This window comes from Anticarsia gemmatalis, chromosome 7 (genome assembly GCF_050436995.1).
Source record: "Anticarsia gemmatalis isolate Benzon Research Colony breed Stoneville strain chromosome 7, ilAntGemm2 primary, whole genome shotgun sequence".
Taxonomy (NCBI): domain Eukaryota; kingdom Metazoa; phylum Arthropoda; class Insecta; order Lepidoptera; family Erebidae; genus Anticarsia; species Anticarsia gemmatalis.
Genome location: NC_134751.1, coordinates 3,944,831 through 4,066,726, shown reverse-complemented (window position 1 = coordinate 4,066,726; position 121,896 = coordinate 3,944,831). Strand labels below are relative to the sequence as shown.

At 36.3% G+C, this 121,896-nt stretch overlaps 11 protein-coding genes and 1 long non-coding RNA gene across 19 annotated transcripts; 5 read left to right on the top strand and 7 right to left on the bottom strand.

The window, feature by feature from the left end:
* Positions 1-372: 372 nt before the first annotated feature.
* On the bottom strand, positions 373-7,769 carry LOC142974194 (uncharacterized). The gene is made up of 5 exons (XM_076116356.1): positions 7,599-7,769; positions 6,891-7,044; positions 3,041-3,110; positions 2,308-2,374; positions 373-702 (listed from the first exon to the last, which is right to left on the bottom strand). Exons 1-5 carry the CDS (start codon positions 7,699-7,701, stop codon positions 551-553), a joined length of 546 nt encoding a protein of 181 aa, XP_075972471.1. The 5' UTR covers positions 7,702-7,769; the 3' UTR covers positions 373-550.
* A 4,936-nt stretch (positions 7,770-12,705) lies between these two features.
* On the top strand, positions 12,706-16,247 carry LOC142974301 (uncharacterized). Of its 4 annotated transcripts, none has more exons than XM_076116543.1 (7): positions 12,706-12,863; positions 12,946-13,083; positions 13,672-13,818; positions 14,106-14,249; positions 15,228-15,362; positions 15,776-15,850; positions 16,069-16,247. In XM_076116543.1, exons 1-7 carry the CDS (start codon positions 12,785-12,787, stop codon positions 16,176-16,178), a joined length of 828 nt encoding a protein of 275 aa, XP_075972658.1. In that variant the 5' UTR covers positions 12,706-12,784; the 3' UTR covers positions 16,179-16,247. The 4 variants fall into 4 exon arrangements, with proteins under 4 accessions (XP_075972658.1, XP_075972656.1, XP_075972660.1 ...); XM_076116541.1 differs by having other exon boundaries at positions 15,222-15,362; XM_076116545.1 differs by lacking the exon at positions 13,672-13,818 and having other exon boundaries at positions 15,222-15,362.
* A 21,290-nt stretch (positions 16,248-37,537) lies between these two features.
* On the bottom strand, positions 37,538-45,070 carry LOC142974297 (uncharacterized). 4 transcript variants are annotated; one of them, XM_076116535.1, is made up of 9 exons: positions 44,967-45,070; positions 43,425-43,577; positions 42,158-42,301; positions 41,042-41,179; positions 40,343-40,480; positions 39,640-39,774; positions 38,762-38,794; positions 38,073-38,210; positions 37,538-37,824 (listed from the first exon to the last, which is right to left on the bottom strand). In XM_076116535.1, the coding sequence occupies exons 1-9, from the start codon at positions 45,043-45,045 to the stop codon at positions 37,751-37,753; spliced, it is 1,032 nt and encodes a 343-aa protein (XP_075972650.1). In that variant the 5' UTR covers positions 45,046-45,070; the 3' UTR covers positions 37,538-37,750. The 4 variants fall into 4 exon arrangements, with proteins under 4 accessions (XP_075972650.1, XP_075972651.1, XP_075972652.1 ...); XM_076116536.1 differs by lacking the exon at positions 38,073-38,210; XM_076116537.1 differs by lacking the exon at positions 40,343-40,480.
* Positions 45,071-46,202: 1,132 nt separating this feature from the next.
* Positions 46,203-50,429, bottom strand: LOC142974300 (uncharacterized). Its single transcript, XM_076116540.1, has 7 exons — positions 50,282-50,429; positions 49,892-49,945; positions 49,529-49,648; positions 48,614-48,670; positions 47,412-47,531; positions 47,016-47,068; positions 46,203-46,688 (listed from the first exon to the last, which is right to left on the bottom strand). The coding sequence occupies exons 1-7, from the start codon at positions 50,358-50,360 to the stop codon at positions 46,683-46,685; spliced, it is 489 nt and encodes a 162-aa protein (XP_075972655.1). The 5' UTR covers positions 50,361-50,429; the 3' UTR covers positions 46,203-46,682.
* Positions 50,430-52,109: 1,680 nt separating this feature from the next.
* LOC142974299 (uncharacterized) lies at positions 52,110-57,402 on the bottom strand. The gene is made up of 10 exons (XM_076116539.1): positions 57,284-57,402; positions 56,910-57,050; positions 56,585-56,641; positions 55,610-55,744; positions 55,128-55,187; positions 54,818-54,952; positions 54,388-54,450; positions 53,845-53,979; positions 53,326-53,397; positions 52,110-52,267 (listed from the first exon to the last, which is right to left on the bottom strand). Exons 1-9 carry the CDS (start codon positions 57,360-57,362, stop codon positions 53,333-53,335), a joined length of 870 nt encoding a protein of 289 aa, XP_075972654.1. The 5' UTR covers positions 57,363-57,402; the 3' UTR covers positions 52,110-52,267; positions 53,326-53,332.
* Positions 57,403-59,371: 1,969 nt separating this feature from the next.
* On the top strand, positions 59,372-62,618 carry LOC142974193 (uncharacterized). Its single transcript, XM_076116355.1, has 15 exons — positions 59,372-59,488; positions 59,654-59,713; positions 59,851-59,907; positions 60,044-60,175; positions 60,256-60,291; positions 60,449-60,580; positions 60,672-60,755; positions 60,910-61,041; positions 61,124-61,207; positions 61,320-61,451; positions 61,536-61,571; positions 61,712-61,843; positions 61,925-61,960; positions 62,079-62,219; positions 62,457-62,618. Exons 1-15 carry the CDS (start codon positions 59,410-59,412, stop codon positions 62,507-62,509), a joined length of 1,326 nt encoding a protein of 441 aa, XP_075972470.1. The 5' UTR covers positions 59,372-59,409; the 3' UTR covers positions 62,510-62,618.
* A 4,485-nt stretch (positions 62,619-67,103) lies between these two features.
* On the bottom strand, positions 67,104-69,483 carry LOC142974192 (uncharacterized). Its single transcript, XM_076116354.1, has 9 exons — positions 69,405-69,483; positions 68,986-69,045; positions 68,777-68,833; positions 68,511-68,642; positions 68,328-68,411; positions 68,081-68,209; positions 67,964-67,999; positions 67,525-67,665; positions 67,104-67,309 (listed from the first exon to the last, which is right to left on the bottom strand). Exons 1-9 carry the CDS (start codon positions 69,481-69,483, stop codon positions 67,257-67,259), a joined length of 771 nt encoding a protein of 256 aa, XP_075972469.1. The 3' UTR covers positions 67,104-67,256.
* A 1,635-nt stretch (positions 69,484-71,118) lies between these two features.
* Positions 71,119-74,875, top strand: LOC142974190 (uncharacterized). Its single transcript, XM_076116353.1, has 10 exons — positions 71,119-71,197; positions 71,319-71,387; positions 71,528-71,584; positions 72,287-72,487; positions 72,658-72,789; positions 72,868-72,906; positions 73,101-73,292; positions 73,498-73,629; positions 73,797-73,940; positions 74,714-74,875. The coding sequence occupies exons 1-10, from the start codon at positions 71,119-71,121 to the stop codon at positions 74,725-74,727; spliced, it is 1,059 nt and encodes a 352-aa protein (XP_075972468.1). The 3' UTR covers positions 74,728-74,875.
* Positions 74,876-76,078: 1,203 nt separating this feature from the next.
* LOC142974295 (uncharacterized) lies at positions 76,079-81,787 on the bottom strand. Of its 2 annotated transcripts, XM_076116533.1 has the most exons (8): positions 81,670-81,787; positions 80,869-81,009; positions 80,308-80,364; positions 79,533-79,670; positions 78,962-79,135; positions 78,508-78,648; positions 77,454-77,594; positions 76,079-76,186 (listed from the first exon to the last, which is right to left on the bottom strand). In XM_076116533.1, the coding sequence occupies exons 1-7, from the start codon at positions 81,746-81,748 to the stop codon at positions 77,455-77,457; spliced, it is 870 nt and encodes a 289-aa protein (XP_075972648.1). In that variant the 5' UTR covers positions 81,749-81,787; the 3' UTR covers positions 76,079-76,186; position 77,454. The 2 variants fall into 2 exon arrangements, with proteins under 2 accessions (XP_075972648.1, XP_075972649.1); XM_076116534.1 differs by lacking the exon at positions 77,454-77,594 and having other exon boundaries at positions 76,086-76,186.
* Positions 81,788-84,120: 2,333 nt separating this feature from the next.
* Positions 84,121-91,052, top strand: LOC142974154 (uncharacterized). Its single transcript, XR_012959550.1, has 2 exons — positions 84,121-84,339; positions 90,861-91,052. It is a non-coding gene; the product is annotated as an uncharacterized LOC142974154 (long non-coding RNA).
* Positions 91,053-99,128: 8,076 nt separating this feature from the next.
* LOC142974294 (putative 30.3 kDa protein) lies at positions 99,129-105,172 on the top strand. Its single transcript, XM_076116532.1, has 2 exons — positions 99,129-99,262; positions 104,287-105,172. Exons 1-2 carry the CDS (start codon positions 99,160-99,162, stop codon positions 105,069-105,071), a joined length of 888 nt encoding a protein of 295 aa, XP_075972647.1. The 5' UTR covers positions 99,129-99,159; the 3' UTR covers positions 105,072-105,172.
* A 799-nt stretch (positions 105,173-105,971) lies between these two features.
* On the bottom strand, positions 105,972-106,950 carry LOC142974123 (gallerimycin-like). The gene is made up of 2 exons (XM_076116278.1): positions 106,823-106,950; positions 105,972-106,509 (listed from the first exon to the last, which is right to left on the bottom strand). The coding sequence occupies exons 1-2, from the start codon at positions 106,929-106,931 to the stop codon at positions 106,364-106,366; spliced, it is 255 nt and encodes an 84-aa protein (XP_075972393.1). The 5' UTR covers positions 106,932-106,950; the 3' UTR covers positions 105,972-106,363.
* Between the last annotated feature and the right edge of the window lie 14,946 nt (positions 106,951-121,896).

The window sequence follows — 121,896 nt, the reverse complement described above, 5'->3', positions numbered from 1 at the left end:
AATAATTTAAAGAAGAGCTTTCACGATGTTTATTAGTATGAGTTTTTAACTTGTAGACTAGTTTCATAGTCTTTTCGAACAGCCAGGCACTTGGTTTGTTCGATTTAGAAGCTAAAGAGAAACATAATTATTCTTGGGCAAAATAATAATTTTACTATGGTACTAACAAACTGGGCCATTCTAAATTAGTTGCTCAAAATGCAACAAGGGGGCAACATGGACGTGAGCGGCTGAAGGACGAAGAGGCCCCGCTGGACGTTAAACTAAGATCACTTGCTCCCTGAGGGTACGGCATCACTGACCCACTAGCCACTTACTTATAAGTTATTTGGCTTATAAAAGCTCTGCTTAGTTTGAAATCAAATGACCGTGTGTGAGTTGTCCAATTATATTTATATTATTAACATTTATTTATTATTTTTATGTATAGTGTTCTGTCACTTCCAATCAATTTTGAACCTGTATACCTATCTTATGAGTCAAAAAGATAAAACACTGTTTCATTAATCAGAGTTTACTCGACGTTATAAAGATTTGACAAAATAATATTTTAATTATAACAATGACATGTAGTAGAAGAAACGCAAGTGCCGTGCTTAAAGCCAAGTGTTGTGCAAACGAGTTGGCAAGCTGAGTTGTTGCAGTCCTTCAAAGTCGTAGGAATGTACAGAGCTTCAGTCGCTACGTGGACATGGTTCTTCTCTGAAACAATAATAATTGCTATTAGTACTTTCATAGTTTGCTTTTCGCACTTTTACCATTGAGAGTTGGTACATAAACCTTACGGGCTTTTACAGTAACATATATATCTTGAAAGTCCCCTATTGGCACTTGCAAAGGGTGCTGCACTCAAGGCCTGATACATCCCTTGTTCGGGAGGAGACCATTGCCCAGCAGTAGGATTGTTCCTTCACTGAATTATTATGACTTGTTGCTACTTATTTTATTAGGGCCGCAAAAAAAGGATTTTTTTGCGGCCTTAATAAAATAAGATTTTTTTGCGGAAAGTACTCAATGTTCTTTATTCCATTCGTGAAGAAGTCATATTTTAATAGCAAGGTGGCCGGCCAAAGTTATTAATTTATACACAAGTAATTTCACTGCAGAAACTATAACTATGAGCGAATACAGTGATCGTTTGGTATAATACATTATTCTCTGTATTCACACAAACCAAGCATTGTATTTGGTATAGGCTACTGGTCGACACTGTATCTACTCGCTAGATGTTGCGAAGCAACGATTAGATAGGTAGGGTTTCTCAATTCCTGACTGTTTTTTGTTCCCAGATACTGAGACTTCTCGAGCCCTATTTCCCGGGAACTCCCGGGAAGTCGAGAACTCGATAAAACTGTGAGATCATAATATTTTTTTACTATAAGAAAATAAAAGAAAATTACATTAACGATAGTTCATTTAAACTAGTTATAAGAATTGATAATTGTTAAGTAGGTAACCACTATTAATCTGTATATTATTATATTATATAGGAGAAAGTAGTGTTAGTTACATTATTTAAAATAAGAAAGGCTTAACTAATTTTGATGTAAATTGGTGGAGCTTAAACCAAGAGACGGACGCAGGACACTTTTTAACTTTATTTTATCTTTTAATAAAAACTAAAAATTAAAAATGAATATCAAAATCTTTCGCTAAGTGCAAAACTCAAGAACGGCTCCACCAATTTAACTGATTGCTTTAGCAAAATTGTAATTAAGACACGGGAGGGTATTTAAGGAGAAAATAAATAAAAAATGCGTAATGCGTGAGCGGAGCTGGGTCAGCTAGTATGTAATAAACCTTAACTGAGAAAAGTAAGAAAACATAAAAAGTTTAAATTTTTTTTCACAACTCCCGCATTAAGAATTGCTCTTGTGTCGCGGGGACTTTTACAAACATACAAATAACGGACACAAAGCACGACCAGAACCGAAACAATTATTTGTGGATCGCACAAATAATTGCTCCGTGTGGGAATCGAACAAACGACCTCCCGACGCAATTGTATTGGCGTGGCAACCTAAACCAATGGGCCACGCGGGCAGTCAAGTTAGTATTATGAATTAACTTTATTGACCAAATTATATAGACCTACTATTTTTTAATGTTTTTATGTATTTTTATTATTGATTTATCTGTGGATATCAAGGAAAAGTATTTACACCCATATTTTTGCTCACGTATTTTTTATTTTGGTTTCGATTAACATTTGCACCAAGTAAATGGACCGCGGTACATTTAATTGAGATAATATTCTTACAAGAAATATTTATAGATAAGTTGGTCAAAAACTTGTATTGTACTTACCTACGGCTTGAGCCTCTTCGTACACTTCCATTAAGTCCTTAAGTGAGAACGTCCTAGCAGAAGTTGCCTGGGCAACAAAGGCAATGGCGAAACAAACTAACAACAAAACCTTCATATTGGTGAATCAACCGTTCCTCTCGGAGCTTAGCTGGGAATGACTGATGTGATTAATCGAACTCAGTGCTAGCACAGTTTTATATACTAGTCACAGAATAGATAACGTAGCTTTTCAATGTGTGCTATTACGAACACGCACTCATACACCATTTCGATACCTTACTATATACATATACTAATATTATAAAGCTGAAGAGTTTGTTTATTTGTTTGTTTGAACGCGCTAATTTCAGCTACTTACTACTGGTCCGATTTGAAAAATTCTTTCAGTGTTAGATAGCCCATTTATCGAGGCTATAGGCTATATACCATTACGCTACGACCAATAGGAGCAGAGTACCAGTAAAAAATGTTACAAAAACGGGGAAATTTTTGACTCATTCTCTTCTGCGCGAGTCGGTTAGTTATACACATTTGTGAACTTATTTCTAAGGCGTATGGCGTGTGTGCTGAGCGCTAAAAATAAACATATTTTCTTTTCTTTTTTCTTTCTTTTAGAGCCAACTCTTGGAAAAATTACTTTTTTTTTAAATCTTTATTTAATACGGGGTTTTAAGAAAAAAAACATAACTTTATTGTTTTTAGTTGACGGCCTGTTGGCGCATAATGCAATTACATCGGTTCCGGGTTGATGAGGGATGGCAATAGGAGTTGTTTTACTTGGACGCCATAAAGATTCTCCTACACTATAATATCTCGGTGTAGGGCCTTTTTAATAGTACATTATGCCTATTATGTATATGTTACTGTAAAAGCCCGAACTGTGGTATATCCTAAGATTTTCCGGTAAAACCTAAGATTTACCAACTCTCAATGGTAAAAGTCCGAACGTTCTTTTATTTCGAACTTTTACCACCATTTAATTGGCAAATCTTAGGATTTACATAATGACACGGTAAAAGTTGATTATAATGTGTTTGAGCCGTAATATAACGATATTGCTAGGGATATAATTATATGCCGTAAAATAGTTATAATGAGAGTTTGAAGATGTCGCCGGAGCCCCGCTTCGCGGGGCTCCTCCTTCTGGGTGGTTTAAAAAAAAATGACCACGAAGGCTGAGGTGGGAGCTTCGCTTCGCTCGCTCCCACCTCAGCCTTCTAACCTAACCTACCCATGTCGGTTTGCCCAAAACTCCCTCTTTATAACTATTAAATTATTTTATATTAGCTACATTTACCTGCCCTTGAGGTACATCCTAAGATTTACCAAGTGAATAGGGGTAAAAGTTCGAAATAAAAGAATTGTTCGGACTTTTACCATTGAGAGTTGGTAAATCTTAGGATATACCGGAAAATCTTAGGATTTACCACAGCCCGGGCTTTTACAGTAACATATATATAATACTGCGCTTCTAGGTACCAGATTATCACGTTTGCTTAGTACATGGATGTATTTAATGTAAATATGCATTATACAGTCAACTGTCATGACTTTTCACGGATACCGATATTTTTTGATTTATACTTAATATAAAATTAAAAATTAACTAATGCTATGTGTACCATAGCGCCGCGTGTGGTGTGTTCGAAATTTCGAATCCCACTCGGAACAAATAATTGTGTGATTAACTCGAGTCAGATACTCGAGTTTATTCTGAGCCTGGTTGTCGATTTATCCATATGAGTCCATATTGTGTATTTACAAGTATATACTTATATAAATAAGTATGATTATCATTTATTTGGTTACCATAGTACAAACTTTGCTTAGTTTGAAATCCAATGACCGTGTGTGAGTTGTCCAATGATATTTAATAATTAATAGCATAACGCCTGTTATATTCGAAGGTGTTATATTGAAGTGTAAGGTGTAGCAATATACACACAAACCATTTACAAGGTTAGACTTATGTAATGAGGGTATGTTTTCATTTCCTATGCATACCATGAAGCTTTAGTATCAGCATCATTTGAGGCCAAGACAATAAATAACACGAGAAACTTAAGAAGGGATTGTAGAATCAACCAAAACTAAAAGAATATTTGTGAGATCGACTATTGTGTCTGATATAGGTTGATTTTGTAGATTGATTTCTTACCCGGTGTCTATACAGGGTGTCCCATAACTCAACGATAATCCGAGACAGGATGAAAGGCCAAGTCATACCGGTTCTAGGAAAAATAAAAAAAAAATTCCATATCACTTAGTTCAGCAATAATAGACACTTTTCAAAAAAGTTAAAATTCCACACCCTTCGTCGCATTTTCAAGTCCTGTGATCACCAATGTCACAATTTCGCTGTGCTTTTTTGAATTTCTTGATCTTCATTAAATATGCTATTAATCGTAAAACAAATTAATGCACAAAACATTGTTAATTTAATAAAAAAAGTTAAGTTTTAGTGAGTCATCGTTCACAAAAATATGGTTAGTTAACTTTGACGCTTCATATTGAAAAAAAAATGTACTACACTACCCTTGGCAAGTTATTTCAAAAGTTGGCGCATTTAATCAAGATTTCAAAACTGTGCAACACTTGTCACTTTTCTTGTCATTAAAAATGTTATTTTTATTTGAACGACGAGTATCCTCGAAAATGGATCGAACGCAGTCGTACAATTGTATGGCCTCCTCGTTCCCCCGATCTTAATCCAGTAGATATTTTTCACTGGGAATGTATAAAATAAAAAGTCTATTCAAAATCAATACAAAATCTATCAGAACTTCGCCAGAAAATTGACACAGCGTCAGAAGAAATAAATGCAAGGAATTTTGCTTGACTAGTGCAAAGATCTTTTGTACGCCGTTGCAGAGCCTGTATTCGTGCCAGAGGAAAGCAATTATTTTTAGTAAAGATGTAATTGAGTCAGTCCATAACCAATATTTAATGTAATAAACATAATAGGTAATGATAATAAAAAAAAAAGAATGAACGAACCATCGTTCTTATTAAATTATTCTCCTTAAACTAAAGTAATTCCGAATTGTTTTCCTCTGGCACGAATACAGGCTCTGCAACGCCTTACAAAAGACCTTTGCACCAGTCAAGCAAAATTCCTTGCATTTATTACCTCTGACGCTGTGTAAATTTTCTGGCGAAGTTCTGATAGATTTTGTATTGATTTCGAATAAACTTTTTCTTTTACGCATTCCCAGTAAAAAATATCTACTGGATTTAGATCGCGGGAACGAGGACGCCATACAATTGTACCACTGCGTTCGTCCATTTTCGAGTATACTCGTCGTTCAAATAAAAATAACATTTTTAATGACAAGAAAAGTGACAAGTGTTGCACAGTTTTGAAATCTTGATTAAATGCGCCAACTTTTGAAATAACTTGCCAAGGGTAGTGTAGTACATTTTTTTTTCAATATGAAGCGTCAAAGTTAACTAACGATATTTTTGTGAACCATGACTCACTAAAACTTAACTTTTTTTATTAAATTAACAATGTTTTTTGCATTAATTTGTTTTACGATTAATAGCATATTTAATGAAGATCACGAAATTCAAAAAAGCACAGCGAAATTGTGACATTGGTGATCACAGGACTTGAAAATGCGACGAAGGGTGTGGAATTTTAACTTTTTTGAAAAGTGTCTATTATTGCTGAACTAAGTGATATGGAATTTTTTTTTTATTTTTCCTAGAACCAGTATGACTTGGCCTTTCATCCTGTCACGGATTATCGTTGAGTTTTGGGACACCCTGTATAAATTACCCGTCATACGATTAATTCCAAGATTTTTTAAGGCTTTAATAAATAAAACAAGCGTTGTTGCGTCCTTAAACTAATTTATTTCAATGCTTATTCAATCCAATTGTAAATTACATTTTAGAATTTGCAGTTTAAATAAAATTTATTGAATTTAAAAAGTTAAATCTGATTGAATTCCTGTACAGAGGTGCAGAGGGGCATTCCTTGCTTATATCGACAATCGACTACTAAGTAATTATCGACAAATCTTGCATGCAAAAACAGAATCTGCTGCGCGATTTTTTACAGTCGGTACTATCGAGTACCAAGAGTAAATTTCAATTGCAATAAAATAACTGTTCCTACTGCAGCCTGGACCACTGATCGGGTTTCATACAAATGTTTGATAGGTTGTCGATAGTCTATAGTAGGAAACCGCTCAGCAGCATCTATACCGAAGAAAAGAGCTATCTTGAATATTGTTCGCATAATAATCCACAGTATCGCTACTGTCGACTGAGGAGCGTTTGTAGAAAATCGGATTTTTTTTTTCAATAGATACGTAACCTCAAATTTGAACTTGTTTTGTTTTGTTTGTGTGTGTTTTTTAAAAGACATCTTCCACGCTAAGAATTTCTCTCGTGTCGCGGGGACTTTTACAAACATACAAACAACGGACACAAAGTACAACCAGACCGAAACAATTATTTGTGGATCGCACAAATAATTGTTCCGTGTGGGAATTGAACCCACCACCTCCCGACGCAGTGGTATCGGCGTGGCTAAACCACTGCGCCACGGAGGCAGTCAGTGAACTAGTTTGAACTAGTAACAAATACACCTAGAAGACTCACACACCCCGGTGTGGAATCCCCTAGCTTGACATTCTGTTTCACAGTACTGCATGTCGCATTTGTCTGTCTCCATTATTACTGTAGGGCTTTTGTAGGAATGATGGTTCATCGGCTCCAACCTGCCGTCTGAAACAAATATTAGTCAGTGTCAAGAACTGTAGGGGAGAGGACTTTTTAAAACTATGAACTTGAACTATATATTTAGTTTCTTTTGAAATGATGAATCGTTTTAGCTATCTATCTCTGAGAGCAACATCTGATAATACAAGTCAATAATACTCATACAGTAACCGTCTTATTCTTAAACACAGTATAAAACTATTTTAGTTAAAATACTACTACAATATGTTTTCTCTTTTTCATTTCGCTAAGGAGTAAAAGATACAAAACACTTTATAAGCCTTTTATAACTTCATATATTTTTATGAATAAACGGGTAAGACTACACTACTTTTCCACATAAAAACTTCATAATAGTCTTGCTTATGATATTCCGGTAAAAAATTGGCTTTGGTCTAAAATTACAAGTCATTGTTTGAGTGCACGAAGTCATCTATTTTGCATAAAGAATGAAAACAGTAAAAAACGTACTTCCATATTGGATTGCTTGGGTCGCTGCGGGCCTTCCCCTTTTAAACGAATATACCTTATAATAAAAGTGAATCATAATTCATACTCACCGATACCGTTGTCGGATAGGGACACTTGCAACGTGTTTGTAATTGTTATTACTCTTGCACAGGTTAATACCAGAGTACTTAAAAATATCAATAAAATTTTCATTTTAATTGGTCTGTTTTCTTCTCTTCAAAAGTGTAAACGTATGACAACCTCCTTTTAAAGGAATATATAGTATAATGAACTATTATTTTCCTATCCAATATTGTTATTAAGTAATGGGTTTTTTATAAATTTGAATAAGAAACCCATGCAATAGACTTCGGCGTATTGGACTATTGACTGTATGTAGAATGCAATAGAGTCCCTATCTTAATACGTAAATAGTTTCATGGTGTTTATATGCTCTTGCGGTTGAACAATAATATATGAATCAACGAGTGGTTTTATATAAGAAAATCCTTATTTACTGCAACATGTTAAAGCTAAATAAATATAATGAGGACCAAAATAGATGACGTTAAGTAGAATATATGATATGAAAAGATTCTGTGATAAAATTATCGGGTCTTTTAACAAATTTATTCGAAAGTTGCGATAAGCGGATTTTCAGTTCTGTGCAATTTGATCTGAGTCTATTATTGTGCCCGGGGCTTTTAATTTTAACCTAAATCGTGCATAGGTTTTGAGGTGCTCATCTTGAAGTTTTTCAAATAAAAAATATATGCTTATTTCTCGTAATTCTCTAATAGTGCTGATTTATTTTTCTGCAGGTGTCCTCCGTCAAAGATTGGGAAATCAATCAATCAATCTTAATATTACCTAGATACAATTTTGTAAAAAGTATACGTATATTATAATAAAATGAGTAACTCATATATATACCCACTAAAGCCGTTATACTCATTTAAATTGATACTGACTAGGTACTTGCAGTAAAAATATACGGAAAATCAAGTTTTCCTTGTTTTGTTGTCCGGTTGCGATTATTACAATATAATTATAAAATGCATAGGTTTATAGGTACTATATTAATTAAAATTAATAACGATTGTTACAATTAAATGATGCGTTTTAGAGTTAAATAAAATACCTTCTCAATATTATGTCCGTTATCTTAATAGACAACAGCCGGGCCAAATACCACTAAGCACCTATCCATAGAATGATCGTGCCAACGGGTGCTTAACCCATACATCGTTTAGCAAGAGCGCAACTCACTAGGGGCCCCTCGATTAAGAGTTGAAAGGTCGATATTTAAACATAATTTTTCACTTGCTGCAAAATGTTATTCTAAGAAAAACTCTGTGCATATTCACACTTGTATATTTTCATTGTAAGTTCGAAAGTCAGAAAAAATCTACGACCTTTTTTTCGATACTAGTCCAGTCCAGTAGTGAAATGTTACAATTTGAGTTAGTGTTAGAGCCGGAAGAAAATTTTTCAAAAAAAAATTGCACTTTTTTGCTTATAACTTCTTTAATTGTGGATTTAGGGCAAAAAACTATTCAACATATTTGTAGGCAAAGTAATTTGCTACAAATTATGCTTTTACAATTTTATTGTAAGACGCATAGTTTCCGAGATATAGCGAAAAAGTGTTTCCACCCCCTTTTTCAAGACAAGAGTGGCGACCCCACAAACTTCAAGTTAAGCTTCTATAGACCCCCCCTATATATTCCAAAAATAAAATTGCGTCCTCTAAGAAATGTAAAACTCATGTAACATTTCAATGGACTATACCTTATTTATGTAGAAATGAGCCATTAGTTCAGCCACTTGCGGCTAAGGAGCGCTAGTGGTTTGCAGAAATCCACAGCAGTTTATTACGCTATTTCCATTTGCTGGTTGCTTATAGCCCGTTTTTGACTGAGAAATATAATACATCTTAAGATAACTATAATAATTAATCGCTTGTAGTACAAATACAATATGCTCTAACAACATTATATTAAATCTCGCTTGTTTTTCACACTCAAGATAATATACTCCATCTAATGGCCAAAAGCCGGCTTAAGATTTGTTGCAAGCTATGTAAATCAAAAGACTACGCTCTCGGTCTTAATCCTTTCAATTGCACATTAACTAAGGTAAAAATGTTCAGAGCATTATCTTTAAATTTGGCCATCTTGGTCTAAGTTGCCTATGATTTCTATGAAAGTCAATCTAATATATTACTTACAGCTATTATATTCGGGACTTAAACTGGGGTTAAGAATGGAATTGGCTTAATAATTCAAATGGTAAAAAATACAGTTGTTTTGTATTTGCAAATCTATTGTAGGCCAATATGTGCCGATATCGACTAAATTGTACTTGCGAATACCTACAGAAAAGCAGTAGCGTTTTTCCTTCCCTACTGATAATACCAGTGCCCGTAATTAATGTATTTTATCAACAAAGAATAATAAGTTTTAAGGATCACGATTATTAGCCTTATAGCAATAATGAACGTATTTAAATGAGAAGTAATCGATTGCCACGTAATTAGTAAACAAATCTTTCATACACACAGCAATAGATGGCTCATCTCTGGGTAAAACAACACTACTTAACCTTTTCTCTCTCCACGTTAGAGCTGAGCGACTCCGTGCATGGGACGTCACGCAAAAAGTCAGCCCAGATAGTTGTCAACTACGATCAAGGACGTTAAGACATGGCTTTTTGAGCGGTCTGAACAACTTTGGCACTACATTGACTACTAATATAAGACTCAATCAGCCTAGCCTTTCTTCTAACTATGTTGAAGTCGGCTTCCATTCTCACCGATTGCAGCTGGATAATAGTATTCCAGGTCGGGTGAAAAAGTCTTTTCGCATTATAGTATGTGTGAACTTGTAAAAAAATCTTTTCTTTACGCAAAAAAGCTCGATATTTGGGTACCTCACGAGCTCACTGAAATAAACCTAATGAATCGTGTACTCATTTGTGATTCTTGAAGCCAAAGAGATTTTATTACAAGTTCATAGATACTATAATGTGAAAAAACTTTTTCCCTGACCTAATATTTTATATGAGTACTAGCGGACCCGACAGACTTTGTCCTGTCTACACGTCAAAAAAACATTGTCCAGCGGATAAAATTGAGAATCTAAACCATTCTCAAATCCGCTTGAACACACACAAAAAATTTCATCAAAATCGGTCCAGTCGTTTAAGAGAAGTTCAGTGACATACACACTTACAGAAGAATTATATACTTATATAAAGATTTTACATGGAGCGACTGCCTATCGGACCTCCATCACCCAGTAAACTGAGTAATAACACGATACCCTTCGGTACGACTGGCTGTCAGATTATCAAGCTTCTGACAATTCTTAACGACTGTCAAAGATCTTCGAAAATGACAGCCGGGACCCGCAATTTAACGTGCCTTCCGAAACATAAAGGAACTCGATATGTATAAGATGGTCCATAGAATAACCTCGGCTAGTGTAGCTTAATCTCAGAGCTCGATCCCCGCGGCTGTTGTTAACTAAGCCATTAACTCCTCTGACGACTTTTTAGTCGTATAATAAGTTATTTTATTGGATCAACTGCTATACGATACAATAAAATAACTAACCAAATCTCAATTTTTTTCGTCGATGCAGTAATTCACTGTTATGAATAACATACCTAATTTTAACTGTCGTTCCAGCTCGCATGAGCAAATAATATTGTTACAAAAAAGTTCCTTGTACTTTTCTAGGAAACAGCAAGTGGTATTAACTCAGAGTGTTCGTCAGAAGTTGTATATATAAAAATGAATTCTGAGCTTTATTATAAGCTGTCAGAACTTAAAATCGATTAATTATATAACTGTGGTTAGGTTAGGCGGTTTACAGAAATCAGTAAAAGTATAAATAAACGGTGGACAGGGCTGGTCTTTGTATTAACTATCAATATTTGCAGTGCCTAACGTAAATATAGTACCTAACTTACTTATCGTCAAATGTATTATTTATGTTATAAACAGTGGACAGCATAAACCATTAATTGGCTGTATGTAGTATTTTTTACAGTCAATTATGTAACTCGATTCTCTACGATCGTCACTGTCGAAAATCGAAAATTTGACAATTTAAATGTACTGCCAAAATAGGACCTACGACGCCCTAGGACTAGATTTTGTATTGATTTCGAATAGACTTTTTCTTTTATGCATTCCCAGTAAAAAATATCTACTGGATTTAGATCGGGGGAACTCCTCGTTCCCCCGATCTAAATCCAGTAGATACAATTGTACCACTCCGTCCGATCCATTTTCGGGGATACTCGTCGTTCAAATAAAAATAACATTTTTAATGGCAAAAAAAGTGGCAAGTGTTGCACCATTTTGAAATCTTGATTAAATGCGCCAACTTTTGAAATAACTTGCCAAGGGTAGTGTAGTACATTTTTTTTTCAATATGAAGCGTCAAAGTTAACTAACGATATTTTTGTGAACCATGACTCACTAAAACTTAACTTTTTTTATTAAATTAATAATGTTTTGTGCATTAATTTGTTTTACGATTAATAGCATATTTAATGAAGTTCAGGAAATTGAAAAAAACACAGCGAAATTGTGACATTGGTGATCATAGGGCTTGAAAATGCGACCAAGGGTGTGGAATTTCAACTTTTTTGAAAAGTGTCTATTATTGCTGAACTAAGTGATATGGAATTTTTTTTTTATTTTTCCTAGAACCGGTATGACTTGGCCTTTCATCCTGTCTCGGATTATCGTTGAGTTTCGGGACAGCCTGTATATTGTTTCATAATTCCATAATTTTACTACGGGTAACTTCTGCCTCACTGACGTATTGCATATTGTTTTTTCAAAAACGTATGTACGGACTGCATATGTATAAAAAAAAATGTTCTTGCAGTAAGTATTTTTTTTATTCACGTCGAACTCACCAGTGCTTTCGCCATCGGTGATTATTTTAAGAAGTAAAGAAGGATTACGTTATTTTGTCATTGTACTAGCTCATTAAAAACTTGTCCATATTTACTGCGGAAATGATACTTTTGGTAGACTAAAAAATAAATATGTCGACTGTACTTCACCGCAAACTGTGTAGGTCATGTGACTTGTATGTAAACAATAGTTTACTGTATAACATTTTATCATAACCGACCGCAAAACAGAGTTATCAGTGTTGTTTGTATATTGCTGCGGTAAAGTCCCTACGAGCGAAGCTTTGTACCTATATAAGTTATACAAACGCCGGTTAAATAGCCAGTCAGTTAGTTACATGATTACAGATTACTCGTAAAAATGTATTCCAAAATAATTTTGTTCGGCGCGATTCTTTGCGTTGCCAATGCCTCGGTGATGACGATAAATGTTTACGACGGTTATTTAACTTTTATGTTATGGATTAAAAAAAAATAAAGCAATTGGAGACCTTTAGATAAAATTCGTGTTTTATTTTTCAGATACAAATGGTAATCACGGTGAAGGTGTATCAGATTGCGACCTGAGAGGGTGTGAGCAGCTGTGTCGTAGACTTGGCTTCCCCGGCGGCGCCTGTATCAATGGACGCTGCAAGTGCGACAATTTCAAAACAGACCAAGGTTCACATTTAATTATACCTAGATATAATTACGATCTAGATACAAAAATTTTTTTGGGTTGCAAGAAACTTTACAGTATTTACTTTCTATACCTCATGACTGTTGTAGCTTTGCTTTGTACTTGTGAGTGAGTACTTAGTTAACAACAGCCGCGCGGACCGATCTCTGAGGATAAGTTACGCTTGCCAAGGTTGTTCTGTGGATGGAAGACCATTTATACATTCCTCAGTGTTTTAGAAGGCACGATAAATTGTGGGTCCCGGCTGTCATTTTCAAAGATCTATGACAGTAGTCAGAAGCTTGAAAGTCTGACAACCAGTCTTATCGAAAGGAATCGTGTTAAAAACCAGGTAACTGGGTTGTAGAGGTCCGATAGGCAGTCGCCAACTCCAACATAATTGGAATAAAGGCTAGGCTGATTTGTCATCACGACTGTTGTACCTGAAAATGTAGGCAGTGGTATATGTGATACATTCACGTTTTGCCATTTCAATGTTAGTGCCATGCAATAGGGGGCTAGAGTTAAAATGGCTGAAATACTCACAAAGCTTTATATATAAAAGATAAAGATAATACTTTTGTTTTAAGGTTCTGAATTGGGAGTAGCGGTATCCAAACTATCGAGAGAGTGTGATTTGTCCCAGTGTAAAACCTATTGTTGGTCAATTGGATTTATTACTGGCATCTGCTACCTAGATGAGTTCTGCATATGCAAATACCCTAAGCCGAATCCAAGTGAGTTGTGGGACATCGTAGAGTAGATTAGTCTAAGCGAGATCAACCCTACATTACAATATAACGAGAACAAACTTATGGTTGCTACACACATGCAAGCAGCAAGGCCGCCGGTACATGCCGCGCAGAGCTGTCAAATGCTTGAAGCCCTCGCTCGAATGTTAGAAACAATGCCGCCGGCACTGTGTGTAGGAGCCCTTTCATTAAAATATCACGGTAATTCTCGAAATTAACAATGTCAGGTCTGTCTTCAATGCTACCTTATCTGTGTTTTCTTCTGCTTTTAGAGCCCCAATCTGAACTTCTGGAGTCTAGGTCATTGGGATCTTGTGAGTGGAACTCGTGTTATTCTTACTGCAGAACAATTGGCTTCTTAGGCGGCTACTGCTTTTTAGATACCTGCATGTGCAAATATCCTAAACCGAAAGCTGGTAAGGAATAATCAATATTGTCATTTATTTTAAACTTTATTTTATTTAGACAGGTCTTGGTAGGCAAGAGAAGCAATCGTGTTGTCCTCGTAATGCATTTATGTAATAAACAAGTAATCATTATCTTACTGCTGGGCTACGGTCTCCATTTAGAATGAAAATTTGGTCATATGCTATGCGGTCAGTAGCGTATGCGACTGCCGCGCAAGAGATCTCGGGTTCGAAGCCTGGGTCGGGCCAAAAAGTGTTTTCTGAGTTTTCTGTTAAAAAAATCTCAGAGATTGCTCGGAGTTAGGAAGTTGAGGTCAAATGAGGTCGTAAACCTTCGTGCCTCGGAGAGCACGTAAAGCCGTCGGCCCTGCGCTTGATCTCTCTCTGGTTGTGTCGGTTTAGCCGTCCCACCAGACTATGAGAGTAAAGAAATAGAGAGTGTACCTGTGTACTGTGCTCACACTTGGCCACAATAAACAAACTGAAACTGGCCGCCGTGGCCGAAATCGGCCAGGACGACCACAATGAACAATACAATAACAATACTTTCAATAACTGTTCTAAGAAATGAGGATTTTTGATGAGGAGGCATGCAAGCTTGCATCACGATTTTTTCCTTTGCTGCTAGAACTAAGTGATCTCAATGCGTAATCCTTTCCTCATTCCGGGAAGAGACCCTTGTCTAGCCGTAACACATTAAAAATAAATAAATATAACCAACCACTGTACCACTGCTGGGCAGGGGTCTTCCCCGTAATGAGTTAGTAAGGTTAGGCCTCGATTCCACCACGCTGGCCAATTGCGGATTGGGGACTTTGCATACCTTCAAGAACTGTTCCAAAAGAACTCTTAAGCACGGAAGGTTGTTTCACGATGTTTTATTTCACCGTTACGTTGGAGCAACAGATAATTATAATTATTCCTAATACACACATAATATCAAGAAATCATCAAGTTTAATTAATATTATTATTGTAAATGTTGCAGAAATGCCTATTAAGTCGGCAGATCTCACCTTTCAACATGGCTGCCACGCAAAATCTTGCGCGAATGTTTGCAGTATACTGGGCATACAAAATGGATCTTGTGTCAACAACAAATGCAAATGCTTGAAAGAAGAAGGTATGTAAAAATAAAATTATAATTTCTATTTCTTCTGTCTAATGCGTACATACCTACCTACTGTGTAACATAGCATGTTATATGTCAAAGTCAGCGCCCATAGCGAATTCTGTAAGAACTAACTGTCTAGGTAATTTTATAATTAGAATTTCTTATTTTTTCTTATTTTATTATAATTTCCTAAATAAAAATGCTTAATGTAGCATAAGTAGCGTATTACATTTGTTTTTAAGATACTTTTTTATTTCTTTCATTTTACATTTGTAATTGAGTGGCGAGTTCTATTCCATTCGACGGAATGGCAGAAGTTAAAAAAACCGCAAAATGCTTCCAGGAATCTCGTTTAAACGTACACTATTCTGACGAATATAGAGTTAAGAATTTCGGTTATGACTAATGTTTTGTTGTTTTAGATCCTAACATAAATAACGAAAGTACTACCAAAGCTTTAGAAAATTCTTCGGTAAAGCAAGAACAACTCGTTAAAGGTAAATTTAATTTTTAATTTTATGCGTTCAACAGACAACTATTGCACAATAAAATGTCTTATGTTGTAAAGACATTAACGTAACGAAACAATTGAGGGGTACAAAGTACGGCTGGAGCCGCAACAACTATTTTTGGATGGAACTACTACTGTAACTGTTTTCACGTGGAAATCGAACCTAGTGGCAGCTGTAATATGTTAATGGTATATGTTTTACAGGTAATCTAAACAAGCCGGTCACCTGCGATCCCACAGACTGCAGTAAAAAGTGTCTACTATCCAATCACCTGGTTGGAGAGTGTTCGAATAACGACTGTGTTTGCTATTAAGCAAACATTGTTTATGACGGCAAAATTCAGAATATAAATACGAATAAATAAAATGTACTTTTCATCATATTTTGTTATTTTCTTGAAGTTTATTATAAGCCGGGTGCCGAGTGTATCAGATTCGCATAATTTTGGAGCATCTTCAATCCAGTAGCTATCGGGATACACTACAGCTACTGAGAGCCGGCTTGCTATCACAAAATATGTAGGGAAATCTGATAAGCACTTCTATGCATGGTTTCTAACTATAAAGAAAATGTCGAGTTTCAAATTGCACTATAGTACTTCGATTTTGATTCTGTTCGAATGGAGAATGTTAACAAATTTTGATGATTAGCACTCCATTTTCTCTGTTAAAAATAAAAAATACTAGTGAAAGAATTACTTTGATACGTCAATTAGTTTCCGATTTATAAGTAAATCAAGTTGTAACCGCACGGTGACGGTGTGACGTCATTGTACATTACGCTAAGTCTGGCTCATACAGTCCTTTTTAATAATATTTACTATTATACAGTATAAATGTAATAAACGGACGAAAACACAACAAAATACTGCACAAGCTAATACATCTACGGCTGGAGACTTGATACTAAGCGGGACGCGGCCCGCGCGGCGCGGTGTAATATGACGTCACGCTGTTGCGGGACTTGATATTTTTCGAAACTGCTTGTAAAATCAAATCTACTTGGTATTTTTGACTAAAACGAAAACTAGTATTCATGTACATGTACAGGCTTTACTGAGTTAAAGCGATTTGGCATACCTAAGTAGTAACATTCTCCATTGCACATTGCCCCAAAGCGCGCCCTAGCAAATAAAAATACTGATTAAGATTTCTACTACTTTATCGTTTGGTAGAAAAGAATACGGCGCTAATAAATTTTTCATACAAAATTTCTTGATAGCTAGGCGGTTGTCGATACTCGTCGATAGTTGTACGGAATTGCGCTACTGAAACTCATCAGAGAATGGACCTTGAGCTAGCGTTGAGTGCCTTCTCACTCAAGTTCTGCCCTTAGTACAACTCCTTACAATTATGCCGAAGCTTGCCCTTGAAGCCCTTCAGAGTTTGTTTGATTGTTATCTGTGAACTGCCGACGAGTGGCTCATTCAAGATCAAAGATCGAATGACAAATAACGTATATCTTTAGTATTATTTTAAACTAACTTCTGCCTGCGATTTCATCCGCTTAATAAGATTTTCCAAAGTATACTGTGTTAATCCAGCTCATAAGCCACCAGTGTACCAAATTTCATTAAAATCTGTCCAGTAGTTTCTCGTGAAAGAGTAACAAACAAACTTACATATATAAATCTATCCTCACAAACTTTCGCATTTATTAGTAGAACATATTATTATATTAGCACGAATATCGAGCGAATATGTGCTTTATTTACAAACATGAATAGACAACATGAGACAATTTTATTTCATGAGCGCAGTATTCGTTGATTAGATTCTGAAAAAATCTTATTAATGCTTCGATATTATGATGTCAATTATCGGCGTACACATCTAACATCATCGACACTACAATATGAACAGTGTATTCACTTAATATCGCCTCCACACACTGATACTATCATTATTCTATATTCTATATTCTATTTGACACATAAGGGCGTTCATTTCTAGACACTTGTTGTTGGAAGGCATTGTTGCCTGAGTTCCTTGTGTATATTTAAAAAGAAAATAAAACCGTAATTGATAAAAATTAATAATGATAAGTTTCGATGAAAATTTTTGGTAAGCACTAACACCACATGATAGCTATTTGCCCGATGTCAACCTATTATTAAGATTGCATTTTAAGAAAAATGGGCACATACAGCTGTGCTATGTGCATGTAACTGTAATGATAATGTGCAGTCCGTTCTACCGAGTGTCGTGACATTTAAAATGCACTGCAAAAATCGTTTCTACGCCGTCCGCTAGAGGCGCTGATCACAATTCATACAACATTTTTCGATACCTAGCCCGTTGTCGGCAGTCGATAGTGGTAGAGATTCGATGTACTCACCAGAGTCGATTTCGTCGAATTAAATAAACTAATGTCAATACAATAAAAGCGCTCTCGTAGTCTCATAATAATACATAACAATAAGAAAGTTTAGATTGACTATGGATTGGTCGGTATTTATTAACTTGTAAATATTTTTGAACTAACTATAGCAACCATAACCTTCTAATTTTGGTTATCAGCGACCCTGAGAAATCATTCACTCTTCGCATGTAGCGCAAATATTCATGAATCTATAAACATGATTTTCCAACCCGTTAATTACAAATACAGAATTTTCCAATACCGATATGGAAGGTTTATTTTCCGTACGCAAAACATATTAGTATCTGTTCAATAAATATGTTTGACTTATGAGGCACCCGATACAGACGATCGACCGCGCTTCGGCGCGGCGTGGACTTCAAAACAAATTAATGTTTCAAACGATGTGTTTACGAAGCATCGGCGAAATTTTAATTACATCGAAATAACGTCGACGTGTGTTTACAGATGAAAATACGAAAATCAGAGTACGACGTTTTTAAATATGTTACACTTCAATGACAGATTGTGCTCGCACATTTATACAGGCTAGTATCATAATAATATGATATATTACTATTTTGCACCATGTTTCTAGGATGTAATGAAATTACGGTAAAACGATGATTGCTCAAACCAAAATTATAGGTTTGCATTAAACAATATTTAACATATTATAATCATCCTTTATAATGTTGTTATTTTAATGAAATATTATATAATATCGAAATTGGGGGTTAAAAAAACTCACTAATAATTAGGAGAATGCAACGGTCTATATATAAAGCGAAGAATATGATAGTTAGAGACACCAAAAGGTGTTGTAGTAATTTGAGTTAAGTCACTCAATTGGAAAATCTTTGCATATTCTCTCAACAGACCTCAGTTTGAAGGGTAGGTTATCAATTATACGTAAACGATACAAATACGTCCTGAACACCCTCCTAACGGATATTTGTTCACCATTAGGCACATTAATTAGTACGAACGAGCAACAATCGATGAAGTGGAATTCATTTAAAACGATTTCATTTGAGCTCGCCTTGTTGATGATAGAGATGAGACGTGTCTGTTAGTCGATTCTTTCGGAAAACTGTATTTTTTATATATTTAAATACTAGGTCCACCATTAACGGTGACATTAGAGCCTGAGATATTAGTAATACTTAAATAAAATCTTCACATAATACTAATCTACAGGGCGACTTTTCGTTCCCCGTTTTACTTTCATTCTGAGTTTTCATTCCTTTTTTTACATCCTTAGTTTGTTTTGATTCCGATTACAATTTTCTTCTACGAAATAATATTAAATGGTCATAATGACGTTGTTTGCGACATCATATTGTCATTTTAACGGAAAAACTAACGGGTGTTGGACTTTAAACCTCCGATTTTATACTTAATTCTTTTTTTCATACTTTTTATAAATTGGCTAGTTGGGTTAAGCCGTTCTAATATTCCTACCATCAACTTTCTCATCATACGAAGCTATTTGACACCCCATCCGAGTAAATTTCCTCTCCTCCCCTCACTTTCACCCCCTACAACTTTTTAACGGCTCAACCGTTTTTCATCAACTTCTGCAACAAAACAAAGCAGTAATAGCCGAGTGGTATAAGTTGACACCTCCCACGCAAGTGGCCGCAGGTTCGAACACGAGGTAACACACTAATGACTTTTCGAAGTTATGTGTGTATTAGAAATAATTATCACATGCTCCAACGGTGAAGGAAAACATCGTGAGGAAACCTTGCATGCCAAAAATTTGTTTAATACTTTAAAATTTATGGAAGGCATGCAAAGTCCCCAACCCGCACTTGGCCAGCGTGGTGGATTCAAGACCTAACCTCACCCTCATTACGGGAGGAAAACCTTGCCCAGCAGTGGGACATTAATGAGTTAAATTTATTATTATTATTTATGTCTGAGAACACTCGCACATAAGTAACCTATAATTTAAAAAAAAAAAACTAAATTTAAATCACTGCATCCGTTTGGGAGTTATGATCCCACAGACAGACTGACACACACACACACAGACAGACAGACAGACAGACAGACACAAAATTATTAATGGGGGCTAAAAAAAATTGTTAATAGCTAGCCGATTGGTAGGTAGATTGTGTGTGTTGTTTACAACTTAAGTGATCCGACTCTGTACTATTCAGTCCTACCAGCCCTAGTATTCGTCCCCACACAAGATTACCAAAGTGAAGCAAACTCAAACTTAGTAAATATTTTATCTATCAAGCTTAAGCACATTTTTCATTTCAATTTGATAGACAATTAATTATTGTTTTTCGATTTACATCAAATCTTTACTTTTTCAGTTCTTTCTTGATAGATTTAAATACTAACTGATTCGAATGACTTTAATATTTTTAAATGTCGACCTTCTACATTAAAATTACGTAAAGTAAATGAACATAATAGAATAACTATTATGAGAATTATATTTTTATAGACTAGCTGACTTGCACAACTCCACTTGCGTCATATAAGAGAGAATGGGTCATAATTTCCCCGTTTTGTAACATTTAATACTGTTACTCTGCTCCTATTGGTCGTAGCGTGATGATATACAGCCTATAGCCTTCCTCGTTAAATGGGCTATCTAACACTGAAATAATTTTTCAAATCGGACAGTATTCTGATCTGATCTGATAATCAGTAGTTCCTAAGATTAGCGCGTTCAAACAAACAAACAAACAAACTCTTCAGCTTTATAATATTAGTATAGATATTGAAATTAAGCTTGTTTGTTTTATTTAGTTCGATGGCGATCCTGGCTTCAAGCCGAAATCCGCATATATAGTATAGCACATAGTACCAAGTATATTTTTGTAGCATTAGTTCGACTGCTAAACAACCATGTTGGAACTAACGTCATTTTATATTATGTACCTACCTAATAAAACTATGACGTCACTAGAGAGCTCTTGCGGTTTTAAGTGTTTGCGTTTATCATAACATCATTACAATTAGAAATAAGTCTAGTGTTTTCCTCTGTAACTCTGTTTAGAATGTCGTAGGAACGTTCGAGTTCAACACAAAACTGGGATGCGAATTTGCATCGGAGAAAGTTGCGACACGAATTGCTGCGATGCGAATTTGTGACCATTCCTTCGACCACCGTCAACCGTACTGGACGTATTTTAAACACTGGGTCGCGAACAGTAGCTTGATTCTCTACCACTCGTCACCGACACACATCGACTTTTGACAACCGGCTAGTTATCGAGAAATTTTGTATGAAAATCTGATTAGCGCCTTTAGCGTATACCGAAGGAACTAATTGTTCTGTAAATCTAAAATGTCACTCTCGAAACTCGGTAATGCTGAATATGTCTATCGAGCCAACTATGGGCTCGCTTTTAAACTTCTGTGTTAGGAATAAGATTATAATATAACGGATAATATGGATAGCTAGCCGGTTGTTGATAGTCGATAGTTATGTGAAATCGTCCTTTTGGTGTACCACGAACGTTATTTGTATAAACAATAGTTTTTAGCACACGTAACTCTTTTTTAATAATTATTTGGATACGCGGAATTTGAAATGCGATTTAATAATTATCAATTTGATGTCCTTAAATGTTCTTACATTAGGCTGTACCTAATAATATAAGCATCTTGTAAAAAAACTAAACAGTATCAACATGTAAAGAAAACAGACGTACGTTTTAAAAATTCTGCAAGATTATAGTTTCTATATCTTAACTTTAACTTGAGTTTAAAGACCGTGAAGCACGTGTAAGTGTCAACCACGTCTAGTAATTAAGGATGATATTAATACAGAACTATTGAGCGCATGCCACGGCGAAGGTATTTCGATATTGCGAAGCGTATTGGTGATCATTCAACTGATACGGAATATTCCACATAGCTCTAAGAGACGGGAGATCATTAAGTTGGCTTTTCTTTGTTCATTATTATGTGTCTGGAATAAAGGCGAATGTTTTTCTATACACGCTGATAGAATACCGCACTCTTAATAAACTACTTGGATATGAGTGGTAGGAATTTTAGCTGTACGTATTAATGACGATGTTTGTGTCGACAGCTAGCGTTACCTATGGATTATAAGGTAAAATGCTCCTTGGCGATAATCTTACACTATTAGATAATATAATGATAATAATGAATGTTTAAAACGTGTTATTACTATTTTAAAACTAAAAAGTTCACTTAAATACATGGTCAATATAAACTTTAAAATGTTTAATTCGATTCAAGTTTTCTCGAATGAGTGAAATTTTACAAAAAGACAAAGTATAGAATCCTTGTTGAACTAAAGAAATAAGTTGCGAGGTCCAAGTGTAAAAAGTGAAACCTACAGGGGGTCAACATAATAGATTTTATTCGTCATGTAGTTAGTGGTCAACATAGTGTCAAAGTTGTTCAAGCAGCCCGAAGGCTTTTGACGTGACTTTTGACTTTTCTCCGGGCTGAAACAACCACAGGGACCGACTTTTTACATGACCTCTGAAGCACGGAGGTCAAATGCCCAGTTCAAATACCACTATGTGTTCACCCACCTATGGAATGACCGCGCCAAGGTTTACTTAACCCACAGATCGTTTACCGATCGGTAAGCGCAACTAGCTATGGGCGCCGCAAACAAGTAATTGATATCTTATTACTGCCAGACTGCCGGCAAGGGTACTCTCCCCGAATCAGCTCAGGGCTTAAGTTAATTGAAAACATGTTTGGTCATATAATGACCATTATTTTTGATTCTACAATTATTTTACTGGTAAATCATTCTGCTATAGTTACATTTTACACCCATAAAGTTCACGTAAAACGTGCCAACAATGTTCTACCGATCAAACATTCGAACACCATTTCGATTACTCTTCGCCCATAAATAAAGTGAATGGGCTGGCAAATTTACTGTGCGTCGGTAAAATAGGGATTACGCTGGAACTTGAACGATATACACACGAAAGCCTTGATAGAGCCTCATTGAATGATGCCAATGGCAGGTGTTTACTGTAGACTTAGTTCAAAGTAGCCTTTGAGTGATTCGTGTTCTTTATTATTCTTCAATTATCTCGATGCTTTCCACGAATGTCGATGTTACTGTGAAACCGTAACAGACTTTTGCATTGTAATATTGATATACTTTTATTAACGACATAAATGGCAACACATCAATGATTCTTCGAAGTTATGTGTGTTAGAAATAATATTATCACTTGTTTCAACGGTGAAGGAAAACATGCACTATGCACTTGCATGCCTGAGAGTCCTTCAGAGCAGTTCTTGAAGGTATGCAAAGTCCCCAACCCGCAATTGACCGGCGCCCTACCCCTCCCTCAATACAGGAGGAGACCCTTGCCTAGCAGTGGGACATTAACGGGTTTGTTTTTTTTATAGGGGCTCGCTTCTTATTATAATATGGGTCTAACATTGTTGGATTGGCGAACGTGGGTATCTACAACTCTTCATACACGATTGGGAATAACCGGCGTGAAATTATCTATACTAATATTATAAAGCTGAAGAGTTTGTTTGTTTGTTTGAACGCGCTAATCTCTGGAACTACTGGTCCGATTTGAAAGATTATTTCAGTGTTAAATAGCCCATTTATCGAGGAAGGCTATAGGCTATATATCATCACGCTACGACCAATAGGAGCAGGGCACCAGTAAAAAAGCTACAAAAACGGGGAAAAATTTCACCCATTCTCTCTTATGTGACGCAAGCGAAGTTGCGCAGGTCAGCTAGTGTATGTATAAAAGTGTATTAATACACAATTGATAATAACACAGACCATTAGTACTCAGACATAGTATCATGCCTTTTTCACATAGCATAGACCAAAGAACGCCACTTGGTACTATCCTTACAAACTTCCTTTGCCTTACTTACATCCAAACATCTTGTCATACAGAACACGCCGGTTACGGGTACTACGTTTTTACTACCGTTCTGTGTCATTTTTTAAGACATCGCCGATGTGATCTGTACTTATATGTCTTTCGAGGGCGCGATCTTAATTTTCATTTATATCCGCAAAGTAAATGTTAACCGTTAAACTACATTCCTTCATTTTCTCTACATGACCAAACCATCAGCAACGCTTTCCCAATCCTTGCCAATACATTTTCTTTCAATCCACAACGATCTCTTATTATGCTATTCCTCTGTCATTCAAAGTCACACCGTCACATACTAGTATTGTTATCTTAATAGCATTATTTGCACTAAAGCTGCAGTCTCATGACCTCTGGCATTTACAGTTTGTTGCATGTTCCCGGGAGTTGTTCAACAAAGTGAGAGGTATCGTTATGTATGTAAACACTCGGACTACACCCCCTGGGAGCGTCCTCGGCAGCGGCGATTCTTACACACTTTTATTTATTACGGTACCTTAAATCCGTTTGTTTTGGTTATAAGTGTGATCAATGTTTAAAACATTGAAATATTATTTTATAACTACCTGACTCTCACGTGTCTGTCTCCGCTCGCAGACAATATTCTTTCCTCTTATTCAGTTTCGAAAGAAATTATTTTTGTAACATGAATGCGTACCTAGCCTATGTTTGTTTTCCGATCTTTACCTACCTATATTTCTGCGCATCTTATTTATATCGCACTTATGCATAGACTGTCGAATTAATCATGTGGGTATGGAAGTATAGATTCGTATAGCCAACTAATTAACTATGACACAGGTTCGTATTTAAGTATCATGATTTACTTTAAAAAAATATTGTAAGTAGGTAAAAACTTTCATAAAAACAATACCGTGACAACATTTTACAACATACGCCAATGCGACAAGTTCTCAGAATCTACAAAAATATTAGGTCGGGGAAAAAGTCTTTTCGCATTATAGTATGTATGAACTTGTAATGAAATCTTTTCTCTACATAAAAAAACTCGATATTTGGGTACCTCACGAGCTCACTGAAAGAAAACTAGTGAACCGTGTACTCATTTGTGATTTTTGAAGCCAAAAAGATTTTATTGCAAGTTCATACATACTATAATGCGAAAAGACTTTTTACCCGACCTTATATTAGGTACGACTTTAATTTGTTAATCTTGTGATAATTATTTATATAGTACTTCTATAGGCATATCCACTTCTTATGTAAACTCAGACAATGACGTGTATTGATTTGTTTATTGACACTCCAGTGATTCACCGAACACTTATGAAATGAAACAAACCAATTGCCTTGTATATCCGGAAAATGTCGGCATATGGAATCTATACTAATATTATAAAGCTGAAGAGTTTGTTTGTTTGAACGCGCTAATCTCGCAGGAACTACTGGTCCGATTTGAAAAATTCTTTCAGTGTTAGATAGTCCATTTATCGAGGAAGGCCATAGGCTATATTTCATCACGCTACGACCAATAGGAGCGGAGAAGCAACGAAAAATGTTACAAAAACGGGGAAAATTTTGACCCATTCTCTCTTATGTGACGCAAGCGAAGTTGTGCGGGTCAACTAGTGTTTTTATACAACGTAATATAGTTTATTTTACTATGATTAAATTAATTTCCCAACCACTTGAAATGCTCTTCACTAATGATAACTGGTGGTGTGATACACCGATATAGGTTGTATAAAAGAGCAAATTGTCATAGAACTGTATTCGATTCGGTGTTGTGAAAGTAACTCGTCGATATGAAGGTCTTGGTTATATCGTTCAGTGTGTTGGCGCTCATAGTCCTCGTCCATGTAAGCGCTGGAGAGGATCCACAAGCCAATAACCCAGAGCGGACTCAGGAAGTTGTGGAAAATGTCGAGGGTAAGTAACAAAGATATACTATAATTACATAATACTAGCTAACCAGCGCAACTTTGCTTGCGTCACATGCGAGAATGGGTAAATAAATTTCCCCGTTTCACATTTTTTGTTGCTCCTCCGCTCCTAATGTTTGTAGCGTAGTGTTATATAGCCTTCTTCTTATAATATAGCTCTCCTCAATAAACAAGCTATCTAACAGTAGAATATTTTTTCAATTCGCACCAGCAGTTCCTTATATTAGTATAGATATAACCTGTAGGTAATCTGAAGCTGGATTCTCTACCATTACTGTCGTTAACCGGCTAGCTACAGAGAAATTTTGTATGAAAATAGGATCATCGCCTCCGACGGGAGCACCAGAAACTATTTTTGCAGTACATTTTAAATGTCAAACTCTCGATACTCGATAGTAACGACTGAAGATAATCGTCCTACTGTTACACGACAGCCTAAGTAGTTATAGTTATTTATATTGGATACGGAAGGCTTTGTTGACGTTCCGATTCTATCAGTTTAAATCATATGAATCATTCATAGTTCTAGCACAATCATTTCAGTTTCAATTCAATCAGAGTATTACATTATTACACACATTTCTTGAAGGGCAGGCATAGTCTCCAATCTACATTTGGCTAGCTGGACTCAAAGCCATCCCTTCCTCATTAGGGAAGAGACTAGCCTAGCCTTAACTAGCCTAGCAGGTCATGGGTTAAAAAGGAAGAAAACAAAATTAAAGAATGAATGAGTATTTAAATGATATTTCTTTACAGTTCGGATGGAACCAGCAGTTGACAGAAGAGTTTCTGGTGATCCGAGCATTTCAGTGTACGGCAGATCGTGTGTCAATGAAACCTGTGTCTTCATCTGCAGGGTACTTGGTTACACGAACGGCACGTGTAGCTCATCAGCTAAATGTTTATGTTCCAGAGATTAATCACATTATTGCTTAACCAAATCTGCCTAGAAAAGGAATGCTTCAGTCTAACAAAAAAAATACGGTCCAGTAACTTAGTAGCGTTTCGCGGTTTTCAAAGATACACAAAATTCTGAATTTAGAACATTATCTGTGTGCCTCTAGCGAAAAAAGGATACACTAAAAATATTGCAAAAGTGGAAATAAATGCACTCTATTTCTTAATTCATTTTCAACAATATCGGACTTATACCCTTTTCTCTAGAGACACAGCATTGACCAGTGGCTTATTCAACTGATACAGCTACTTTAATTAAGAAATATACAGAACTATTACAATCTGGAAGATTGTGCATGACAAGGATTTTTGCTGAGCTGTCGGAGTAGTATGTGTATATTTAAATATTTCATTTGATTAGTAAACTTAAAGTCCGCATGAAGGTTCTAAAACTGCTAGATTTATTGCTTTTCAAAATTGTAAATAATTTGAAGATTGTAAACCTCATTTCAAATGTAATTTCATGCTAAAATAAAATGTTGTTAATCCATCCATTTATTTTATTTACACGTAAATTATAATTATATATATGTTGTTTGTATGTTTGTAAAAGTCCCCGCGGCACGAGAGAGAGAGAGAGAGAAAGAGAGAGAGAGAGAGAGAGTTGTCTTAAAAAATGTATGTATGTATTTTGGTGGAGCCTTACTTGTAGCAGGGAGCGAGCCTGTTGGCATTTACTAAACTTCGGCTGCCATTGAGGAATATTCCCGACTGGGAAAACCAACCCTAGACCTCATGATCAGCAGTGAGGTACACTACCGACTGCACCATGGAGGCAGATAAGGTAAATTGAAATGAATGCTGAAAGGTTCGGTTACTTCGCCTCACCTGTAAGCTGAATAAAGTAGAGACATCTGTGGTAGATTAACTAACCCGCCACTTTGGTCGTAATAGCTAATAATTTCTTTTAACGTCACTCTATAACGTTATCGTAACGGTAACGGTTATCTGAGATAGGGGCGTTTAATTTTCGCCTAGGTTTTGTTCGAACATTTTTAAGACGGCATTTCGACGACGATTTGGCGAGAAGTTATCTCGTTAAATAATATATATTTTGTAAGGTTTCCCTTTTTATTTGATCTTTTATCTATACTATTATTATAAATTCTATATGTTTGTAAAAAGCCGTGGATTTATTAATTGCCAAGTGTCTGAAATATAGTCTGGAAAAATCGTTTTGATTCTACATAAACAATACTAAACTTACATCGCGACTACATCTGCGTAAAAAGTATACCTTGTTAATCCAGGTTACAAAACGGCTCATGTGTCAGTCCAAATCCGTTCAGGTGTTCGTTTATCAGTCCTTAGAAACTTTTGCGTCTGTGATGTTAGAAGGATAAGTAACTCCACAAAAACCTATTAATAAAGCTTTACTTGTTATTCCAAAGTATAATCTAAGTCTAGTGATGTCGGAACTCATTTCACGGCGCGACGAGAATTAATTATTCGCGCCGTTAATTGCGGCGAGACAAATTTTATACAGAATATTACGTACCCTTCCTCAGCTTGAAATTATGTATAACTTATACAGATCGAGGGTCGATTCCAACCACTATGGACTTTCGAGAACCGGTAGCTGTCGATATATTTTCGAATTTTGAAGTAAATTTTATGTTAAATTTCACTCTTTGTCCGATAGTACCAACTGTAGAAAATCGCGCTACAGGGCTTAGCAAAGAAAAATTATGTTTAAATGTTGATGCATGACAAAACTTGACTACAGTAGCACTATCGACTATCAACAACCTACTAGAATCGAGAAATTTTGTATAAAAACTGATCAGCGCCTCTAACGGGTGTCGTAGGAGCTACAACCTACTAGAATCGAGAAATTTTGTATGAAAAACTGATCAGCGCTTCTGACGGGTGTCGTAGGAGCTATTTTGGTAGTACATTTTAAAAGACAAGTTTTCGATACTCGACAGTACCGAATGTAGAGAATCGCGCTACTGATGATGTAGTCATATAGTACATGTACGTAGTTAAGTTTTTGATAGTATCACAGACCAGCAGCGCGATTTTCTACAGTCAGTACTATCGATGATTGAAAGTTTGACATTTAAAATGAATTGAAATATAATTCCAGCGACCACCACTAGTGGTTGGTGGCGCTGATTCGTTTTTCATTCAAAGTTTGTCGTCAGCTTACAGGTTGTAGATAGTCGATAGTAGTAGACATTTGCGCTACAGCAGATTATGCATAACAATACGCTGTTTATAATCCTCGAAGCTATTAATGTAGCATGCATTATAAAGCGACTCAACAGACTATTAGTTTACAAGCCGATCAACATCAATATGTATGACAATACATGTAATTTGTTCTAAGTAGCTTGCTATTGTGTTTGTAATTAGTAGAGGTAGATGATGGAGATTATTGACAATCGGTAGATAGGCTATTTTGACATTGATCCACGATTACGAACTTGTGGTATTGTCGTGTTAATTGCCTCTGTATCGTGTCGTCTCGGGCTCGAATTTGGGTCAAAAGATAACCGCACGTTTTGCGCAGTAGTTAAGGTGGTCACCTCGCCGCAATAACTGTCGCACCGCTTAGCGCGTGTGGCGGATTCGAATCCCACCCGGAACAAATATTTGTGTGTGAGCACGAGTATTTATTCTGAGCTTGGTTGTTTATTTAGCTATAGAAGTATGTGTTTAGAAGTATACAAGTATGTTTATCAGTTATATTACGAAATATTTATATTTCTATTTATTTATTTACATTCTGAGTACAAAAAATAGTTATGAATTTGAGGTTGTGTCGTGCCTCGTAAAATGTAATAGCAGTGGGTCTTGGACCTGACTTCTCACCGGTCAGTTATCTCAAGAGAGAGATTGAATATGCAGTGCACTTTAAATTCGATCCTATCTCATAAAAGACAAACAAATCGTATAATGCACTTTGCTCAACACATGTAAAAATAAGTTATTTAATTCTCTTTAACGACAATATACATATTTCAATGTTGCCAGAATAAACTTTAATACGAACAAGTGAATTCCAAACCGTATTTTTACATAACAATGGTATTTCTGCGGCGTTTATCGACAGTTGTACGTAGACAAAAGGCTTTCAACTGGAAGTAGGTTTTTACAGTGCATCAATATTCATGAGAGGGACCCCGACATTTCTATTTCGAGCAACATCGACTTCTTGCCACATGTTTGTTTACCTGCTACCTTTATTTTATGTTTATATAGGCAAAACTATCCATATTTCGTACTATGATATCTGCGATAGTTCGTCGTGTGCTATACGTTTAATATCGGTTCTAATTATTAGTAAGGTAGGTCAACATAACCATGGCTAGCCTATATTTGGTTACGGCGGCTACTTTCTTTGAAATGAGTCATCATGCAGGATTTTGCAAGTCCAAGTGACCAAGTGCGTGAAATGCAAGTACATTTTGTTTCATCGGTCTCATGGCTTGATGGAAAAGACGGATCAGAAAGAGTACAGCGCGGGAGCCTCTGTCGTGCTCTACGTTACAGAGATTTTCGACGGATTTTTTTAACAAGAAAACTTAGGAATCACTGTGAAGCCCGACCTGGGTTTCGAGACCTCCACGATAATGGCATACATAACCGATGGGCAACAACGGCAGTTAAAAAAGCAGTAGCTCAAGCACAAACAAGTTTACATTACGAAAGGTTCGTACTGCCGACTTACGGCTTTTGGTTCGAAGTTATCAAATTTTCAGTCATACTGAAAAAAGATTTCTATTCGAAGGCAAACAGGAATGTTACCAAATTAGAACGCGTCTTCTTCAATTCCTATAATTCACCTGAATCATCTGCAATGTACCGACACAGGATGATTCAATTCACATAACAATCAGTATTGAATTTGATACGAACATTTTTCATAAGGCTACTTAAGCTTCAGTGCAACATACATATTAAGCTAAACAGTGCATTTCATTAGTATTCAGTGTTTATAACGCGGCTATATCGTCCTCACATTGTCTGCGAACAGAACAACTTCTTCAAAACAAACTTAATTAACTCAGTTGCAATGTCTCTAGAATTTAGGCCCTCTCATTAAAACTTAAATTAATATGCGCCACGTGCCGACTGTTCTGAGGTTGTGAACTAACTCACTGTTATTTGAATTCTATTTTATAATATATGATAGTAGCGTTTTTTTAACGAAATACACTAGCAATTAGCTTAGCCTCTGTCCCAACTATGTTGGAGTCGGCTTCCATTCGCACTGGGTGCAGCTGAATACCTGTATTTTGTATGGAGCGACTGTCTGTCGCCACTGTCGGTGTTCAACAACCCAGGTTACTGGGTTATAACACGATACCCCTTCATAAGACTGATTTTCAGGCTTTTATGCTTCTGACTACTGTTAGCGACTGTCAAAGTTCTTTGAAAGTAACAGCTGGGACCCAGAATTTATCGGGCTTTCCGAAACACGGAGGAACTCGATATTTATAATATATCCACGGATCAACCTTTATATATTAAGTAGGTATTTCATAATATTTAAGATTTATTATAAAACAGATTTTGTTATTTTGATTCAATATTATGCTACACAATACTCTTTAGAAAATAGGTTAACATTTAATAAGCACGAAAAAGTGTTTAACTTCTCCATGTAAGTTTTTTTTTCTATATTCACAGTACCGCTTTCGACGGTACCTTCGTTGCGAATAGAGATAATGCATTTAATATTTCATTCAAGTTAACTTTGAAAACTGAAGACGTAATAATGTTTACAAATGTTGGGGAATATTGATTCGATTTGGGTTTGGCAAATGTTATAATCAATTTCCACCACCCTTTATACCTACCTGGACCCCTCATAAGTGTCACAATACGGAAACACCGTCCTAACAATTCATACATTCGATAACGGACCGAATATAATCACAGTTGGATATGCCTCTAAAGATGTATACTTATTAATGAGAGGGACCTGGGTAAAGCTTTGAAACTTCGGGATTATTCATAACTCGCTGACCGCGCAACTTCACTTGCGTCACATAAGAGAGAATGGGTGAAATTTTTCCCCGTTTTTGTAACATTTTTTACTGGTGCCCTGCTCCTATTGGTCGTAGCGCGATGATATATGTATAGCCTATAGCCTTCCTCGATAAATGCGCTATCTAACACTGAAATAATTTATCAAATCGGACCAGTAGTTCCTGAGATTAGCGCGTTCAAACAAACAAACAAACAAACAAACTCTTCAGCCTTAAAATATTAGTATAGTATAGATGATGTCCTCTTTGCCGACATTCGACTACAGCGGCCACCCTCGCTGAAACCGACCAACTGTGTAGAGCTTTGTTTATAGTGTCGAAGTGTGTGCAATACACAGGTACGCGCTCGATTCTATCGTTCTCGTAGCCCGGAGGGGCGGATAACCGACACGACCAGTGAGAGGCTAGGACCAGTACCGGCGTCTGTACGTGTTCCATGTATTTATTAGTACTGTTTGAATTGAAAAATGTTTAATATTTTTCGTGGAATTATTTTACTGATTAGAGACTGCCAAACCGGGAACAAAACAAAAAAATAATAATGATGTCTCGTGCATATTGTTAAGCATGATCCAGTCTATCACACTGTACCAGTTCACGTTTCAGGTCTTCGGACCTTCTTCAAGATCTGTTTTATATAATGTTTTAGGTATGCCAGGTTTTAACAGGATAAAAAAATTATCAGAGTGGATAATAATAGTACGTAAAACTATCATAGCCGGTGCCTCGAATAACTTTACCTTAGTAAATTTAATTATAGGCGGTGGGCACACCGGCGTGGAAGTGGTTCATTTATTAACGTCGACACGATCGTGGGTGGCATTCTTAATTCATTGGAGCAAAAAAATACAGCCGGATAAAATGTTTTCGGATAGATCGTAAGTGGATATCTTTGTGTCTCGATAAAATGATAGAGATATTAGGAAAACGTTAACGTATCAAATTATAAATATAATTATTGTGCACTTAGAAATATCACAAACCTGGTACTTATATGAAAGAATTTTGTGAGAGTGACAAAAATAATCAGAATTTACTCTCACATAAAAATAAGACCTAACCTAAATGAGATTGATGTGCCCACAGATCCAATCCAATTTTGTTTATTTATTACCTAGTATAAGTTCGATGATTCGAACTTTCTTAATTTTCGAACGATTATATAAACATAGATTGGTCTTTTGGTAAAAATTGGATTGTATAATTATAACAAAACGTCAACATAGAACCTTGTCATGTACAAACAAGAAATGCGAACATAACACCGTACAAATCGAACACAACTCTAGGAAAGTTCACGATTTGATATCGTACAAATGTGTGTACAAAGTTAGTCCCACCTTGCCTGGATGTCCGCGAACTGTCTGAATAATTTACTGACACATATTTGCGCAATGCAAACTATCCGGGCTTCTGTTCACCCGGTTGCATCTAAGGAATCCACGTACGTTTGTGTGTGGGCAAACTGAACGAGAATGACAAAAGTTACGTTTCCCTTTGTGATTTTGGTTTTAGTGTATTTGTGTATTAAATAACAAAAATTACACATATTTTCTCACTTTAATTGTGACACAGCTAATAGCTATGCTTAAATTCGAAAATAAGTAGTTCAGTCCATTTAAAATACAATCTTGTCGACAAAACATTAAAAATATCTTCGTCAGTTCTAGTATAGCAATGAAAACGTCGCGTCGTCTGTGTCAACACATAACTAAAGTTTCAGATTTGCCCGGGACCTATCCTCAAAGGCAAATAGCAATCTGAGCGCAAATATTTCAATTTCATTCAAGCACCGACCGATAGCGCACAGGTTATTTCCTTTCTTCGACTTTTTGCCAACATGATATGCTGATCATCATAGAAGATGAAAAGATTAAAGATTCATCGATGAGATCCTACAGGTAGCATTCGGTTCTTAGCGACCGCGACGCGCGACCGCGACCCGCGACCGCGACCGGGTCGCGCGACCCACTCTGCTCTCTAGCCGCGCCCACCGGTCGCGCGTCGCGGTCGCTAGATTTGTTTAGTACTCCATATAAATCCATACTAAGCAGTGGGTCGCGCGACCCGGTCGCGGTCGCGGGTCGCGGTCGCGCGTCGCGGTCGCTAAGAACCGAATGTTACCTTACCTTTTGTTTGAAAATTTGGGTTTTATGATAGCGTTGCGATCGTGGCTCGCCTGGCCCGTTACCACTTAAGGTAACATTCGGTTCTTAGCGACCGCGACGCGCGACCGCGACCCGCGACCGCGACCGGGTCGCGCGACCGGGTCGCGCGACCCACTGCTTAGTATGGATTTATATGGAGTACTAAACAAATCTAGCGACCGCGACGCGCGACCGGTGGGCGCGGCTAGAGAGCAGAGTGGGTCGCGCGACCCGGTCGCGGTCGCGGGTCGCGGTCGCGCGTCGCGGTCGCTAGGAACCGAATGCTACCTTTAGATACACTGAACTGATTAATACAAAAATATAGTTTTTATTTTTATTATATCGGATGGTAAGTGATTAAGCTAGTGTTTAAGTTGTTCAAGCTAAAACATAACTTAAAGATTATTATCTTAATTACTAACGACTCCTTTTACCGTGCCATTCGAAGCACCCCTCAATTCAAACATTAAGCGGCCACCTATCCATATAATAACTACACCAAGGGTTACTTAACCCACTGATCGTTTACCGACCAGTGAGAGCAATGGGCTACAAGCGCCTCAGAAATAAAGATCCAGAGCGGAGCTGCGCGGGTCGGCTAGTTCATAATATAAAGATGACTGGAGCTTCAAATCGCAACTTCTGAAGACAAACAATTCAAGTGTCTCGTAGAACAAGAGAACAATATGAAGCAACAATTTATTACTAAGAGTTACAAAGAAAGTTCTGTTATCAGTACGAGTTCCATCGCAATTGTTCACACAAAGATGTGCCGAGTATGTTATCTCTCGTTATCTGCAACTTGATAATAAACGTTTGTAATTATTATTGTGTATTTATTAACATTTCTTTGAAGATTATATTAGGTCCATATTTATATACCAACTTATCCAATTTTCATACTATATAGCCGTGATATGTATCCAATATTTAGAGCCTTATTCTAGGTCAAAACCGTACAAAAAAACAAATAAAAATGTACTTATTATCTGGGGGCACGGAAGTGCCCCCGCAAGTCGAGCAAAAAAAAAGCGGCGCGGCCGTAACATCCTTTTCTCGAAGCAATTCGGGCTATTTTTGACACCCCTATAATTTCGTTGTGGATAAAACAAGAAGCCTGGATTTTCAGCAACTAATTAGTCATTGTATAAACACGGTATATTTAAAATTTCAGTCAATTTGAACCAGTAGTTTAGGAATGACAACTTGTTAAAATTTTGAATTTTGTCACTCACTGATTCACTGACTCACTGACTCACCGATCATCAAAAGTCTAAGGTACTTCTAGCAGACTTAGAAGCTTAAAATTTAGAATACAAATAGGGTTTAGTGTCTTAATCATGGGAAAAATTTTATATTTTCTAATTTCGGTCCAGTTTTCTAAATACACCAACTGCAACAATAACTTTGTAATCCCATATAAATGTATAAGATTACAAGGTTACATTTGCAGTTAATGAATTATTATTACAGTAGAAAATAAAATAAATAGGTGTAAATAGGTACCTACTATATGAGGCATAACGGGAGGGGGTGGGTAAGGGTGTTTAGCCCATGAAACTGAACAACATTCCCATAGGAAAATATGTTGAATTATGAAAAAAAAACGTCTTTCCATACAAATTGGACTTATGTTCGCTCTACAAAAAGAAGTGAGATGCCATCAAAAACATTCTGTAAAAACCTCAAGTCTCGCCGTAAAAAGTTGTGAGATCGATATAATACCAAGTCGATTAATCTATTTAGTCTCTACTTAAAGGACCTTCTGTCTTAAGTTATTACGTATGTTATTATCATGCCAATTTAAAAAAAATACCTTTAAAACAATTAGATCGACTTGGTCATCGCAAGAAAACACAAATTCGCCATTAACATTTCAGGAGCATTAACTTCTCGTCGTGCTGTGTAGTGTGATACATACTAATAATTAAATCATGCGATGGCCAGGTCGGTCTATTTGTTTTAAAGGTATTTTTTTTAAATTGGCATGATAATAACATACGTAATAACTTAAGACAGAAGGTCCTTTAAGTAGAGACTAAATAGATTAATCGACTTGGTATTATATCGATCTCACAACTTTTTACGGCGAGACTTGAGGTTTTTACAGAATGTTTTTGATGGCATGTTTCTTTTTGTCTACCGTCACACTATTATTATTAATGTCTGTTTACCATAGTACAAGCTCTGCTTAGTTTGGAATCAGATGACAGTGTGTGAGTTGACCAAAAATTTTAATTTATTATTCAATACATTTTTACCGAGTATTTTTTTTTACTTTTAACCATTCATAATGCTATTAAAATACAAATTTATTTATTACTTTTCGATAAACGAAATTACAATATTTTACAAAAAGGTCTGCCATAATCCATACTAATATTATAAACGCAAAAGTAACTCAGTCTGTCTGTCTGTCTGTTACTCAATCACGCCTAAACTACTGAACCAACTTGCATGAAATTTGGTATGGAGATATTATGATACCGGAGAAAGGACATATGCTACTTTTTTTCCCGGGAAAATGACGCATTCCCATGGGAAAATTGAGGTAGCGGGCGAAGTCGCGGGTAAAAGCTAGTATTTTTATAAATCATTGTTGCATTTAATCAAATGTTGTGAGATTACACAAGGGGTGCAGGCAGGAACACTTTGCAATAACAAGTGCCTAGAACTGAAAGTCTTTATAGGTTGTAAATAGAAAATGATAGTGTCAGTGTGTGGAGGCGACATTTAGTCAATATTACTGTTCATATTGTAGTGCCAATAGTGTTAGGTGTGTCCGCCGATAATTGACATTATATACAGCCGAAGCATAAATAAGACTTCAGAATCTAATCATCGATTATTGCTCTCATGAAATTAGAGGTCTCATGTTCTCTATTGAATGGTTTTGATAGAGTTTAATATTTAACCCATTAATATCCCACTGCTCGGTAAGGGTCTGCCCCCGGAATGAGAGAGGGATTAGGCCTTGAGTCCACCACGTTGACTAATTGCAGGTTTTGGACTTTGCACACCTTCAAGAACAATCTTAAGTATTCTCAGGTATGGTTGTATTACGATGTTTTCCTTCACCGTTGGAACAAGTGATATTATTATTTCTAATACACACATAACTTCGGAAAGTCATTGGTGTGTGCCTCGGGTTGGAAACTACGAGTTGCATGGGTGGTGGTACTTATACTACTCGGCTATCGCTGCCAGAGTTCAGTATTATGGAGTTCTTGTAAAATATTTTGTTATTGTGTTAAGTATAAGAATTATAACTTTGAATTGTGCTCACAACCCCGATCCTTACATGTAATGAAACAAGGTTTTGTATAAAGAAATGTTTATTAATTTTAAATGCATTGGTTACAAAATAATAGAGTTTATAATAGATTTATATTGAATAAGAGATTAAATATTTCTAACATGCAGTAAGTTTCACGATTTAGGGATAAGTGTCGGATAACCTATCTCGTAGAGAAAGTGATAAAGATATATATAGTATTTGCATATGACGACATCGTAAATGTTCGGGCTGCAATTGATTAAAGAAGCGTAGGACCGATTCAAGTGACGTACTAAGAGGGAGGCTTATTCTATCACATAAAGTAGGCATAAAGACTAAATGTCACGAGGCGTAACTTTAGTTAGCTTCTTCGTCTACTTCTAAATTAGATTCTTCTGGCATCTCGTCATTTTTTTCGTTGTTGATCAATTCTGTAATGACAAATTTGATTCATTTGTAGTATTCTAAATAATTATTATCACTTGTTGTTACAGTGAAGGAAAACATCGTGAGGCAATCTTGTATGCCTGAGAATTCTTTAGAACAGTTCTTGCAGTGCCCAACCCGCACTTGGCCAACGTGGTGGATTCAAGGCCTAACCCCTCCCTCATTACGGAAGGAGATCTTTGCCCAGCAGTGGGACATCAACGGGTTAAATTTTTTATCTTTTAATTTATACCATTGATGGTTCTCGGAATCCTGCACTGGCATCTGCTGCCTAAGCATACGCCACCACCGCGGTACCCTTTTCTTATACAGTTTCGATGACATACATTGATGTTGCATTTCCGTAACTCTTCTGATACCCAAAAAGGTTCTAAAATAATAAAGCAAGGTGAATTTTAGCTGTTTTACAATCAACACAATAGTAAAAGTAGCAAGGTGAGTCTTATATTTTTTTATAATCAAATATATTGTCTATTTATAAGACGGCGATGTAGGTCTTGTCATAGGAGGTAAATCTATTGCTGGCCACTGCAGCGTGGTCTGTAGTGTCTCCGGCTGCTGACCACAAGGTCCCAGGTTCGGTTTCCAGGTCAGAAAAAGTACTATTGAGTTATTCTCAATAGTAGCCCACTTTGCGTGCCTGGTGTATGGCAATAGGGTTGCCACCTATTGCGTGGGAAACTGTTAATAGCGAAACGTGGGTGTATTTTACAAACTTCAGCATACACCTTCGAGTATAACAGGCGTGATATGTAGGTATATAAATTTATTGCTATATTTGCCATACACATCAGCAAACTCCGGGCTATTCTTATAAACATTCTCATAGAAATTACATACTCTCATACAGCCTCGTATAAAAATCTAGTTGTGTATTGTGTCTAGAGCCGCAACGTCAAAACAAAAAAGGAAAGAGTTTACCTGCAGCGATGAGATCCTCAGTGTCAGCTGCACCTACAAACAGAACTGTAGCTTGATTCTCTACTACTATCGACTACCGACAACCGACCTGTCATCGAGAAATTTTGTATGAAAATCTGATCAGCGCCTCTGACGGGCGTCGCAGGAAATATTTTGGCAGTACATTCTAAATGTCAAAATTTCGATAGCTAGCCGGTGGTCGGTAGTCGATAGTGGTAGAGAATCAAGGTACTGTATTAATATCGTACTATGTTGCGATTGCGAGGCAATAGCGACGTTACCATGAGTGAAGTTCATCACCGCGACCAGCAGATAGCAAAAGAAAGAAAGCTTAGATTGTAACCCACTTATAAATAACGTAATTATTTAGATATAAGAATTTTATTAATTACTACGTCTACTTTCATGTATGTAATCATAATGTAAACGAGCGTATCTCGTCAACAAACTATATAGCTTGGCGGGGAGAATACATGTAAGACATTATTGTATATTATATGAATTAACGATTTAAAAAAATATATTTTAACGAACTGCGTCTGTAGTGATTCAGATAACAGACTTATCTAAGCGAGCACCTTCCGCGCAAGTAGTCAAAGGCTCGCAGTACTCGGAACCCGAGGCAACACACCAATGACTTTTCGAATTTATGTGTGTATTAGAAATATTATTTGTTCTGGCCAAAAAAAAAAAAATACCGTGATGCAACCCAGAACACCTAAAAGTTCCCTAACACGGGTGTTAAGCAAAGTTTTCCAAGTGCTAGAAGCCTAACCTCCCCATAATTTTGAGAACAAAACCCTTGCCAAGCAGTGAAACAATATTGGGTTCAATTTATTCAATTATGTTGCGTGAAAAGAGTATCTTTATAGACGTACCTTCTTTTTTAACGCACTTGCATTTTCCGTCGACGCAAGTACCGTTATTGAAGCCTAATATACGACAGACTCTATCGCAAGCCTTTGGCCAGCAGATTCCAGTGGAAGTTATATCTGTTTCTTCGAACTCGATGTCTGTGAAATAAGAAAGTATAAACAAAATGAAGACATTAAGTTTATGGTTAAAAAGATATGACGTAGTAGTTACTGGCAGCATATTGTGAGCATCGGTTTCCATTAAGTAACTTTATATATATAATTCTTCTGTAAGTGTGTATGTCACTGAACTTCTCTTAAACGACTGGACAGATTTTGATGAAATTTTTTGTGTGTGTTCAAGGGGATCTGAGAATGGTTTAAATTCACAATTTTGTCCGCTGGACAATGTTTTTTTATTTAATTTTTATGGCAAAACAACGTTTGCCCGGTCAGCTAGTATTAGTATAAAAATCCATGCACACACTTTTTTATGCATGTACATCTTTGTACAAAATATTACCTTCTTCTCTACTAGTGTCAGATTTACAGCCTGTGCCTTTGACACATACCTAGACCCGCCAGGGCGACTCATGGTAAAACAGCGTTCCTTACACTTCGTAACACGTATTACTGCAGCGCCTTAGCAAAATCAACTCTTCAAGCTCGAAAACATCTACAAACTGTAATGGTTAAGTGCAAGTAATTAAGTACTCTGTTCTCTTACCTGCGTTTCTCCTGCTGTCACATTTACAGCGACCATTGACGCATGCACCACCAGGATATCCTATTCTACGACAGCGCTGCTCACACTCTCTATAATAGCAGCGCCTTAGCGAAGACACCTCCTCAAGCTCGAAGACACCTAAAAACGGTAGTATATTTAAAATCATGAGATAAAAATAAATGTACCATTAAAAAAAATTGCATACGAGTTTAAACTTCGTGGTCCTATATTAATGACTATACCTTAATAATTATGTACGTAATTTCCGAAGGAGAGAAATTGATTTAAATTATCGTAGACATTTTACAGTCTTCCAGAGCGAGGAGCAATCTTAATGGCGTTTGTCGGGAGTATATACAAACCTTGGATAATTACTAATAGCCTTGCAACAAAACATCCATTAAGGCCCGAAACTGCCTTAAGTGGACGCCCGCGACGGGCATCCGTTGCGTTACCACGTATGTATGTACATACGTGCTCACGTGTATGTGCACGCGGACGCGTTAAACGCGAGCCTCGACGGAGCAATCCTCTATGGGACCGCGCGGACGTCTATTTAACGCAGTTTCAGGCCTAAGAATCCGTTACTCAGGGAAAGACTAATGGACCACGTGATCAACAGTTACTAGAGCATAACCAACCAAGATAGGTATAGCATTTAATTAATTGGTAGGTATATAAACATATTATATTGCTTACCTGCGTTCATCCTGCTGTCACATTTACAGCGACCATTGACGCATGCACCACCAGGATATCCTATTCTACGGCAGCGTTGCTCACACTCTCTATAATAGCAGCGCCTTGGCGAAGACAACTCCTCAAGCTCGACGTCTTCTAATAATAAAAAAATAACATTATATTTTATAAAATAAATAAATTGCGGAAATTCAAAACAACATTCCTCAAACCACCCAGTTTTTACTGCATTAGTCATAAACAAAATAGAAGCATTAACCAGAATGTTTTTCACCTCTAACAATAAAATTACAGAACATTTCGAAGAAAAAAAAGACACAAATAAAGGCCTACAGTAAACAAAGGCGTACGTATAAAATATATTATTACATAAATAAAATTACCTAAATAAAAAAACACATGATATTATTAACAAATATATATTATGCATATCGTTACATTTTCAATCTTACTTTATTGTATGAAAAACCGTAAATTTAAAAAAAATGCCTATTTCCTTTGACTGGGCAGGTAACAAAACTTCAGGCGACCATAGAGAAGTAATCTATACTAATCTATACTAATATTATAAAGCTGAAGAGTTTGTTTGTTTGTTTGAACGCGCTAATCTCAGGAACTACTGGTTCGATTTGAAAAATTCTTTCAGTGTTAGGTAGTCCATTTATCGAGGAAGGCTTTAGGCTATATATCATCACGCTACAACTAATAGGAGCAGAGTAGCAATAAAAAATGTGACGAAAACGGGGAAAATGTGACCCATTCTATCTTATGTCAGCTAGTCTAATATAATAAAAAAAAACTTAAACCATTTTGCCCCATCCGTGAGTCGAAACCCTAGTCGAACCTCTAGATGGCAGCTGTTGCATACAATATCAATTGCGCCATAGACGCAGCTTATTATATACTAGCTGACTCGCGCAACTTCGCTTGCGTCACATGAGAGGGAAAGGGTTAAAATTTTCCCCGTTTTTTTAACATTTTTTACTGGTACTCTGCTCCTTGATATATAGCCTATAGCCTTTCTCGGTAAATGGACTACCTAACACTGAAAGAATTTTTCAAATCGAAACAAACAAACTCTTCATTATAATATTAGTATAGATTCATGTCTCATACCTTCATTCAGTTCTATGTCTTTGCATTTGCAACGATCTTTAACACACACTCCTCCGGCGTAACCAAGTCTCTCACAACGCTCATTACAATCGCGCCTGTTACAGCTACGTGTAAAAGTTAATACTTTTTGAACGGATCTTGTATCTGTAAAAAAAATATTTGGACTCTACCTAATTGGGTAATTGAATACCAGTCAAATCAGCTACTCTTTATGAAATGTCAAAAACACGTTTGAGTATAGAAATACTGACGTCCAGTGTCGTATTTTCGTTGGTAACAAATGAGTGCCTAATAAAATAGTTCGATCTGTAATATTTACAAGTTCAAACATTATTTAGGTACAAAAAATACATAGCCTGAGCATTATTAATAACCCTTTTTCGAGTACACGTTTTATAATTTTTCGTTAACACAATCACTTAACCAATCGTATAATAATATGACAAAAGATAAAGTAAATAGAAGTGAAGGTGAGAAGACGATTTGCCGAAATTCTGGAGAAAAATAGCACAAGAGTGGCATATAAAGAGAATACCTAGGGAGGCAAGACCGTTTGCTGTAGTTTAGTTTAAAAAATTGTATAGTACTAAAAATTGTTCAGTTCGAATATGTAACGTGAAGCTACGATTGATCATTTCATTTGACTCATTTTCATATTTCTATGAGTATGATATGGCAGTGATAGTCGAGTGGTATAAGTTGGTCTTACCTCTCACGTAAGTGGTCGCAGGTTCAAACCCAAGGCAACACAACAATGACTTTTCGAAGTTATGTATGTATAAGAAATAATAAAATCCCAGCGGTGAAAGAAAACATTGTGATGCAACCTTGCATGCCTGAGAGTTCTTTCAGTTCTTGAAGGTATGCAAAGACCCCAACCCGCAATTGGCCAGCGTGGTGGATTCAAGGCCTCATCCCTACGGGATGAGATGAGACGGTGGATTACGGGAGGAGACCCTTACCCAGCAGTGGGACATTAATGGTGAAATTATTTTGTAATAGTATAGTCAGTGTCAAAGATAAAATAAATAAATAAATAAAATAAATATTAATAGATATTTATGCACTGTCATATTTTCGAAATCATTTTTCAATGAAAACCCTGAGGAAACGTGAATATCAACATCGAAGTAATTTTACAAATCCCTGCATATTATTTGCTAGCCAGTCATTGTTATAAAAAAAATTGGTAAAGTATACCAAATTTAACGCTAACTGTTCAATTAAACAAAGGTAAATTAATGTTTAAGGAAATAATTTGACTTACTTTCGAAAGTTAGGAAGTTATCACATTTGCAACGGCCCCTGACGCAGATTCCGCCAGGAAATTTCAGTCGACGACATCTTTGATCACATTCTTGATTGTCACAGCTTGCAAATGACGAACTTTCTTCAAAATCGACCACACTTTGTGGATCGTCTGTAGATTTTATACCATCACACATGTTACATACATCTAAAATATAAAATTCTCGCGTCACAGTTTTCGTTGACTCCTCCGAAACGGCTTGACCGATTTTTGTGATTTTTTTTGTGCTTATCCGGTATCTATGAGAATTGGCCAACATCTACTTTTCATACCCCGAAGTGACACTTTTTTTATATGGCAGAACAACGTCTGCTGGGTCAGCTAGTCTATATATATAAAATTGAAACCCGCTTGCCTTGGTCACGGCATGACGCGTGAATAGCTGGACCGATTTTACTAATTCTTTTTGTGTTGTATTTGTTATTATTAGGAGAAGGTTCTTACGGAAAAAAAATATTAAGAAAATCTCTCAGAAATATTGAAAAATATACATTTTATTTTGCATATTTTAGGCGGTACATTATAATAACGCCTGTTGTACCCAGAAGATGTACCTAGTATTAACAATGTTAGTCTAATGTTGTAGGGCGAGCCTTATGCTATTTAACGATACCAAGACTTTAGACAACTATTGAGAATCTTCAGCCTAGCCTTTCTTCCAACTATATTGGAGTCGGCTTCCAGTCTCACCGGATGCAACTGGATACCAGTATTTTACAAGGAGCGACTGCCTATCGGACCTCCAAAACCCAGTTACCTGGGTCATAACACGATACCATTCGATAAGACTGGTTGTCAGACATTCAAACTTCCAAATACTGCAGTTAACGACTCCCAAAGATCTTTAAAAATGACAGCAATCCACAATTTAACGTGCCTTCCGGAACACGGAGAAACTCGACATATATAAGATGGTCACCCATCCACAGAACAACCTCTACAAAGGTAGCTTAACCTCAGAGATTGATCCACGCGGATGTTGCTTAGTTCGGACTCCTCTTACTACTATTAAGGATAATCCAATAAAATTTAGAAAAACGCCAATAGTGCTTCGTCCGACTGTATTATACACAACCGGCCGCGCGTTTCTTTATAAGAATTACAAGCGGCTGTAACTTGCGGCTAAAATAACACAGTTATTTGGCTTTAAATAAGATCCACCACAGCTCAAAACGAAAAAACCGGTGAAGTGTGGATTCGCGCACGAAGGGTTCCGTTCCGTACTATCATCTGCTGAATTTGAAGCGTCTAGCTACCTATTACCGTTTTTAATATTGAGCAAAAAAATGGGAAAGAAGCACGTTTATTTATATTTTGATTTTTAGTATTTGTTGTTATACGGCAACGAAAATACATCGTTTGTGAAAATTTCAGATCTCTAGCTATCACGGTTTATGGGATACAACCTGGAGGCAGACAGACAGACAGCGGAGGCTTAGCAATATGGTCCCGTTTTACCCTTTGGGTATGGAACACTAAAAATAAAAAAATAACAATTACCTTCGTGAACATCGATTGTTATCACTGAAGCGTTGACGACGCAAAGGGCCGCAACAACAAATATAATTTTGTGACACATTTTCACCCACAACTTGCCAGGAACACCGGGACTAATACAATTATGTATAATACTTTTTCTCAGCCTTTTTATACAAATATGTTGTCATGGGGACTTTACCGACGAAGAAACACTCACTCATTAACTTCACTGGGCTATCGTTATGATAAAATGTTGTTGACATGCAAATTACGGAACCGGTTTCCTGGAATGTACAAAGAGAACCTTAAGAAACTAAGTAAGGTAGACTGTTATCGTTCTTGAACGTTTGATAGCAGCCTGGAATGAAAGTATAAAGAAGATTCTGTTGTCTTTTGATTCTATTTTGGTGATTCGGAGAAATAATATAACAGAAAACTGTCTAATATAATACTTACATCTATACTAGTCTATACTAATATTATAAGTCTGAAGAGTTTGTTTGTTTGTTTGTTTGAACGCTCTAATCTCAGGAACTACTGGTCTGAATTGAAAAATTAATTCAGTGTTAGATAGCCCATTAATTGAGGAAGGCTATAGGCTACATATCATCATGCTACGACCAATACAAGCAGAGTACAAATAAAAAATGTTACAAAAATGGGGAAACTTTTGACCCATTCTCTTTTATGTTACGCAAGCGAAGTTACGCGGGTCAGCTAGTTTATAATAATACTAGCGGACCCGACAGCCGTTGTTCTGTCTACACGTCAAAAAAACATTGTCCAGCGGACAAAATTGTGAATCTAAACCATTCTCAGATCCCCTTGAACACACACAAAAAATTTCATCAAAATCGGCCCAGTCGTTTAAGAGAAGTTCAGTGACACACTATATATAAAGGTTATATATATATAAAAAAGAATTATATATATATAAAGGTATCATCATCATTATACTCGTAGGAGTGTACGAAATACAACCAGTTTTCGCTATCAATATTGTTAGTCCCATATTATTATTAACGTTGACGGTGTATTTTACATGAATTTATCTGCACGTTCGGTGATGTAGAATGCTTTCCGCAAGATTAAGTGTGTACTATGTGTAGCAAGTTCGATTCCCATCCGGGACTTATATTTGTGTGTTATGCTAATGACCATTTATGGTGGTATTTATATATTTTGTTATAAATAGGGTTAATTTATTTAATTTAAGTTTAAAATATACATCTTGGTACTAGGTAAAAGAGACACTGCTGACGTTTCCAAATTATATTTTTTATTATTTTTCAAGGTCATGCGATTTAATCTAATAAAAAGAATATTTTATATATTACACAATTCTCATAAACATCGCAAGTAAAGAACATAATATATAGTGTATAGTGATCCAGCATCCTGAAGTTTGTCTCAAGCTCAATGTATCAGTATAGCATTGCATCGTGGAAATGCCTGTCTTCTAGGTACGTCTACAGTTGACAGCGATGTGGAGAAATACTATAGCAGAGAGGTTGAGCGCAGCCATTCAAGGCTGACTTAAGACAGACTTCTCACACGTATTTAAGTCAGTGTTGTTGTATGTATAGGCAATTTTGATTACAAAACGATTAGTTTGAGGTGGGCAAATCTCCATTTTTCGTTCTAAAGCAAATCTGTCTTAAGCGAGTCTTGACTTAAATCTGTACTCGGCCATAGTTGGTTATTAAAAGCAAATATCTTCTGGTACATCATTTGTGATTAATTCTGGAACAAAAAAAAGATTATTAGTTCAAATAATTTACGACTTTTTACTGAGTTAGAACTAGAAGAGAAAGAATAATGTCTCTCAGGATTTTTCAACTGATGCTTCTACTTCTGATTGTGGTCAACCTAGGATCAAAGCTGTTTAAGCCGCCCGGAGGATTTTGACGTGGCTTTACGACTGTTATCTTCATTGAAAACAATCGTGACGGACTTCGACGACACGCCTCCCGAAACACGGAGACTCTAGACTATAGATGATAAAAAAGTGTTGCCCATCAATTTTAACAATATAACCAACATTTGTACGACTATGAATATATTAGGTACCTTCAATTCCTGGTAATTGGTTGCAGCGTCGAGGTCTTCCAAAGGGACATTTTCTGCAATTTTAACAAATCATCTTAGGAAATATCGTTCTGCAGTTGTTATTGACTTCATGTTTTCAATTTTAAGGAGGTAAATTACATATAAATTAATCGAGATTAAGCTTAGCTGAGTATTCAACATTTGTTTGTATGGTTTTAGTTTTTGCTTGGAGATTTTTTCTACTAGTGATTTCTAACATATTCTCGTCCGTTTTCTAACTATACAAATCAATATGAACTCTTTTAAGATTAAAAAAAAAAGGAAAAAGAGTGGGAATTACTTTGTTGGTAAAGAATATCCTTAACAATTTTTTGAATTGCTATATTGGATAAACTAAAGAATAGTGCATTTTCTTACCTTGGGCTCTTACATGAGATCTGCAAACACAACGACCTTGAATGCAGAGGCCAAACAAACCATATCTGGCACAGAGGTTTCTGCAACTTTGCACGTGACATTTACTTTTCACATTCCAATCTGAAATGAGATAGCGTTCTCTTGATGAATTGAAATTAACCGGAAATATTATTGGGCTGACATAGCTACGAAGTGAGTGCCACAAGATGGTCGGCGACGACGGAGATGGCGGGACGACATGGACGCGTTCCTGGACGGTTTGCCGGACGCAGCAAGCGACTGAGGGGACTGGAAGTCTAGGGGAGAGGTCCTTGCTCAGCAGTGGAATACAAAAACAGGCTGGATAAAAAAAATATATTCAAAAAAATATCACGCAAGGTGATAGAAAAAAGTTAAAACCTAGGGCTTGCTAAACACTTATTTGGGTTGATATTAATCAGTGCAGCCGAGCGGTAAATCAAATATATTATGTAGATGAATGCTCGGGAAAAATGCCGTTAGATATCGCTGCGTCTGTATGCTGATAGGACTCGAAGAAACTAACTACCCGATCCTCACAAGCCGAACAAGTGCAGTTATTGCTTCGAGTCGGTTTTGTTGTTTGAATATACTGTCGTACATACATATTATATTCGAGAATTCACACTCAAATATGAGTGTAGCAGGCCTAATGAATATAGACACGCCTCTCAATAGTTAAGTGAGCAACTTTAAAGTATTACGCTGTCTTTATCACGTTAACGCTATCGTATCGAAATTAATACGTTTGAGCATCACTTTAGATTTAATTCCTGTTGCGAACATCGTTACAACAGATTTAGATAACGATCTCATTCATCTATACTTATAATATTATAAAGCTGAAGAGTTTGTTTGTTTGTTTGTTTGAACGCGCTAATCTCGGGAACTACTGGTCCGATTTGAAAAATTCTTTCAGTGTTAGATAGCCCCTTTTATCGAGGAAGGTTATAGGCTGTATATTATCACGCTACGATCAATAGGAGCAGAGCAGCAGTAAAAAATGTTACAAAAACGGGGAAAATTTTGACCCATACTCTTATGTGACGCAAGCGAAGTTGCGGGGGTCAGCTAGTAATTTATAATTAATCCGTTTAAATTACCATTCACACAATCTAGAATAACTTTTACAAAAACATTCCAGGATTTTTGTGTCTAATGTATAAATAAAGTTAAATTTTAACCTTCTTTCGACTCCATGATGTAGTTAGTTTGTGCTGGTACTGCGGCACTTACATCATCTGGAATTGAATAAATAATAGTGATAAGTACATAAGTAATGTAACAATAAAAAAAATGTTTTTATTATTGCAATATTCGATATAGATATTTTAAGCCTATTATTGTCCCACTGCTGGGCAAAGGTCTCCTCCCGAACGAAGGAGGGATTAGGCCTTGAGACCGCCGCGCTGGCCAAGTGCGGGTTAGGGAGTTTGCATACTCTCAATAAACGTATAAAAATAATTTTGGCATGCAAGGTTTCATTACGATGTCTTCCTTTACCGTTAGAGCGAGTGATAATTATTTTGCTTGAAATGTTTTGATCATGATCCAGGTCTTACATAGTTTCTTTTTCAGGCGAGGTTTGTAAAGTTTCATTTTACTAAAACTACTTTTCACTAGCGGAAATTGGCTCAATATGGTATGGTCATTATTATCGTTTGTGAAGGCCGATCTTGCAAAAGCTTTCCTTTTGCGTAAATTTTTTCCTGCAATATTTAATGAGGTAGTGATAGCCGAGAGGCTTAATTTGGCACCTCCCACGCAAGTGGTCGAGGATTCTTATCCGAGCATCACACTAATGACTTTATAAAGTTAAGTGTCTATTTAAAATAATAATTACTTTTTCCAACGGTAAAGAAAACATCGGGATGCTACCTTGCATGGCTGAGAGTCCTTCAGAGCAGTTCTTATAGGTATGTAAAGTCTCTAACCCTCATATGACCAGTGTGTTGGACTCAAGGCCTAAGCCCTCTCTTATTCCTCCAGGAGACCCTTGCCCAGCACTGGGACATTACTGGGTGAAATTTATATTTTTTTATTTTATTTAAAGAACTGAAGGCGACGATTATAAATGTACACGGGGTGCATTTTCTTACCTTGGGCTCTTACGTGAGATCTGCAAACACAACGACCTTGAATGCAGAGGCCAAACAAACCATATCTGGCACAGAGGTTTCTGCAACTTTGCACGTGACATTTACTTTTCACATTCCAATCTGAAAAGTGAGAACATTCTTTATAGATATATTAAAATTAATAAACATAACTGTGGGAAACCATAGACTTGCTACTATTTTTATTATAGGTCGATCGGCGTTTGAGTCGCTTTTTGGAAGCGAGATGCAGCGCCTAGCGGCACATTTCGGAACTCTGAACGCGGTGATTTAGTCACTTTTCCAAAGGCTTGATGCCACATCCAGCCTTCTAGAATAATAACTTATAAGGAAGCATGAATTTACCTTCATTCTCTGCTATCTCGAAATCAGTTAGTGAACTTGCAACACTGTTATCATCTGGAAAAGAAAGTAGAACAGTTTATACCCTACTGACTACTAACTCATAACAAAGTATCATGAGTTTATTTCCGTGAGAGGAATCCATTAAAGTTAGATCATAGGAATTATAATCGGATTGTGACACATTACAATTGTGATATTACATCAGTTTATGCTTTTTTGCATCAGACTACGAACGTTTCGACATGCCTTGATATAATTAATAGTAAAGCTACTGTGGAACCGCCCAAGCCGAACACACGAAATGAATTTTGAGATTTTTTGCGTGAGGCAATCCGCAGAAGATTTATCGCAGTATGGGCTAACACTTATAAAATAATAATAATAACTTACCTTTATTGTTTAATATCGCTGAAGAGTTGACGACGCAAAAAGTCGCAACGAAGAAAATAATTTTGGAATACATTTTCATTTACAGTCTGTCAGTAACAAGGCATGTAATTGAAATGACTGCTTTACGAATTTGTTCCAGATCTTTTATAGTAAGATACCCAATTACAGGGATTCCACCGAACGGAAAAAATATGAAGATATTATCTGATAACGAGTGATTAACATTAATATAAATTATCATTGAGATAAACTTTGCATCGAATTTATCTATCTTGGGCATCAATATAAAAAAGGGATCGTCGTGGTTCAAAAGAAGGTGTAGTGATAAAGATTGTAAAAAGTAGTTTGCGTTACCAGAAATTTTCAAAGGGGCAGTCAAGGGTCTCCGACCGTAATGAGGGAAGAGTTAAGCCTTGAGTCCACCTAGCTAGCCAATTGCTGATTGGGGGACTTTACATACGTTTAAGAACCGTTCTAAAGAACTCTCAGTCATGCAAGGTTGCATCACGATGTTTTTCCTTAAACCGAACAGGTTTAGTGTTCATTATTTCTAATACTTACATAACTTTGAAAAGTCATTGGTATGTTGCCTCGGCTTCGAACCTGCAACAACCATTTTAACGTTTAATATTCAAAATATCATCAAAGAAGTAGTTAGTAGCTTTTGCTAGGAGTGCCGTTCTACTTTTCAAATATACTCTAATAAGGATGATGACTAATTTTGTCTTTTTAGTCCATCTATATGATTGTGAAAAGTAATTACACGTATTTGTAATTTTTGCGCATAAACAAATTATTACCGCGATACATTAAGTTGAAAAGTCGCAAGACTACACGCTAGAGTACAAAATGTACCTACTATACCGTGACGTCATTAGCCTCCACTCCATAACTTTAATGCTTTTTAAGTAAGTCACTTTATTGGTTTTTATTGAAAAAAAAATGTGTCTAATATTTTTAAATTACCTGACGTTGACCTTGGAAACATCCCTATTAATCGACTTTACTACTGCTATCGTTATTGGGAATTAATATGCACTAAAGTCTGATCGATACTCGACAGGACTAGCCTGTTTGGTAAATACTATTTTAAAGCAAATTTAAATGACGGGCGCTGGCTACTCAAAGTAGTGCCTTCTATAGGAAATTGCATTAAAGGTTTTATACCAACTTAAATGCCTTAATTATTACACCTTCTAGTATAACTACTGCGACTGCGTCTGTGGCGCGGTCGGTAGTGTATGTGCCTGCCACGAAAGAGGTCTCGGGTTCAAATCCTGGGTCGGGCCAAAAAGTATTTTCTAAGATATTCTGTGAAAAATATCTAAGAAGTTGAGGACGTAGACCTCTGCCCTTTGGAGAGTTCGTAAAACTGTCGCTATTGCGCGTGACCTCTTGCTGCTCGTGGTGGTTATTCGTCCCCCCGGGCTATGAGAGTGAAGGAACAAATAGTGTACCTGTGTCTTGTGCACCCACTAGGACACTATAACAAAGCCCTGTACCATTGGCTCGTTTCAATGAACCGGATACCGGCTAGGATCGGCGACACTATTATAACCACTGGATACATCAAATATTCCATGATCATCTTCATACATTAAAATTTGTAAAAGATCATTGTTATGATGATAGCGTTTGTTGTTGAAATACCACTATCGGATATTTATCATAAAGTAATGTGAAGTCCCTAATCGTGTTTATTAATCTTGTACTTTGCGCTAATCTTTCGCAGTTTTATTCAGATTACAATCCAACAATCGATTAATTGACTATCTTCAAAAGGTATCTCCATAGATACCTTGTTATCAATAAAAAACATAAACAAATGTTTTGTACAAAATATCATTTATTAATATACAATTTGGTATTAAAATATAAAGAAATATATTTATAGGTTAGATAATTTTATCTGCAGTCTTTGAATCACGCGCTGAATAGTCCGAGCGAACTTATTACTAATATCTCAGCTTAATTACGCGTTGCTATCTGAAAAAAAAAACAATTGCATTAATAATCCATACTAATATTATAAATGCGAAAGTAACTCTGTCTGTCTGTCTGTCTGTCTGCTACTCAATCACGTCTAAACTACTGAACCAATTTGCATGAAATTTGGTATGGAGATATTTTGATACCCGAGAAAGGACATAGGCTACTTTTTACCCCGGGAAAATGACGCATTTCCCGGGAAAATTCAGAAAATTCAACGAAGTCGCGAAAATTCAATATTATAATGGCATTGAATTAACAAAATTCCGTTGCCATGGCAACTGTTTTAATGGCGGATATGATTTAGCGCGACTTCGTTATACTAAGAGATATAAATAATTTTGAGAATATTTTTCGTGAAAACAAAAGCATATTTTATATCATCACGCTACGACCAATAGGAGCAGAGTAGGTAACAGTAAAAAGTGTTACAAAAACATGGAAAATTCTGACCCATTCTCTCTTATGTGACGCAAGCGAAGTTGCGCGGGTCAGCTAGTCCATACAATATTATAAATGCGAAAGTAACTCTGTCTGTCTGTCTGTCTGTCTGTCTGTCTGTCTGTTACTCAATCACGCCTAAACTACTGAACCAATTTGCATGAAATTTGGTATGGAGATATTTTGATACCTGAGAAAGGACATAGGCTACATTTTACCCGGGGATAAAAAAAAAGATAAAAAATAGCGTGAGCGGAGCTGCGCGGGTCAGCTAGTAAAATATAAAGGGACAAACGGGTGATATTCAAATGTTGAAAAAGGAATTGGAAATATTGGTTTGAGGTTATGTACCCCAATCCAATATCTGTCTTGTGTTTTTTTGCTAAGAATTCAAAGTAATGGTCAGTGGTGTGATTCCTCGCTATACGAATATCCCATCTGATTAGTTTATTTAACTATTTCGTACATTTTAGACGTCAACCTCTCAAAACTCTATAGCCCCGACTGTAGACAAATACGCTACAGATACACTGCTTTTACTGAATTATTTTTTTGCTATAATTATTGATGCTTGAAAAAAGAATACTGAAGAACATAATACTGAGTATAATAACCTGTTGATCATTCTTCTGGGCGGGGCGCTTCTGTTGGTACGGTTGTAGCAACTGTAGTTGTAGGTGCTGCATCTAAAGACACAACAAAAGCTAAATTATTTGATGAAGTGTGGATCCACGCTGTGATAATAATATTAAAAAAGTAAAAAGCTATACCTTTTACGATTTCATGGATTTAGTTAATTTTCAGTATAAAATCAAACAAGGTTAATGTTTCATCAAAAATATAAATATCTTCTAAACAATAAAGACATTTTTTTATAACCTTAAACGACTGAAATTACGGAACGAAAACGAGAGGAGCGTCTATCAGCTAGTGGTAACATTTTACTATCGAATCTTACTGGGTTATTACAAATGCAAAAGTTAAGGTATTTAAATGATTGTTTGTCAAAACTACTGGACCAATTTTCATTAAATTTGTCACACAGGTAGCTTATAACCTGGATTAACACTAGTATATTTTGTAAAATCTCGGGAAATCTAAGGGAAGCTATTATAACATATGTGTAAAGATACCTTCTCCGCCTGTACACTGGCATCTACGACCGACGCATGTACCACTTTTAAATCCTAGTTTACGACAAGTGCGAACGCAAGTTTTTGGGCGGCAACCACGAGAGAAGGCTAGGTCTGTTTCTTTGACATCAAATCCTGTAAAAATACGTTTAACTTAATTATTTGTGTACAACAACGTTCCTATTTCTTTGACAAAAGTGCTTTTGTATACTTTAACTTATTAAAATTGGTATGTAGCTAACTACTTTCCAAATGCATGCTTCTTGACCTATTCTAAGACCAGTAGCAATAACTAACTAACCATAATTTATGGGTTCCTGACTATTGCCTGCTATGTCAAGATCTTTGGCATTAATAATAGTTTTTGAAATTTGAAAATAAATTACTTACTACTTCATACTTATTAAATTGATTTAAAGTGTTTTGTTTTGAACCTTACTCAATGTCATGCTTTCTGAATGTAGTAATGTCTGTATTCTGATTAAAAAAACCTGTACATTGATGCGGACGCGCCCAATATATTATTTATTTTAATTTTCCTACCTTCAAGGACAAGTTCATCATTGTTATTCAAAAAGTCAAGATCTTCTGATGCAGGGACAGCTTCTGCAAGTTATAACGTATAAACTTAAACAAGAATCGTTCACATAAAACATGTTTTTCAGATAGCCTCATTTATAAACAGGTATTAAAAATAATTAGTGGTATAAGTTGGCATATCCCACCCAAGTGGTCGATGGTTAATACCCGAGGCAACACACAAATAACTATCACTTGCTCTAAGGGTGAAGGAAAACATCTTGATGTAACCTTGCAGGCCTAAAAATTGTTTAAAACATTTGCAAAGTCTCCAGCACTTGGCCAGCGTGGTGGACTCAAGACCTTACCCCTCCCTCGTTCGGGAGAGACCCTTGCCCAGCTATGGGACAGTGACGGGTTAAAAAAAAACAAAACATAGATATTGCAATTTTACCTTCGCTTTTTATGTGAGATCGGCAAATACAACGATTTTTGAGACAGATGCCGATCAAGCCATATTTTTGACAAAGTCTTGAACAACTTTTGGCTTGACATTTACGCGTTTCAAGTTCAGGAACCGACAGGGAATCTGAAACGAATATTCTTTGGAATTTAAAATATTTGTCAGTTCACAAAAAAACTGCGGAACGTTTTTCGTCTAAATATTAACATGAAGATTGTAATAAAATAAATTATGAGAGACATGACAATAGAGTTTATACTCTTGTAGACATATTAAATTGTATTATTTTTATGTGACTGACCTTCTAGGGTGTCCTGGCTGTTAGCTGCAAAATTGAGTTCTTCGCCAGTGAACTCAGGGACTGTAAGTTCATATTTTGTTGTTATTAGATAAAATATACTTGGTATTCCTTTATAAGAAAATACTTTACTAACGAGGTCATGTTCAATCTTTTTTTTGTATCCCAGAAATGCATGTTTAATGCCGGCCAGCTATGACAAATTTTGTGAGAAATCCTCATCGTCGTTTTGTATCCAGTATCGACTAATTACAATTGGCTAGTTATAGAGAAACATTGTATGAAAACCTGATCAGCGCCTCTAGCGAGCGCCGCACGAACTATTTTTAGTAAATTAGAAATGTCAAATTTTCGATACTCTATAGTAAATGTAATGTATAAAATCGGGCTACAGATAAAAATGGCTATGTCAGCAACATATAACAAAGCTTTTTTTACAAAATTATATCTGAACATAACATATTATAAATATTAAAAAATCATACCTGCAGTTTTAATTTGAGTTTTGCACACACAACGGTTTTTGACGCAGATTCCATACAAGCCAACTACTTGACAACGTTTCATACATTGTTTAATTGTGCAGGACCTTAAATAATCTTCAGGTACTGGGATAGGATCTGAAAATTAAAAAAAATATATCAAATTATATGAATTAAATAACGATTTTACGTATCTACCGTCTAAAACATAATTTAAAGGTATTTTTAACTTTTTATTTTGTTCATAGATAAAACCTAATTTATGTTCCAGTATTTTGGCTAAAATTTGCAGTGCACTGCACTACTCCAAGTAGTGCTCGAATTCAGAATCAAAATATCATCAATCATTTATTCATTTAGGTCAAATGTTATCACTTATTAAAGTCACTACAATGACTGAATCGACCTCTTACTCCAAAAGGTGTCCCTTATGAGAACAGTTAGCAAGAAGCTCATGGCCACTCTTTTCAATCGCTAAGAGGTTTACAATGTGGTTGGTACAATAATTAATTATGCGAGACCACCAATTAGCGAATTCTCCTAGGTCGTAATCAATAAAGCGCCTAATATCCATATATAGGCAAAAACTTTGGACCGCTTTTTACGAAAAATACGCGGACGCAGAATTTGGCAAACTTACAGTTAATGTGTAGGAGGAGTATAGAACGCTAATATTGCTTAATAATAATGCTTATAAAGTATATTAAATCAATAAATAAAACATTCTATCTATCCGACCGATTTCGGCCATGGCGACCAAACCAAACACATTAACACACACTACTACGCATTTGATATTCAATATAGGTACATAAAGCACTGACATAGACATAGAGTAGCGTTTTATAATATCTTTACTGAGGTCTTACCAAATTCCATACATTTTTATACAAAAAAACTTATAATTTTAACTAATTATAGTCAAATTTTGACTACTGGGCGACCACTAGTAATAATTAAAACACAAAGTGCACTTACCTTCTGAATCATCTATTGATGTTCCTTCTTCTAAGTCCTCGACTTGAGGCAACTCATCTATAGAATAGAAGTTTTATTCGTTAACTCCGGAAAAAAATACATTTTATTGCAACTAAAATCATAGGGAGCGCTTAAAAATAGCAGTGGCTAAGTAACTTTGAAATAAAAAAAAAAAAAATGTGCATGCTCATATTAAATGAGTACAAGGAAGTTTGTAAGAATAGTACCAAGTGGCGTTATTTGGTCTGCCTACCCATATAGCAAAAAAGCTTTTTCATGTATGTATGTATGTATGTATGTATGTATGTATTTATTAAATGTGTACCTCCATCTCTCTTGTAATTGTCGCACTTGCATCGTCCATCAACGCAGGAACCACCAGTGTAACCAATTCTACGACACAACAGGTCACAAGGCTTGATTTTGCAATACACTGGCCCTTCATTTACACCACTGTACGGTACCTCTGAAAAGAAGAGCCGATGAACGTTGTTTAAAATAAATTTAAGGATTAAAATGTTTCTTAGCACTGGTAAAATTTTCTGTATCTACTAATTTAGTAGAGGGAGCTGGAAATTTGTTTCAAAATTTTATATGTCATACTGTCGATTCTCGAACGTGCCGAGTGTAGGAAATCACACTAAAGGACAAAAGTTAAAATAAAAGATATGAAATATTGTTATCAAAGAATTTGTTTACCATTATAAACGTCGTTCGTTATCACTGAAGCGTTCACGACGCAAAGAGTTGCAACGAAAAATATTATCTTGGAACACATTTTCACTTACAACCTGCAGTGAATCTACTATTAACTGAAATGATATATTACGGCTGGTTTTCGTTCTTTTTATATGAAGTACTGAATATAGGGATTTCACCTGAGAAAACAATTAGCGGACTCTGACTGATTAACATAGTTCAGAAGTAGGTTATCATAGTGATAATGTATTTACTGCTATATTGTTATGCAAAGTAATTGACACACCTTTTCCGGTGAAGTACAGGTAGTCTTTAGGTCAATGAAGATTATGAAATAGTCATACAGTGCTGATAGCAGCTATTACTTTGATGGATGAAGAAATTTTGGAAAGCTTTGAGTCTTCGAATAAAAAAAGTCTCAATACGGTAGTTGACTACCAATCAAATTAGCTACTCTTTATGAAAATGTCAAAAACACATTTTAGTATAGAAATATGACATATTGACGTCACGCTTCACAGTATCTTATATTCGTTGGTATCAAATACACACACGATTTTTATTAGGCACTCAATAGGTGTATTTTAGTCTGCAATAATTACAATTTCAACATTATTTTGGAAAAAAATTACATAGCATTTTAGATGAACTTTAGAAGAGTACAAGTTTAATCATTGTTTGTTAACCCAGTCAACTACCCAAATATTAAATTTGCGTTTGGATAAATTATGGTCCGACTATTAACAAGCTCATAAGCTACAGAAAAGTCAAATTCCTCCTTTGGTTTACAAACTTTCTCTTATGTGCCAGCCGTTGGGATCAGCCGTCTCGAAGAAGGATAACATGACATTGTTTAAAAAATATTCATCACACTATGCAATCATTTTACTGTCATAAGACTTAATATTGAGAGGAGCTCGTGGCTTAGTTAACAACAGCCGCGAGGATCGACCTCTGAGCTTAAGCTACGCTTACCGAGGTTGTTCTGTGGATGGGTGACCATCTTCTACATATCGAGTTCCTTTGTGTTTCGGAAGGTACGTTAAATTGCGGGTCCTGGCTGTCATTTTCGAAGATCTGGGTTATGGAAGTCAGACAGGCAGTCGCTCCATGTAAAATACTGATATTCAGCTGCATCCGGTGAGACTGGAAGCCGACTCCAACATAGTTTGGAAGAAAAGCTAAGCCGATATACATAACTGTTGATATTGGGCACAGATTCCTGGAGGTTTTGATTCTAAACCATCTTGTTTAATTATAAGTTTCACGCGGAATGTTCTAGAATCTGGTATCACTGCCTTGTCAATGGTTATAGGAAGCCTTACCTTCGATTTCTGAAGTATTTTCGAACGTGTCAGATCATGAAGCGTGCTTGAATATTTGGCACATTTATAACTAATACGTATTGAAAAACTTTCATGCAGCTAGCCAGTAGCTCGATTCTCTACTACTATCTACTACCGACAACCGACCTGTCATCGAGAAATTTTGTATGAAAATCTGATCAGCGCTTCTGACGGGTGTCGTAGGAAATAATTTGGCAGTACATTCTAAATGTCAAAATTTGGATACTCGACAGTACCGACTGTACGGAATCGCGCTACAGCTTTGTTAGTAGCCGACCTAGTGGTTAGAGGTCAACTAAGTGTCAAAATTGTTCAAGCCGCTCAAATTCAGCATGGTTTAAAAACTGTTATCTTATTTGAAAACAACCGGGACCGACCTTTTACGTGCCTACCGAAGCACGGAGACGGCCACCCATCTATAGAACGACCGCGTTGATGTTGCTTACTCCGATTTTGTACCGACTAGTAAGAGCCTTATTTGAACGGACAGTGCATTCCAAGACACTATCATAATATCCAATTATAATAACAACAATGTAGGTATCTAGGTTTTCTTTGTACTTTACCGGAAATGTACTCTGTTACTATAAATATCCTTTATTGTGTGTCAAAAACCTTTTATCAAAGCGATAACCTAGTTCTAAGCGACGCTAATCAGGTTGCTGTATATTAATTACTTCCTTTCCGGTGAACCCCCTGTATACAAACTTTCATATAAAAAGATGGGAACGCAATCGTAAGGTATCATTCTCATCTTTGGAGCAAAGAAAGTAAGAGAAAATGTATTTTAAAATCGTATTTTTCGTTGCGACTCTTTGCGTCGTCAACGCTTCGGTGATTACGAACAATGTTTACGATGGTAAGTTCTTTGTTTTTATTTCTTTGATTAAATACTTTTGATGATAATGACTATATTTTCCTTTACTAATCAGAAAATGGGCAATACCAGCTCCTATTATTTTCAAAATGGTTTGTTTTCTAATCATTGAGGACAAACACAACACTTAAATATTTTACATTTCAGATGATGACGGTTTCATCGAACAAGGACTAGCAGATTACTACGGCATCGAGACGGGTGAAGGTTTGTTTCTTTTCTAAAACCCGTTATTTTTCTATTATTTATATTTTCCATTCAAATCTCAAAATTTTTAATACACCGTTATTTTATTTTCACTACATTTTCTGTTGACTCATATTAATGAATATATATTATTACAGATGATATGCAGATGCTCGATGACTCTGAAGTGAAATACTTATTGGATGATTTAGAAGGTAAGTGTAAATTTCTCTTCTCGATTTTTTCTGAAGTTTAAATTAATGCACCGATTATTAAATTCTGACTCATGACGCTAACAATCATCTTAAACATTGAAGTACATAAAAAGAAACCTTATAAATATTCTTACAGATGCCGACCTCGAGTCTACGGATCTCACATTTGCTTCTAAATGCCGGCCCAAGAGATGCAAGCGACTCTGTCGTGTGCTAGGCAAAGATGGCTCTTGCGTTGATGGCAAATGTAAATGTGTGGCTAAAGAAAGTAAGTAACAACAAATATTTTCACATAATTATTGTAATTTTATTACAACAAGAGGTTTTATAAAACTTTATATTTTTTAGGTGCCAGTGACAGATATCAGGAACCAATTGCTGAAGGTAAGAAAGTTTGTGCTACACATTGAATCGTTACTAAGCTACAAATTGTTTTTATTATATACCAATACTCATGTTGTGAAAAGTGAACAAATAAATTAAATCTAAATGATTTTTAATATATGAATGTCAATTGAGATAATAGGATTTATTTTTTCAGATACTGACACCGTAGCTGCAGATCTTGCTTTTGCTCCTAAGTGCCGGCCCAAGCGATGCGAGCGCATCTGTCGTGCACTAGGCAAAGATGGCTCTTGTGTTGATGGCAAATGCAAGTGTGTTAAAAAAGAAAGTGCGTAACAACATTTCCATCAATGTTATTTATTCATTGACATTCAACGAATCTGCAAAAGGCTGATGCTATATCATTATGTTCGTTACAGAGTTACCTGAAGTTTACGACGCTATTATCGAGGGACCAGAAGAAGTCGATTCAATTCTTCTTAAAAATGAAGAAGAAACTGGAGGTAGTGTTACGTTCTATAACATTATGTCATTTTTAAAAGCTTCATTTGTTATGCGCCGCCGTATATCTTTATGATGTATGAAATGGGAAAAACATCACCTGAATTAAAATCAGATCATTTTAATAACGAATTAATTCCATTAAATATTTTACAGAAACCAACTTGGAGTACGCCGATCTTGCTTTCGCTCTTCAATGCCGGCCGAAGCGTTGCGAGCGTTTTTGTCGCTTATTACGCAAAACTGGCTCTTGCGTCGATGGCAAATGCAAGTGTGTTAAGAAACAAGGTACATACAAGTATATTTACTATCTAACTTATTCTGACGCACCACAATGTTGAATCTAATAATAAATGTTCCTTTTTTGTAGACCTGACCCCAACAAGCGACGATATCGTTGAGGTACCGGAAGATTTTAATTTGGCCTTATTACAACATGAAGAAGCAGCCGAAGGTAGTTATTGATTAATATAATATGTGTCTATGTCTGCTTGGGGTTTCCTAAAACGTAACTAAACTCTTGGCTCTGAATTATTTCATTAAATGTAATAATCTTGTTCATACAGATAGCGACGTTGAAGCTACAGACCTTGCATTCGCTCCTAAATGCCAACCAAAGCGATGCGAGCGTTTTTGCCGCTTATTACGCAAAACTGGCTCTTGTGTCGACGGCAAATGCAAGTGTGTTAAGAAAGAAAGTATGTAAAAATTATGACTATCTCATATTGAGTATAATATGATGGTATTGCAACAAGATTATTAATATAATTTTGTATTTTTAGGTGCAAGTGACAATTACCAGGAACCAACTGCTGAAGGTAAATGAGTCATAATTGTTGTAATTTTGTTTGCTATTGTGGGCGTGAATAGTTTAATTATTGCCCTATTTAATAAATGATGTAAGAATCTTAGCTAAAACTAAACATCTATTGTAATTGTTCATGTCATTAACTTACAGAGACTGATTCAGAGGCGGCAGAACCAACTTTAGCTCTGAAATGCCGGCCGAAGCCATGCGAGCGCTTCTGCCGCTTATTACGCAAAAGCGGTTCCTGTATCGACGGCAAATGCAAGTGTGTTAAAAAAGAAGGTACCTACTTCAATTTTAACTATTAAGTATGTTGACAACGCACACGATCTTGAATCTAATTATAAATGTTTTTGTTTTCAGATGCAACCGAAAATGTTCCAGAAACTAATACTGCAGGTAGGAAAAATTTTATTTACTTTCACTGTCATCATTTTTAGTTCACATTTTATTTAAATGGTAATGGCAATAGGTAGCAATAATTGAGCGTTAAAAAAATACTTTTTAATTATTTCAGAACTTCTATCAGAAACTGAAGAATTGACCCGAAACTGCAACCATCGTGCTTGTGACAGATCGTGCAGAAGGAGAGGCTACCGTGGAGGCGGTCTGTGCATCAACAGGCGTTGTGTATGCAGATCACCCCCTACAAGGGAAGGTATGAGACAATTTATCGTGATAGTAATATGTGATTTATAAGTATTTTGCGATTTAAACGTCTTTTTAGAAGTTAATTGTAAATTTACTTTAAAAAATGTCGTTCATAATTTTACGAAATTTCAAATTCAACCATTTAGGAATAGTTCTTACAGATGAAAATAATTTATGATTTTGAATCTTTCTTTGACAATTTGATTGAATAAAAACAATAAAATTAATATTTTTCTTGTTGCAGACTTATTTTTAATCAACGACGCTACTGACGATGTTTCGGAAGAACTCAATTAGTCGCAGTTTCAGATGAGAACGCGTAATACGATGCGTGTCTACAAGACTGTACATGTAAATGTCTGACATAGAAATAAATTTGTTGTATAAAAACCTATCTTGTAAGATTTTGATTAACTAGCAATAAAACAGCATTTTATATTAAAACTCGCCTTATTTTTATTTCAACAATAATCATTTAATTACCGTAGTTGTTAAAAGCTTCCAGCTCGAAAATATTAAAGTTATAGACAAAATTGCACAACTGTGTACAACGTAGGATGTTATAATAAGTGTTGGATCAGTAGTTCGTCCATAGTGGATACGCAATCTTTTACAACTAATGACAACCTTAAGCATATATCTCAATGTTTTATATTTAACATTGCTTTTCTTTCTACTTTTTTTCTAAAGTATTTTTTTAGTTCGATTACAGTAGGTCGAGGGTTCGATTCCCACATGGAACAATTATTTGTGCGATCCACAAAAAATTGATTCAGGTCTGGTTGTACTTTGCGTCCGTTGTTTGTATGTTTGGAAAAGTCCCCGTGACACAAGAGCAATTATTAGTATGGGAGATGTCTTGAAAAAAAAAACAGCATGATAATGTAAATTTATACTCTACATTATACGTATTACTAGTCTAACAAAAAATGTTGATTTTGATTAGTCAGAATAAGAGTTCCAAAAATAAGATAGTTAGATAGAGTTATTAGATATTTTTACACTAAGCCTCTTGGATATAAGTTCGTTCGCTGATAGTTGTTAATGTTGCAGTTGATGTGATGGCAATATTAATTTAAATCTTTCGACCTATTCTCCTATTTCACGACGCGTTAATTAATTTAAACTTAGTGAAGTTTTAAACGTTTGGGGTTGAGACGTTGAGACCATGGGGCCCGAGCGCCCACTTATTTTTCAAAGAGTTGGTAAAGCGATGATCGATTCTTCCCGCGACCAGAGTGCTAGCAATTATTAGGCACAAAGAATTAGCATTACCATTCAACTTGGCAATGCAGCCAGAATTCTGGGAACGTTCCCGGTCGACAGCGATGCGGAGGAGTACTTAGGCACATAGCGCACTCCCCCTTTCTTTTTTAATTTATATTTTGTATTAATAGACAATATAATTTAAATATGTTTTTAACTTGCAAACGTTTTTGTGTAAAAAATAAATAAGCTGTTTATAAACAGAAAACAATAGAAGACACTGAAAATTTGCCTGATGACTATATTTTTGAAGTTGTGGAGGCTTGTCTCATCGGCTAATGGATAATGCTAATGGATGTATCTTAAGATTTTTAATACAATAGATGAACTATAACTCAGATTTTAAGGGTCACTGAATTCTATCTGTCGGTAGTGAGTTAGTAAGTTTCATGGTCATTTCCCATGCAGAGTACTTACTCACTCAGGCTTTATAAGAATTCATTAAATGTATATGTTACTGTAAAAGCCCGAACTGTGGTTAATCCTAAGATTTTCCGGCAAAACCTAAGATTTACGAACTCTCAATGGTAAAAGTACGAACAAGCCGGAGTTTAAAAACTATGTTACGGTCTTACGGTACCTATATAAAAAACTCCTTCTTCATAAGTATTACACAAGTCAACAGTACTTTACCGCGAGCTTTAGAACCATTCTTACGAAATTATTAACATAGTATTTTTCCGTCTTTATGGTAAAACCGTCTGTTTGAAATTATAAATTCGTTAAAATCGAGATGCAGCGTTTTTAGAATGGTCGGTAAAAGTAGGTATAGATAGGAAGGTAGTCAAGTTAGGTAGGTAGTAAGTCAGCTGTTTGAAAATAAAATACATCATGTATGAGAATGGAGAATGTTACCTAATTTTGATTTTTAGCACTCCATATTCTCGTTTAAAAATAAAAAATACTGGTGAAAGAATTACTTCGATACGTCAATTAGTTTTCGATTTATAAGTAAAACAAGTTGTAACCGCACGACGCTAGCTCTCGGTGACGGTGTGACGTCACTCTATACTTGCTCAGTCTAGCTCACACAGTCCGCTTGAGGTCGCGCGCTCGGTGCGTTGAAATTATTCCTAAATACTTTTAAAAATGTTCAATTCAAATACTAGGAAATCATATGTTGTGCCTAAATGTAATTTAATATTATGTAAGTAAGTACATAAGTAATAATAAATAACTTCATCTTACAATGCAACAATTTCTAACCGGATTGATCGCGAGTTTATTGATTTTACTGTGGCAGGAAAAATGTAAAATCGATAAGTATACGATTATTTCGGTTAAAAACTGTTTCATTATAATATGCAGTGATCGTAAATATTTATCTAACATTATTACTTATTATACCTATGTATAATATACTAGAAGCCGCCCACGACTTCGTCCGCATGGAAACCCTTCCCGCGTAAATCCCGATCCTTCGAGAACTCGAGGATAAAAAGTAGTCTATGTGTTATTCTGGGTCTTCAGGTATATATCAAATTTCATCGTAATCGGTTCTGTCTGCGTGAAAGAGTAACAAACATCCATACATACTTACATACCTTTATACTTACATACATACATACATACATACGTACATACATACATACATACGTACGTACGTACACACATACATACGTACATACATACAATGACATATGTATGTCATTGTATGTATTACTTATGTACTTATGTATGTACATATATACATTCTCACAAACTTTCAAATTTATAATATTAAGTAGGATTTCGGAAGCAACAAAACCTCTATTTGTTTCACAAATAATTCGCAACCATTATTCCATTTATTTTAGGTACATTATCCGATTGCCCTTTTTAAAATCCTTTATCCATTTTATTAATCGAATAGTATTTACTATTATTATAAGTTATTTTATACATAAGCGGACGAAAACACAACAAAATACTACGCAAACTATTACACCTACAACAACGATTGGCGACTTAATACTAAGCGGGACGCGGCCCGCGCGGCGCGGTAAAGTAGTATGACATCACAGCCGCTCACGCGGCTGTTAGCGGGACTCGATATTTTTCGAAACTTTGAATGCTTATAAAATCAAAACTATTTGGTATTTTTGACTAAAACAAAAACTAGTTTATATGTATACATACAGGCTATACTGTGTCAAAATGTCAAGCGATTTGGCATACCTAGTAACATTCTCCATTACAACTGTCATACTAGGACGGCTCATGAGATAGCCGGCAGCCGAGACAGACAGCGAAATATCAGTATAAAGTTCCCGTTATTACTTTTTGGGTAAGAAAATCGAAATATTAAGTATTTTTTAAGACTGGGATAACATTTCACAGCCGCATATTAACTAGCTGACCAGCGCAACTTTGCTTGCCTCACTTAAGAGAAAGGGTCAACATTTTCCGCGTTTTTGTAACATTTTTCGTTGCTACTCCGCTTCTAATGACCGTAGCGTGCTGTTATATAGCCTATAGCCTTCCTCGATAAATGGTCTATCCAACACTGAAAGAATTTTTCAAATCGGACCAGTAGTTCCTGAGATTAGCGCGTTCAAACAAACAAACAAACAAATTCTTCAGCTTTATAATATTAGTATAGATTAGAATAGATTCCTTGTTCCTTTCAGCTATTTTTTTGGATAACGTAATTTTGACGAAAACGAGAACTTTTAAATACTATCATATTTTTTATCTATACTAATCTATACTAATATTATAAAGCTGAAGAGTTTGTTTGTTTGTTTGTTTGTTTGTTTGAACGCGCTAATCTCAGGAACTACTGGTCCGATTTGAAAAAATCTTTCAGTGTTAGAAAGTCCATTTATCGAGGAAGGCTATAGGCTATATATCATGACGCTACGACCAATAGGAGCAGAGTAGCAATAAAAAATGTTACAAAAACGGGGAAAATGTTGACCCATTCTATCATATGTGACGCAAGCGAAGTTGCGCGGGTCAGTTAGTATCTTGTAAAGTCAACCATTAGCCGATTGGGTTAGCCAGCCAGCGTCTTGATAGGGCACTGAGTATAAGATTTTGACTTATTATAGCTATCATCTTGATTGCTATATAAACGACTAGGACGAAAGGAACTCATACACAAGTAGTAATATATTATAAATAAGCAAAAAATTGCTTTTCGATTTTGATAACTCCTAATTTTACTTGTGACTGTCCCACTGCTGGGCAAGGTTCTCCTCTCAAACGATCAAGGCCTTGTGTCCATCACAGCGGCCTGGAGTGGTTTGGAGACTAGCTGTTACATGCCCTCAAGAAATGCGTTTAATATCTAGGCATGCAAGGTTCCATCGCGATGTTTTCGTTAACCGTTAGAGCAAGTGATAATTATCTCTAATTCACACATAATTTCGAATAGTCATTGGTATATAGCCTCGGTTTCGAACTGCCGACAACTACCGTGGGAGGTGCTAACTTATACCACTCGGCTATCACTGCTTTCCGGGGAACTCCTTAAGTAACGTTTAAACCAACTTTTCCTGTTAAACTATTATGTCTTGCAATAATATGGTCATACTGAAACGACACTTGTAGAAAGTCTGTAGACTGTATATATAGGCTCTCAAGAATAATATAGTATTTTTTTAGATGAGTTCTGAAAAACATTAAAATAAAAATAAGACAATTTTTTGTGTAAAGCTGCTGTTTTATTGCTGATAAATCGAAATCTTACACTATAGGTTTATACAAAACAAATTTATTCCTATGTCAGACATTTACATGTAGGTACAGTCTTGTAGACACGCATCGTATTACGCGTTCTCATCTGAAACTGCGACTAATTGAGTTCTTCCGAAACATCGTCAGCAGCGTCGTTGATTAAGAATATGTCTACAACAAGAAAAAATGTTTTATGCAATAACATTTTCAAAGAAAGATTTATAAACATAAATTATCACAAACAATTAGGACTATTGCTAAATAGTTAAGTTGGAAATTACGTAAAATTATGAGGGACACTATTAATTTACTTTTAATAAAAAGATGTTTAAATGGGCAAAATACTTATAAATCACATATTACTATCACGATAAATTGTCTCATACCTTCCCTTGTAGGGGGTGATCTGCATACACAACGCCTGTTGATGCACAGACCGCCTCCACGGTAGCCTCTCCTTCTGCACGATCTGTCACAAGCACGATGGTTGCAGTTTCGGGTCAATTCTTCAGGCTCGGATAGAAGTTCTGGAATAATGAAGAATAAAAGTTTTAATTTTAAAGTTCAAAGGAAATAAATTAAAAGAAATTAAAAGGTAAAATGCGTGTTCGCGTTAATTCCCGTATTCTATTATACATTAAACATGCAACGCGAGAGTTTAAAAGTTATGAAGTTCAAAGGACTTCGGGTTTATTATTTGGATTCAGTATCAATGCACTGTTCTATGTTTAGTGACGTATCAGTCATCCGTTGTCTCTCCCCCAAAGTAATTATGAATGGATTAAAGGAAAAGGTACAGAATACATTTAAAAAAATCCATCTTACCTGCAACATTGATTTCTTGAAGATTTTCGGTTGCAACTGAAAACAAAGACATTTAATATTAGATTCAAGATCGTGTGCGTTGTCAACATACTTAATAGTTAAAATTGAAGTAGGTACCTTCTTTTTTAACACACTTGCATTTGCCGTCGACACAGGAACCACTTTTGCGTAATAAGCGACAAAAGCGCTCGCATCGCTTCGGCCGGCACTGAGCGAATGCAAGATCCGTAGCTTCAATGTCCACATCTGTAAGCATAAGTTAAATCATGAATTTCTGGTTCACGTGTTTTATATTAATACATCTTGTATGTTGTCTCTAAATCAACCTCAAGAAATTTTAAGCGAAATAAGGAGTCAGAAATACCTTCGGTTCTTTCTTCTTCTTGAATTTGGACTGAATTGAATACATCTGGTACCTCGACTACGGCGTCGTTAACTGCAGACAACTCTGTAACAACATTAATGATATAGTATCGGCCTTTTACAGATGTATTAAGTGTCAGTGAATAAACATAACATTATATATTAATAATAAGATTGTACGTACTTTCTTTTTTAACACACTTGCATTTGCCATCAACACAAGAGCCATCTTTGCCTTGCACACGACAGAGTCGCTTGCATCTCTTGGGCCGGCACTTAGGAGCAAATGTGAGATCCGTAGCCTCGAGGTCGGCGTCTGTAAGAATATGATTATTGATTGATAAACTTCAGCGCTTAACATTAATACAAAACACAAAGATAGGTAACGTCATAAGTCACCATTGATTATAGGTACTTTTGTTCAAGATACAATCTCAAAGTTACACTTACCATCTAAATTATCCAATAAAAAAAGTTCTTCAGGCTCATCAACTCCCTTCAAATCATCTGTAACATAATAATATGAATAAAGTAATAGGAGCCGAATAAATACTAATGAAGTCGGAATAACGGATTAAAATTGAAAATATGATTCAAAACTATCATTCAAGTCAAAACGATGTGACAGATGAGAAATAAGTTTTAGAAAAGTGACAAACCTGCATCCGTTCTGATGGCGACGTAATCTGCAAGTCCTACACCAATTAGACTGTCGTCGTCTAGAAGAACAGAAATAAAGTATTAAAATTAAAACATTGACTGAACATTAGTTTAAAAAAGAATAGAACCCTCTACTGCTAATCTGCTGGGCACGGTATACTTCCAGTTATAAGGGTATATTATAAAAGGAAATTATGATCAGTAGCGCGATTCTCTACAATTGGAACCATCGAGTATCGAGAGCTTAACATTTAAAATGTACTTCAAAAATAGTTTCTACGACGTTCGTTAAAGGCGATTATCGGAATTTCATACAAAATTTTCTAATTTCTAGCCGCTTGTAGATACTCGATAGTAGTTGAGAATCGGGCTAGAGTATACTTGTAAATAGTCAGTGAAATAAAAACAAAGAACTTACCGTCGTACACATTGTTTGTAATCACCGAAGCGTTGACGACGCAAAAAGTTGCAACGAAAAATATGATTTTGAAATACATTTCCTCTTGATTTCTTTGCTTCAAGGATGAGAATGATACCTTACGGTTGCTTTCCCATCTTTTTATATGAAAGTTTGCATACAGGGGGTTCACCGGAAAGGAAGTAATTAATATACAGCAACCTGATTAGCGTCGCTTAGAACTAGGTTATCGTTTTTATAAAAGGTTAGTGACACATATGTAATAAAAAATATATATTTATGATAAAAGTATACATTTCCGGTAAAGTACAAAGTAAGCCCCGATGCCTTTATGTTAGTTATTGTCAAGTGAATGAATCATAGTTAGTATGTACTAACTAAAAAGTTAAAGTTAGTAGCCAGTTGCGCTCACCGGTCGGTAAACGATCTGTGGGTTGAGCAAACCTTGGCGCGGTTATTCCATAGATTGGGTGACCGCATAGTGGTATTTGAACAGGGCATCTCCGTGCTTCGGAGGGTACGTAAAACGTCGGTCCCGGTTGTTGTCAATTAAGATAAAAGTCGTTAAGCCACGTCAAAGGCCTTCGGGCGGCTTGAACAACTTTGACACTAGGTTAACCACCAACCATATGACAAGAAGTATGTCTCTAGTCTGTAATGTCCTTCAGATCACACGCACACTTTGTACTGGCGTAAACCGTAGCGCGATTTTCTACAGTTGGTATTATCGAAAATCAGACAAACTCGAGAGTTTGTCTGAATTTAACACTTCGAATGTATTTAAAAAACGTTTAAAACAATTTTTTAAGTACATTTATGTAGCTTGAGGTCAGTTATATACCAAAATGTATTTATCAAAATCGGTTGTCGATAGTTGATAATAGTAGAAAATCATCTCTCTGCTCATTGCTGGCCTGGCCTTGTTTGTTGAAGTCTCAGTTAAAGTTGAAATGAGTTGAAACTCCCTCCGTGGTGCAGTGGTCAAAGTCGCCACGCCATCACCATTGCGTCGGGAGATCGTGGGTTCGATATCACACGAAACAATTATTTGAGCGATCCACTAATAGTTGTTTTGGGCCTGACTGTACTTCGTGTGTATTGTTTGTATGTTTGCAGAACCCCGCGACACAAGAACGATTCTTATAGCGGGAAGTTTTTTTTTAAAACAAGAAAAAGAAGAACATTGAATTATATGATATTATGGTAGTGGTCAGATTATGGGATACAGATTTGTTTGCTAAACTGGGACTCTTTATTCTTGCGAGTTACGGTAGGTCAGGTCACCTAGGTACAGAATAATCTCTCTAAACAAGTTTTAAGAGCATCGTTATGGCTACTAAAGACCCTAAGTTCGGTTATTGTGGTCAGGCGTATCACGCAGCTGATTGGTTCCTATTAAACTTGCCACCAGCGCCGGCGCCGTGACCTATTTAAAAGCCTGAAGGACACTACAACCTAAAGGAACATTTTAATTATTTCAAGTAATAAAACAGCAATTAGGTATTGGGGGTTTTTGGACTTTACCAGAAATATTTTTTAACGTGTGTCACTTTTATCAAAACGATAACCTAGTTTTAGGGAACGCTAATCAGGTTGCTGTATATTAATTACTTCCTTTCCGGTGAACCCCCTGTATGCAAACTTTCATATAAAAAGATGGAATAGCAATCGTAAGGTATCATTCTCATCTTTGGAGCAAAGAAAGTAAGAGAAAATGTATTTTAAAATCGTATTTTTCGTTGCGACTCTTTGCGTCGTCAACGCTTCGGTGATTACGAACACTGTGTACGATGGTAAGTTCTTTGTTTTTATTTCTTTGACTAACTTTTATTGATTCAGTCCAATAATGTATTTTTTTCTTTTTAAAGAAAACCTTTCATTTATCTTGTAAATACTTTAATATTTTATTTTTAGATTCTCAATATGACGATGGTTTTGTTGGTGAAGGACTGGCAAATTACATCGAGATCGGACCGGACGAAGGTAAGTTTAATTTTATAAACTATTATATCATGTCATATGATATAAGAACAATTATGACTGATATTTTGGAATTTTAACTTTAAATTCAAATAATTCATTTTTCAGTGGCATCTTGTTAAAATCATTTTTATATGTTACAGAAGCTCCGCAAATGTTTGATATCCCTGAAGAAAATTACTTATCGGATGATTTAGAAGGTTAGTAAAATTCGATGATTTAGCTTATTCTTATCTATACTAATATTATAAAGCTGAAGAGTTTGTTTGTTTGTTTGTTTGAACGCGCTAATCTCAAAAACTACTGATCCACTTTGAAAAAAATTTTCATTGTTAGATAGCCCATTTATCGAGGAAGGCTTTAGATTAAATATCATCACGCTACGACCAATAGGAGCAGAGTACCTGTAAAAAATGTTACAAAAACGGGGAAAATTATGACCCATTCGCTCTTATGTGACGCAAGCGAAGTTGCGCGTGTCAGCTAGTTTATCATATTATTATCTCGCTGACTTAAAGTCTTTAACTGCTTTAAGAATCTGGGTTTTGTTCAATATAATACCTACTGCATACAGATAATTGGGTACTCGACAACAGTCAAATTAGCTACTTTTTATGAAAAGTCAATAAAACAGTTTAGTATGGACATACAGTGAAGTGACGTCACGATACCGATTTTTGCGTTGGAATCGAATGAGTGCCTAGCAAAATGTTTCAGTCGGTAATAATTACAATTTCAACATTATTTATGAAAAAAATAACGTAGTCTGAGCATTTTAGATGAACTTTTTACAAGTACAAGTTCCCAGTCTAGTACCCAATTAAATCAAAAGCACAGACAAATAACAACACACTATACTCTCCGTGAATGAAAATCTAATTAATATAATTTTATTTATTTAGAACTAGTATCGGAGCCTGAAAAATCAACCCGAATCTGCATCAATCTCGCGTGTGATATAGACTGTAGAAGAAGGGGTTTCCCTAGAGGAGGCCGCTGCATTAACAAACTCTGCGTTTGTACAACACGCTCGGTCAACGATGCCGTCGAAGTACCAGAAGAATTCAATTCAGCTCTTATTCAAGATAACAAAGAACTCACAGGTAATATTTTTGTAATATAAAATATATTCTGAAATACCCATTCGCTTAAGATTTTCCATTACATTATAAAAGCCTTAATTTGGTACTTATACATAATTAAAAACACAAATACCTAGTATTTAAATATGGGATTAACATTTTTTTCAAATTACTCATAATTATTCTTTTAGATACCGACTTAGACGCTGCGGATCCTGTTTTCGCTCCTAAATGCAAGCCGAAGCGATGCAAGCGTTTCTGTCGCTTACTAGGCAAAGTTGGTTCTTGTGTCGATGGCAAATGCAAGTGTGTTAAAAAACAAGGTAGTTATTACAACTGTTACTTATTCTTAACATGACGCTTTACATTTTCAAATATAAATTAAATCTTTTTTTTTTCAGATGCCATTGAAAGAAATGTTAAGGAAACTGATGTTGCAGGTAAGAATACAACGAAAATATTTAACATATTTTGAATAAATTGATTATGTCTTTGAATTAGAGACAATATCTAACGCATATTAAAGTTCAAAGATAGAAAAGGACATAATTCACTGATACAGAAACTAAATAATTAAATCAAACACACTATTGATACTTTGAGCATATAAGTAATACTGTTTTTTTTCGTTTAGAACTTCTATCGGAGTCTGAAGAATTTACCCGAAGTTGCAACAATTTCGCTTGTGATAGAGCGTGCAGAAGAAGTGGTTTCCGTGGAGGCGGCCGCTGCATTAACAACCGTTGTGTTTGTAGATCACGCTCAGTCGACCAGGTACCAGAACAAATCAATGTGGCCCTTATTGAAGATGAAGAAAAACTCGCAGGTAATTAAAATATATTTTGAAATATTCCTTTCCTGAAAATATTCCAATATATAGTTATATCTCCCTTAATTATGTATGTAAAACACACGCAACATTTAAAACATGACTATTTCATTACTTTTTTATAAACCTCTTCTTACAGTATTGGGTTATAACATGCATGAAAAAATTAATTTATGTATAAAAATTAATCATATTCTTTCAGATAACGGTTTGTACACTGAGGATCCTGTTTTCGCTACTAAATGCCAGCCGAAGCGATGCGAGCGTTTCTGCCGCTTATTAGGCAAAAATGGCTCTTGTGTCGACGGCAAATGCAAATGTGCCAAAAAAGAAGGTACCTTTTTAAAATTATACTATTATGCTAAAGATTGCAAAGATAATAAAATACGTACATCATTCATTAGTAATGAGTAGACCATAGTAAGATTTGTCACTTTATTTAAAACTACATATATTGTAGACTTCTAACGTTTGAAAACCCTTTTCTTTTTAATATTTCAGGCCTCGAGTCCTCTCCTGAGGGGTACTTTATTCCGATATGTAACAACGACGAATGTCATAAGAAATGTTTGAGAAAGGGCTACCGCGGCGGAGGCTTGTGCATTTTTAACATGTGCCAATGCAGACTGCCACGAGGTACAGAAGGTACGCAAGAGTTTTAAATTATAATTAATTGTTATACAAGACATTAATCACTTGCCATTGTAAAGCAATATGTACTGAGACCCCAATATTCAAGACAAAAGATGACGACAATAGTTTTTGTTTTAACTTTACATAATAATAAATTTCGAAACCTCTAAATGCTTCAAATTTCTTTATATGAAACTAACTTAACTGACTTTTTATACAAAAACGTATTATCAGACGATTTTTGTAAAGTTTTCCGAAAATCACCGAATTTAATTTTCCCGTTTTCACACGATTTTTTCCCAACAATCACTTAACTTAGACTTTAGTTTTCCGTTTTCACAAAATTAATGATTTTTTTTATAAATAAAGTCTATTAAATCCTGCACTCTCCGATGAACACAAGGTTAGGCTGTGAATTGCAATTCAGTCACTGACTTTGTAACGAAATAGTTATATAATATATAAAGATAGCTATTACAATTACATCTAATTAATGTGATGAAGCCACGTCAAAGGCCTTCGGGCGGCTTGAACAACTTTGACACTAGGTTGACCACAGACCATACGATAAGAAGAAGAAGAATGTGATGAACATACATTTATTTGTATTTTATTTTAGGATAACAAACAATTGTACAACGTGTTTTAGGTTCATTTACATCGCAGTAGTTAAAGGTACAATCAACACCGTTTCCACATATTACTACTAGACTTTTAATACACACATAATATCACTTTTTTTTCTTTTTTAATTTTATTTTTAACGTATTTTATCTTTATTACAGATGAGTACGCGTAATCAAGCATAGAGTCTGATAAGTCCACCGACAACTACTCTGTTGACTGTATTTACAAGACTGTACTAAAAGAGAAACGAACCAAAAGACTAACTTAGAAATTATTTTGTATATTAAACCAATGTAATGTTACTTTTTTTTAGAATAAAATAGCATTTGAAATAAAAACTTGTCTTTTTTTTAACCCAAAATAAGTTATGTAACAAAATAGCTGAATTTCGTTATGTGATGTTTTAACCTATAGCCTTCCACGATAAATGGGCTATCTAAAACTGAAATAATTTTTCAAATCGTACCAGTAGTTCCTGAGATTAGAGCGTTCAAACAAACAAACAAACTCTTCAGCTTTATAATATTAGTATAGATTGGTCGCGCTCTTAAGCAGCCACTGCGGGGTTCTTTATTAAGATTAATTTACAAGAAAACAAATAAACAGATATACCAATTGACTTTCTTGACAAATAAAACCTTGACTTGAATTGCCCAGTTGGTGACGTATGCAAATAAGTATTAGGTCGGGGAAAAAGTCTTTTCGCATTATAGTATGTATGAACTTGTAATAAAATCTTTTCTTTACACAAAAGAGCTCGATATTTGGGTACCTCACGAGGTCACTGAAAGAAACCTAATGAACCGTGTACTCATTTGTGATTCTTGAAGCCAAAGAAATTTTATAACAAGTTCATACATACTATAATGCGAAAAGGCTTTTCCCCGACCTAATATATTATAATTAATTGCTTTTTAGTAGTTAGTTCCAAACAAGTGTAAAATTGCATACAAAAGCGCATAATTTCGCTGAACCAAATCTGCCACATATAAAAATATGAAAAACTAGCTTTTGCCAGCGATTTTTCCGCACGGTTTGTGACTAAGGACCGAATTTTCATACATACTTTCATCCCCTATTTTATCCCCTTGGGGGTAGAATTGATCAAAATCCTTTCTTAGCGGATGCCTGTGTAACAACATCTACGGGCCATTTCAGCCCGATCCGTACATGCGACTTCGTCCGCGTGAAAAGGATTCGTACTATTTTTTTTTAAATACACTAAGCGTCATACAAACTTTCATCCCCTAGACTTAAGGGTCGAATTTATCAAAATCCTTTCTTAGGGTATGCTCACGTCAAAGTAGTATGCATGCAAAGTTTCAGCCCCATCGGTCCAAAATTGACAAAGTTCCATACCAACTCTCACCCCCTATTTTATCCCTTTGGGAGTAGAATTTATCAAAATTGTTTCTTAGCGCATATATAAAAATATAGAAGTAAAGGAAACAAACAAAATTTTAAACGTAATAAATACTGTTTATTAATAAAAAAAAAGGAAAATAACAACTTTAACAATTTTTGGAAACTACAGTTGTTGTACAAGAAGGTTAGATTTCAGTCAAATAAATAAATCCAACATACTTCAGAGTTCTCCAACCAAACTACGGATGTTATTCATAGCTACTCATCTGAAATTAACAAAAAAATCACATTAATGTTTGACGGCCTCCGTGGCGCATTGGTTAAGGTGGTCACCGCGCCACTACCATTGCGTCGGGAGGTCGTAGGTTCGATGATCGACGGGACAATTATTTGTGCGATCCACATGTTGTTCCGGGTCTGGGTACTTTGTGGCTGTTGTTACGTTTGTAAAGTCCCCGCGACACAAGAGTTCTAAGAGTCGTAGTTGTAAAAATAAAACGCAACAGTGTGTGAACAAGTTTTTTTTTTAAAAGAAGGATATGTGTGGAATTATTTTATATTTATAACTAGCAGGATTGGCTACGAGTTCCTCGATTTCGGCATTTTTGCGAATCACAGACTCCGTTGGCTCGGCCACGTCGAGAGAATGCGAGAAGATCGTGGTGTTAAGAGAGCGTACTTGGGTCGACCAACAGGACGCCGCCCTGTCGGGCGCCCAAGATACCGCTGGAGGGATGTAGTGGAGGCGGATCTGAGGGAGCTTCAAGCCGGTGATTGGCAAAAAGTGGCCAAAGATCGGGCAAAGTGGCGTTCTCTCGTGTCGGGGGCCAAGACACATTTTGGGTCGTTGAGCCAACGGAGTAAGTAAGTATAACTAGCAGAGTAGCCCAACTTCGCCCGGGTATAGTACAATTTTATCCCGTTGATTGAATTGAAATTATAAAAAAACGAATCTATACTAATATTATAAAGCTGAAGAGTTTGTTTGTTTGATTGTTTGTTTGTTTGATTGTTTGTTTGTTTGTTTGTTAGTTTGAACGCGCTAATCTCAGGAACTACTGGCCCGATTTGAAAATTCTTTCAGTGTTAGAGAGCCTATTTATCGAGGAAAGCTATAAGTTATTTTATATCATCACGCTAGGACAAATAGGAGCAGAGTATCAGTAAAAAATGTTACAAGAATGGGGAAAATTACGACCAATTTTCTCTTATGTGACGCAAGCGAAATTGCGCGGTTCTGCTAGTAAGTTATATAAGTAAGTAAAATTAAGTTTGGCTTTCGAAAGTTGTGCGGGTACTCACTTTGATTCATTTGTATTTGCATAAATGAAAAAGTAACCGGAAAGATGTGAATGCATTTCGTAAATAAATAAATATTGAAAGAAAAAGTTATTTTTCATTTTTAAGCATGCATGAAATAAATACTAAAAGAATAGTAATATGCGCCGAAAAGTGTATGGTACTTTACCTCCTACAGAAGAGATAAATTTAAATTGTAAATAAATTAAAACATGTTGGTATTAAAAATAGTACCTTATGGAAATCCCAAGCCCAAGCAAACACAGTGGTCGTGAATACATGTGCCGCCTGAGCTCCATCCTAAGCTTATGCAGCGACGATAACAGTCACTGTTGTTGCAAAATTGTTTAGATTCTTCAATTACCGGTAAAACTTCTGAAATGAATAAGAAAAATGTCCTGAATTGGTTTTTTAACCGGTTTAAGCGAATTGAATGGGTAATGCTAGAAGATATCGTAGTTTTTAGGGAGATAAGAGTTCTAATTTTGAATAAACGTTGTTTTGACTGCCTCCATGGCCCAGTGGTTTAGGTCGCCCCGCCGCTACGATTGCGTCGGGAGGTCGTGGGTTGGATTCCCAAACGGAACAATTATTTGTGCGATCCACGAATAATTGTTTCGGGTTTGGTTGTACTTTGTGTCCGTTGTTTGTATGTTTGTAAATGTCCTCGCGACACAAGACCAATTCTTAATGCAGAAGATGTCTCTAAAAAAGGTTATGACGGCAAAGAACCTTTCCGCGTTTTTGCGGCAGGCGTTGACGGCAGTTATTGTCAAGGAGTTCTCACCAATACCAAGTTGTTATTTAGGAAATCATTGCAAAAAACCTTGTCTTTAGCTTAAAATTAGAACAGTTGCAACGATGCAAGAGCGGTGTTTCCACTGCAAATGTGGTTGCGATGTGGTCGCGATTTGGTAGTATGAAACACGTGGTCCATAACGACGGCAAAATGTGGTACGTGTGAATATGCACCCAACCACGTGTTGTCGTTGCGGTATTGTTGTGGTCCGTCTAAAATAGCCCTAAGGCTGCTAAAGACTTTCGAATCCGAGATGTACTTAGATAGGCTAGACCTGTCAGGCCGTGCTGATAGTGGGCGTCAGTTGTTAGAGTTCTTGAGCAAAAACAGCGAAACAGTTTGGTTAAAGCTGCCAACATCCAGCATTATCGCTCGAATGCTAAAAATGTATGACGCCGGGAAGCAGCGTAACCCGTACACCCAGCGGCCCTACCGCCGGCACTATGTGTAGGAGCCCTAAAATTTTTTTGTAGTAATAGTAATTAATACCTTCGAATGGTCTGGAAATTCTGCACACACATTGGTTGTTGACACAAGAGCCGCCTCCGCGCCATCCTAAATTGATGCAGCGACGATTACAATCATGATTGTTGCAGAATTGTTTGGACTCTTCAACAGTTGCTACAACATCTATAAAAAACAACAAACAAATATTGAAAGAAATAAGGTACGTTTTAGGACATCAGAACAGGTATTGCAAAGTGTGCGTTGTCAGTCTGGTGTGTGGGTTGACTTGCCGTGTCGTGCCTATAGTGGGCACCGGAGTCTTAGGGTCCTAAGCAAAAATCACACAAGCCCTAATCCCTTGTATCCACTAATACATTGACGCATGACTCATTGCATTTAATTGTTAAACAGTAATACGGACTTTTACCGTCACTAATCACGTTTCACGCGAGTGAGAACCGGGATACAATTGAAATAGCTTTGTAATGCTTCATACCTTCGAATGGTCTGGATATTCTGCACACACATTGGTTGTTGACACAAGAGCCGCCTCCGCGCCATCCTAAATTGATGCAGCGACGATTACAATCATGATTGTTGCAGAATTGCTTGGATTCTGCGTTTACCAAGGAGTCATTTTCTTCAAGCTCGTTGGCAATCGGCAGATCATCTAGGAAAAAAGCATTGTAAAAGAATTAAGGTCAGAAAACGAAAAACGCATTGAAAAATCTCTTATACTGAATAATGAATGAAATTTTACATATACTTCTTGATAAGGTTGAAACGTCAGATATAAAAAATTGCTACAATTGTAGTGCGATTCTTTGCAGTTGGTACGATCGAGTAACAAGAGTTTGACATTTTAAATGCACTACAAAAATTGTTCCTACCATTCCATACCTATCATTTTGATAGGTGCCCACTAGAGGCGCTAATCGGAATTTCGGTAGTGGATAGTAATAGAAAATGGCTACTAATATTCAGCCGACAGTTACAATTACCATTTTTACATTGAAGATAAGAATTAAGTCAATTATATGTTATAGTTGCTAATTCGTACTAAATACCTTCAGCTGTTTTCATAAGTCTACATTGACAAACACCGTGTCTACAAGAGCCACCGCGGAAGCCTCTTCTCAAACAGTCTCGATGACATGCAACGTCGTTGCAACTGCGGGCGGACTCCTCAGGAGCGGAAATAGGACCTGGAAATAAAAGTCAGGTAAAAACAAATATAATATGCTGTGATTTAACACTAAAGTTCGTATAATGAATGGTCATTTATAAATTGTGTGACGTCTGTGCGACGATTTCCTAATATTATCGGCCAATAGTTTAGATCAATAAGACTTTCGTACTTTTGTTGATAGCTTGCCGGTAGTCGATAGTGATAGAGAATTGCGCCTCTGCAAACGATTAGTCATCAACAAGTTTTATGTGGAAATTTGATCAGCGTCACTACCGTATTTCGCAAAATTGTTTATTTTAAGTAATTTGAAAGGACACAGGTTTATTTGACGATAGTTTCGACTATAGTAAATCAAATGGTGTTGTAGCAATAGGAACGTCTATTGGAGACGGTTCATATTGTACAATAGCGTCGCGTAAAGTCGGGATACAGAAATAGAGAGAAAAACATTCAACTTTTAACTGGTTTCTGAGTACATTTAGCGGTAGTTTATCTATTCAATAGCTTTTTATATCAGTTTACGCTAGCGAATAGAGAAACTACCGCTAAATGTACCTCAGAAATCGGGGGTTAGTTACGTCCGACGTCATGCTATATTGCTAAAAAAAATTAAGCGGCATTTGTGAAAAGTGTATGAAAAGAGTTACACTGACCATCTGATTCAAGTAATATTTCATTTTCTTCAACTTCATTGATGCTCTGGAGGTCGTCTGTGAATCAAAAGTAATAACCATTTATAGAAAATCATAGGGGAGATAGAGTAAGACAAGACTAAGGGGCTTTCGTACCACCACCGAGTCCTGTATGAAGTTTTTAGATGAAAGAATTTGTGTCCTTTCTGTCATTTCTATAGAACTAAATTATTGATTAAGTTTTTTTTATTTTAGATGTTTGACATGAGCCTATACGACAGTAATGTCTTGCTCTAAATATAAAAAACATAGGTTGAAATCTATACTAATATTATAAAGCTGAAGAGTTTGTTTGTTTGTTTGAATGCGCTAATCTCAGGAACTACTGGTTCGATTTGAAAAATTATTTCAGTGTTAGATAGTGCATTTATCGAGGAAGGCTATATATCATCACTCTACGACCAATAGAAGCAGAGTAGCAATATTTTTTTTTACAAAAACGGGGAAAAATTTGACTCATTCTCTCTTATGTGACGCAAGCGAAGTTGCGCGGGTCAGCTAGTAATAAAATAATGTTTATACCTTCGAATGGTCTGGATATTCTGCACACACATTGGTTGTTGACACAAGAGCCGCCTCCGCGCCATCCTAAATTTATGCAGCGACGATTACAATCGCTGTTGTTGCAGAATTGCTTTGACTCTTTGGAAACTGAGGCATCATCTAAAAATTAACGGAATAATCAATACTACCTAATTCAAAAATATGTCAATTAAGTTACCAAAAAAATTCAGAGGTTCCAAATAAAATTGGTACGTTTGTGTAATAAGCTAGGCAGAAACATTAAATACAAATATTTAAAAAAACCGGACAAGACACGCACATGGCTTTTTTTTAAGTTTTTATTTGTTGTTATAGTGGCAACGAAAAAAAAGCGCAAGATTTTTTTCAGGGTCCAGTTTTACCCGTTGGTACGGAACCCTAAAAACGGTAAATGGTTATATCAACCATTTTAAATGTTGGTAAGTGTTAAACGATTCAACGTTTTTAAAGTAGATTATATTGACATATTTAGTGAAGGTCTTAGAAGTCTTCTTCTTATCGTATGGTTAGTGGTCAACCTAGTGTCAAAGTCGTTCAAGCCGCCCGGAGGCTATGACGTGGCTTAACGACTGCTATCGTAATTGACAACAACCGGGACTGACGTTTTACGTGCCCTCCGAAGCACAGAGACGCCCAATTCAAATGTTGTCACCCATTATTTTATTGAATGACCGCGCTAAGGGTTGCTAAACCCACAGATCGTTTACTGATCGATGAGTGCAACTGGCTATGGGCGCCTTAAATAATGAAAAGAATAAAATAGTAAAAACCAATATTTACCATTAAGAACATTGCTTGTTATCACTGAAGCGTTGACGACGCAAACCGTCGCAACGAAAAATATAATTTTGGAACACATTTTCCCTTACAACCTGCCAGATACCCTGGATAAGTTGTAATGAATGCTTTTCGAATGATTCTGGGCATTTTATATATCATTTAGGTACAAGGATACTAGCGGAAACAAAATAAATAATTAAGAGATATAGCCTGATTAACACGAAATAGGTCATTATGATAAAATATTATCGGCACAATAACACACTTGATTGATTGTACTTTTTTGATTAAGGATAATTAAAAATATAGGTGCAGTAAATAAAATAGGGCATGTTGTTTCACAGGAGGTGTGTCAAGTACATTTTTATTTTAGCCTGCACGGTCCTACTGCTGACCAAAGGCCTCCCCAATTTTTATCCAGCATCTAGTTCGTCACGCTAGCGTTTCTTGGGTCTGCCTTGACGGCGACCTCCCTCTGTAGGCACCCATTGAATGCTGATCCGTGCCCATCTATTGCGATGCATATGGCTGACGTGGCCTGCCCAATCCCATTTCAGCTTTCTTCTTTTTTCTTTTTCGCATAAATAATTGCTCTCCGTGTGGGAATCGAGCCTACGATCTTCCGACGCAATGGTATTGGCATGGCGACCTAGACCACTGCACTTATTATATCTCTGTAAATCGATGGTGAATAGTTTTTTGCTATGATTTTTCCCTCAGGCTGTATGTAAAGTATGAGTTTTAAATATTTTTAACATTATAATATAATAATTAAATAAATAGATACACCATATGAACCGATAAAACACTATAACGTACATCCAGATGACGTATGTACTATCGAACAAACTGAATCATGACCCACCATGTGCTCATTTTCTAAAAAACGTCTATATACGCGTAGGTCGAAATTGGCTTGATCCTATGTTTCCTTGGTGATGAATTTGTTATCTGTCACTATTGCGACAAATCTTTGTGCGCCAATACAATAATGCTTTGCTACCGTTTTCAACAGGCTCCGTGGCGTAGTGGGTTGATGTTACGACTGCGACGCGTCAGGAGTGGGTTCGATACCCACTCAGGACATGGTTTATTCGGCCATTATAGGAAATAATGTAACTATAAAAATTTAAATAATATAGGGTAACCAGCATAGTTATTACCCGGATAAGGAAATGATACACAATTTTGGTCAATAGTACCTATCTTTATTTAGAAAACATTGACATAAACTCTATTATAAACGCAACTTAAATATTCTTCCTTTAAAAAAACATCATGTTTCAACAACTTTATACTAATTCCATATAAAACACTTAAAAACCAGAAATACTGGCGAATACTGTTAATTCAAATGTGTTATCCTTAACAAATATTGCAACAAACTTACTTTCTTACTCTTACTCTTTTCGAACTACACACCTATCGCACAAACGTCGTCACAATATTCTAAAAGTGACATATATCGCAATTAATTTGAACTGGTTACTTTAGAAATTAAAATAAACGTATTATTCCTTAACATTGGCAATCACTGTATGATGGGCAATGACTATAGTGGTTACCCTAATCGTTTCACAGATTTCTAAATGACGTGCTATTTGATATTTGACACAAATAGGTTTTTTCGTAGTGAAAAGAGTTTAGACTATTTACATTCTAGATTCAAATTAAGAGTGATTTATCGAAAACGTATCTACGTACTGTAATAACAAAGGTCAAAGTGGTCTGTAATCGTAATACATCATAACACAGTCCTATTCATGTTTAAAATGTCCTAAGTGCAACTTTGACGACAGAGATGAAATTCTTACTGTTTTGACGGTGTCAAGCGAATTATCGGCAAAATGGGTCATGATTCAGTTGGTTCGATAGTACATAAGATTTTCTCATCAAGCTAATTTGAATCGACATATGATTATTATCGAAATACCTATACATTTAATTTTACTCAGGATTGTCACTTAATTAACAAAAATAAATTGATGTGCGTTCAATTATTTACAAACGTTGTTTACAAGTTTAGTGTAATAAAAACTCTTACTAAATTGATTTTGAAACTAGTCTAACGATAGATTGAAATTATTATTTTCAGAATAATAATTTCAATCTATTGTTAGACTAGTTTTATGTTTCGAAAAAAAGCTTGCGCGTTTTTGGCCTCTTTCTATTCACATTTTAATCATTCAGACATTACTAGTAAACAATTAATACATACTATCAAGTCAGTTAATAAATGTCATAAAATAAAACCGTTTGATTAATCTGAAACCAACCGCATGTTACAAATCTATAATTCTATAATAAACGGAATATTCAATAGTCTATCATCATTGGTATTTCCAAAAGCAAAAAAAAAAAAAATACCGTAAGTAAACATTTCCGACAGCAGGATTTTATACTATGTAGTTCCTCTGTTCGCTAGCAGATGGCGTTATTATCAAAGTGAAGTTAGCATTACGCGGCACATAGTTCTTCTCATTAGCAGAATGAAGCTGTATCATACAGTATTGATAAAAATCAAATAAACACAGTTTTTCCTGCATTATGTGCAACAGATGTATAGTGTTCCGACTTTTATCAAGTGTAAATAAATCCGTGCCACAATGAGATTGGACATTTTTAGTTTGTTTATAGTTTTAATTGTGATATTTAGTTTATGTACACAAGGTGAGTAGTCTGTAGATACAACAAGTTGTTGTAATTTGAACCGCGTGGCCTTCTTTAAAACATAAACCTCTTCATGTCACATTAAAGGATATGTTTTTCGTCGAGGGCAATAACCTCTCTTGGTTGCCCTTTTTCTTTCAAATTGAATGTTAAAGGTAATATTTTATAATCTCAATTCTCAATTATTTCTGAATGTGCATTGCAGTATACATAAACAGATAATGAGATAGAGATAATATTATTATAAACTCCGTTAAAATACATTGAACAGAGAAAGAATCTTTGTGTCGTTGAATGGGTCCTTTTATTTTGAGTAAAGTTGTTGTTCAAGTTTACTGACAAGAATGCGCTAATTTAAGAGCTTGTATGGTAATGTAACATACGTATGTAGAGGTAGTTATCGTAACATACAAGTTTTTATTCATATTCTCTGTGTAATAGTCATTGTAGTATTACATAGTCTTATAATATTTATTTAGCAGCTGGTCGCCCGCGACTCGCCCGTGTGGAATTTCACTTCTTTCGGGAATTTCCAAAAATCCTTTCTTAATGCTCCTCTACACTTCCTATGTCCGGTTTATGAGTACATTTAGTGGTAGTTTATCTAATCAATAGGGGTTTTTTATACAAGTTTAAACGCTATTGAACAGATAAACTACCTCTAAATGTAAATCAGAAACCGGGGGCTAAACACTCTTCACACCAAATTACATTTTTATACGCTTAATAGTTTCGGCTGTCCGTTATCCATCAGTCAGCCAGTCACTCAGTAACGGTAGTTTATTTAAACTTTATGTATAGTAATGCATAGGTGGACTTACCCCCGGTTTCTGAGGTACATTTAGAGGTAGTTTATCTATTCAATAGCGTTTAAACACATACAAAAAGAACGCTATTGAATAGATAAACTACCGCTTAATGTACCTACCTCAGAAACCGGAGGTTAGTGCATCAAGGTAGTCTCTACCAGTCAATCATTGGATTATATAAATTACTTTGTTGTAGGTGTACCATAAATTTAGGTGTAGGATTTCACCTTTAACACTAGCGGGTAAAAAAATCTATTTTGATTTCAACAAAAAACGTAAGAGGATAAATTTGAGTAAATATCAACCTGTATGTTTTGTTTTAATGTTTTAGTTTATCACATTGTAGGTTTGTTTTGAAATAAAACGAGAATCATACGATGCGGTAGATTTTCGGGTGTCTGATATCTTTATTTTCTTCTTATGTTTATTGGCGCGGTCGGTAGAGAGGTCTCGGGTTCGAATCCTGGGTCGGGCCAAAAAGTCTTCTCTGAGATTTTCTGCTAAGAATTTCTTAGAGATTGCCCGGAGTTGGGAAGTTAAGGTCGAAGACCTCCGTGCCTCGGAGAGCACGTAAAGCCGCCGGTCCTGCGCCTGACCTCTTACTGGTCGTGTCGGTTATCCGTCCCACCAGACTATGAGAGTGATGGAATAGAGAGTATACCTGTGTATTGTGCACACACTTGGACACTGTAAACAAAGTCCTGCACAGGTGGCCAGTTTCAATGAAACTGACCGCCGTAGCCGTATATCGGCCGGAGGACATTATTATGCTCGTGATTAATACATGCCTAAAAAAATGTAATACATGTCTTGACGGCATGCAAAGTAATGTTATATAGCCTATAACCTTCCTCAATAAACAGGCTATCCAAAAGTAAAATATTTTTTAAAATATGTACCAGTAGTTCCTGAGATTAACGCGTTCAGCTAAACAAACTACGATTTTATAATATTTGTATAAAGGAGAATAGATACGTGACATGATAACAATTTGCACCAGACTACGTTGGTTGTCATAATAAGTGCTAATTTGGGATGAAGATAAGGTGTCAATGAGGTCAGGACGATAATCTGAGTGATCGAGAGAGCTCACCTCTTTGACATTTAAATATTCGTAATTATAATCAATTTCGTCCACAATGTTAGAATAAGATCTCCGGGGTTTTTCCCGCGAAATGTCTGTTATAAAAACCGTCAACAAAATATTGTGATAAAATGCCTTTTACGCAATCAAAAACCGTACATTAAATTTCACTGCTTTCAATTCTGTGGTCTCAGCCTACCCCTATGGAAATAAAGCGTGTTTTCATGTATGTACGTTCAATGATTAGTCCTGTAGTAGACGTAATATGGTGTGCTTTTCTTGCCTTACGTTTTGGCGAAGGTTACTCCAGCCCTAGTAGCAGACTCGGCGGGTCGAGACGCTGGAACGTCAGGCATTCTTAGGTAAAACACGTGTTCGCGTCAATCCCCGTATTCTATAATGTAAAAGAATAATTTCTCTTCCCAAATATTCAATTATTTTTATTGTCATTATGAATCTATTAGTCATGCAGAATAATAGTTTTACTTATATTAAAAGCCCAATTATGTCGTAGGCAGCTTAGTCATGCTTATAATGGACAATACAGCAGCGTATTAAAATTTCGTAATTGTTTTTTCTCAAAAATGGCTGGTGTTATGAAAAAAAGTGTAAGGAGAATTTTGTAGATCTTGAATTGCATGATTTTAAATTTTTATCCACATACTTATGATAAAACTCACCATTTTGCTGAAAAATTTTAAAAACCCTTTGATCTTGAATATTTTTTTTTTGCAAATATGGGATCGACGGGGACTTTTCACAATTTCCTAACAACGGTGTTCCTAGCATCTATGCACATTTTTAGCTTCTGAGAATTTTTGCAAGGGTCAATGTCTAAATTGACTGGGTTATATTATTCGACAAGTCATTTCAAAACAAACTAAATTTAGCATTACAGATTAGTGATAATATAGGGCTTATGATTTTTGATAAGTCATTTGTTATTTGTTTTGGTGCGCGATTAAACTACGGTTCTGGGCACCCCCGAGTTGGAGATATCGTTATTATAATAATCTTATTACCTTGATTTGATTACATAGAGCTCACGTGCTTTTTCGATTAGAACTCTCAGAAAATTCTGAAAAATATACCTATAGTCTGTTGATAGTACTGCAATGTATCAGGCAGCCAATAATTTCCGGGTCGGACAGAATGTTCTCTACTTATTCTATATTTGGGTGCATACATGGAACCATAGTGAATGAGACTGCTAGTCATTCGATTCCCGGATGGGGCAAAGTGTTATTAAATTGAAATAGTGACCGCAAAATGTTACATACGTTTTATTCTGTCATAAACAGATCTTGAGATTATTCTAGAAGAATCCGCTGTGGGATAAATCTTGTTGTTAATCAAAATCATACCTATTATTTATTCATTAGGGTCAAATATTGATTTTAAGTATGATCTAAGGTCAAAAATGTATGCATATAATTATTAATGCAGCATTTAAAATGTTCTTGATATTTTTCCTTGACCTTTGTCATGCACTAGGTGGGGTATAACATGTTTTTTTCTACTAAATCTATGTTGTAAAAGTGTGGCTGATGGTTTTACAACTGGCCGTCTCCAGACATTTGTGACTCGGTGGGTTGAGTAGTCCGACAGCCAACCACAAAGTCCCGGGATCGATTTCCAGATCGGGCAAAGTACTAATAGTTTTTATAACTTTATGTAGTTTTTATTATGTATAGTACATTTGTCAATAGTAGCCCGCAGTTTGATAACGTGCCCAGTATGTGGCAATATGCTTACCCTTTATTAGATGGGATCATCACTGATAATGACGAAATATGGGTGTATTTCATGCATACTACAGCTCAGGGTATAATAGACGTAGTATTATATTATGTACAAGCTGACCCGCGCAACTTCGCTTGCGTCACATAAGAGAGAATGGGTCATATTTTTCCTCGTTTTTGTAACATTTTTACATGGTACTCTGCTCTTGGTGTTTGTAGCGTGATGTTATATAGCCTATAGCCTACCTCAATAAATAGGCTATCTAACACTGAAAGAATCGGACCAGTGGTTTCTGAGATTAGATAAATAAAAAAACTCTTCAGCTTTATAATATTAGTATAGATATAATGGACGGAATTTTGGCGTCACAGTATTGAAGAGTTCTTGTCAAACCGGTTTTAGTAAAACATGTCACCGATAAGTGACAATGAACACGTGTTTATAAATGATGTCATTCTACATACAGATATGAGGAATTAATTATGTGGTTAATACATAAATATATCACGCTGGTTATAACCCAAGGTTTGGTTAGAGCTGTATGAATTACACCCACGTTCCGCCTTTTACAAGATAAGATAAGATAAGATAAATGTTTATTTAAGAAGAAAGTGATTGCCGACAGATTTACAATAATTGCATATTTACAAATTGAACATATAAATTACATTTAATTATACATCTACAATTTTTGGGTGGAGCGCTGTTCTCCTAGCTAGGTTACGATGTTACAATGTTAGTCTCATGTAATGGCGGGGTAACCTGTTGCTAAATCCTGAACACGTATCGGACTACTTTACATAAATATCCTATACACACGAATCATTTACTCTGGAGTCAAGGCCTAACCCCTCCCGCATTACGGAAGAAGACTCTTGTCTAGCAGTAAGGAACATCAATGGGTCTTTATTTGTTATTTTGTATGAATTAGAAAGGATAAATTGCGCTTTGCCCGACCCCGGAACCGAAAAAGAGACCTCGTAATTAGCAGTTACACTATACAGACTACAAATGCAGTTATGCTAACCGTCATAAATTAAAAACATAAATTAATAAATATTATTAAGTACCGTTAATTTCAGCCTAGGAATAAAAACTATAAAATGAAATCAATAGTGCATAATGTCTGATTCGTCACGACACGATCATATTCGTTGAACAACAGAGCTGTGTAATAAACTGTTATCGGTGGAGTTACTCACCGGTTAATCGATTTCTCCTCCAGAACTTCTCGATTAGTGCAGCAACATTATTACCGATTTAATTTCTTACTAGCTGAACCGTACGGCTCCACTCGCGTGAATGTACAATTTTTTCTTACCCAGATTGTTTAACAAATCTATGCTAAAATCATAAAGCTGAAGAGTTTGTTTGTTTGTTTATTTGCTGCAACGCGCTAATCTCAGGAACTACTGGTGCGAATTGAAAAAATATGTTATTGTTGTATAGCATATATTTATTGAGAAGGCTATAGGCTATATAACATCACGCTACGACCAACAGGAGCAGAGTACCAGAAAGAAATGTTACAAAAACGGGAAAATATAACCCATTCTCCCTTATGTGACGCAAGCGAAGTTGCGCGGTTCAGCTTCTTGCTTATAGTCCGATTCTGGCTATTCGACTATCTCCATGCCAGATTTCACTCAAGATCGATATCAATAGAGCGATTTGGCCGTGAAAGGGTAAATAGACGGACATACTTTCGCATTCATATTTCCTTCGTCTTTGCCGTTATTAATAAAATCGAATAATTTTAATTAATAGATTCATTGTAATATTTTTAATCAGCCCTTTGGAGTATACATACCATTTCTTCTCATAATATGATAATATGATACAACTATAATTAATATTTGATATAATCTTCTATGTACCAAGCCGTGAACTCTTCTCACTTTTCGGAAACGGTGATAGATTTAAAATATTGTGATGATTTTCAGTAGTAGTAAAAAAATTATGAAATAAAGATTATTTTTAATTTGAATTCACGCTGTTTGTCACAGTGTAATTCTCGAGTTTTTCTTATCCTATTACTTTAATGAATATAAGTGCAGTGAATACGAATGCATTTGAAATAGCAGTAACGAGATGAAACTAGGTTAATAAACGTAGTCGCGTCTTGTTAAAGTAGATTGAAAAACCCGATGGCAAATCAAATGGTTCCAATTTTCTAATTACATCTTTGTTATTTGACGTTATATTTTTATAATCTTTACGGGGCATTAAGGGCATTATACCCTTGTTATTTATACTAAGACTGCTCGTTATTCTGATGTTTATAAATTATATTTTTGTCATAATCCAGTCCCGTAACAGGATTCTGTCGCCTTTTCACACAATTTATAAAAACCTGATGACACCTCTAGCGGGTGGCAGTGTTATTAATCTTTAAGTACATTCTAAAATTCAAACTCTCGATATCGGTAGTGCCGACTGTAGTAAATTGCGCTAGTGAACATTTTTATGTGGCCACCATTATTTCAGCCGAAAAGCTTTTAACATGGCCTAACCGGCCTAACTTCTTTAACGTGCTTTCCGAAGCGTGAAGATGCTTAGTTCAGACACTATTCAGCGTTCAACTATCTATGGTATATCCGCGGCTAGGGATACTTAACTCACAGCTCGTTTACCTGCGACCGCCATTCTGGGACCAGCCTGTCAAGCAGGCGACAGTAGGCGGCAGTTATCCCGACGCACGCCGCCGGTTTAGTGGGTATGCCCGCCCTTCTGGCGGGAGAGTCCCAAATAACCCTGCACTCCACCCAAAGTGCAGGTGTATGCTTAATGCATTAGACACGAAAAAAAATCATAGCGCCAAGGACTGCCTGAAATTCTCGTTTCATTATGTTTCCACGATTTTAACCTTGGATTTTCTTTCCCAGGTTCATTGGCAGCAGTGAAAAAGAAGAGGTCATGCAAGTTGGACTGTGATATTCTTTGCCATACAAGAGGGAGGAGTTTTGGAACATGTTTAAGGTCAATATGCCGATGTGGTGCTATGAGAAGCCCATAGCGAAGATCTTAAGAGATGTCAGAAGAAAAAACTAGGTTATGATAATAAATGTTTAAGAATATTTTTTGCTGTTTGATTATAGTTATAAACTTTCGTTGCATGCCTTTTAGTTATGGATTAAGTTTGTGGATTAACACGACGATGCATTTTAACCTTAATTTTTAATTTAATCCAGTGTCTGGAGAGCTGAGTTCCAACTAATTGTCAATCGGCAACCGGCTAGCTATCGACAAATTTTGATTCGCACCTCTAGCGGGCGCCGACTGAACTACTTTACAAGTACAATTTAGATGACAACCTCTCGATACTCGATAGTTTCAGTATAGTGTCCAACTATAGATAAATGAGCAGCAGTATAGAAACGCCACCCAGTTCGACATTTTATGCCACCCTGCAATCTTAAATCATGCTTTCAATTGCTCGATTCTCTACCACAATCCACTTTCGACAACCGGCAAGTATCGAGAAATACTGTACTATTTGGGCAGTACATTTTAAATATCAAATTCTGAATACTTGAAAATTCTAACTATAGAGACGACAAAAATCAACAAAGGTTTTTAAATTATAATCTGTGTCTTAAAATTATAAATTTCATTGCAAAGGGCTCAAGCCTGCATGCATGTCCTATTATCATCCACCCAGCATGCTACCAGACGCTCTCTAATTCTCGTACAATTGTGAAATATACAGTAATATACAACAGTCGTTAAGACTTGCGAGGAACGTACAAAGAAGTATAAACTAGATAAATTGTGTTTAAGGCTGCACTGCACTATTCTAAGATATTAGGAGCATGCAGTATCCCGCTGTTTGCTTACTATTAAGATCTAACATAACTATGCTTTAATATAGCTAGAACACTTTTTCAATAGTAATTTCTTTGTTCTCAAAACATTAAGAACTAGGTGACCAGCGCTTGCGTCACATAAGCGAGAATGCGTCATAATTTTCCCCGTTTTTGAAACATTTTTCGTTGTTTTACCGCTTCGTCGATTCAGTGATTGTGACGTCATAAGTGTCAACATTTGACTTAATATAATAATATATTAATCCACAAAAGTTATTTCAACTCCTATTGTCAATAATTGATTGACTTGAGTGTCATTTTTAAGACAGATATCAGGACCTAACACGTATCTCAGTTGACAACTATTTGAAAGCCACTATGCCGTACACTGTTTTATTTCTTAGATTATACTGATTAACACGTTACGCCAAGGAAGCAATGTATTGTGTAGTGGCTATCAATTTGACTTACACTAGGTGTCAACTGAGATACGTGATAAGCCCGCAGACGACGTCTAAAGATTACAATTTAGTTCACAAATTAACTCATATGTAACCTACTAGCGACAATATGAGCAACTTGTATTAGTAGTATAGTGCCGTTATGTCTCCATTACCCTCCATTTAGTTTGTGTGAATAATTCGTATACGACAGTGGTGCCACCTCGGCTGTATACACAGGGTGTTTGACGCGCTTACTTGCACCTGCGCCTCACTTGTAATGTGCGCTATTATTGTTAATGTGCACTTTCATATCCCTCATGGCCTAGCTTTAGTTCATGCACAGATTGTTTAGTATGTATTTAAGATGACATATATTGCTCTTATTTATTTGTAGAGTAAGGCATCGTAATGCATTCTTAGAATCACTGTTCCCGCATCTTTGACTTTTAAAGAGAAGGTTAGGTTAGGTCTTTTAATAGTTATTTGATGTGGTTAATCGGGTGTCGAAGCGATTAAAATAACAGATTTTTATAATAACTGAAATTAATTTTGGACCAACTTTGACATTCCCGTCGAAGCACTAAGACGTTCGTATCAAATACATAGCGGCCTACGAATTTCCTGTCAGCTCCTACGAACTTTTAATATTAGCATCTTAGTGCAACTAAAATGTAACATTTCTGTCGAGTTTCATATGGAATTACAAGATACAAACTATGAAAAATACACTTGATGCGCTGATAAATGTTGACAAACCAATTACAGTATTGCAGTATCTAGATTGTCACCGAACCAGTGTACAGTGTACACCTTCCTGATTGCTGCTTTGACCAGTGAAGATATCCTTGAAGAAAGTACCAAATATCAGCTCTGTGCCCGTGGGTTAAGTCGAGAGCGCCTTACGAATATCAAGGAGACTAACACCGAATGCTTAACGAGAAAGTATCTAATTTGAGAGTGATCCGCCTAGGGCGGCCTCCAACCGTTTCCTACATTTACTTAGTAGAAAAACTTTTGGGTTGTCTTCACTAAGAATATTTATATCCCTTGGGTTAATTTATTTACTTGCCACGTAACAAACTTGATACTCAACACAAAATACAGCGGTAAATCTACTAGAGTGTTAATTGTATCGGCTATTGTTAGTAGGCGCTGCGTGTTTTGTGTTTAGAATTGTTTCTGTATAAAAAATGTTTTAGGCAACAGTAGCCAAGCAAATAAATTAGTAATTTGGCACACAAAAGAATATCGATGTGGGTGTAAAATTCCCCGATAGGTTTTGCCAAAATTATACCATCTTTGTTCCCGGGATAGCATATAATTTGTCCGAAACACCGAAAAAAATAAAAATATATCATTATTCATTGAGGAGTTTATTGAAAAGTAAGCAGTTTTCAACGATGCTTTAAGTATTTACTAATATAACTGCCTCTGTGGCGCGGTCGGTAGTATATGCGACTGCGGTGCGCGAGGTCTCGGGTTCGAATCCTGGGTCGGGCCAAAAAGTCTTTTCTGAGATTTTCTGTTAAGAATTTCTTAGAGATTGCCCGGAGTTAGGAAGTTGAGGTCGAAGACCTCCGTGCCTCGGAGAGCACGTAAAGCCGTCGGTCCTGCGCCTGACCTCTCACTGGTCGTGTCGGTTATCCGTCCCACCAAACTATGAGAGTGATGGAATAGAGAGTGTACCTGTGTATTGTGCACACACTTGGACACTATAAACAAAGTCCTGTACAGATGGCCAGGTTCAATGAAACTGACCGCCGTAGCCGTACCGGCTAGGAGGACATTATTATAATATTATAAAAAATGAAGATGTCTGACTGCGTTTTGTTACATTACAATTGCAGAACCGAATAAGAAATAATTAATATAATAAGATAATTAATAGAATAAAAATAAAATAAGAGATGAAATAAAAGGTTGTGATACTGATTATATCTCGTACAAGAACGTAAGCTAAATGTGTTGTTAAGCTCAGATCAGAGGGTGACCAATTAATTAGACTTCTTATTTTTATAAAATTGACTTTACAACACGTAGAAGGATTTTATGAAGAGAAAAAAGAAGTTAGGTTAGCTAATTATAAATATTTTACTGTAAGTTTTACTAAAAACCTATAACTTGGCCACAAGAAATACTAGATGATGTTACCAAATTGGTATAAAATCAATGGTAAATTGACCATAAAACAAGCAAAAGTCCTACAATGTAAAGTACTTAGTGATTAAGTATCACGAATTCAATTAATTTCGTTTACATAGAACGGAAGCTATTTTGAGTGTCCTTCGAGGGAGACTTAAGTGGCCGTGCCTCAGTAGACTTGCATTTGTAATGTAGGGCGAATTAACAAATTAACGAAGACTCAATTCAAAACACCTGTTTACGCTTTTGTTTCAGAAATATTTTTTCTTTTGTTTTTTGATACCATCTGATTGATAAAATGAGTGTCTAAACAATGAGCTTATCAGATAGACCTCATAGGCTAACTGTTAGTTATTCAGAAGTGGTAAAATCGGTATTTATACTCCTAGTTTAATTACTTTAAATGATGTTTATAGTTCATCATGGCGAATGTCATTTTTAACTCCCGATGCAATGGGTGTTATAAGTTTGACGTGTCTGTGTGTGTGTGTGTGTGTGTGTGTGTGTGTGTGTGTCTGTCTGTCTGTCAGCATCATAACTCCCGAACGGATGCAGTGATTTCGATTAAGTCTTATGTGCGAGTGTTCTTAGACATGTTTGATGAAAATCGGTTGAGCCGTTAAAAAGTTGTAGGATGTGAAAGCGAGGGGAGGAGAGGAAATTTACTCGGATGGGGTCTCAAATAGCTTCGTATGATGAAAAAGTTCGTGCTGGGAATAAAAGAACGGCTTAACCTAGCTAGCCAATATATTAAACGCATGAAAACAAAATTAAGTGTAAAATCGGGGGTTTCTTGAATTTTAATTCATAGTTATTCTGCGCAGATTACACCAGCACATTAAGGCTTCGCGTTCGTCGCTGTTTGTGCTGCTCCCTCTCCCATCTGAAGCATGCACTCGTTCACCACGTGATTGAAGGTTTGGTTTGTTTATTACAACAGTGATTCATAAAATGTGTAAATGTAGCATTTTTTCAAGTTAATGTATCGCACGGATTATTCACTGATATGACTTTGACGCAGTTGAACAGAAAATGTTGTTAGGTATTTTTTAAGAATTTCTAATCGATGACAGTAGTGTATGCAGTAGTAAGTATTCTTTGCTGTGTTAGTATTATACAGTTGGATTTATTTTACACTAGAAGCCGCCAACGACTTTGTCCGCGTGGAAATCCTTCCCGTGTAAATCCCGGTCCCTCGGGAACTCCAGGATAAAAGTAGCCTATGTGTTATAGTGGGTCTTCAGCTACCTATATCCCATCGTAATCGGTTCAGTAGTATTTGCGTGAAAGAGTAATAAACATCCTACATTTTCACAAAACTTTCGCATTTATAATATTAGTGGGATGAATTTATTAACTTACACATATCATCCTGCCAGTTGCGCTCACTGGTCGCTAAACGATCTGCGAGTTAAGCAACCGTTGGCGCGGTCAATCCATAGATGGGTGACCGCATAGTGGTATTTGAGCTGGGCGTCTCCGTGCTTCGGAGGGCACGTAAAAAGTCGGTCCCGGCTGCTATCTACTAAGATAACAGTCGTTAAGCTATGTCAAAGGCCTTCGGGCGGCTTGAACAACTTTGACACTAGGTTGACCACTAACCACACGATAAGAAGATAAGAAGATCCCGCCAGTTTTAACCGAAGGTGAAGGCAAATGTGTAAAAATTCACCCGCGATTCGCCATTTGTAATGTCAGAACTACAGAAAATGGGGCGAGTCTTTTGTCAAACACCGGTCACGTTACCAAACTACGAACTATAATTGAGAATAACCTACAAAATAATAGAAAAATACCTCAATGAAGACGATAAGAAAAAGTCCATTTGCTGACTCGGAAATTGCGTTGTATTTAGCAGTCGTGTGCCTGTAGTATCACGCGAATTTTATTCCTGTTAGATAATGTTAAGATTATTGGAAAGAAAATTATAACGATTCAAAGGTGATACCACTGCAATAGCCATATTTACACACATACTCTATCGCGCATGAAACAACAATCGTGCGTGAAAGAGCGCGCAAATTAAAGATCACGCGCCGCACTCATCAGTACGCGCGAAGATAATCGCGAGCGAAGATCGCCCAGGCTATTCCGCGCGTTATCCTATACGCTCCTTAGAACGCGCGATAGAGTGTGTGTATAAAGTTGGCTAATGATATCAGGGACATTGCACTCGACACAACTTATTATCTTAGTGTGAACGGGGTTTCACCGATGTACTAGATCGATTTCAAGTACTTTAACCTTAATAGGGATATAAATACCTTATTCTATCTCATTGACTATAAATACGAAAGAATATATTTCGATGTTTTTACAGATGTTTATTATTGAATAATTCAAAACTGCATTTATTTAAAATTTGGTACACAAATAGCTCATAGCTAGATGTTATTTGGATAAATCGCGGACAATAGCGTGTAGTATATTTTAAAATATTTTGTGAAGACGAATTTAGGTACAGTTAATTTAAATATGAAACTATAATGATAACATTTACAACGACCTGTAGATAAATAAATTCGGAAATCCAATGATCCACGTTTCAGTATATATAAATTGTATGATGTTTTATATAAATAACTTTTTCATCCAGTTCCAAAAAGGGGTTTCCTATAGCGTCTTGTTAGAGGCATTTACTTCTAAGATTAGCGCACTCTTAAAGAACACAGGCCATTCGGGCTTCCACGAACTATAACGCGAAAAGGGACTGCCATCGTCAAGGACAATAAAGCCTTACAATAAATTGCCGTAATCTTCAGCTTAATCCTTAGATTCCCTATTTTCCTAGTGTTATTGTTATTGAGTTATCTTAAGATCCTTAAATTATTAAAACGGCCGCCAAATAGTCGTCTTAGATGAGCCCGAATGGGTCAATATATGTCACAGACTTTTACGGCTTGGGGAGCTATCACGTATCTCAGTTGACAACTAATTGAAAGCCACTATGCTGTACATTATTTTCTTCCCTAGATTATATTGTGATTTATACGTTATATCAGAGAAACAATGTATTGCATAGTGGCTTTTAGTTTGACGCACACTAGGTGTCAATTGACAATGCTGAAAAAATTGTGCTTTAAAAGGTATACTTTTATTTTCAAAGCAAAATTTTATACGAATGGAACGACATCGATGCCTTACCAAAAATAATTACAAGAATATTGCTTTCAGATCTCTAAATTGATTTATTTTTTGATATCTTAAACTAAAACTTAAAGTAGTCATTTCAGTAGTTCACTAATGGGCAATTTGTATAGTAAATGTAGGGGATGTGTTTAGTGAAATGTTCTTTAATAGTCACTTTTTATTTGTAGGTCCTTATTTAATCACAGATAAGATTTAGGCGATCCCCATGCTAAAAACATCACGCTTAAGACTTTAGTTATAAATCCATAAAACGTAAAACGATATACATAAGGTTTGTTGACCCGCAAAGACCCAAATCTCATTGAGGAATCTGAAACATAACCTAGTTCTTATACCATGTTTACTATCTACAAAATTGCATTTATAATCCATTTTTATTTAACTGTACTAATATTATAAAGCTGACGAGTTCGTTTGTTTGAACGCGCTAATCTCAGAAACTACTGGTGCGAATTCTTTTACTGTTGGATAACCTATTTATTGAGTAAGGCTATATAACATCACGCTACGACGGCCAGGAGCAGAGTATCTACCAGTAAAAATGTTAAAAAAAAGGGGAAAAATATGACCCATTCTCTCTTATGTGACGCAAGCGAAGTCAGTTGTGCAAAAGTGCATTCAACAATAACAATCAGATAAACTGAACAAAGGTGATCTAAAAACGTTTTAATCCAGGTTTTTTACCTGGGATCATAAAACACTATCTCAAAGTTCTAAATCTATACTTACTTATATTATAAAGCTGAAGAGTTTGTTTGTTTGTTTGAGCGCGCTAATCTCAGGAACTACTGATTTCCGATTTGAAAATTTATTTCAGTGTTAGATAGCCCATTTATCGAGGAAGGCTATAGGCTATATATCATCATGCTACAACCAATAGGAGCAGAGTACTGGTAAAAAATGTTACAAAAACGGGGAAAATTTTGACCCTTTCTCTCTTATGTGAGTCAGTTAGTTAGTCATAACAGGAAATACATTCAACAATAACAATCAGATAAACTAAACAAAGGTGATCTAAAAACGTTTTAATCCAGGTTCTTTACCTGGGATCATAAAACACTATCTCAAAGTTCTAAATAAAAAGTAAATTTACTCAAATATTCTGTGTTATTGTGATATGTTTATTGTTTATCTGCCTAGTCCTCCTTCACCTTATACAGTGTAACCAGTGAGTTAATTTAATAGTAATTTAAAATGACTGCTTCATGGCGCAGTGGTTTACGTCGCCACGCCACTACCATTGTGTCGGGAGGTAGTGAAGTTGGTCCCCACACAGAACAATTATTTGTGCGATCCACATATAATTGTTTCGGTTAGATTGTGCTTTGTGTTCGTTGTTTGGATGTAATAATTAGTGCGGGAGTTGACATTTGAGAAAAAACAAATATCAGCGCTCTTAGCGCATTTCGTATGAACTATTTTCTTTAAGTAAAAAGTCAAACTCAAACTCAAAACAGTGCTGAATAAAAAAAAAATCACGTTGCTGCAAATTTATCTTGTTTGACTGTCACGTCACTTGCTATCGTGTTATCACACTGTACTACGCACACTGTGATCAAGTGGTTCATAAAATACAGCACCTTACACAATAGTCCTGTATATAAGAATGATAATGAAGCATTCGTATTATAACTGAAAGTATCATGAAGTCTTTACAGTTGTGTTTCCTTGTGATCCTCTCGTTTGTTTCACAGGTGCTCGGTGAAGATACCAGCGATGAAAGCATCAGCGAGTCGTTTTTACTTGGTAAGTATTTATCTGTTATATGCGTTTCTTATATAAACACTAGAAATAATGATCACTTGCTCTAATGGTGAAGGAACACATCGTGATAAAATCTTACATGCCTAAAAAATGGTGACAGCATACTAAGTACCCAACCCGCACCTGGCCTGCGTGGTGGACTTTAGGCCGACCCCCCTACCTTCGCTTGGGAGGAGACCCTTACCCAGCAGTGGGTTAGTTAGGGGTTAAGAAAAATATTAGGCACAAAAGTCTAGTGATGGGTTTCGTAATGAAAGAGGAATAAGGTCTTGCGTCACTGTCACCAAGTGCGGGTCGGAGACTGTGCACTTCTTTTAGAATTGTTAAGAAAACTCCCAAGCGTGCAAGATTCATTATGTTACCCAGCACTGCTAGGCGAATAAATAATGTGGTGAACCTAAACTCCACCTAAACTCCTTCTACTCTATGGTAGATGCCATATATTAATCATATAACGATTTGGCATTCTCTGTCAATAAATATATCAAACACGTAATGCTCGTATTTTATTAATACATAATATTGGCGACGAGGAAAAACTGAACCTAAATGGAAAAGCTACGTAAAAAACGGAGCACCCTACGTGGGATGCTCACCAGACTCGATACCTACATCGAGCAGAGGGCGACGATGTCTGACGAGGACATCACCGCTCGCTCCGCAGCCTTGAAGGACACCATAACAGCACTGCGAGAGTTACAAGAGAAGATAGAAAACAAAACCATAGATGATAACGATGAAACAGCGTATTTACACGAACAAAATTACGGCTACGAATTCGAAGAACTTCACACTATTTTAGTATCAAAACTTTTAACAAAAAAAACCATTATTCAAGGTCAGCGACAGGAAGACCAACATAGAATATACCAATACCATAAGATTATACCAAAAATACAATTTAATCCTTTACATGAATCAGAAACGTTCAATAACTTTAAAAAACGTCTGGAAGTGTACTTTAGACTTAATGAAATTACTGAGCCCCACATGAAGACAAATATTCTTCTGTCTACATTATCACCAGAACTCCATGAAAAATTATGTGATTTAATAGCACCAGACGAACCATTGAATAAGACATTTAACGAAATTACTGAAACACTTGACGACTACTTAGACCCAAAACCTAGCAAATGGGTTCTACAACATAAATTTATATCGAGAACTCAAAAATCGGATGAAACAGTAGCGCAATACGCCGCAGATTTAAAAAAGCTCACTACCAACTGCGAATTTAAATGTCAACACTGCCAGAAAAACATTTCAGAAAGCTTTTTATCTCTTCAACTCATAAGAGGATTGAAAGATAGCGACGCACGTACAAAAATTTTACAAGACCGAACAGTATGTACATTTAAACACCTGACACAGATTGCAACATCTATTGAAATGAGTAAAGCAGAAAATACATCAATGCTTCCGAATGAACAACCAAGTAGTGACAATATCAATAAAATTTCCACTGATTCCTACAATAATTCAAAAAAATCTCCTTTTAGAGGAATCACACCAAGAGATTTAAAAGGGAAATGTTTCCGCTGTGGTTTAAATCACGAAACCAAGAAATGTAGCGCTATAAACATAACATGCTATAAATGCAAGAAGGTCGGACACTTAGCTAGTGTGTGTCTACAACGGCGCTCAGATGCGAAGCCCAGTAAGACTACACCGGATATAAATCAATTAAACGACTCAGCAATAAGCGATGATGATGAATGGAATGATATTAATGTTATATCTGGTGAAACATCCGAAAAATACATGATAACGGTACACATTGAACATGCTAAGATGAAAATGGAATTTGACACTGGAGCCACACTTACTTCTATGTCATTACGAGACTACAGAAAATTGAAAATCGGCAAAAGAATCTTTAAAACTAATATAAAACTCAAAACATATACCGGCGAAGTAATCGAACCTGCAGGTGTTGCATACGTTCAATGCAGATGCCAAGGAAAAGAATTCCACGGTAAATTATACCTCATCAACAACAACGTTGACCCCGTTTTTGGCCGGAGTTGGATGAAAGAACTCGAAACTCTAAATTTAGCAGATATAAAAACTTTACAGCAATCAGAAAATCTAGAATTAGACCAGCTTTTGGAACTTTACAAGACATCAGTATTTCGATCCGACTTAGGCGAAATACCCAATTACAGAGGACACCTAAATCTACAAGAAAACACAAGACCAATTTTTATCAAACCACGTAGAATACCGTACGCTTTAAAAACCAAAGTGGATGAAGAGATCGAGCGACTATGCAAACAGGGTGTCATCACGAAAGTCGACCACTCTGATTGGGGTACTCCAGTGGTACCAGTTGTCAAACCGAATGGGTGTATCCGATTGTGCGCTGATTATAAAGTTACACTAAATAAAGTCATACAAGATGAACAATATCCAATACCTATGATAGAAGATATATTTGCAGAGATGAACGGAGGTAAACTATTCTGTACACTCGACATCACCCAGGCATATCTCAACATGACAATGGATGAAGAAAGCGCAATGCTACAAACACTAAGTACGCATCGAGGCACTTTTAAGGTGAACCGCCTAATGTTCGGCGTTAAGGTCGCGCCGAGCCTTTGGCAGAAATTTATGGATAAACTCCTTCAAGATCTCGAAGGTGTAAAATGTTTCTTTGATGACATCATCATTCAAGGCATCAACAAAGAACAATTACTACAGAGACTTAAGCTCGTGTTAGACAAACTAAAAGAAAGTAACCTACGAGTAAACAAAAATAAGTGCCACTTTTTCAAAACAAGCATCGACTATTTGGGACACACTATCGACAAAGAAGGTCTACACAAAAACAGAGAAAAGATTAACGCAATAATTAAAACAGAACGCCCAGTCAACACCGCAGAATTGAGGACATTTCTTGGAATGGCAAATTTTTACAACAAATTTATACCCAACCTATCATCGATCACGAATCCACTGAACAACTTACTCAAGAAAGAATCTAGTTTTCGATGGTCTACAGAATGCGAACAGAGCTTTATACACATTAAAAAAGAAATTCTAAGCGAAAGAGTACTTATACATTTTGATCCCAAGAGGCCCTTGGTTCTTGCAACAGACGCATCTCCACTGGGAATCGGAGCAGTACTATCACATAGACTCCCAGATGGAACAGAAAGACCGATAGCATTCGCTTCCAGAACACTATCGGATAGCGAGAAGAAGTACAGCCAAATTGACAAAGAAGCTACTGCCATATACTGGGGATTGAAGAAGTTCTTTTATTATTGTTACGGTAGAAAATTTATCCTAGTGACAGACCATAAACCACTGACAATAATTTTCCACCCACATCAAACGTTACCAGCAATGAGTACAATGCGATTATTCCACTACGCTCATTTCTTATCTGGATTTGACTACAACATTGAATACAGAACTTCGCCTAACAACTCAAATGCAGATTACCTATCCAGGTTCCCAGTAGAAAACACAAAGGCAAACAAAATGGACCAGAATTACAGCTTTCAACTTCAACAAATACATACCATTGATGTCAACCCAAATATCATAGCGAAAGAGACAAGTATTGATTCCGATTATACACCATTAGTACTCGCATTACAAACTGGCCGATCACTTAAAACGTTCGGTTACAATGATAATGAATTTACTTTACAAGATGGATGTATAATAAGAGGAACGCGAGTCTTAATCCCAAAAACATTACGCGAACGAGTGCTGGACGAACTACACCTCGGTCACCCGGGCATTGTGAAAATGAAGCTACTGGCCCGCAGTTTTGTATACTGGAAAGGAATTGACAATGATATCGAAACAAAAGTTAAGTCCTGTAGAACATGTAGATTACAACAAAATGAACCAGAGAAAGCACCACTACACCACTGGGAACACCCAAAGGGCCCCTGGCAAAGGCTTCATATTGATTTTGCCGGACCTGTTTACGGATACTATCTTTTAATAGTTGTAGACGCATTTTCGAAATGGACAGAGATTATACCTACTAAATCAACGACAAGCTCTTGGTGCATCCAAAAATTGAAAGAACTATTTTGCACCTATGGAACACCTCTACTCCTTGTCTCAGACAATGGCCGACAATTCGTATCGGGAGAGTTCGAAAAATTTCTAAAAGACTGTATGATTTCGCACAAAACCTCTGCTCCATACCACCCTGCAACCAATGGACAAGCTGAACGATACGTACAAACAGTCAAGAGAATCTTACGAAGCTTAGAGGGAGAAAGGGGTAATCTTCAAGAGAAACTTGTCATGGTAAAAACTCGCCTCAGACGGACACCAAACTTGAATGGTCAGACACCTTATCAGTTAATGTTTGGAAGAGAAGTTCGAACAGCATTACACTGCATGTTTAGAAACACCCATAAAAAAACTACATCAAAACATCAAGAGATCAAGGTCAGACAGTTGGAAGTCGGCGAACGAGTACAGGCCCGTGACTACACGAGTGCTAAGCACCATTGGCAGTTTGGTACTATCACAAGACGTCTAGGCCGACTTCATTATGAGATCCGCACCGACAACGGCGATGTCTGGCGCCGACACCTCAACCAGGTGTTGGCTGCATCTTATATTCAGCAGAACAGCTAAGAGGTTAGGAGGGGAGAAATGTGGTGAACCTAAACTCCACCTAAACTCCTTCTACTCTATGGTAGATGCCATATATTAATCATATAACGATTTGGCATTCTCTGTCAATAAATATATCAAACACGTAATGCTCGTATTTTATTAATACATAATAAATAATGATCGTGAAATTTATTTTATTAGGTAAAGTAACTGAAAAACTATAATTGCTACCGGTAGGTTTACGAACATCGTTAAAATAAATAAGGTCACTCACCAGAGTGGTCACATCTGCATACTTGTCAAGCAAAATGATATATCGAAACAGATTCGTTTATATGTCATCTTTTTGTACCAAAAATGTTACTGAATGAACGATAAAATAGCGGTCCACAATTTATTGTCTCCAGGCCGGAATGACACCGTATCGAGCGAGACAGCCAGTGCCTACGAGCTCGGCGTCCACATGGGAATAATCAATCCCGAAAAATATACCCTCGAATCATTTGAAAGGGACGAAAGAAACATCTTCAAAGATTTGTACAAGGAATACATTTCATTGAATGGCAGTCAGCCGATTAATTACCAGCAGTGGCTCGTTATGAACAACTTTGGAATATTGCCCGATACTCAGGAGTCTTTGTTCGAAAGAAAAATAAGTAAGCGCAGTACGGCGGATAATAAGCGACGTTTTGTCAATACGGTGAAGAAGGGAGATATTTTGATTACGGGACGTGGTATCGGTGGATTGGTTGGGCACGCGGCGATCATGTCTACTGATTATTGGGTGCTGGAGATGCCGGGGGGTGCCGGGTGGGCAAACGGGATTAAGAGTAACAATAGACAAGTTTCGAAGCACAAATGGTTTGACGAGCACGCTTCGGATTGGACTACTGTGTACCGCTGTCCTGATAGAGGAGTAGCAAATCAAGCAGCATCTTGGGCAGATCGTAATTACTACAACCCTTCTGGTGGAAGTAAAAAAACAATCCACATCACTTACAGGATCACACCAGACATCTGGAAAAAGAATCCCAGCTACTGTTCGAAGCTCGTCATCCACGCTTACTACTTTGGAACTGGGAAGAAGAAGGTGATAAGAGACCTGTCAGTGATTGGACGAGCGATTGTTCCGTCAACGATACCTTCATATTTCCTCAGCCCATACAAATTGGTTAACAAAGGCAAATATTAGCTTTACTCTGTTCGGATTTTGTATTTATCGTGTAAATAGTTTACAGTTTATTTTTCCTTCTGTAGTTTGAATAATACTTTATTTTGTAATTTTTTATAGAATATTGTTTTTTTTTACCTGATTGATCACTAGAAGAGAAGCTTCTACTAGTTTTAATAATTTGATTGCTGAAGCTTCGTTCACATATTAATTTTGATCCCTAACGCATCTTTGTTGTGAATACAATAGACTGCTTTCATCGTTTGAGTTAATTATAGTATTAGGGAATCATATCCGATTTGCTTCCTTATGGAAGGTAATATTCTTACATAAATTAACTTGTGCATTGACGAGGTGTACTTAGAATATCATCCTGTATTAACGTTATGACTTGTTCTCGGGTCTTCGAAGTGGCTCCGAAGGGCGTAACACATATTTAAATTGACAACTATTTGAAAGTTGCTGCTAGGTTGAAATTATTTTTTTCCCCTTGGGTTGTAGTGATTTACACAGTCAAAGCAGCAATGTACTGAATACAAATCAATTTGACGTACACTAGTTGTCAACTGAGATACATAATACGCATTTTGACAGAATTTTCATACAAACTTTTATTCCCTTTTTTATCCCCTTGGGGGTAAAATTGATCGAAATCCTTTCTTAGCTTGCTTATACTCTTTCACTAGCTGAACCTTGCAACTTCGCTTACGTCACATAAGAGAGAATGGGCCATAATTATCCCCGTTTGTAATATTTGTATAGTCGTTACATTTTTTACTGGTACTCTGCTCCTATTGGTCGTAGCGTAATGATATATAGCCTATAGCCTTCCTCGATAAATGGGCTGTCTAACACTGAAATAATCTTTCAATTAACACCAGTAGGTAGTTCCTGAGATTAGCGCATTCAAACAAACAAACAAACTTTTCAGCTTTATAATATTAGTATAGATTTCTTAGCGGATGCCTATGTCATAACATCTACCTGCATGCCAAATTTCAAATATTCCGCTCAGTGGTCGTCCAAATCGGAAATACTGCTGAACAGAAGAAGAATTTAAAGTTACAAATTTACCAAAAAGTAAAACTCACTTTCTTTTTACAATTTTATTCCTTATTTACTAAAATACACATAGAAATAGAATTTTATTACACTCGCTACTATTGAGCAACGAGCGTGAGATATAGAAAATATCATAAATAAAAAAATGGTTCTTGAGGACGAGCGCTGATCAGTTTTTAACACAAAATCTTGCGAATGCTAATCGATTGTCGGTAGTGGGTAGTGTAACACCGTTGCAACATCAGTCGTCATTATCGAAGACATTGGCATCCATTGATAGTGCAGTAGCCACCGTTTTTGTATCCTCTTTGTTTACAGCTAGCAATGCACTGGTAAAATATACAACCGTGGCCTGGCAAGTCGCGAACGGTCCGTCTCATTACAGTTTGTGATGAATCTGTAACAAAAAGACATGTTTGGTGATATGTTTTATTTTTGCGTTATTGATAATGCTTTTTAAATATGATCAGCAATTTTTTTGCCTTTGTAGGAAACCAGTCAATTGCTATATACCGGGCCCGTTATCAAGCTCTTTGCGGCCACTGAGGCCATACTCTAATAACACCACCCGGAAATTGAACCTGGGATATATTAATCAGGCTGTGTATACACAACTTGAATCACAGGGGCATTATATCAAGTTTGAAAGTTCCCTTTCTCTCTCTCTTTGGTATAACAAATGACTACAATTAGTAAAAGTATGATCTTACCTTCATTTCGGATTTCCGCAGCCGACGTTACAACCGCGAAAACGATTATAAATAAAGCAAATACAAAACAAGCCTTCATGTTTGCAACCTCCGGGACAGTGCACTCCATTGTAGGCTCCAGCTTATTTATACCAACCCCAGTGCAAATACCTCTAACTAAAACCCTACCATAATACCAACGGATGATTACGTTCAATCCTATCGCAAAATCCATCGACTCATTACCACAAATAAGTACATTTTCCAACCGTGTCTAGACAGCAATGGGTACCGTAATAACGGTATTAAGTCATCACTCGCTTTACACGTCCGAGAATACATAAATATTGGACGGGGAGGGAATACCCTGAGTCCATTTCTCTGGCATAGAATTGCAAGTGTTACATACTTTCACATTACACGATTTTCAACCTTATATTTATATGTTAAGGTGTCAAGTCGTTTAATAGGTGCAATCTTTAAACGGAGTTATGGTTATTTGATATTGCAAATGTCTATTTATTGTTGTATGTCTGGCTAATCACTGTTTCGCGGTTTTTGTTTGTGTGTTATCAGTTATTATGGGGAAACTAGTTCATTTTCCTGTTTAATTTAATAACACCACATTTTATTTCTTATTATGTTTTATTATGATTGCTAATAAAAGGAAATGCTTTTAAATATTTTCATACGGTTATTTTTTTTATTGGTTATACGTAAATTATTGAGAGCAGTGATAACCGGGTGGTATAAGTTTGTACCTCCCACGCAAGCAACACACCAATGACTTTTTGGAGTTATGTGTGTATTAGAAATAATCATTACTAGTTCCATTGGTGAAGTCGTGGCGCCCATAGCCAGTTGCGCTCACCGGTCGGTAACCAATCTGTGGGTTAAGCAACCGTTGGCGCGGTTATTCCATAGATGGGTGGCCGCAGAGTCACCACCACCGTCCGTGCTTCGGAGGGCACGTAAAATGTCGGTCCCGGCTGTTGTCTACTAAGATAACAGTCGTTAAGCCATGTCAAAGTCCTGTCGGGCGGCTTGAACAACTTTGACACTAGATTGACCACTAACTATACGACAAACAAAAAACATCGGTGAAGGAAAACATCTTGACTCAAACTTGTATGCCTGCAAGTCCCTTAGAGCAGTACTAGAAGGTATGCAAAGTCCACAACTCATACTTAGCCAGTATGGTGGATTCAAGGCCTATCCTCTCCCTCGTGCTGCGAGAAGATCCTTGCAGAGATTCATGGGTTATTTAATAAACCCAAATCGTTCCTAATAACTCGTGTTTCAGCTTACACAGTAAATATAATATTTTAGTATACATTATTTATATTTTAGTATACATATTACATTATTTTTGTAGAGCAATATTAGTTAAACACATTTTATATATTATCTTATACCAAATGATTTTATATTTTAACATGCAGTCTTCCAATAATAATTAAATGCAAAACCATTTACACATATAATAAATAAAATAAATGTACACATACAATTAAATGTATGATTTACTTTGAATTAATGATAAGTACTGCGTATGCTATGTCATCGGCTAATTCCTAGAAATATGTAAAAAACCTTCTTCTATTAAGTAGTGTCGTTTTCCTATTTGTTTTATAGTTGTTATATGATGGAATATGACTTAAACTAAAGTACCATATTTTTATTTAAATTATAAAACAGGTGCAATTTTTTGCCCACTTCACTTATGTTTTACTATTTATTTCGGGGTTTTACTTAAGTTTTACTGCAGTTTTTTTTTGCGTTGGCCAATGTTTTTGTCAAATATATTGACGGATATATTTGAGTTAATGCACGAAGAATAAAGATTGCAAAACACATATTCGGTTCGGCATAATTCGGCATAGCCGGGCGGCAAAATTCATATGTTTAGATGAAAGTTCGGGAAAAATGCCGCTCGGCATTACCGCGCCGTGCGGCATTTCAAATGTGACGACCCGAAGGATAACCCGATCAAGTGTTCGGCTTATGCCGTAATTGTTTCGACTTTGTTGTTTGATAAATAATACCAAACCGAATATGTGTGTAGCAAGCCTAATTATCAACAACGTATCAATTAATAGGCACTTGGTTAAGAGACGTAATAATGCCTATAAATATAAAACCGTAAATGACTTATTAAGAGCAGTGATAGCCGAGTGGTATAAGTTAACACCTCCCACGCCAGTGATCGCAGGTTCGAACCCGAGGCAACATACCAATGAGTTTTTGAAGTTATGTGTCACATGCTCCAACGGTGAAGGAAAACATCGTGAGGAAACCTTGCATGCCTAAAAATTTGTTTAAAACATTTATTGAGGGCATGCAAAGTCCCCAACCCGCACTTGGCCAGCGTGGTGGAACTAGAGAGGAGGCCTAACCCCTCCCTCATTACGGGAGGAGACCCTTGCCCAGCAGTTTATAATTTATAAATGACTTATTACTGTATGTAAATTACATGTATCCGACAGAATAACATTATTTTTACGGAATCAAAACACATCACAATGAATAAGAACATTTTATCATTTATATCATTATTCAGTTTCTGCAGCCCCTTGTCTCTTACAAGGGGGAGAGCCGGAAAACGCCTGGAGCACAGAACAAGCTGGCTGTATTTAATTATAAAATGTGGCATTTTACAAAGTAACATTCATCTGTGACTTGCTGCATAGAAATATTTTCACTAATAATACAGAGGATTTTTAATTACTGTTTTTTTCATGCTTTGTCTTCTATTATAACTGTTATATCTTTGTTTATGCAGAGTTCTAAATTGACATTTATTTTTGACTCAAAGATATAAACAAGGGCGAATCGTTGTTTTTTAGTAGGTGTGGCAAATCAAGTAGGCTTGCCAACAATTTTAGGGTTATTGCTAAAGTCACGATGCAAAAACTAACGATAAAGTTACGATTTTGGCCTATGTTAGGAGCACGCACTGACGAACTTTAACCTCGTATATTTAATTGACTGCCTCCGAGGCGCAATGGTTTAGGTCGCCACGGCAATACGAATGCGTCGGGCGGTCGTGGGTTCGAATTCTACACGGAGCAATTATTATTTGCGCGGTCCACAAAAAATTGCTTCGGGTCTTTTCGTTCTGTGTTTCCGTTGGTTGAATGTTTGTTAAAGTCGCCGCGACACAAAAGGTATACCTAATGCGTTGTTAAAAAAAAGAAAAAGAAAAAAATAAAAACGAAAATAAAAGTATAAATTACGAAGATCTGACGTACAAAGGCCCTTAGTCTATGACCACTAATTGATGAAATGTTCATACAAACGCGATCACGAATGTTTCGCAGCGGTGTATGAAATACACCCACGTTTCGTCATCAGCATTGGCATGTAACATGTGGCATCCCATGTAGTGGCAAACCTAATGTATTTTTAAAATAAACATTGTGGCTGCGGGGACCTCGTGGCTTAGTTAACGACAGCCGCGCGGATCGATTTCTGAAGTTAAACCACGCTTGCCGAGGTTATTCTGTGGATGGGTGACCATCTTAAACTTATCGAGTTCTTCCGTGTTTCGGAAGGCACGTTAAATTGTGGGCCCCGGGTGTCTTTTTCGAAGATCTTTGACAGTCGTTAACAGTAGTCAGAAACTTGAAAGTCTGACAATCAGTCTTACCGAACTGTATCGTGTTATATTTCAGGTAACTTGGTTGTGGAGGTCAGATAAGCATTCGCTCCATGTAAAACACTGCTATTCAGCTGCATTCGGTGAGACTGGAAGCCGACTCAACATAGTTTGGAAAAAAAGGCTAAGCTGATATAATTGTGGCCGTGGGTAAAGTCCTTTGTGTTCTTTTCATTGTCAGAAAAGCGACGCCGAGTTGCATTGCTCGTACATTATAATGCAACTATTAGGTAAGTATGTATACGTTTCTCGTATTAACACAAACTCAATAATCAGATAACTATTTTCATTACAGTTTAATATTTAATAGACGGGCTGATAGGTTGTGTGCGCAAATTGCATGTGCATTATTAATTAGTTCTAAGACGAAGGATTATACTAAGTAATGATGTTATTATATATGTTACTGTAAAAGCCCGACCAGTGGTAAATCCTAAGATTTTCCGGTAAAACCTAAGATTTACCAACTCTCAATGGTAAACGAACAATTCTTTTATTTCGAAGTTTTACCACTATTCACTTGATAGATCTTAGGATTTACATAATCACACGGTAAAAGTTGATAAATTCATATCATAACGTGTTATAAAGAAGGAATTTTGGGCAAACCGACATGGGTAGGCTAGGTTAGAAGGCTGAGGTGGCCCACCTTAGCCTTCGTGGTTATTTTTTTTATAGCACCCAGAAGGAGGAGCCCCGCGAAGCGTGGCTCCGGCGACATCTCGGCATTATCAAGTGAATAGAGGTAAAATGTCGAAATAAAAGTATTGTTCGGACTTTTACCATTGAAAGTTGATAAATCTTAGGTTTTACCGGAAAATCTTAGGATTTAACACTGGTCGAGCTTTTACAGTAACATATATACAACTTAGCCACATATTTATTCTGGTAGGCCTCAATTTTCATTAGCTTCTGCCCGCGGCGTCAACCGTGGGAAAGATCTAACAAAAAGTAGTTTTGGTGTGACTGTGTACCAAACATTCATACAAATCGCAGTTATGTATTAGGTTGGAGGCGAGGTATGACACCTTTTGTTGTACCTAAAAGTAAATTAAATATTTCGTACTAAATTTATTACGAGTCACTTTTTGAAAAAAAAGCCCATAATCTGCGGACACATAATCCATTACAGACATATTTAATTTGGTATCAATAGAATTATATTTCATTCAATAAAGGAAAATACAATATCATCTATGTGAAAGGAGCAGGGGTAAACAACACTAAAGGCGGAGGCAATATCAAATCTTCTTTTCATTGCAGTAATTGTAATTTTTCTAAGTGCCTTGTTGAGAAACAATATCCGAGATGTGGATAACAGGAGCATCGCGATACAGGGCCGGAATTGGAACGAAATGGGAACGAAACGGAGACCGAATGGGGAAAAAATGGGGCGAAATAGGTTTAAAGTAGAATAAGGTGTAAAATGTACGTAAGATTGTGCTGGTTTTATTCTGAATGCGTTTTCTTTTTTGTTATCAGATGAGGTATTTTGAGAAACTAACATAAGTGAATAATAGAGATTGGTACGTGTCGTTTCCTTAACTTTGTAACAAAATGGTAAATAGTGAATATATTTTTAAAGTAATTATGACCTTGTAGTTACTTTGTCTCGATCAAATTTCCGATAAACTAGTGGCAATATTTTTTTCTGGTTTAAAAGTTGGTTGGTTTTAAAAGGTTTCTTATAAGTATGTTAAATGTGTGGATGAGAACTGTTTCCGGCGTCATTGAACAAAATAAAAAAAACAACAATTCATCATAAAAATTTCAATTATTTGATTATCCTATTACTATTCTCAAATTAAAATAAATAAATCTTTGAAATATCGTTTCATTATATGTTAGACCCAAAAAACGTTTCAAAACATAAAATACGAGTGGAAACTGTAAGGATATAACATTAATCCACTAACTTGGATAATCAAAGGATATATATATATAATTATAATAATACATTTATTGAGGGCATGCAAAGTCCCCAACCCGCACTTGGCCAGCGTGGTGGACTCTAGGTCTAAACCCTCCATACGGGAGGAGACCCTTGCCCAGCAGTGGGACAGTAATGGGTTAAATTTATTATTATTATTATTATAATTGGACGTAGTTAAGCAGAAAGGACTCAATCCACACTTTGATCACAATGGAATAAGTATGCAATCATTCTCCTGAGGGTCAAATCTATGAAGTAGTGAAATCCCTATTTTTAAAATGTACATGAAAACTACTTTTCCTACTACCTCGACTCAACCTACAGTATCAATAGTGTCAAAATTTACCCTCAGGAGAGTCCAAAGAAAAGATCCAGAGAAAAGTCAAAACGTGGATTGAGTTCTTTCTGCTTAACTACGACCATATATAAATTCGTTATCTTTAAAATCAATATCAAAACAACGCCATAAGTTCAGTAGAAGTCTGTCCCTGTTGCAAGCCGACAACTTAATTTATCAACAGCTTGTTACCGCCTTACTGCTAGAATAGTTTAGTGGCAAGATGTCGCCAGCTATTGCACCAAAGCGCCTTGTGTTACTCACTGTATCGTCCATAGTCAGCGTTCACCGGTCGGTAAACAATCTGTGGGTTAAGCAAACCTTGGCGCGGTCATTCCATTGATGGGTGACTGTATAATAGTATTTACTCGAGGTACTCAGCGTCTCCGTGCTTCGGAGGGCACGTCAAAAGTCGATCTGGGTTGTTGTCAATTGAGATAATACAGTTGTTAAGCTCCGTCAGGCCTTCGGGCGGTTTGAACAACTTTGAGACTAGGTTGAACACTAACCATGCGAAAAGAAAAAGTATGATATTACACGTCTCTGCCTGCGATTCCGTCCGCATGAAAAGATTTATAAAAAATAAAGTGAACATAAAAGCAATATTTAAAAAAAATAAAATAAAATAAAATATATTTATTTCCAAAAACACAGATTTAAGCTTAAAATCTAAGGATATTTTACTAAGAAAATTTAAGCCTAGAATAGGTAGAATCAGCATTGCATGAATATTGCAGGAAATCTGTACACAATATTGTTAAACCCTGCCTCTTAAACTAGGGAAACCTGTATCTTAAGAGACAGTGTTCGACTATAAGATTACATCAATAATGGACTGTGTCGATCTACCATTTGTTTCAATAATAAATCAAAGACATTTACATCTACGGTGAATCAAACAAAGTCAAAACTAAAAGTAAAGCGAGGTTTAAAGCCTTCATTATCTACATTCGGCTTTAATTACCCACATGCGTTATTAATATCTATAAAACGTCGAGATAATTCTCAAAGAATTCAAATCTCAGGTGACAATGGCGGGTATCTAAATTATTTTGTTTTACCTGCACATTTAGGCGGCCCGAACCATTGACACTGTGTATTTTTAGAACACCTAAAGGTTATAGCGGGCAACCCTCCCTTGTTTAATGTGGTGTAGCTATCCTAAATAATAACACGTCAAATTACACGGTCAGAGGATCGCGAATCACTTGGGACCCTGACATTAAGTAATCGTGAATTTTTGTGCGAAAAATTTAACGTCAGTCTATGTGAAAAGCTCAATTTAATATCAAATAAGAGGACAAAAATGATATGAAACGAACTCGATACAATTCTGGAAAAAAACTTGATACGCTTGTTTTTTTTTTTGCGTAGTTCGGAGTTACTAGAGCATAAAATTTACTTTCTTCAATTAAAATTTGACAACTCTATAAGTTATGTTAGTGCAAGTGTAACAAACAGTTCAAAGAAAACAAATCACTCTGTTCAATTCGAAGAATTGTGACCAAAAGTAGCGCCTGCAATCAACGAACCTCCGAAGCATTTGTTACTCTAAAAATAATTGAAGACAGTCAGGCGAAGGTCGGACAATTCGAACTGACCTGATTCCAATCGGTACAACAACACATTGAAGAAAAACCAATTAAACAACGGCCCTTGGACAAACGTGAATAATTCACGTCAAACAAAATTTATTTTAACAAATATTTTTGGAAATATCTTTTCTATTTCGGGACTCATCTTGAACGCAAACAGCTAGTCGGTTCGGAAACACAATTTAAGTTCGTCAACAGCCGGTTTCAGTGGCAGTCGCTCCGAGGCACAACTTATTTATATAGGAGAGAGGTTTCGATGACTCAAAGTCCAAGTTTGTTGAATCGACGTTAGGTTCTTGGCCAAATCCGTTTAAATTGACGACGAAACCAAAACATACTGACCTACTAAACATTGAGCAACTAAGTCTGATTAAATATTCCGTTAGTGCATATTGTGGTATATACTTTCTTTATTTAGTTGAGTTTAACTGTTTTTGTTTATTTACAGTTCATTTAAGCATTGATTTATTAATGTCTAAATGAACAGATAAAAATCAGTTATGTAAATTGTAATCATCATCATACTCTATGTAATTCGACAGTTTTTTTTTCACTTATTCGATGATAATGATGACAATAATATTTTAGCCGATACATGGTTAGGTTAGGTTAGGTTTCATCATTATAACTGACCAACGGTACAGGACTCTGTTTATACTGTCCATGTGTGTACACAATACACAGGAACACTATGTATTCCTTCACTCTCATAGTCCGGCGGGACAGGTAAACGACGCGCGACGCGACCAGCGAGAGATCAGGTGCAGGACCGTCGGCTTCACGTGTTCTCCGAGGCACGGAGATCTACGACCCGGGATTCGAACCCGAGACCCGAGACGCGGCAGTCGCGGCAGTCCGCAGTTCAAAGTAGGTACGGCATGCAAATGTTTTGCGAAATGCAATGCTCAACTTGATATAAACTTTTCTATAAGGTGGTTTAATCAGTGCACAGCTAGTGTAGCTATTGGCAAAACATAAAAAATCGCCTGCAACTTCCACACAAATTGCGGTAAACTTTCAAGATCAGAACCCTTCACACGCCGCCAAAAATACGAGCAAAGTTTAAAAGAAAGATTGGAATGCGTAATTAAAGGGAACACCAGTGATTTACTAAACGATGTCTATTAAAGTAAGGTGGCAAAGTTGTGGGAGAGGGAGAAAGGGGGGGGGGTTGTGAACAAGTTGTGACGACCTCATCACAGTTTCCTTACCCCACAAATGAGTTAAGTGGGGGTCTGTTCGTAATGTGTTCAGCTTTAAGAGAACGTCTTATTCGGACTGTAGATCGACGGTAAATGATACTTTTTTGAAGCACGTTCGTAACTTCAAGTACAATGAACTGATTATAGTTGCTTAGTTTGCAGTTAGGTAGAGTCGAAGTAGTTCACTATGCAGAAAATTCGGATGAATTGTAAAGGTAAAAATTTGTAAATTGAAGTTCTACTGAACTAGTTTAAAAGAAAGTTGAAATTGTAGTCTTCACAATTTTCTTTTGCATTACCAATTCAGTGCCTCGATTCTCTACTACTATCGACTACCGACAACCGAACTGTCATCGAGAAATTTTGTATGAAAATCTGATCAGCGCCTCTGACGGGTGTCGTAGGAAACATTTTGGCAGTACATTCTAAATGTCAAAATTTCGATAGCTAGCCGGTTGTCGGTAGTCGATAGTGGTAGAGAATCTAGGTACAGCTACCTGTATGCGTATCACGTATCAGTTGACAACTAGTGTTCGTCCAATTCATAATCACTATTCAGTACATTGCTGTTTGCCGTAACGTATTAATCACTACAATCTAAGGAAGAATACAAAGTAAAACACCGTTCAAATAGTTATAATCTGAGATACATGAAAGAGAAACGCTCTACACCGCGCAATTTTTTCACGTGAATTTATCTTCCGCTGCAGTCACCGTGGTGTCAACGGCAATAAAAAACTAAAACATGACGTGTCTCGTATGGTTGCGGTTGCAATCCATCAATACTATGTGAAAGCCAAGGGCGATGACAACAGAAGAAATGTTTCCTCTAATATCAAACTTAGGTGCGACGCGACAAAGGGGCAATCGATCACGCCGCTTCCACCTGGGCAGAGCCGGCAATCCGAATGCGTGATATGCGTTAACTACCGCCGAATCACTAACACATTCAAGCTGATTTCAACCTTGTAGTAACGCACTAAGGCTAAGTTTTGTTTAGCTGAATAGTCTTATAGGTGGAACCAACATTTCACGCGATTCGTTTTGTCTGCTCTCCTGCTTCCCGTCCCACGTAATGGTTCCTGTAATATTGGCGTAATATTTCTCTGCGATAGCGTTTGTTATCAGCGTAGTAATGATGTCGTTTTTATCCGAATTCGCATTCTGCATAACAGATATAGGTTTTGTAACGTTTCTCATGGGGTTACTTGTATTTTAGATTTAAATGTGTTTTTGGTACGATCTTTCCTATCGGTAAAATGTTTGGAGATTTGGTGACATATTAGGTCGGGGAAAAAGTCTTTTCGCATTATAGTATGTATGAACTTGTAATAAAATCTCTTTGGCTTCAAGAATCACAAATGAGTACACGGTTCATGAGGTACCCAATTATCGAGCTTTTTTGTGTAGAGAAAAGATTTTTTTACAAGTTCATACATACTACATTGCGAAAAGACTTTTTCCCCGACCTAATATAATCGGTATCGATACTAAAGTATTACTCGTACAGTTATTTAAGATAGCCTCTATGGCGCAGTCGGTAGTGCAGCCGACTGCTGATCATGAGGTCTGGAGTTTGATTCCCGGGTCGGGCAAAGTTATTTTTTCCTAATTATTTTTCCTCAATACTAGCCCGGAATTTGATAATTAACTCAAAAAATTGCAATAGGCTTGCCAGTATTACTAGCAAATTGTTAATAGCATTGTTAATAGCAAAATATGGTTGTATTTCATACGCATCAACCTTCACCTTCGGTTATAACAGGCGGGATTTTATGTTTGCCGTTATTTTATGTACCTATGTATTTTTTACAAAACAATTGTAAAATGCAGTAGGTACATATAAACCTATACTTATGATCATAAATTATTCATAGGCAATTAAAAACAAGACGTTCAGTAAACTTATTCAGTTCAACAATGTAAAACAACAATTATAATTTAATGGAATCGAGAGAGTTATAAATTGTTGGGAATTGATTTAGGCCGAATTTCCCTTTCGAATGCGAACATTAATCAACCGCTTCCATTCACTATTCTGTGTTCAACATCGCGACAAATATTCACAATGGGGACGTCGAGATGTGATTATACAAATATTTTGGACTGAAACAGAAATTTTGTACACAAAACTATACTAATATTATGAAGCTGAAGAGTTAGTTTGTTTGTGTGTTTGTTTGAACGCGCTAATCTCAGTAACTACTAGTCCGATTTGAAAAAATATTTTAGTGTTAGATAGCCCATTTATCGAGGTAGGCTTTAGGCTATATATCATCACGCTACGACCAAACGGAGCAGAATACCAGTAATTAATGTTACAAAAACGGGGAAAAAATTCATCCATTCTCTCTTATTGGACGCAAGCGAAGTTGCGCGGGTCAGCTAGTGCGATATAAAACTGAATAATGTAGGGCTATACAAACTTTCTATAGGCGTGTATGGTCTTACTTTCTACTTTAATATTGTAGTTAATATAATTATGGCAATAGGCTCGCTCCTATAATGTGGGTGGTATCCAAATGTCACGTCTGTCTTCACTTTTGGTATATTGAAGTCATATTATGTACCTATGTACTTTTCTTACTAAAACACCATAAACTTTTCTTTGTAGCGTGATTTTTTATGCTCCGTATTGTGTAGCGGCCATATGAGGATTTAATAGATATTTTTTTTTATAGATATCTATTCTATTATAAAGTTAATATAAAATCATACTTCTGTTTTGATTTAAGACAAAATGTAAATTGTTTATTAAAAAAACTGTCAAAGTTTACTTCATAATATAATAGATGATATAACCGAAACCGAGGTAGAACCGAATAGGTAATTTATAGTATACATTGCGATTATAAATGAATAAATGAAAAAAAGAAAATGTCTCTGAACTCAACTCAAAAAATCCACCAATATTAATTTTAAGGAACCGAAACAAAATCTAGGGCGGATCAACGCTCAATTTGGAAGGTCCACCCTTAATGTATTGGCTCAGTAGATTAGACGGTAGTGGTAGCGAAACAGTCATTATTGGACTATCAGTGGCCGTCAATTAGCGGCCCGGATCACCCTTCGGCTGATTAATGAAACGTAACACCAGCTCCCAGTGAAATTCGATCCAAAAACCGTACTTACTTCACTAGGTTTTACTTATTGTTTTTAAGATAGTGCATTTTTTCTTAGAGTAAGTGTTGATAGCCGTGTGGTGTAAGTTGGTATCTCCCACGCAAGTGGTTGCAGTTTAGAACCCGAGGCACTCTAATGACTTTTCAAAGTTATATGTGTATTAGAAATAAGTATCACTTGTTCCAACGGTGAAGGAAAACATTGATTTAACCTTGCATGCCTGAGAGTTCTTTAGACCAGCATTGGCCAGCATGGTGGACGCAAGGCCTAACCCCTCCCTCATTACGGGAGGAAAGCCTTGCCCAGCAGTCGGATATTAATAGGTTAATTTTATTTATTTTATGACTGATTTATCCTTTTCTCAGTTCTATATTTTATTTATATCAATTACAATCAAAAGGGTTATTGAATGAATGAAATCTCGCGTTGCATGTTTAATATATTGGAATTAACGCGAATACGCATTTTACCGTTAAAATCCGTGTTTGCATTAATTCCCGTATCCAATTATGTATTGAATTATACCCATAAGTGGTTTCTTCTATTTCAAACTTTATTATATAGTTTCAAGCATAATTTTGTTAATATCTAAAAATTATTTTTTATAAATAAACCATTATAATATCTTGACCTTATATGTATAAACAGTCCAGAAATAAAACAAAATTTTATAAAGCAATTACCAAACTCGGAGAATAATAAACGTATTTATTAAATAACCGACAATGTTATTCAACTCTCCATTTACATAATAATATCTGAATAACAATTATTCGAATCAATTTATATTAAAAATAATTTACTTACCCGAAGGCAATACGTTCATCTTTCATCAAAGGGGCTTTTGAAAGGAAATTCGCTTCTATTCAACTACCGAATACTAATAAAATCATTCTATTGAAACTGTTACAAAATCAATTATCAAGTCTTGAAGGTTTCGCTTCGAACGAACGGGAACGGGATCCGTAACACGGAACTGCACTTCATTCAATTTTATATTCGACTTTTCCATTCGCCCATTAAATGATTCCTAGACATTCGACCCGGTTGCATCTTGCAGGGACTTGAGAGTCTTCACGCCTCTGTAATGAAAGAAAATACTGAACTTACGAAGGGAATAAAACAATGTGCCACACATTTAGAGAACTGTTTCGTAGCTACTCGCAGAAAGTCTAATACGCGATTTTTTTGGGTTATCTAGTTTTTTTTGTGCACTGTTGCTTGTCTACAAAATCTCTGCTCAGCATAATCTAAAAACACACAAAAGTTATGCGAATACCTACTGAAATTATTCCGTGATTCTAATAAACCAGTGACGGGTTTATTATTATTTTTGGACCAAAACAGCGTAGGCGTCAGCGTGCTAATGTCAACGTTTTGAGTTGCACTTCGGCTTGCACCATTTTATACAGTGTTTAATCTATACTAATATTATAAAGCTGAAGAGTTTGTTTGTTTGTTTGTTTGAACGCGCTAATCTCAGGAACTACTGGTCCGATTTGAAAATTCTTTCAGTGTTAGATAGCCCATTTATCGAGGAAGGCTAGAGGCTATATATCATCACGCTACGACCAATAGGGGCAGAGTACGAGTAAAAAATGTTACAAAAACGGGGAAAATTTTGACGCATTCTCTCTTATGTTGCAAGCGAAGTTGTGCGGGTCAGCTTGTATTTAATAGATCGCTTGATGGTTGTATAATAATAATTTCCTTTTAATGTACACCGAAACCAATAATTGTAAATAAGTGCGAGTCGGACGCGCGCACGAAGGGTTCCATACCAAAAATATAGGAAAAAAAACACGTTTATTGTATGCCCCCTTAAATATTTAATGCTTAATTTTTTTTGTATTTGTTGTTATAGCGGCAACGGAATACATAATTTGTGAAAATTTCAGCTTCCTAGCAATTACAATTTATGAGATGCATTCTGGTGACAAACGGACAGACAGCGGAGGCTTTGTAATAGGATTCCGTTGACCCTTTGGGTACGGAACCCTGAAAGAAAACAAAAAATCGTGTGGTTTGTTTTATGTTCCACATTCATACATTTTGTTTTAGTATCTACATCTATTACATCGATGTACACGTATAAAACCTACAATACATTAGACAACCGCTGTCATTTGTTTCCTAGCCTTGTGACGTGTTATATTGTACGGACGCAGGACATATCTATGTGACGTCACAGCAGGCAGGTGTCGAAATATTGAGGTCGATGACCGCATGTATTACAGTGTCGTATTGTTATGTTAATGTTATGGCCGCTGTAATGGATTGTAGGTGACGGAGGTTTGCTATTAAATTATATTTGTATCTAGATGATTCGCGAGGTTCCGCACGCATTCATACAGATATACATACGGACATACATACAGACATACAGACACACATACAGACACACATACAGACATACATACAGTTACACATAAAATAACGCCTTTTCCCAAAGGGTAAGACGGAGACTAAAGAACGACTCTTGGTATAATCCTTACAAACTTCCCTTTTCTCATTTACATCCATACATCCTGTCGTACAGGACCACCGGTTAACAAGTACGCATGGTGTGATTCACTTAATGAGTATTCCATTCCATTATGAGGTTTCCATTCTGATTATAATAGATTGGCCTCCGTGACGCAGTGGTTTAGGTCGCCACCCCGCTACCATAGCCTCGGGAGGTCGTGGGTTCGATTCCCACACGGTACAATTATTTGTGCGATCCACAAATAATTGTTTCGGATCTGGTTGTAATTTGTGTCCGTTGTTTGTATGTTTGTAAAAGTCGCGATAAAAGAGAAATTCTTAGTACTCTAACTCAACCAAACAGGCCTACAGATATTGAAAGTGTTCGTTTATTACTTTTCTGTATTCCATTTCGACACGAACGGCAGTATCGAATAAGCACGTATTAATTTTTTGTGCCATAGTTCGACCAACATTTTATAATGGATAGAATTGTGATAAAAAAATACTCTATAATATGATAATCGTACACAGTTCCGTAGCTAGAAAATAGTTTTCTAAGAAATGTTCCCACAATGCGAAACACTCCTTTCGCACTCTCATTTCCTTTGTACGCCAAACATTTGAGTAGATGTGTGAACTTTGATCAGTAAGACTCAGGATACAAATACGATTCCTAAGCGATAAGGTTTAGTAATTCCTTATATTTTCAATAATCATGTCATCAATTACCTTAATTGTTTTTATTTTAAATTAATCTTATCTTATATACTCAATCTAT

Excerpts from the sequence above, each read along its gene's own strand:
- LOC142974194 (XM_076116356.1), bottom strand. The coding sequence starts at position 7,701 with ATGAAAATTTTATTGATATTTTTAAGTACTCTGGTATTAACCTGTGCA. Across the intron at positions 7,045-7,598 it reads CCTATCCGACAACGGTATCG|ACGGCAGGTTGGAGCCGATG; the intron begins GTGAGTATGAAT and ends TATTTGTTTCAG. Across the intron at positions 703-2,307 it reads CGAAGAGGCTCAAGCCGTAG|AGAAGAACCATGTCCACGTA; the intron begins GTAAGTACAATA and ends TTATTGTTTCAG.
- LOC142974301 (XM_076116541.1), top strand. The coding sequence starts at position 12,785 with ATGTATTCCAAAATAATTTTGTTCGGCGCGATTCTTTGCGTTGCCAAT. Across the intron at positions 14,250-15,221 it reads ATATCCTAAACCGAAAGCTG|TTGCAGAAATGCCTATTAAG; the intron begins GTAAGGAATAAT and ends TTATTGTAAATG. Across the intron at positions 15,851-16,068 it reads GCAAGAACAACTCGTTAAAG|GTAATCTAAACAAGCCGGTC; the intron begins GTAAATTTAATT and ends TATGTTTTACAG.
- LOC142974297 (XM_076116535.1), bottom strand. The coding sequence starts at position 45,045 with ATGTGTCACAAAATTATATTTGTTGTTGCGGCCCTTTGCGTCGTCAAC. Across the intron at positions 39,775-40,342 it reads TGACAGCAGGAGAAACGCAG|ACATCGAGTTCGAAGAAACA; the intron begins GTAAGAGAACAG and ends CTTATTTCACAG. Across the intron at positions 38,795-39,639 it reads CAAGTGCGTTAAAAAAGAAG|GTGCAGCTGACACTGAGGAT; the intron begins GTACGTCTATAA and ends TTCTGTTTGTAG.
- LOC142974300 (XM_076116540.1), bottom strand. The coding sequence starts at position 50,360 with ATGAAAATGTATTCCAAAATTATTTTCTTCGTTGCGACTTTTTGCGTC. Across the intron at positions 49,946-50,281 it reads AGCGATATTAAACAATAAAG|ATGATAACAGTGTTGCAAGT; the intron begins GTAAGTTATTAT and ends TTTCTTTTCCAG. Across the intron at positions 47,532-48,613 it reads CATCATGGAGTCGAAAGAAG|ATTGGAATGTGAAAAGTAAA; the intron begins GTTAAAATTTAA and ends ATCTCATTTCAG.
- LOC142974299 (XM_076116539.1), bottom strand. The coding sequence starts at position 57,362 with ATGTGTTCCAAGATAATATTTTTCGTTGCAACTCTTTGCGTCGTGAAC. Across the intron at positions 56,642-56,909 it reads CAATTACAAGAGAGATGGAG|ATGAGTTGCCTCAAGTCGAG; the intron begins GTACACATTTAA and ends TCTATTCTATAG. Across the intron at positions 54,451-54,817 it reads ATCTCACATAAAAAGCGAAG|AAGCTGTCCCTGCATCAGAA; the intron begins GTAAAATTGCAA and ends TATAACTTGCAG.
- LOC142974193 (XM_076116355.1), top strand. The coding sequence starts at position 59,410 with ATGTATTTTAAAATCGTATTTTTCGTTGCGACTCTTTGCGTCGTCAAC. Across the intron at positions 61,844-61,924 it reads CAAGTGTGTTAAAAAAGAAG|ATGCAACCGAAAATGTTCCA; the intron begins GTACCTACTTCA and ends TTTTGTTTTCAG. Across the intron at positions 62,220-62,456 it reads ATCACCCCCTACAAGGGAAG|ACTTATTTTTAATCAACGAC; the intron begins GTATGAGACAAT and ends TTCTTGTTGCAG.
- LOC142974192 (XM_076116354.1), bottom strand. The coding sequence starts at position 69,483 with ATGTATTTCAAAATCATATTTTTCGTTGCAACTTTTTGCGTCGTCAAC. Across the intron at positions 69,046-69,404 it reads TACAAACAATGTGTACGACG|ACGACGACAGTCTAATTGGT; the intron begins GTAAGTTCTTTG and ends CTGTTCTTCTAG. Across the intron at positions 67,666-67,963 it reads TCAAGAAATCAATGTTGCAG|AACTTCTATCCGAGCCTGAA; the intron begins GTAAGATGGATT and ends TCATTATTCCAG.
- LOC142974190 (XM_076116353.1), top strand. The coding sequence starts at position 71,119 with ATGTATTTTAAAATCGTATTTTTCGTTGCGACTCTTTGCGTCGTCAAC. Across the intron at positions 72,790-72,867 it reads CAAGTGTGTTAAAAAACAAG|ATGCCATTGAAAGAAATGTT; the intron begins GTAGTTATTACA and ends TTTTTTTTTCAG. Across the intron at positions 73,630-73,796 it reads CAAATGTGCCAAAAAAGAAG|GCCTCGAGTCCTCTCCTGAG; the intron begins GTACCTTTTTAA and ends TTAATATTTCAG.
- LOC142974295 (XM_076116533.1), bottom strand. The coding sequence starts at position 81,748 with ATGTGTTCCAAAATTATATTTTTCGTTGCGACGGTTTGCGTCGTCAAC. Across the intron at positions 81,010-81,669 it reads AACAAGCAATGTTCTTAATG|ATGATGCCTCAGTTTCCAAA; the intron begins GTAAATATTGGT and ends GTTAATTTTTAG. Across the intron at positions 78,649-78,961 it reads AATATCCAGACCATTCGAAG|ATGTTGTAGCAACTGTTGAA; the intron begins GTATGAAGCATT and ends TGTTTTTTATAG.
- LOC142974294 (XM_076116532.1), top strand. The coding sequence starts at position 99,160 with ATGAAGTCTTTACAGTTGTGTTTCCTTGTGATCCTCTCGTTTGTTTCA. Across the intron at positions 99,263-104,286 it reads CAGCGAGTCGTTTTTACTTG|GCCGGAATGACACCGTATCG; the intron begins GTAAGTATTTAT and ends TATTGTCTCCAG.
- LOC142974123 (XM_076116278.1), bottom strand. The coding sequence starts at position 106,931 with ATGGAGTGCACTGTCCCGGAGGTTGCAAACATGAAGGCTTGTTTTGTA. Across the intron at positions 106,510-106,822 it reads TGCGGAAATCCGAAATGAAG|ATTCATCACAAACTGTAATG; the intron begins GTAAGATCATAC and ends TTTTTGTTACAG.